This window comes from Pseudophryne corroboree, chromosome 6, assembly GCF_028390025.1.
Source record: "Pseudophryne corroboree isolate aPseCor3 chromosome 6, aPseCor3.hap2, whole genome shotgun sequence".
Taxonomy (NCBI): Eukaryota; Metazoa; Chordata; class Amphibia; order Anura; family Myobatrachidae; genus Pseudophryne; species Pseudophryne corroboree.
Window position 1 is genome coordinate 37,640,178 of NC_086449.1, and position 144,179 is coordinate 37,784,356.

At 47.2% G+C, this 144,179-nt stretch overlaps 1 protein-coding gene and 2 pseudogenes across 1 annotated transcript; all 3 read right to left on the reverse strand.

Annotated features, from left to right (window-relative positions):
* Positions 1-11,396: 11,396 nt before the first annotated feature.
* LOC134937027 (5S ribosomal RNA) lies at positions 11,397-11,514 on the reverse strand (annotated as a pseudogene).
* Positions 11,515-11,664: 150 nt separating this feature from the next.
* On the reverse strand, positions 11,665-11,782 carry LOC134937012 (5S ribosomal RNA; annotated as a pseudogene).
* A 14,270-nt stretch (positions 11,783-26,052) lies between these two features.
* Positions 26,053-97,144, reverse strand: KCNAB3 (potassium voltage-gated channel subfamily A regulatory beta subunit 3). The gene is made up of 14 exons (XM_063930862.1): positions 96,125-97,144; positions 62,073-62,116; positions 60,865-60,902; positions 60,647-60,726; positions 58,963-59,007; positions 58,787-58,831; positions 56,442-56,485; positions 53,449-53,535; positions 46,182-46,267; positions 38,817-38,937; positions 38,613-38,707; positions 35,602-35,722; positions 35,425-35,513; positions 26,053-30,139 (listed from the first exon to the last, which is right to left on the reverse strand). The coding sequence occupies exons 1-14, from the start codon at positions 96,343-96,345 to the stop codon at positions 30,050-30,052; spliced, it is 1,206 nt and encodes a 401-aa protein (XP_063786932.1). The 5' UTR covers positions 96,346-97,144; the 3' UTR covers positions 26,053-30,049.
* Positions 97,145-144,179: the final 47,035 nt, after the last annotated feature.

Below are 144,179 nucleotides of genomic sequence, written 5' to 3' on the forward strand. Positions count from 1 at the left end.
AGCGGCCGGGATGTCTCACCACTTACTACACACTAATGATCAGGGGATAGAGCAGGAGACTGGTGTGTGTCCTGTACAGGTCTCTCCTGCACTGTGTCAGTATACAGGACACGTCACACAGCAGCCGGGATCACACACCACTTACTACACACTAATGCTCAGGGGATAGAGCAGGAGACTGGTGTGTGTGCTGTACAGGTCTCCTGCACTGTGTCAGTAGCCAGGACAGGTCACACAGCAGCCAGGATGTCACACCACTTACTACACACTAATGATCAGGGGTTAGAGCAGGAGACTGGTGTGTGTCCTGTACAGGTGTCTCCTGCACTGTGTCAGTAGCCAGGACAGGTCACACAGCAGCCGGGATCACACACCACTTACTACACACTAATGCTCAGGGGATAGAGCAGGAGACTGGTGTGTGTCCTGTACAGGTCTCTCCTGCACTGTGTCAGTATACAGGACACGTCACACAGCAGCCGGTATGTCACACCACTTACTACACACTAATGATCAGGGGTTAGAGCAGGAGACTGGTGTGTGTCCTGTACAGGTCTCTCCTGCACTGTGTCAGTAGCCAGGACAGGTCACACAGCAGCCGGGATCACACACCACTTACTACACACTAATGCTCCGGGGATAGAGCAGGAGACTGGTGTGTGTCCTGTACAGGTCTCTCCTGCACTGTGTCAGTAGCCAGGACAGGTCACACAGCAGCCGGGATCACACACCACTTACTACACACTAATGCTCAGGGGTTAGAGCAGGAGACTTGTGTGTGTCCTGTACAGGTCTCTCCTGCACTGTGTCAGTAGCCAGGACAGGTCACACAGCAGCCGGGATGTCACACCACTTACTACACACTAATGCTCAGGGGATAGAGCAGGAGACTGGTGTGTGTCCTGTACAGGTCTCTCCTGCACTGTGTCAGTAGCCAGGACAGGTCACACAGCAGCCGGGATCACACACCACTTACTACACACTAATGCTCAGGGGATAGAGCAGGAGACTGGTGTGTGTCCTGTACAGGTGTCTCCTGCACTGTGTCAGTAGCTAGGACAGGTCACACAGCAGCCGGGATGACACACCACTTACTACACACTAATGATCAGGGGATAGAGCAGGAGACTGGTGTGTGTCCTGTACAGGTCTCTCCTGCACTGTGTCAGTAGCCAGGACAGGTCACACAGCAGCCGGGATGTCACACCACTTACTAAACACTAATGCTCAGGGGTTAGAGCAGGAGACTGGTGTGTGTCCTGTACAGGTCTCTCCTGCACTGTGTCAGTAGCCAGGACAGGTCACACAGCAGCCGGGATGTCACACACCACTTACTACACACTAATGCTCAGGGGTTAGAGCAGGAGACTGGTGTGTGTCCTGTACAGGTCTCTCCTGCACTGTGTCAGTAACCAGGACACGTCACACAGCAGCCGGGATATCACACCACTTACTACACACTAATGCTCAGGGGATAGAGCAGGAGACTGGTGTGTGTCCTGTACAGGTGTCTCCTGCACTGTGTCAGTAGCCAGGACACATCACACAGCAGCCGGGATCACACACCACTTACTACACACTAATGCTCAGGGGATAGAGCAGGAGACTGGTGTGTGTCCTGTACAGGTGTCTCCTGCACTGTGTCAGTAGCCAGGACACATCACACAGCAGCCGGGATGTCACACCACTTACTACACACTAATGCTCAGGGGTTAGAGCAGGAGACTGGTGTGTGTCCTGCACAGGTCACCTGCACTGTGTCAGTAGCCAGGACCAGGGCCGGCAACAGAAATTTGGGGGCCCGGTACATGTATTTCTTTGCCCCCCCCCCCCCCCCCCCAATTCCTCTCAACACACACACACACACACATATATATATATACACAGTATATGCATACACAGACACACACATATATATATATATATATATATATACTGTGTATATATATATATACACACACACAAACAGTGGGGGTGCCAGGACCCAGGAGGAACTTACCACAGTCAGGGGACAGCGATGGGGCTGCGGGTGGCGCCGCTGCAGTGAAGGTGTCCCCGACGGGAGGTGATCTTCCTGGGCTCAGGACGCTCTGCTTCTCAGCCAGGGGACTGAGGTGGGGCTGTGGGTGATGCTGCTGCTGTGAAGATGCACCCGGTGGGAGGTGATCTTCCTAGGCAGAGGGGGGGGGTATCGATGGTGTGCACTGTTGTTTTTTTCTTTCCTAATTGGTGGGCGGGCGGAGCGGCCAATGAATATAGAGTATTTACAGGCACTCCAGCACCCGTGATTTGTTCTCCTCTGCCTCGGGGCCCCTCTGAACCATGGGGCCCGGTATAGCTGTCCCCTTTGACCCCCCCTGTCGCCGGGCCTGGCCAGGACACATCACACAGCAGCCGGGATATCACACCACTTACTACACACTAATGCTCAGGGGTTAGAGCAGGAGACTGGTGTGTGTCCTGTACAGGTCTCTCCTGCACTGTGTCAGTAGCCAGGACAGGTCACACAGCAGCCAGGATGTCACACCACTTACTACACACTAATGCTCAGGGGATAGAGCAGGAGACTGGTGTGTGTCCTGTACAGGTCTCTCCTGCACTGTGTCAGTAGCCAGGACAGGTCACACAGCAGCCGGGATCACACACCACTTACTACACACTAATGCTCAGGGGTTAGAGCAGGAGACTGGTGTGTGTCCTGTACAGGTCTCCTGCACTGTGTCAGTAGCCAGGACACATCACACAGCAGCCGGGATATCACACCACTTACTACACACTAATGATCAGAGGTTAGAGCAGGAGACTGGTGTGTGTCCTGTACAGGTCTCTCCTGCACTGTGTCAGTATACAGGACAGGACACACAGCAGCCGGGATGTCACACCACTTACTACACACTAATGCTCAGGGGAAAGAGCAGGAGACTGGTGTGTGTCCTGTACAGGTCTCTCCTGCACTGTGTCAGTAGCCAGGACACAACACACAGCAGCCGGGATCACACACCTGTTGCCTTATAGGTAATTGTCTGCACTTAGTCTAATATTAGGGCAATAGATGTTGTCTGAATCAAAATATAATTCATTATAAATAGGCGATGTTACCATAGTGGACAGTATAGAGGATATATATAGTAAGGAATAGATATGAAATAAGTTTGAATGTATGAGGTAATGTTTAGCTGATTTAAGAAATTAGGTTTGTGTATGTGTTTATATAGATATACTGTATATTTGTGTTTTACAGCAAGATGGTAAAAAATAGTGTAGGGAACAGGTTTATTCTGCTCTAGTCATAAATAAGGCCAGAGAGGTTACAGTAAGATCAAGAGTCATTGTAGAGAAAAGGTATTAGGCCATAAATGATAATAGGTATGTGACAGAGCTCTGTTGGTCATTGGAATTCACAGGTGTGCTTACAGTAGATCAGAATCTACTGGTTTGTCTATTGTCCAGTGAAGGTTAAAAGCTAGGGAGTATAAATTAACTACTATGAAAAGAGATCACATCCATTGATAAAACATTGTGTAACCGACCCCAGGAAAACTTGTCAATACAACAGAACTTTGGATGAAAAGACATTCCAGATTTTACAATACTATACTTGCTTAAGGCAGTGTGGACACCACACTTTTATGACACCATGCCTCCGTGAACAGGACACGACAGCCCAGTTCAATGTTTGTTTTATTACACCTTGGAATCTGACAAACCTATAATTACCTATTCCATTGGAAACTATGAGAATATGATAGTTTGAATTGGTAAAATATGAGATAAAAGGACCAGACTTGTAGTTAGGAGTTAGAAGGAAGAGGGAGAGGGAGAAGAAGAAGGAGAAGGAAGGAAGTCAGTCAGGAGGAGAAGTCATGGAGAACATGCAGAAGGAATGATTCTTGGGATGGCAATCTTTAACTTGCAAGTATACATTTTATGTTAGCAATTGAAACTGTTTGTGAAACTTATGTCATGTTGTTTTATGTTATGTAACGAAGGAAGCATATATAATTATAATTAGTATATATATCACTACTGTGTATATCTTATTCTGTACGATTTGATCTGCCTGTAAATAAAGAATCATATAAAAAGAGCGGTAATATTCAAGCTTGAACTCTCTTTAAGGAATCTTAACTTAATAACTTCATAAGTCATATGTATAAGGACTGCATATATGTATCAGCCAATTAGTTTGTAAGCCTGACATAATATATTTGCAGATATATATGATAAATGCATATTAATTGAAATATATCCATATATTAAATACCATATATGATATATTAAATATTAATATTCATAAATATGATTCCATAAATCAATATTGGCGACCACGAATTGGACTTGTTATTACTGAATCTGATTATCTGATTTATAATATTTATGAGGAGTAGCAAATGCTATAAGCTGGCTACCAAATCTGCAGAATCACGGTGGGGATGTATCTATGAAAATTTATTACCATTGTGTAATGTCAATTTTGTATTCTGTATAACCTAGGATAAATGTGTTAGTGCAATATACGTTATTTTAACTAACATAATATCTATTAGGAAGCAGCACCAAAGGCTATAAGCCTGCTGGCAAAATACAAGATCACAGTGGAATAGGTTACAAATGAGAATAAAGAATTTAAAGGCCTAGAATAGAAAATGTGCACAGTGGAAAAGAGTATTTCCAAATAAATGTATAAATGTACCAGGTATTAGAGTTTAACCTTAAGACACCGGTCAATCTTAAGGAGAGGATACCTTCAGTACTAAAAACAAAGAATATATAAATTTAGCATTGAAATGTTAAAAATGCAAAAGTTTTCTGTAGCATTTAGAAAAATGCGCAGAACTGCGGCTCTAGAAGCCAAACAGAAATGTAAAGAAGAATCAGGTTCACGTCTTCGTAAGGCGTGCCTGACCATTAATGCAAAAATGCATTCGTTATTTAAGTCCCTTCATGGTCGCCAATATTGATTTATGGAATCATATTTATGAATATTAATATTTAATATATCATATATGGTATTTAATATATGGATATATTTCAATTAATATGCATTTATCATATATATCTGCAAATATATTATGTCAGGCTTACAAACTAATTGGCTGATACATATATGCAGTCCTTATACATATGACTTATGAAGTTATTAAGTTAAGATTCCTTAAAGAGAGTTCAAGCTTGAATATTACCGCTCTTTTTATATGATTCTTTATTTACAGGCAGATCAAATCGTACAGAATAAGATATACACAGTAGTGATATATATACTAATTATAATTATATATGCTTCCTTCGTTACATAACATAAAACAACATGACATAAGTTTCACAAACAGTTTCAATTGCTAACATAAAATGTATACTTGCAAGTTAAAGATTGCCATCCCAAGAATCATTCCTTCTGCATGTTCTCCATGACTTCTCCTCCTGACTGACTTCCTTCCTTCTCCTTCTTCTTCTCCCTCTCCCTCTTCCTTCTAACTCCTAACTACAAGTCTGGTCCTTTTATCTCATATTTTACCAATTCAAACTATCATATTCTCATAGTTTCCAATGGAATAGGTAATTATAGGTTTGTCAGATTCCAAGGTGTAATAAAACAAACATTGAACTGGGCTGTCGTGTCCTGTTCACGGAGGCATGGTGTCATAAAAGTGTGGTGTCCACACTGCCTTAAGCAAGTATAGTATTGTAAAATCTGGAATGTCTTTTCATCCAAAGTTCTGTTGTATTGACAAGTTTTCCTGGGGTCGGTTACACAATGTTTTATCAATGGATGTGATCTCTTTTCATAGTAGTTAATTTATACTCCCTAGCTTTTAACCTTCACTGGACAATAGACAAACCAGTAGATTCTGATCTACTGTAAGCACACCTGTGAATTCCAATGACCAACAGAGCTCTGTCACATACCTATTATCATTTATGGCCTAATACCTTTTCTCTACAATGACTCTTGATCTTACTGTAACCTCTCTGGCCTTATTTATGACTAGAGCAGAATAAACCTGTTCCCTACACTATTTTTTACCATCTTGCTGTAAAACACAAATATACAGTATATCTATATAAACACATACACAAACCTAATTTCTTAAATCAGCTAAACATTACCTCATACATTCAAACTTATTTCATATCTATTCCTTACTATATATATCCTCTATACTGTCCACTATGGTAACATCGCCTATTTATAATGAATTATATTTTGATTCAGACAACATCTATTGCCCTAATATTAGACTAAGTGCAGACAATTACCTATAAGGCAACAGTTTTTCAGAAGCTCCAAGATTCTTCCAAACTAAGGAGCCACACCAAGCAGCAAACGCTATGGTTAAAGACAGTCTGGGACCAGGCTGCATCACAAGGGAGTATGGTCACAAGTGAATACGGTAGTATCATTCCTTTACTTGTTAGATCCAATGAAGCCATTGTTTGCTTTGATGTTCAAACAGCCACAGTTTCCAAATTAAACCTGCATCATATCTGCAGCGACAATTGTGCTGTCATTGACACACAATGTGACAGGAAAGATTGGCACAGGCCAGAAACAATTGTTTGTTTGTTATTCAATCGTTAAAAGACACATTTGTAAATTCTGTACCTGATAACATGCAGCAGATAGGACAGAATGCATAGCAAGCTATGTTAAATCACTGTATAAATATCTGTGATAGTCATTGTATGTATTTTTGTTTGATTCATAGTAATCCTGGCAACCTGTATACAGAATGGTGCAAGACTCCAAAAAGACTCCAATTTACAAGGGAAAAGGTCTTCATTAACCCTTTCATCGCTGCTATCCAGCAAAATCTACATAGCATCCCTAAAGACTGATATATGGACAAATCCTCAAGGAGTTTTCTAGTTTCACAAGAAAGGGGAATGTTTTCATTAACCTTTTCATCACAAGTAATCATTACTTGTCTTTCAAACTACATGTACACTCCCAAAACAGTGTACAGCACATCTCATCACTGTGATTATACAGAACTGTCTCATCCCTTCATATACCTTAATCACATATATGTAAACATTTGTCTGATATATATATATATATATTATGTAATTGTATTATATACCTTGTAAATATTTTATGTTTTTTTAATATTACACAGTAGATACTACCTATGCTTCCTTCGTAAAAGCTTCAAAAGTAATTAAATATCTAATACAGGATGGTATACCGCGTTATAACAAATTGGGCCGAGATTATTAAGTGGGATGAATAATTCTCTTAATAAAGACTGTCACAAGTCTAAGATAATTATTTGTAGCATAACAGGGTCACTGTATATGCACATGGCTGCATATAAAATAATATTGGATGGAATTAGATATATTTAAAGCCATTCCTAAATGATATTTAATATCTGTTTGAAGCAAAATTATATTCATTTATTGTATTGATAGGATGTTACTATATACACATCAAAAGCATTTTAAATAATTATTAGTCAAAATATAGGTAGGATAGAAAACGCCTTTATATGGGTTAAACTGGTATAAGTTTATGTAAGATTGAGATGTATAAATAGGTACAAGGTAGAATAAGGAGATTTAAGACTGCATGGTAATTTATTCAGTGAGGAAATACAGAACAGAGTAGGTGTACTACTCACAGCCATTTGTGGTACTATTGCCCGAAGACAATTAAGACCTACTATTAACAAGCAAGGAAAGAAAGAAAGAAAGAAAAAAAAAAAAAAAGACTGTTTCATATATGCCTGTTCTATTCAAAATCACAACCTGTTTGTGCAAAAGCAATATGGACACTGGTCACAACTGCGGCATTGGATAAACGCAAAGGAAACAGAACTGCTAAAGACTGTATAAAGACTATTACTATTACTGAGGGTCGTCACAAGTACTGAATGTTCAAGACACAGCACTCGACGTACACAGCCCTCTGCCTCAAACAGCGAAATGGCAAGCAAAGGAGCAGCTGCTACGAAGAATTCTACTTCTAGTAATGGTGCAAATGTTGCAAACGCAAGGCCATAATGCAAACGCAAGGCATCTCCAATTGCAAGCAAACCACGCAGATGACAGTCTTATCCCAGTAAAATTGCTACATACAAGAACAGCAAAAATGTCCAAACGTACTGATCCAGATACAGAAAAAAGGTCTACAATTGGGCTATGGTATTCCAAATGTCTGTAGAAATTAGTTTTCCTCATGAATACTGAATAAAAACCTCAGTTTTGTCTGCTTTAGTTAAAAGTAGAATAAGGTTAGGTAAGCTAAGAATTTTTAGAGATTTTTAAAATCATAATGGTTATTATTATTACACTTATGGTATATATTATGGTTACAACGAAAGTTATGTTTGAAGGAATATTTTGAAATGTATTTGGAAGCAATTACGCTAGTTTAATGTGTGGCCAATCAAAAGAATTTCTCATGGCCACAAGGGGGCGACTGTTGCCTTATAGGTAATTGTCTGCACTTAGTCTAATATTAGGGCAATAGATGTTGTCTGAATCAAAATATAATTCATTATAAATAGGCGATGTTACCATAGTGGACAGTATAGAGGATATATATAGTAAGGAATAGATATGAAATAAGTTTGAATGTATGAGGTAATGTTTAGCTGATTTAAGAAATTAGGTTTGTGTATGTGTTTATATAGATATACTGTATATTTGTGTTTTACAGCAAGATGGTAAAAAATAGTGTAGGGAACAGGTTTATTCTGCTCTAGTCATAAATAAGGCCAGAGAGGTTACAGTAAGATCAAGAGTCATTGTAGAGAAAAGGTATTAGGCCATAAATGATAATAGGTATGTGACAGAGCTCTGTTGGTCATTGGAATTCACAGGTGTGCTTACAGTAGATCAGAATCTACTGGTTTGTCTATTGTCCAGTGAAGGTTAAAAGCTAGGGAGTATAAATTAACTACTATGAAAAGAGATCACATCCATTGATAAAACATTGTGTAACCGACCCCAGGAAAACTTGTCAATACAACAGAACTTTGGATGAAAAGACATTCCAGATTTTACAATACTATACTTGCTTAAGGCAGTGTGGACACCACACTTTTATGACACCATGCCTCCGTGAACAGGACACGACAGCCCAGTTCAATGTTTGTTTTATTACACCTTGGAATCTGACAAACCTATAATTACCTATTCCATTGGAAACTATGAGAATATGATAGTTTGAATTGGTAAAATATGAGATAAAAGGACCAGACTTGTAGTTAGGAGTTAGAAGGAAGAGGGAGAGGGAGAAGAAGAAGGAGAAGGAAGGAAGTCAGTCAGGAGGAGAAGTCATGGAGAACATGCAGAAGGAATGATTCTTGGGATGGCAATCTTTAACTTGCAAGTATACATTTTATGTTAGCAATTGAAACTGTTTGTGAAACTTATGTCATGTTGTTTTATGTTATGTAACGAAGGAAGCATATATAATTATAATTAGTATATATATCACTACTGTGTATATCTTATTCTGTACGATTTGATCTGCCTGTAAATAAAGAATCATATAAAAAGAGCGGTAATATTCAAGCTTGAACTCTCTTTAAGGAATCTTAACTTAATAACTTCATAAGTCATATGTATAAGGACTGCATATATGTATCAGCCAATTAGTTTGTAAGCCTGACATAATATATTTGCAGATATATATGATAAATGCATATTAATTGAAATATATCCATATATTAAATACCATATATGATATATTAAATATTAATATTCATAAATATGATTCCATAAATCAATACACCACTTACTACACACTAATGATCAGGGGTTAGAGCAGGAGACTGGTGTGTTTCCTGTACAGGTGTCTCCTGCACTGTGTCAGTAGCCAGGACAGGTCACACAGCAGCCGGGATCACACACCACTTACTACACACTAATGCTCAGGGGAAAGAGCAGGAGACTGGTGTGTGTCCTGTACAGGTCTCTCCTGCACTGTGTCAGTAGCCAGGACACAACACACAGCAGCCGGGATCACACACCACTTACTACACACTAATGATCAGGGGTTAGAGCAGGAGACTGGTGTGTGTCCTGTACAGGTCTCTCCTGCACTGTGTCAGTAGCCAGGACAGGTCACACAGTAGCCAGGATGTCACACCACTTACTACACACTAATGATCAGGGGATAGAGCAGGAGACTGGTGTGTGTCCTGTACAGGTGTCTCCTGCACTGTGTCAGTAGCCAGGACAGGTCACACAGCAGCCGGGATGTCACACCACTTACTACACACTAATGCTCAGGGGATGGAGCAGGAGACTGGTGTGTGTCCTGTACAGGTCTCTCCTGCACTGTGTCAGTAGCCAGGACAGGTCACACAGTAGCCAGGATGTCACACCACTTACTACACACTAATGATCAGGGGATAGAGCAGGAGACTGGTGTGTGTCCTTTACAGGTCTCTCCTGCACTGTGTCAGTAGCCAGGACAGGTCACACAGCAGCCGGGATCACACACCACTTACTACACACTAATGATCAGGGGATAGAGCAGGAGACTGGTGTGTGTCCTGTACAGGTCTCTCCTGCACTGTGTCAGTAGCCAGGACAGGTCACACAGTAGCCAGGATGTCACACCACTTACTACACACTAATGATCAGGGGATAGAGCAGGAGACTGGTGTGTGTCCTTTACAGGTCTCTCCTGCACTGTGTCAGTAGCCAGGACACATCACACAGCAGCCGGGATGTCACACCACTTACTACAAACTAATGATCAGGGGATAGAGCAGGAGACTGGTGTGTGTCCTTTACAGGTCTCTCCTGCACTGTGTCAGTAGCCAGGACAGGTCACACAGCAGCCGGGTTGTCACACCACTTACTACACACTAATGCTCAGGGGATAGAGCAGGAGACTGGTGTGTGCTGTACAGGTCTCTCCTGCACTGTGTCAGTAGCCAGGACACATCACACAGCAGCCGAGATCACACACCACTTACTACACACTAATGCTCAGGGGATAGAGCAGGAGACTGGTGTGTGTCCTGTACAGGTGTCTCCTGCACTGTTAAAAAGGAGAGAAAAGACAAAAAACCCTTGTTTGGGAGCACTCATTTGTAATAATTGGTATAATGTGAAGTAGAATATGTAATGAAATTACATAAAACTTAACCTTTAATTGTTTCTTAAATAAAAAGAAATAAATTAAATAATTTTGAGACTCGTGTCTAATATTTGGAGTTGCGAACTTGTTTAACCTTTTCAGCAAATGAGGTACAAGTTAATAAAGGAAGGTGAAAATATCAGAAAGAATGTGTTTAATGGATACCATAAAGCTCTGATGAAATAAGGGTATCCAGAAAAGTCACTGTACATGCCTTGGAATAAAGGTTTCAATGGAGGCGTGATGTGGTAGCAAGGTTGAGTTGGCAAAAATAATCTTTTGAGAAGGAGAAAGGGGCCCACTGCACCTGGTATTCTCAGGAGGTTTCCCTTCCTGATACTGACCAGGCCATACCTACTTAGCTTCCGAGATCGGACAAGATCGGGCGCATTCAGGGTAGTATGGCCGTGGGCCTGTTGTTTGAAGTGTAGAAAAAGAGATAAGAGGGGAAAACCACTCCTATTGTCTGTACTGTACATAAATCAAAACCATGAATGGTCCGGGAGGGTTTTTCCAGAAACAGGAATATGGAAAGCGTTGGAAAAGATTTTTTCCTTTAAAAGGGCCCACTGCACCAGGTATTCTCAGGAGGTTCTCCTTCCTAGTACTGACCAGGCCATGCCTGCTTAGCTTCCGAGATTTGACAGGATCGGGCGTATTCAGGGTAGTATGGCCGTGGGCCAGTGTAGAGGAAGTATGAGTGACATAAGAGAGTACACTGTTTTCTGTACTTAACACTCAACCAAGGCCGTAGATGGTCTTAAAATGGTATTTCCAGACAAGGGTGTGTCAGGATGATTCTGAGTGTCTAGGATTTATTATGACATTAGATGGATTTGATAAAGGTGTAGTGTGGTGGGTGAAGTTTTTGCAGATAGTGAGCTCTCATGAAAAATGCTAGAAGATGATATGTACTGTGTATGTGTGTATCTTAAATCTTAATTTAAGAGAAAGTAATAAATGAAAATCAAAGCTCAGAAAAAGGCTCATAGATGGTTCAATGATAATAAACAATATACTTGCTGGCCCCCTGAAGGGAAACCAGATGAGTAATCATATGCTGGCAAAGAGCTCAAGGCTGGCTCATGGATAATATATAAAGCCTTATAATGAGAGTGAAATTAATCAATACCAACTATTGAAGAACAAAGTTTGGAACTAATTAAAGGATGGTTAAATGATAATTAACACTATAATGGTTGGTCCCCTGAAGGGAAACCAGATGAGTAATCATATGCTGGTAAGGAGCTCAAGGCTGGCTCACAAATAGTACAATTAACCTTATAGTAGGAGTGAGAATGATAAATACCAAATACCAAATACTCAATAATTAATGCCAATAAATAGAAAATGCTACCATAAATACACTTATATGTCAAAAATCAAGGTAGAATACCTAGATCTAGTAAATAAACCTTAAAGGCATAGGCGGGTGTTAGGACAATATTGTACAGGTTTTTTTCTGCAAGTATGGTGTAATTACTGCAGATAGAACACAGTTCTAAAATAGAGGAGGGTGTAGTGGTACACAGAGGTCTAATATCTGTTACCACTGCCACTGGGTATGCGGTCAATACTTTACACAATTGGTAATGAATATAAACACAGATTAAACCCTGGTGGTCTAATGAAAATTACCACAGTAATGATATCAATTACAGCAATAGACGGGTATATGATCGGGTATATAATCGGTGTTTAGGCAGGGGATTAATTCCCATAGTGCCCTATTGGTTGCCGCTGCACACTTGAAACCCTGGTGGTCTAGTGTTAGTTACCACAGCCGCAAGGTAGGCAGCGAACGTTGTCCAAATCTCCTCGGTTCAAAGTCCCGCTACAGTGATGAGCGCGGTCGCCCGCTTCCGGACAGGGGGCGTGGCCGCGATGACGTCACTATGGACGTACTCCTCGATGTACGTTTCACCTGATTAGGCTTGGTCACGAGAGCCTCTCTCTACTGCTCTCCTGTGGCCAGTACTTAAGTGCTGAAATGACCAATGAATTTGTCACTTGGATTTGACAGACTGGTGGTTGAGCCTATCAGATCTCCGGTAAAATGACCAATGGAATCCATATTGGGAAAAGGGAAACGGGGAGGGAAAGCAGGGAAGGATGGAAAGGAAATGGAATGGAGAAATGTGAAGGTGATGATTGGAAATGTGGATGAAAATAAGAGGAAAGTAATAGAAAAATAAATAAATGAATGGATAATGGGAATGAAGGAAAGAAAATAATAATAATGATGAGAAAATGAAAATGAAAATGAATAAGATGAAAAAATAAATAAATGAAAATAAAATTAAATTAAAAATAAAAATAAATAAAAATAAATAAAAATAAATATAAAAATAAAAATAAATAAAAAAATAAATAAAAATAAAAATAAATCAAATAAAAATAAATATAAAAATAAAAATGAAAATAAATATAAATAAAAATAAAAAATAAAAATAAATATAATTGTAAATAATAATAATAATAATAATAAAAAGAATAATAATAATGAAAATAAAAATAAAAAATGAAAATAAATATAAAATAATAATAAAATAAATATAAACTAAATGAATGATAAAGATAATGAATAAAAGTGAATATGATGATGAAATATATTGGTGAAATATAAAATGAATGATAATGAATAAGTGTGAATGAAGAGAGAGAAGGGGGATAAGTGAAGGTGTGCAACGATGAAATATGGAAGAGGATGGGACTGTTAGTAAATGAATGGTAAAAAGGGGGAAAAGGTTATAGTTTGGGTGTGAGGATTATAGTACGGAAAAAGGGGGGTGACATATGGGAGGAGTGAAGGATGGAAAGATTGATACTATGAATATGGGTGTGTGGATGGGAGAGTGAGTGAGTATTGTATTTGAGTGTTGTGTGAAAAGAGGTATTGTGTGTGAAGGGGAAGTGTATGCAATGATGTGGTAAGATAGAAAGGAATCTAGAGAAGCATGGAAGAAATTTGGCAGGTGAAGGGAGAGGGTGGGGTTACGGGCTGAGGGGAAAGTGAAAAAGAGGGAATGAGCAAGAATTGATGAACAGAGTATGAATGCATTAAATGTAGTGAATGACTGTGATGAAAGGAAGGGTGGGAGGGTTTGGTGAGAAAAAGAAGGAAAAGAGAAAGGGGAAGAACGGGAGTGGATTGTTGGTTTAGAATGTGATGGAGAGTTATGGAAAGGAAGAGGGGGGAGAAAAAGGAAGGAAAGAAAACAGGAGAAGGGGAAGAAGAAGAGGGGAGGGGGAAAGAAAAGGAAAAGGAGAAGAAGGAGAAAATAGAAGAAGGTGAGGATAGAGAAAAAGAGGGGGAGGGGGTTTGGGTTGGGGTGGGGGTATGGAGAAGGAAAAGGAAAGAAGGGGGGGGAATAGGGGATGAACTGGAATGATAGGGCAGGAAAGGAGCGGGATGGGTGGATATTGGAATTATGTGGGTAGAAAAATGCTGTAATTGATGTATTCATTTAAGCCTTTGGGCATTAGAGTGTCCAGCTTGAAGATCCATTCGGATTCCTTTTTCTGGAGTGCCATGCTGTAATCTCCTCCTCTCAATCCCATTTTTACATGTTCCAGACCTGAGAAATCTAGATCTTCTGTTCGACTGTCATGAAAGCGTAGAAAATGTCTGGCGACTGTGGTGAGCTTCTTGAATTGGGCTAAGTCTGATTTGGCATTCCTCACCGTGCTGATATGTTCAAGTGCCCTGACTTTAAACATATGAGATGTTATGCCCACGTACCTTAAATTACAGGTACATGAGATGCAATAGATCACATTCTCTGTCCTACAGTTGAAGAAATCTTGCACTGTGATCTGCTGATTGAATCTGTCAGTAATTGATGTAAGGTTAGTAACGTGTGGGCACAATTTGCATTTACCGCAAGGATAGCTACCTTTGAGAGGTCTTGGCTTTGAGGGCTGTGAAAAGTAACTTCTTACCAGTTTATCTTTTAAGTTTGGTGCCCTCCTCCAGCTCATGTTGATATTCTGGCCAATATGGTCCGAGATGTCCTCGTCCATTATCAGGATGTGCCAATGGGTTTGCAGGATTTTTCTGGCATCTTTCCAATTCTTACAGAAGTCACCGATGAAGCGTAGGGTGTTTTTAATCTTCCTTAATTTTTGTAGTAGGGAAGACCAAGGAATCTCGTTCTACTTTCTGCACTTCAGATTTGGCTCTCTTGATAAGTCTATTACTATATCCTCGCTCTTTCAATCTTGCAGCCAAATCAATACTTTTAGTTTGAAAGGTGGAATCTTCAGTGCAATTCCTTTTTAGCCTAAGGAATTCTCCCTTAGGAATGTTTTTAATGGTTGATGGAAAATGGCTGCTAGTTGAATTAAGTAAGCTGTTAGTTGAAGTCTCTTTCCTGAAGATTTCAGTGGCTATTGTGTTGGTCTCATCTCGATATATCCTGAGATCAAGGAATGGAATGGAAGATTTGCTGCTGATGTATGTGAATTTCATATTGATCTGATTGGTATTGAGAGACAGGATATATTGGTCCAATTTGCACATGACGCCCCCATAGCGGTGCCCCCACATATGCAAACCTCTTTTTAGGCTGGTGGGAACGGGAAATGGTATTTAATGATGATCAAGAGGAATACACCAACCACATTCTGATTTGGATACGTTACATCGATGACATTTTTATGATCTGGGATGGTACCCAAGACAAATTGGACCAATATATCCTGTCCTCAACTACCAGTCTGTCAAATCTAAGTGACAAATTCATTGGTCATTTCAGCACTTAAGTACTGGCCACAGGAGAGCAGTAGAGAGAGGCTCTCGTGACCAAGCCTAATCAGGTGAAACGTACGTCAAGGAGAACGTCCATAGTGACGTTATCGCGGCCACGCCCCCTGTCCGGAAGCGGGCGGCCGCGCTCATCACTGTAGCGGAACTTTAAACCGAGGAGATTTGGACAAATTCGCCGCCTACCTTGCGGCTGTGGTAACTAACACTAGACCACCAGGGTTTCAAGTGTGCAGCGGCAACCAATAGGGCACTATGGGAATTAATCCCCTGCCTAAACACCGATTATATACCCGATCATATACCCGTCTATTGCTGTAATTGATATCATTACTGTGGTAATTTTCATTAGACCACCAGGGTTTAATCTGTGTTTATATTCATTACCAATTGTGTAAAGTATTGACCGCATACCCAGTGGCAGTGGTAACAGATATTAGACCTCTGTGTACCACTACACCCTCCTCTGTTTTAGAACTGTGTTCTATCTGCAGTAATTACACCATACTTGCAGAAAAAAACCTGTACAATATTGTCCTAACACCCGCCTATGCCTTTAAGGTTTATTTACTAGATCTAGGTATTCTACCTTGATTTTTGACATATAAGTGTATTTATGGTAGCATTTTCTATTTATTGGCATTAATTATTGTGTATTTGGTATTTGGTATTTATCATTCTCACTCCTACTATAAGGTTAATTGTACTATTTGTGAGCCAGCCTTGAGCTCCTTACCAGCATATGATTACTCATCTGGTTTCCCTTCAGGGGACCAACCATTATAGTGTTAATTATCATTTAACCATCCTTTAATTAGTTCCAAACTTTGTTCTTCAATAGTTGGTATTGATTAATTTCACTCTCCTGCACTGTGTCAGTAGCCAGGACAGGTCACACAGCAGCCGGGATGTCACACCACTTACTACACACTAATGCTCAGGGGTTAGAGCAGGAGACTGGTGTGTGTCCTGTACAGGTGTCTCCTGCACTGCGTCAGTAGCCAGGACACGTCACACAGCAGCCGGGATATCACACCACTTACTACACACTAATGCTCAGGGGTTAGAGCAGGAGACTGGTGTGTGCTGTACAGGTGTCTCCTGCACTGTGTCAGTATCCAGGACAGGTCACACAGCGTCTGGGATGTCACACCACTTACTACACACTATTGCTCAGGGGATAGAGCAGGAGACTGGTGTGTGTCCTGTACAGGTGTCTCCTGCACTGTGTCAGTAGCCAGGACACATCACACAGCAGCCGGGATGTCACACCACTTACTACACACTAATGCTCAGGGGTTAGAGCAGGAGACTGGTGTGTGTCCTGTACAGGTGTCTCCTGCACTGTGTCAGTAGCCAGGACACATCACACAGCAGCCGGGATATCACACCACTTACTACACACTAATGCTCAGGGGTTAGAGCAGGATACTGGTGTGTGTCCTGTACAGGTGTCTCCTGCACTGCGTCAGTAGCCAGGACAGGTCACACAGCAGCCGGGATGTCACACCCCTTACTACACACTAATGCTCAGGGGTTAGAGCAGGAGACTGGTGTGTGTCCTGTACAGGTCTCTCCTGCACTGTGTCAGTAGCCAGGACAGGTCACACAGCAGCCGGGATATCACACCACTTACTACACACTAATGCTCAGGGGTTAGAGCAGGAGACTGGTGTGTGTGCTGTACAGGTCTCCTGCACTGTGTCAGTAACCAGGACAGGTCACACAGCAGCCGGGATATCACACCACTTACTACACACTAATGCTCAGGGGATAGAGCAGGAGACTGGTGTGTGTCCTGTACAGGTGTCTCCTGCACTGTGTCAGTATACAGGACACGTCACACAGCAGCCGGGATCACACACCACTTACTACACACTAATGCTCAGGGGTTAGAGCAGGAGACTGGTGTGTGTCCTGTACAGGTCTCTCCTGCACTATGTCAGTAGCCAGGACAGGTCACACAGCAGCCAGGATGTCACACCACTTACTACACACTAATGCTCAGGGGTTAGAGCAGGAGACTGGTGTGTGTCCTGTACAGGTCTCTCCTGCACTGTGTCAGTAGCCAGGACAGGTCACACAGCAGCCGGGATGTCACACCACTTACTACACACTAATGCTCAGGGGTTAGAGCAGGATGTCACGAACCGGTCTCTCACCTTTGCGGGTTCTGGGGTTCATCCGTTGCCAGTGCGGTTGCTCGCGGTGCTGTGCGCCCGTGTGGGGACACGGCGTGATCAATGGCACAGGTAATGCAGAGTCTGGGAACTGTGAGTGCGGGGACCAAATGGCCTAAGGCACTGCGGTGTGTCTGCTGTATAGGAGGTGGCCATGTTGGAGACCAAATAGCTAATACAGAGCACTTGTGAAAACACCTGTGGGCAGGTGTAAACCAATCCCGTGCTTGTGCTGCCTTTAAGTAGGCTGGGATTATGTTACTCTGGGCCAGTGCTTTGTTGTATCAAAGCTGTGCTCTAGCTCTGAGCTCTCTCCGTGCATTCCTGTGTGATTCCCGTGGTCCAGATATCGCCTCCGTTCCCAGAGGTCCGTCTGCAGCCTTCACTGCTGAAAGATCCACCGGCTCTCCGCTGTGCTGTCAGTTAATTGCACTCCTATTGGAAATAGTTGGATTCCCAGTGTCCTGCATGAGGTTACCTTGTCAGTCTGCCTATCATTCAAAGTCTGGAGGATTCCGTTTCTCTCAGCTGTTCGTTTGTTCAACTCTGCATTTAACCCATTCATCACCTTGTCTTCTACTACAGTTTCACAGTGATCTCCGGAACCCGCAAGTAACCCAATTCAGTACTTTTATTTGCTATGTTGTCATTACAAGGATAATTCATCACAGTCTCTCAGTTAACTCTCAAAACTCCATTGCCAATTCTTACAGTTAATTCTCCATGTCTGCATTAACCAGTTAAACACAATCTGCAGTTCAGCATCAAAGCTTGTTTATATTTGCTATGTTGTCATAACAAGGATAATTCATCACAGTCTCTCAGTTAACTCTCAAAACTCCATTGCCAATTCTTACAGTTAATTCTCCATGTCTGCATTAACCAGTTAAAGACAATCTGCAGTTCAGCATCAAAGCTTAACAAGGATAATTCTTCACAGTCTCTCAGTTAACTCTCAAAACTCCATTGCAAATCCTTACAGTTATCTCTTCATGTCTGCATTATCCAGTTAATCACATTCTGCAGTTCAGCATCAAAGCTTGTTTATATTTGGACAATCCAACATTTATTCATCAGCTTGTTTTGCATATGTTTCCATGAACATTTCTTTTATTTATTTTTGAGTTTTCTCTTGCATATTATTCCTGCAATACTTCAGTATAATATGATGATTAACAACTTGTCAGTTAACCCTTTACTGAATTGTTATTTTGAATAAATATATGAATCGGAACTTTCTTCGTCCTCCCTGCTTTCTTCATAGCCCAGCACCTACACCTGTGGTTGGTTCCGGGTTAACGGATTCACAAAAACACCCGGACCTGACAGTAAGCACTGGCCACATGGATCCGTCAAGTGACCAATTCGCAGGAGGCGGTGCTACGTCAGATATCCTTTCCCGTCTGGAAAACCAGGAGTCTATACAGACACAAATAGTGCAGTTTATGCAAACTATGGCAGACCGTTTAGAGACTCTCCATACGGCTATTAAAACGTCCCAAGTCCAGATTCCAACCCCGGATGTCCCAGTTACCACTCCAGCTTCTCCTGTGACGCTGCCTACGTCCCGCTTGCAGTTACCCTCTCCGAGTAAGTTTGACGGAACTCCAAAACTTTGCAGAGGATTCCTGAATCAATGCGAGATCCAGTTTGAACTGATGTCTGCCAGTTTCCCATCAGCTCGTTCTAAGGTTGCATATATTATTGCCCTCCTCTCCGGTCAGGCTCTGGAGTGGGCATCACCATTATGGGAGAGAGGTGATCCTATCCTCTCTAATTACAAAGAGTTCGTATCTTCCTTCCGGAGAATCTTTGACGAACCAGGCAGGACCACCTCAGCATCCTTGGAGATTCTCCGTCTACGTCAAGGTTTACGTCCTGTCAGTCAATATATTATTCAGTTTCGCACGTTGTCTTCAGAGTTAAACTGGAATGAGGAGGCCCTGATCGCCGCGTTTTGGAATGGACTTTCAGAAAGAATCAAGGATGATTTAACTATCCGGGATGTGCCAATTAAACTGGATGAATTGATTTCTCTCTGTAACAAACTTGACCTACGCTACAGGGAGCGATGTTTAGAGAAATCCAGGGCAGAGCGATCCAGTCCACGTGATCATCCTAGACCTCGACAAGATTCTTCATCACAGTCTCTAGTAATGACTGAAGAACCTATGCAGATTGGGCGCTCTCGCCTCACAGAGGAGGAACGACTTCGTCGTCGACAGGGTAACCTCTGCATGTACTGTGGGTCCTCCGAACATTTAGTTAAATTCTGCAAACTCCGACCGGGAAACTCTCGCCTCCTAGCTTATTCAAGAGAGGTTAAGCTAGGAGTTACTTTAGAATCACGTTCTGGGAAAGAGCCGACCTTGTCTATTCAATTAGAAGTTCCAAGTTCTACAGTGAAAGTTTCAGCTCTCCTAGATTCCGGGGCAGCCGAGAACTTCATCTCCTCAGCCTTTGTCATACGGTCTAAAGTTCAAACCATGCCTCTGGAAGCAGCAGTTGCCGTTACAGCAGTGGATGGAAGTTGAATTCCAGATGGTATAATTACTCATCGAACCGTATGTCTCAAGATGAAAGTTGGTGAGCTCCATTCCGAATACCTCTCCTTCTACGTGATTCCCAAAGCCTCTCAAGATGTGATACTTGGTTTACCTTGGCTGCAGAAACATAATCCTCAACTTAATTGGCAAACCATGGAAGTCCTTTCATGGGGTAAATCTTGTACCAAGGACTGTGTAGCTACAATTGTACCTCTTCGGTCAATTAGCCTTTCCGATCTACCTCCGGTGTATCAATCCCTTGCGGATGTTTCCAGTAAGCAAGCAGCAGACTCTCTACCTCCTCATCGTGAATGGGACTGCCCAGTCGTCCTGGTTCCGGGCAAGACCCCTCCTAGGGGACAAATTCATCCGCTATCCATCCCAGAGACGCGAGCTTTCCGGGATTGGTCCACTCCTACAACTCTCAAGGGGATTCAGCGATTTCTTGGCTTTGCTAATTTCTATAGGAGATTCATTAAGAATTATTCTACGTTAGCTGCTCCTATCACAGCCCTAACTCGCAAGGGAGCAAATCCTACGAACTGGTCTTCTGAAGCAATCAAAGCCTTCTCTGATTTAAAGCAAGCCTTTGTGTCAGCCCCCATTCTTCGACAGCCTGATTTGAATCGTCCCTTTCTACTAGAGGTGCATGCATCTACAGAAGCAGTAGGAGCTGTGTTGTCACAAGTCTTTGAAGATAAAAAGGTCCATCCCTGCGGATATTTCTCCCGTAAGTTCCTCCCGGCAGAACGTAATTATGCAATCGGTGAGCAAGAGTTACTTGCCATCAAGTTGGCATTTGAGGAGTGGAGATACCTTCTAGAAGGAGCTCAACATCGCATTACAGTTTATACTGATCATAAGAATCTTCTGTATCTGCAGTCAGCTCAGTGTTTGAATCCACGACAAGCTCGATGGGCGCTTTTCTTCTCACGATTTGATTTCAAACTCACCTATCGTCCAGGGTCTCAGAACAAAAAGGCAGATGCCCTTTCCCGGTCCTTTGCTTCTTCTGAATTAAATGATGCTACCACGAATCAAGCCATTGTGAATCCTACGTCCTTTTTAATGACTCGAACCTCTCCAGTTCCTCCACCTGGCAAGACCTTTGTCGCCACAAGTCTCCGAAAACGGCTGCTTACCTGGGCTCACTCCTCTTCCTTCATGGGTCATCCTGGGGTTCTAAAGACTCTCAAATTTATTCAACAGTCTTATTGGTGGCCACGTCTCAAAGCCGATGTCCAAGAGTTTATAGCAGCATGTCCTAAATGTGCCCAACATAAGAGTCCAAGAAGTTCTCCACCAGGGTTTCATCCATTGCCAGCCCTAGAGGTTCCAGCAGCAGATCAAGAGCTTCAACGTCTATCTAGCATCTGAAGTTGTGTACGTAAGTCCTTGGTCAAAACTTTCGCTCGTTATAAATCTTTTGTAGATAGAAAACGTAAAACTGTACCGAATTACAAAGTGGGAGACCAAGTTTGGATTTCTACGCGCAATCTCAAGTTCAAAGTTCCTTCTAAGAAATTTGCTCCCAAGTTCATTGGTCCATTTCCCATTGTAAAGGTACTCAACCCTGTGTCATACAAAGTCAAGTTGCCACCGTCTTTGAGAATTCCTAACGCCTTTCATACATCTTTACTGAAGCCTTTGATTCTCAATAAGTTCCGTACTACCCAGTCCAAATCTCCTAAAGTTCACTCTTTGCAGAATGAGGAATTTGAAGTTAAAGAGATTGTGGACTTACGTTTCCGATATGGACGTTTACAGTTTCTGGTCGACTGGAAGGGTTACGGTCCGGAGGAGAGATCCTGGGTTTTCTCTGAAGATGTTCAAGCTCCAAGTCTGGTACAGAAATACTTCTCCAAAAATCCTGACAAGGTTCAAAGGTGTTCGGAGACCACCCGTAGAAGAGGGGGTACTGTCACGAACCGGTCTCTCACCTTTGCGGGTTCTGGGGTTCATCCGTTGCCAGTGCGGTTGCTCGCGGTGCTGTGCGCCCGTGTGGGGACACGGCGTGATCAATGGCACAGGTAATGCAGAGTCTGGGAACTGTGAGTGCGGGGACCAAATGGCCTAAGGCACTGCGGTGTGTCTGCTGTATAGGAGGTGGCCATGTTGGAGACCAAATAGCTAATACAGAGCACTTGTGAAAACACCTGTGGGCAGGTGTAAGCCAATCCCGTGCTTGTGCTGCCTTTAAGTAGGCTGGGATTATGTTACTCTGGGCCAGTGCTTTGTTGTATCAAAGCTGTGCTCTAGCTCTGAGCTCTCTCCGTGCATTCCTGTGTGATTCCCGTGGTCCAGATATCGCCTCCGTTCCCAGAGGTCCGTCTGCAGCCTTCACTGCTGAAAGATCCACCGGCTCTCCGCTGTGCTGTCAGTTAATTGCACTCCTATTGGAAATAGTTGGATTCCCAGTGTCCTGCATGAGGTTACCTTGTCAGTCTGCCTATCATTCAAAGTCTGGAGGATTCCGTTTCTCTCAGCTGTTCGTTTGTTCAACTCTGCATTTAACCCATTCATCACCTTGTCTTCTACTACAGTTTCACAGTGATCTCCGGAACCCGCAAGTAACCCAATTCAGTACTTTTATTTGCTATGTTGTCATTACAAGGATAATTCATCACAGTCTCTCAGTTAACTCTCAAAACTCCATTGCCAATTCTTACAGTTAATTCTCCATGTCTGCATTAACCAGTTAAACACAATCTGCAGTTCAGCATCAAAGCTTGTTTATATTTGCTATGTTGTCATAACAAGGATAATTCATCACAGTCTCTCAGTTAACTCTCAAAACTCCATTGCCAATTCTTACAGTTAATTCTCCATGTCTGCATTAACCAGTTAAAGACAATCTGCAGTTCAGCATCAAAGCTTAACAAGGATAATTCTTCACAGTCTCTCAGTTAACTCTCAAAACTCCATTGCAAATCCTTACAGTTATCTCTTCATGTCTGCATTATCCAGTTAATCACATTCTGCAGTTCAGCATCAAAGCTTGTTTATATTTGGACAATCCAACATTTATTCATCAGCTTGTTTTGCATATGTTTCCATGAACATTTCTTTTATTTATTTTTGAGTTTTCTCTTGCATATTATTCCTGCAATACTTCAGTATAATATGATGATTAACAACTTGTCAGTTAACCCTTTACTGAATTGTTATTTTGAATAAATATATGAATCGGAACTTTCTTCGTCCTCCCTGCTTTCTTCATAGCCCAGCACCTACACCTGTGGTTGGTTCCGGGTTAACGGATTCACAAAAACACCCGGACCTGACACAGGAGACTGGTGTGTGTCCTGTACAGGTCTCTCCTGCACTGTGTCAGTAGCCAGGACAGGTCACACAGCAGCCGGGTTCTCACACCACTTACTATACACACTAATGCTCAGGGGATAGAGCAGGAGACTGGTGTGTGTCCTGTACAGGTCTCTCCTGCACTGTGTCAGTAGCCAGGACAGGTCACACAGCAGCCGGGATCACACACCACTTACTATACACACTAATGCTCAGGGGATAGAGCAGGAGACTGGTGTGTGTCCTGTACAGGTGTCTCCTGCACTGTGTCAGTATCCAGGACAGGTCACACAGCAGCCGGGATGTCACACCACTTACTACACACTAATGCTCAGGGGTTAGAGCAGGAGACTGGTGTGTGTCCTGTACAGGTGTCTCCTGCACTGTGTCAGTAGCCAGGACAGGTCACACAGCAGCCGGGATCACACACCACTTACTATACACACTAATGCTCAGGGGATAGAGCAGGAGACTGGTGTGTGTCCTGTACAGGTGTCTCCTGCACTGTGTCAGTATCCAGGACAGGTCACACAGCAGCCGGGATGTCACACCACTTACTACACACTAATGCTCAGGGGATAGAGCAGGAGACTGGTGTGTGTCCTGTACAGGTGTCTCCTGCACTGTGTCAGTAGCCAGGACAGGTCACACAGCAGCCGGGATGTCACACCACTTACTACACACTAATGATCAGGGGATAGAGCAGGAGACTGGTGTGTGTCCTGTACAGGTCTCTCCTGCACTGTGTCAGTAGCCAGGACACGTCACACAGCAGCCGGGATATCACACACCACTTACTACACACTAATGCTCAGGGGATAGAGCAGTAGACTGGTGTGTGTCCTGTACAGGTGTCTCCTGCACTGTGTCAGTAGCCAGGACATGTCACACAGCTGCCGGGATGTCACACACCACTTACTACACACTAATGCTCAGGGGTTAGAGCAGGAGACTGGTGTGTGTCCTGTACAGGTCTCTCCTGCACTGTGTCAGTAGCCAGGACAGGTCACACAGCAGCCGGGATGTCACACACCACTTACTACACACTAATGCTCAGGGGTTAGAGCAGGAGACTGGTGTGTGTGCTGTACAGGTGTCTCCTGCACTGTGTCAGTAGCCAGGACAGGTCACACAGCAGCCGGGATGTCACACACCACTTACTACACACTAATGCTCAGGGGTTAGAGCAGGAGACTGGTGTGTGTCCTGTACAGGTCTCTCCTGCACTGTGTCAGTAGCCAGGACAGGTCACACAGCAGCCGGGATATCACACCACTTACTACACACTAATGCTCAGGGGATAGAGCAGGAGACTGGTGTGTGTCCTGTACAGGTCTCTCCTGCACTGTGTCAGTAGCCAGGACAGGTCACACAGCAGCCGGGATGTCACACCACTTACTACACACTAATGCTCAGGGGTTAGAGCAGGAGACTGGTGTGTGTCCTGTACAGGTCTCTCCTGCACTGTGTCAGTAGCCAGGACAGGTCACACAGCAGCCGGGATATCACACCACTTACTACACACTAATGCTCAGCGGATAGAGCAGGAGACTGGTGTGTGTCCTGTACAGGTCTCTCCTGCACTGTGTCAGTAGCCAGGACAGGTCACACAGCAGCCGGGATGTCACACCACTTACTACACACTAATGCTCAGGGGTTAGAGCAGGAGACTGGTGTGTGTCCTGTACAGGTCTCTCCTGCACTGTGTCAGTAGCCAGGACACATCACACAGCAGCCGGGATATCACACCACTTTCTACACACTAATGATCAGGGGATAGAGCAGGAGACTGGTGTGTGTCCTGTACAGGTCTCTCCTGCACTGTGTCAGTAGCCAGGACACATCACACAGCAGCCGGGATATCACACCACTTACTACACACTAATGATCAGGGGTTAGAGCAGGAGACTGGTGTGTGTCCTGTACAGGTCTCTCCTGCGCTGTGTCAGTAGCCAGGACAGGTCACACAGCAGCCGGGATCACACACCACTTACTACACACTAATGCTCAGGGGTTAGAGCAGGAGACTGGTGTGTGTCATGTACAGATCTCTCCTGCACTGTGTCAGTAGCCAGGACAGGTCACACAGTGGCCGGGATCACACACCTGCGGGTAAACCAGACGGGTTAGTGCAGAAAATGAAACACATACTCGGAGCATTGTAACATTTCTCTTTAATCAGAATTCTCCGTTTATTTATTGTATTATAAGCACGCTTCAGCAATGGAGTTTCTGGCTTCCTATTACACGATGTTGTACATTCTGGCTGATGAAGTTGCTCATTACTCTGCGTTAGTCGGACTAGTCCAAATTTTTTATTGCTTCATGCGGCAGGTCCACATACAAACGCCTAGCAGTGCACTTAATAGCCCATTAAATCATAGAGTTTGCCGGCTGCAATTAGATAACTCTACGCCATAAGACTTTGCATAGGGATGAATTCGGAATAAAATGAGAGTACAATTCCTTCCTGTTTTTTTAATCTGTTTAAAGGACAATTCTGACTTCTGTGCAAGTTGTGATCCCTGATATAATTGGGCTTCTAAATAAAGCAGCTCTTAATGCGCAGAGCAGCTACATAATACTATGCGAATAGGTAGAGCCTAATTCCCTGCTGTCAGTTCTGTATATTAGGTCTCACTTTGTGGCCACAAGATTTCCCCCCTGACTCAGTGATAGACGTTTTCAACAGCACTTAACACAAAGTAGGATTTTCTTTAACCACATGTTCTAAAAACAACCCTGGTCTATTCATTGGCTTGTATTTGCTGCCATCTTGTGCTTAAAGTAGTGTATTACATCTCTGGTTTTACATTTAAATTTGCCTATGTAATAAGTGGTGTCAAGGTGTAAATTCAATACTATCCCTGACTTCTAAGTGGTACAAAGACACAATAATCGTATAAGGTTGCATTCTTTAACCTGTGAGATCACTAATATAAATTGGGGTAAGCATATTTTCGTCAACCCCTAAAAGCCCTATAATATCACCTGAATATATAAAGATATTATGGAGAGAGAGAGAGCAAATGGGGGAGGATGGGTGGGAGCTAATGTAGAGTTAGACGCAATTAAGCTCTAAAATCCGCAGCCAGGTTACACTTATATCATGCTATAAGCCTTTTTGATTGGCCGGGAAAAATGCACTAAGACCCCAGGGCACCAGGTGGCAGCTCGGCTTTAAAGTGCCACCGACACTACAAAATTTCTAGAAAGACAATACAAGATTTACATCCTTTTTTTATTCTATCGCTTTCCTTTATACTACCTTTACCTGCCACATGCTGGTGGCTGTAGTATGACGACGCGTGCCAGTCTAATTCAGCATGTGGACTTTGCGTTAGGTGAAGAAAAGGTGATTATAAAAGCATCCTTGTTGCATTTAGGATCTGAAAACGCTAAACACCAGCCGGCAGAAGGGCCACATAATTTTATGCCAGACGGCAGAAGGGTAGATGTTAATATATACCAGCCGGCAGAAGGGCCACGTGATTTTATACCAGCTGGTAGAAGGGCACATGGTTTTACACCAGCCCGTAGAAGATCTATGTGATTTTATACCAGCCAGTAGAAGGGCACATGGTTATTCACCAGCCGGCAGAAGGGCCACATGCTTATACATCAGCGGGTAGAATATTATACACCACCCAGTAGAGTGTTCATATAATTATTTCCAGACCATTGGGCCATTTTATAGAGCCCAAGAAGCATAGCCATACAATTATATATCAGCCCCCTAGAGTGCCCATATGATATACAGCACCAACGGCAGTTATACGAATATATACTAGTCCACTATAGTGGTCATGCGTTATATATGACCCCATTAAAGTGCCAATACAATATACATATCACTATATTTTTGTCCCTCCTGGTAGGCCTCCTCATACGACCACCAGCTCGGTCATTGTGAGGAGCTACAGAGTCTTGTCTTCGCATTAATAAAGCAGACGTGGATTTGGTTCAGCATTAATAAAGAATTAAGATGAAACATTAAAACCTAACCACGCCTGGCCGGAACTCCATGCCAAAGCCAGTATCCCGTACAGCCCTACTGCGTTCAGATTGGCGCAGGTAACCCAATGTATGTACAACTTACAAGATCCATACCTAAGCGACTTGGAATAAAGGCAGCCTCTCTCCTTTCCAGAGGCCACAAATGTAGCAATGGGGACCTGAGATGCAGGGGTGTGAGGGGACGTACACCACAGAGGGGCAATCTGTCTGAAGAGACGGGCAATTCCACTAGACCTGTGAGCGGGGCAGTAGGACCTGCCCATTTGACCACCACAGTTATTAAGACAATTCCATTTTTGAGGTTTTAAGCTTTATGTGGAGTGACAGGTTACATCAATGACCTGTCACTGGGCCGGATTGATTGACGGGCGCTATGGCGATGTTTTCGCAATTGAGCAATTATCAGGGAATTGGGCATGCATATGCTGCGCACCTCAAATGCGCCAAAGTCCAAAAGCGAAGCCGCTCGCAAGGCTTACCGTTACAGAGTCATTTACAGTCAGGCACCGTTTGTGAGTGTTTACGGGGTAGTGGTGGCATAAACGCAAGTGTGTTGCAGCCATTTTCAGGGGGGTGTCGCTAGCTGCATCTGCAAACCCCGTACAGCATGGCTCCGGCGTTTCAGTGCATTGACTTACTGAAGCTGCTGTAACTTTGCGATGGCTCCGCGGGGGATCTTTGTACCCTGGGTTATTTGCATCATTTCGCACATCTTCAGCATGCACAGCTGCAATCGCCATAGTGTCCGTCAATGCAGCAACCCCACTGTCTCCTGAGAACATGCCAGAAGACGACTTTTTGGTGTAGGAGTTAGTAGAATGGATTATTCAAAATACCCTGCAGGACTATGCGTCTCATCACTTCAGTTCAGTATACACCGTTTCATTAGCGAGGGGCTGAGGCGTCGTATCGCGGGGAGTTGTCCTTTGACCTCCCAATAAGGTTCCTGCACTCTCAAGCAGATCATTTTGCTACAGCCAGCGAGCACGTGGTTGGCTGACAGGCATTGCAGGCTAATCCCTATGGTGACGGCGCTGCATTGGTGAACATGCATTTTAGCGCTGATGAGATCCACGTTGAGTGGTGTTTCCTTTTTTCCTAGCCATGAAGGGGAACTACATGTTCAACTAATGATATGTAATACCCACAGGAGCTAGGGTATAAATGCGCGATATCAGTATTGGCAGACAGTGTGACAAGACTGAGGCTTTTGCTACTTCTACATATAACGCCACACAGAGAGGCGCAATGAGTCTGCCCTGCCTCTAGAGGGAGACAGTAAGAGACAAATGGGAGCTGAGTCCGCCCCCATTAGGTAAGACAGGTGGGGGCTATCAGTCTGACGATCCCCCTATAGGACAACCACAGACAGAAGAGAGCTATGAGTGTGCCCCTTCCCATGTAGCGTGAGACAGACAGAAAAGAGCTATGAGTGTGCCCCTTGCCATATAGGGTGACACAGACAGAAAATATCTATGAGTGTGCCCTCCACCTATCGGGTGAGACAGACAGAAGTGAGCCACGGGTTTGTCCCTCCCCCTATAGGGTGAGACAGACAGAAGAGAGCTATGAGTGTTCCGCTCTCCTTATAGGGTGATACAGACAGAAGATAGCTATGTGTCCTCCCCCTATAGGGTGATACTGAGCTACAGTATTAGCCTGATCTCATCCCCTACAGTAGACAAAGTTTGAACTGAACTATAAGTCTGTCCCTCCCCCTATAGGGTGACATTTAGAAGGGAGCTTTGTTTCATATGGTACCAGAATGGAGGTTCGAGTCTGTCCCCCCTCCTTGGCAATGGCACAGAGACTCAGATAATGGGAGCCCCAGATGTGTATGGCTCCTACTTATTGTCATTTCCAAGTCTGTGACCTCTTTCCACTGCGATAATTAAGTCTTTAAATCCTGCCCCTCCCTTTGCAGGGTGACATGAAAGTAATGCATGTATTGACCCCATAGTACTAAGCAGGCAACGGATTTTCCTCCCCTTATTGCTGGGTAAATGTTCTCCTCCCCGCTCTCTCAGCACTGCCAGAGTGGGGGTGGACCATGCACCAGGCGAGCATAATTTCACATGTCCCTCGTCCCCAGGCGTAAAGGACACGTAAAGGTTCCGGAATGCCCAGCGGAGGCTCCTCATGCACGGGAATCCTTCTTTATGTTGGGTTTATTGCCGAGAATCTGGTCAATCTCGCCTATTATCTGAGGAGTCATATGGGCCAGGACCTGGAAGATGAGAAATAACATGGATTAGAGTTTTGATTTGATAGCAGAAGCCAACTCAATCACGATAGTCATGTATAAATTAACCCTGCCTGTTGCCAAGATCAACTGAAACACTATCATCCAAGTTCCGCACATCCGACAACATAAAATCCGTGTTTGCAAAGAAAGGTTTACTGTAAGAGTGAAAAATAAAGATGGATTTGAGCTCATTCCTGTTTCCTAGGTCCATCAGAAGTACACACAATGAATTTAGGTAATGCCAATCACCCTGACATAACTAACCAGTGTCATCTCTTGGTTCTGTTCAAAAGAAAGTCTACACCTATCACAGACTTGGGGGTATATTTACAAAGATTCGTGTTTTTGCCGTTTTTAAGGGTGTTTGATTTCAAACGGTATCGGGTGCATTTTACTGCAACTTTTTTAATCCTGATACGGTCATTCACTAAGCTGCCGGCTTTTCCAAAATCGTATTTTCCGATGTCGATGTGATTCGTAATGTCAGGCAGTGTTTTACGGGAGTGATGAGTAAAACACTGCCTGACAAAACACAAGGAATCCCGGCCGGATCTGTGAGATCCGTGCAGGGCTTCATTGTGTACCTTAAAAAGGTGTTTTAATTGTTTTTAAATGTGAAAAAAATTGCGTGGGTTCCCCCCTCCTAAGTACAACCAGCCTCGGGCTCTTTGAGCCGGTCCTGGTTGAAAAAATATGGGGGGAAAATGACAGGGGTTCCCCCATATTTGATCAACCAGCACCAGGCTCTGCACCTGGTCCTGGTGCCAAAAATACGGGGGACAAAAAGCGTGGGGGTCCCCCGTATTTTTGGAACCAGCACCGGGCTCCACTAGTCAGAGAGATAATGCCACAGCCGGGGGACACTTTTATTGTGGTCCTGGCGGCCCTGGCATTACATCCCCAATTAGTCACCCCTGGCCGGGGTACCCTGGAGGAGTGGGAACCCCTTAAATCAAGGGGTCCCCCCCTCCAGCCACCCAAGGGCCAGGGGTGAAGCCTGAGGCTGTCCCCCCCATCCAAGGGGGGCTGATAGCCAAGTGTCAAAAAATCAGAATATTGTTTTTTGTAGCAGTACTACAAGTCCCAGCAAGCCGCCACGCAAGCTGGTACTTGGAGAACCACAAGTACCAGCATGCAGTGGAAAACCGGGCCCGCTGGTACCTGTAGTACTACTACTAAAAGAATACCCAACAAAAAACAGGACACACACCGTTGACCGAAAGTAACCTCACCGCTGACTGCAAAGTTCCCACCATTGGATACAATGGAGCGCATAGGCGCAACATTGTATCTCTGCCGTGTGCAGCCTCACTGACACTACAGGAGCGCACAGCCAATCAGGAGAGTGCCACGACGTGGCGCTCCCTGATTGGCTGAAGGGACCCTCTTTGACAGGAGTCAGGGGGGGTCCTGGCAGACGGGGAAAGGGGTCCCATGTGTAAACATGGGTCCCCTTTCAGTGCGTGGTAGGGTTTCCGGTTTGTTTTTTTGCCAAGTACGTGGATTATACAAAGAACAGAAGATACACTGGATTATGTGAGTATAATTTTTTTCACAGGTACCCCGAGGATTCTACATGGAGAAGAGGACCGAGCCTCATGTGAACATAGGTAAGTATGTATGTATGGAGGTGTGCATGTATGTAATAAACTTTTACTGTCACGGGGTGTGTGTCCTGTTTTTTGTTGGGTATTTTTTAAGTAGTAGTACTACAGGTACCAGCGGGCCCGGTTTTCCACCGCATGCTGGTACTTGTGGTTCTCCAAGTACCAGCTTGCAGGGGAGGCTTGCTGGGACTTGTAGTACTGCTACTAAAAACAATATTCTGATTTTTTTACACTTGGCTATCAGCCCCCCATCCGCCGCCCGGGATCCGGTCTGAAGATCGACAGTATCTAGGTCGACAATGTTTAGGTTGACCACTGTAGGTCGACAGTCACTAGGTCGACATGGATGGAAGGTCGACAGGGTTTCTAGGTCGACATGTGCTAGGTCGACAGGTCTAAAGGTTGACATGAGTTTTTCACATTTTTTTTTCTTTTTTTGAATTTTTTCATACTTAACGATCCACGTGGACTACGATTGGAACGGTAATCTGTGCCGAGCGTAGCGGTAGCGGAGCGAAGGCACCATGCCCGAAGCATGGTGAGCGAAGCGAGCCATGCGAGGGGACGCGGTGCACTAATTTGGGATCACGGTCACTCTACGAAGAAAACGACACAAAAAAAAAAAATCCTCATGTCGACCTTTAGACCTGTCAACCTAGCACATGTTGACCTAGAAACCCTGTCTACCTTCCATCCATGTCGACCTAGTGACTGTCGACCTACAGTGGTCGACCTAAACATTGTCGACCTAGATACTGTCGATTTGATGAACCACCCCCCCCCGCCGCCCTTGGATGGGGGGGGGGGGACAGCCTCGGGCTTCACCCCTGGCCCTTGGGTGGCCCTTGGGAGGGGGGGGGACCCCTTGATTTAAGGGGTTCCCACTCCTCCAGGGTACCCCGGCCAGGGGTGACTAGTTGGGGATGTAATGCTAGGGCCGCCAGGACCACAATAAGTGTCCCCCGGCTCTGGCATTATGTACCTGGCTAGTGGAGCCCGGTGCTGGTTCAAAAAAATACGGGGGACCCTTACGCTTTTTGCCCCCCGTATTTTGGCACCAGGACCAGGCGCAGAGCCCGGTGCTGGTTGATCAAATATGGGGGAACCCCTGTCATTTTTTTCCCCCATATTTTTTCAACCAGGACCGGCTCAAAGAGCCCGAGGCTGGTTATGCTTAGGAGGGAGGACCCCACGCAAAATTTTTACCCAGTTTTTACAGTAAACAGACCCTTTCCCATAGATAACCATGCACAGATCTTACTGATCCGTGCATGGTTATCCAAACTCGACTGGAAAAAGCAGGTCTATTTTTTTGCTGATTTTTTTAACGATTCGCAAAAAAATACACCCGCACTTGAGCACTCAGAGACTAACACCCAAATACGAATGAATAGTGAATACTGCCGAGATTTGTGCTTAGTGAATTCCCGTGTTGGGACTTAGAAAAAAAAACACAAATCGGACAAACTCGGATTTTTAGTAAATATTGGCCTTGGTGTTTCAAAATGTTCTACTGAAACATTCCCACTGAAAACCATAGTCATGGGCTTCTTTATCTCATTAAAGAGAGAGGAATTATATATTGTGGACATTTTCATAGATCTTTTCCTCATCATTGATGTCAGCACGTTCTATGAAAGAGCTCAAAAATAATTGTCTTCATGATTACTCCTTGTTGTACTCTACAACTGAAAACTGCCCCTCTCAAGGTTTGTAGACCTAAGAAGTTATTAGGTGCTGAATGAAGACCATGAGATGAGCAGGAATAGCTGTACTGTTGTGGGGCCTCCTCTTTCTGCACAAGAAGTTGACATGGATTTGGTATATTGATTCTTTCATTTCTTTGGAACCAGCACCTCGGATGAAAGGTAGGCTTGTGGTATGATCCAACAAGCAGTGGTGTCTTTGGCCACAAACAAAGATTCAGCCAATCTCTGTGATAGGAAGATGCCCCCGGTAAAGATTGGTCTTTAGAACATTTGTCCTACAAGATCAGGTCTGTAGCTCAATTATACCTGTTGCTATTGCGAATTAGGACATTTGTTGTCTCTCTTTTGCCTCTCTATGGACCAAATGAATTGATATGGAATGCAGATGTGCTCCCCAACCTCTATAGCTTGTGTCTGTGGTAAGGATCACCTGTTCAGGAGGAACCAGTCATCTTCTTTTCTCAAGGTTATTTGTTCAGTACTCAAAGTACACAGTTCTGGAAAACAACCCCTGTTGTCCAATGATGTTTGTTGTTTGTCCCAAGAGTTCAGAAGAAAAAGCTTGGGAGCCAAAGGGAGTGCATAGGGTTTCCACCTCATCCCTTTAATTCTGGACACATATTACCACAGGTTCTGTGGCTGATTAAAACTAGGTGCAGAAATATGTGTCCAGAATTAAAGGGAGGAGGTGGTAACCCTAGGAGTGCAGCATCAGCTGGTTGTACGACAGAGGAGACCGGACAGGGAGCCAAGATGGCTGTTCGGTCCCAATTTTGTTAGCAACATTGCGAGGGCCTGGGTCTGAATCAGACGCAAAGTGACTGTTATTGCGTGCTAGATTCCTTACAGCTAATGTGAGAAACCATGCGTCTTCAAGTGGGATGCTGCGCTGCTCACTGATTTGACGCCAACCACCGCAACCATCATTATTAGTAACGGCACTTGTACCAGCCACATGCCAGCCGCAAAAGATCTGTCAGAAACAGCCTTCCCTTTTCTCTATGCACAACTGAGAATCACACAGAGCTTTAGCTACACAACCAAGGGCCTAATTCAGACCTGATCGTTCCTCTGCGAATTTGCAGAAGTTTGCGATCGGATAGTCGCCACCCAGAGAGAATAACCGCCTCGTGCAAGTCTGTGTACGCCGTGTGAAAAGCTTTGCCAACGCCGGTCAGCTGCAAATCCGTTTGCAACTCACTCACCATCTAGTGTTTTGTCTGTGCAGTCTGTGCGTAGCCCAGGGCTTACTCCTACAGTGTGATGAGAAACAGGCTGATCGGGGCCGGAGCGGACGTCACACACCCGCCCTGAAAAGTCTTGAGAACGCCTGCGTTTTTCCTGACACCTCCTGAAAAGTTACCAAACGTCCACTTCCTGTCAATCAACCTGTGTACGCCTAGCGATCAAAGAAGATGCTGATTTCTTTCACAGTTTGGCCTCATGCGTGCGCATTACGATACGAACGCATGCGCAGTCGATCAATAATTGTCCGCCTTGCAAATTCGCACATCAGCGTTCAGGTCTAAATTAGGCCCCAAGTTTTCAGCAAATTTCAGGCAACGATCCATCCGACTCAGAACACAATGTAAACTTGTTTCTGCTCATGCACTAAAGACGCTAGCTGTGGCCCTGAAATAACCGACACGGCCAGAGGAAGTAACTGATGCAATCTAATCCCCCCCAAGCAGTGTCGGCAGCAGAGATCGTCTCTTCACGCCAGCAGAAATGACAATATAACAGGCGTAGGAAACTAGGACAGAGACAACGCAAAAGGTGTGGTTTGCTGCTGTGGACAATTAGGAAAAAATCCATTTTAACTGATCCATTCAACAAATATTCTACCAAAGAGCTTTCGGAAAGAAACCATATTTACAAGTACTTTTATTAAATAGGCTTTGGGGTTTTATGTACTCGCTCAAACAGAGAAGACCCATCAAGTCCATCTCACCTGGATAGACCCCAAGTTCTCAAGAAGCTGCTCGCAGTTGGAGACGCCCAGAAGCACGGAGCTCACGCCCTCGCTGCGCAGACACCATGCTGGAAAAGAGGAAGAAAAGGTTTCTCATAAATTAGCAGAAGTATATTAGAGGAGGGACGGAGCGACTGTGGAAACGTCGTCCTTTACCAATAGCCAGCTGTGTGACGGTGCAGTTGAGGCGGTCGGCGATGGGGTGCAGGTCCTTCACCTTGGAGTGCTGCTTTCTCCCCTCGTCACTTGCAGCTTTTTCTTTCAGCCAGTGGTATCCCTAGACACGAGACCATGACACGTTACACGTCATTTACTGCCATCACGCTGGGTGTATGTTCTTAGCATGGGAAGCGGTTAAAATACCGTCAGCCGGGATCCCGGCGATCACAATACCGATGCCAGAATCCCGATGAACGGTGAAATGCCGACGCTGGAATACCGGCGACACAGGCTACTCTCCCTCTGTGGGTGTCCATCTTCGTATGACTGGTAAATGAGTTTTCATGGAGTTAAGGCATTGTCCGCGTGACAGGTAGATGATAAATAAGAGAGTTGAGTGGTTATTGGCTGACTGCGCTAGGGTTCCTCCAGGAGCTGATTATCAAAGGATCTGCGACCGCCTCTGTGTATTTATACGCTGTTGCTTGGGGCTGTGAAGCCGGCGGTGGGCATCTCAACAGAGAACCAGGTCAACAGGACTACACCTATGAATGCAGTAGCGTACATCTCTGACTGGGCAGTGACTGGGAGGTGGCTTTGCAGACGCACAAAAACAGCCCGGCCTGATTCATATTTGTAAGTAAAGCAAAAAAAGCAAGCAACTAGGGAAAACTATGCTGCACTGCAGGTGGGGCAGATGTAACATGTGCAGAGTGAGTTAGATTTGGGTGGGGTATGTTCAAAGGGACATCTAAATTGCAGTGTAAAAATAAAACATTTGTGGGCTACATGCAAAAGCAGCCAGTATTTACCCGGCACAGAAACTATATAACCCACCCAAATCTAACTCTCTCTGCATGTGTTACATCTGCCCCACCTGCAGTGCAGCACGGTTTTGCCCAGTTGCTTGCTTTTTTGCTTTACTTACAAACATGAATCAGGTCCTTAGATGCTTAATTGCTCACATTGAAGGCCATTCCCAGACAGAGAACCTGCAGGTTCCGGTGTGTGACCGATGGTTGCGTGCCATTTATGATTTTACCATCTGAAGACGCTGGACGTGGGCGTCTCAGTCCTGGCACAGTCAGACGCACGGCTGGACACCAGGGGAAGGGATGACACTAGTATCAGCATAAAGGCACAGCCAAGCCTTAGGCAATAGACTCTTATGAGGCCGGTGGTGTTGGTGTGTGTATTGTAGGGTCCTATTGGTGGTAGCTCTGTAGACCCCATGATATCCTGGAGGCTTACATCCACTAACTTTATAAATCCTCATTATCTAAATTATGACTTCCCAGCAGGTGCACAGGTGTATTCATTACTCACTGACACATTTCCCAGGTCCACATCAGGTGCACAGGTGTACTCATTACTCACTGACACGTCTCCCCAGCAGGTGTACTCATTACTCACTGACACGTCTCCCGGGTCCCCAGCAGGTGTACTCATTACTCACTTACACGTCTCCCGGGTCCCCAGCAGGTGTACTCATTACTCACTGACACGTCTCCCGGGTCCCCAGCAGGTGTACTCATTACTCACTGACACATCTCCAGGTCCCCAGCAGGTGTACTCATTACTCACTGACACATCTCCAGGTCCCCAGCAGGTGTACTCATTACTCACTGACACATCTCCAGGTCCCCAGCAGGTGTACTCATTACTCACTGACACATCTCCAGGTCCCCAGCAGGTGTACTCATTACTCACTGACACATCTCCAGGTCCCCAGCAGGTGCACAAGTGCACTCATTACTCACTGACACATCTCCCAGGTCACCCAGCAGGTGCACATGTGTACTCATTACTCACTGCATACCTCCCAACATGACCCTCTCCAGGAGGGACACAATGCTCTGCTTCTGCACTTTTCTCTTAATGTATGATTGCCATCACCTGTTTTGAAAAGGTTAATGGATAAGAAAGGTGTTTCAGCACAAGTGATGGCAATCATACAGTAAGAGGGAAGTCCAGAAGCAGAGCATTCTGTCCCACCTGGAGAAGGTCATGTTGGGAGGTATGTCACTGACACATCTCCCAGGTTCCCAGCAGGTGCACAGGTGTACTCATTACTCACTGACACATTTCCTGTTCCTCAGCAGGTGCACAGGTGCACTCATTACTCACTGACACACTTCCCAGGTACCCAGCAGGTGCACAGGTGTACTCATTACTCACTGACACATTTCCTGTTCCTCAGCAGGTGCACAGGTGCACTCATTACTCACTGACACACTTCCCAGGTACCCAGCAGGTGCACAGGTGTACTCATTACTCACTGACACATTTCCTGGTCCTCAGCAGGTGCACAGGTGCACTCATTACTCACTGACACATCTCCAGGTCCCCAGCAGGTGCACAGGTGTCCTCATTACTCACTGACACATCTCTAGATCCCCAGCAGGTGCACAGGTGTATGCATTACTCACTGACACATCTCCAGGTCCCCAGCAGGTGCACAGGTGTACTCATTACTCACTGACACATCTCCAGGTCCCCAGCAGGTGCATGGGTGTATGCATTACTCATTGACACATCTCCAGGTCCCCAGCAGGTGCACGGGTGTACGCATTACTCACTGACACATCTCCAGGTCCCCAGCAGGTGCACAGGTGTATGCATTACTCACTGACACATCTCCAGGTCCCCAGCAGGTGCACGGGTGTATGCATTACTCACTGACACATCTCCAGGTCCCCAGCAGGTGCACAGGTGTATTTATTACTCACTGACACATTTTAATAGATCCACAGGTGTTTCTAATTATTTCACATGTGATCCTTTGAGGAGACCTGGTAAATGTGAACCGTCTGGGGTCCTAAGGACCGAGTTTGGGAGCCTATGCTCCTAATAATGCAAATCACGTCACCCTCGCATTCAATTAGAGACTGCATTAGGTATTGCTGATCATCAGATTCCCCTGCGTATAGACACTCTATAAACATATGAATGTTGCCCCCCCCCCCCCCCCCCTCCTCTACCGTGACTCACCAGTTATCCAGCATTACCTTAAATGATGCTCTAGATTTTTCAGGAATACTCTCAGCATATTTTCCCGTGATTAGACCACATGCTAGAGGAGACCAGGTCATGGACCCCACACCTGGCAGAAAGAGAAGTAAGGTGAGGTAAATGGAACGTGAAGTCATGTAGGAGCGTTACGTAACGGAGGTCACCTATGTCATGTTCTATGTCTGCGGCCAGTGACTCACCGATCTTGTGGTACAGCTCCGGCAGTTGCGTCTCCACCTTCTCTCGCTGAAAGAGGTGGTACTCTGCTTGCTCGCACACCGGAGGGATGAGGTTGAACTGGCGAGCCACAGAATAGGCTTCCTGGCAAGATAAGAGAAGAACCTCAGCATGTGTAAGGATCTATGCTTTGTATGCACCCTGCATGTAGTAACTAGGAGGATGTCCTCTGCGGCAGACCGCGCTACAGGTTATACCGCGGAACGATCCAATCTCTCCAGTGATACTCAATAGAACTCTAGGTCTAGAAGGACTATTACAACCCAATACAATCTGCAAGAGTGGTCCATATATCACTTTACAGACATTGGACCGTATTCATCAAGCCTTGGAGAGTGATAAATTACATGGTGATAAAGTACCAACCAATCAGCTCCTAGCTGCCGTGCGACAGGCTGTGTTTGAAAAATTACAGCTAGGAGCCGATTTGTTGGTACTTATCACCGTGCAATTTATCACTCTCCAAGGCATGATAAATCTGGGCCATAGTTTTGATAAATGCATATTTTAGTTATCCTCACTGATTGGAGCAGCCATTTTGGATTTGCTATGTACTATATCAGTCATATATCTGACAGTTTCCAGATTCCATAGTTCCCACTCATATAGTTTGGACCAGGTGACCGTAAGGCACATGCATGGTCATCCGGCTACTCATGCGTCAGGATGAGCCAATGGGGACGCACCTGAAGGATCCCTCTATGAAAACAACGGCGGTAATTCCAAGTTGACCGCAGCAGGATTTTTGTTGGCAGTTGGGCAAAACCATGTGCACTGCAGGGGGGGGGGGGCAGATATAACATGTGCAGAGAGAGTTAGATTTGGGTGTGGTGTGTTCAGTCTGCAATTTAATTTGCAGTGTAAAATTAAAGCAGCCAGTATTTACCCTGCACAGAAACAAAATAACCCACCCAAATCTAACTCTCTCTGCACATGTTATATCTGCCCCACCTGCAGTGCACATGGTTTTGCCCAACTGCTAACAAAAATCCTGCTGCGATCAACTTGGAATTAGAAATGGAGGGACTGTAGCAGACATCAGAGATATTATCAGAGATAATCTGTTATCCTAACAAATCCTGTGCCAACAGGGTCAAGACCTGTACCTGGTTTGCCAATTCCATAAAGGCTTGTACCAGCTTCATGATAAATATATGAAACTGTGTCCACTCTACAACTGCAGCAGCCCCTATATTCCAAAGTGGGCTATGTGTTGACAGGTACTACGTATGCCAACTACAGATTGGGGCATATAAAAAAATATGTTACAGTGTAAAGAGAAAATACAATGAGTCATAGAAATCCAAAAATCTGGGCAGGCGGCTAACAGAATCATCATATGCATAAACAGAGGTCAGGGCAGGCAGCAGACAAGTATAAACGATAACAGGCATAGATCACTACAGGTGGCAGGCAATGATTTTTGGAGCCAGTAGAGCTGAGCCCTGGGTCAAAACTAACAGGGTCAGTTACAAGCAGACTTCAGCCAGATTGGCTCAAGAAAGCTTGAAGCTTCCTCCAAACAGTTCTCAGCAGTTAGGGGAGATGACCCAGCTCTGGAACATCTATACTAGTGAGAATGAATAAGTATTTGGGTAAAAGTCATACAGGCAGAAATATAGGGAGACACTGTAAGATGAGTGAGCCACATGGTATATCGGCTGGAAGAGTCTACTGCCAGTCTACCAGGCCCCATGGTCTTCTTCTGAAACTGCTGTAAAGTGGTAAGGCCTTTGTTGCCAGGAACCCTCCTAACTGCCCACTTTACACGACTATCTGTTAGGATAGGTGGAAGTGTAGTGTGGTACAGAACCACTGGTACAGAATGGTCAGAAGTAGCAATGATCAGGGTCACTGGCTTCAATCCTTAAATCGGTAATTCTGGCAGTGGTCAGGAGCACATTAAAAAAAAGATAAAGTTCAGGAGCATGCATGGTCTGGTGCACAATAGTCAAACACAAATATTAGGACGTTGGGTGAGAAATAATACTCTGGCACCTAATGGGGCTATATGTAGACAGGTTGTTCGAATTTGGCACCACCATGACTGACTGCCTCTTTAACGTCCCCAGAGTGCTGCTTGCCTGGCCCAAGGAAAACGTTGCAGCAATAGTGAGAGTCCTAGCTCAGAAGAAGGAGGAAGGAGGAAGCAGAGGCTGGAAAACTCCACCACCGGACTTGGTAAGTTGGTGCAGAGACCCATACTCAGCCTATTGCAAAAACTCAAACCAATTGCCTTGTAAATCAGGAGAGTAACACCTGAGGTATTCTTCAAGGGTCCGGTTAGTTTGTTCCATCTTTCCCTTGGTTGGGGGGTGATAAGCAGATGAGAACAACAGATCATTGTTGAGAACATCATGAAAACATCAGATCATTGATGAGAAAAGATCAACAAAACACTCTCCAAACTTTTGGAGACACTCCGAGAGCCCTATAAAGCTACTGTATATCTACGGAATACCACGGAATCTAACCATGTTGTGGCTGAATACAGAGCCGGCCCTAACCAGTATGATGCCCTAGGCAAGATTTTGGCTGGTGCCCCCTAGCACCCCCTCTAGTTCCGCCTCTGACCCTGCACCTCTTTCCCAGCACCATCACCCCTCACCCATAACAGTCCTTATTTTGGTGTTTGTACCCCCTGTATTTTAAATAGGAACAGTTCGCTTATTTGGCGCACAGCCCAAAAAGGGGTGTGTTTTTGCTGGCAAGGGGCATGGCCACACAATGGTAACCCCAATTCAAATTACGCCACACAGTACTGCAACTTTATTCACATTTGATCATGTGATAATGTCCATAATTCACATTACATCCCGCAGTAGTATTAACATTATTAATGCCCTTATACACATAATGACACACATAGTGCCCCTTACACATATGTTGCATATTATTAAATAATTTTTACATGACACACATAATGCTTCTTACACATATTCCGAACACTACTGCACAACCAACCCACTCACATGCACACAGCAATCACACTGCCACTAACACTGTGACCTCTGCCTCTGCTTGGATACAGATGTGTCATCATAAATCTTGCCTCAATGCTAACATCAGGCACCTTTTTTTATGAAAATGCATCTTATTTGCATCTCTATGTGGCTAGGATGCACAAGCAGCTCCTGCTGATTAAAATGATATGCAGCATGCCTATATACTGTGTGAGACTGTGGCTGTCTCTGCATGTGAAATGCTACACAGGGAATATAGGCATGCCGCATATCATTTTAATCAGCAGAAGCTGCTGATGCCCCTAGGCATATCAAATGCCCTAGGCAATTGCCTAGTTTGCCTATGCCTATGGCCGGCTCTGGCTGAATATATAGATGCTAATGCTTTTGATGATGGCAAACCCCTCAGAGATACAGTACATCGTGACTCATTTTCCAGAATCGGTTCCCGATGACACAGATGGTATTATACCCATTAAAGGATGGTCGGTCTACTATGAAATCCATGGACAGATGCGTCCAAGATTTATTTGGCACGGGCAATGGCATTAACTGTCCTGAGGGCAAAATCTATGAAAGTTGTTTCTGGCACAAATATCACATGAAGTTACATATTCCTTTGTGTCTTCCCTAAATACATGACCACTGATAGAAAAAGTTAATATTAGGGTCGTCTAAAATCATACTATTAGGAACCTGAGCCAAGGCAACCTGTTTAAGTTTTCAGGTACAAAAAAATGGTATCAAGGGTCTCAGCCGGAACTTGCTCCTTGGTGGCCAGTGGATGACCATGGAATGATATGGTACCAGGATGTTGCTGGATGGGTGTTGAGGTAAAAGGACCATTAACACTTTAAAAACTGCCAATGCCTGATGGCTCAGCTACTATTGTAGTCATGGCAGTGATGGACACACTTTTACACACCTTGGCCCAGTTGTTTCCCGGTTTTTACAGTAGACATGCGTGTAGTGCCTCTTTTTTTCACATTCAAGGCAGAGGCCCAGGGATCTGGGGCTATGTATCTTCTCAGCTGACTACCACAAAGCCCCGGTCTACAAGGGTTCCACTGGAGGGGAATTGAATGATGAGGTGGTGGAATAGGGATAATGTTCGATTGTCTTATCCTAAATGAGATGCACAATGTCTACAGTTATGATGTTCTCATTGTTGCAGACATGTTCAACGTGTCAACACCTGAAAGGTTGACATTCTGCAGAATACCAGAGGGTTATAGTTAGACTACGGGAAGGGAGGGTTAGGCTGGGGTGGTTAAGGGTTAGAATTTATAGTAAGAATGTGGAATAATACCAGGGGGGATTCAATTATATTAGGTTCTCTTTAAGAAGTTACAGCGCCATGCCTGTAGTCGCAGCATAATAAAAAAACACTGTTTAAAAAAACAAAAAACATTTTTGTTTAAAGCAGTCAACCCTGCTCTCAACACATAGCTGCTGCTTCTTACTAATGTAACACCCTTAACACTTTAATTTCTATCTCTCACTAGTTTGATGCCTTGGGGCGGTTGGCCAGTGCTGGCTTGGGGTGTCTCATGCTCTGCACTTGAATCTTAAGAATGTAGGGACCCCCAGATGAAGTTGCTTGGTCGCTGTTGGTGGGCCATATCTTTGGCCAAAATTATGCTAAGCACCTCATATTTTTTTCTCTATGTTAGATTTCAGAGTTCCGTATAATTATTCTGATTAGCAGTGTGTAGTATATAGAGTGTGCAATGGCACTTTCTCTTTTTTCTGTGGGGAGTTACAAGTCTCAGCGTGGTAGCACCTCTCTAAGTTTAGAATTAGCGTGTGTAGTGCAGTCCAGCCTTCCCCCCACTTATAGACTAATAAATCTAACTTATTCCTATCCCTGCAGAGGTTCAGTCCAGCCACCACAGTATGAAACAGACAATATTTATGTTCCATAAACCATTTGTGGTTTCACTGTACCGCCCGTGAATACTTACATGTACGTGGCTTAATCTGTGAGACAAGCATGTGCTACTGGCAGTATCAACCAGGAAGTTCTGGAGGCTACGATAATCCTATCAGCTGTAAATGCCCAAGATCACTGTTACATGGCGGCAGGGACTGAAGCCCAGCTGCCCTCCATTGTATATATAGAGGTATGTAGGAACGGGTATGGGACTCAGGGTCGACAGTGTCTAGGTCGACACCCATTATGTCAACACCTACTGGTCGACAGTGGCTAGGTCGACACTAGAAATAGGTCGACGCGGCCATTAGGTCGACATGGACAAGGTCAATATTTAAAAAAAAAAAAAGGTCTACATGAGTTTTTTTTGGTGTCGTTTTCTTCGTAAAGTGACCGGGAACGGCGGGAACCCCAATTATTGTACTGTGTCCCCTTGCATGTCTCTCTTCGCTCACCATGCTTCGGGCAAGGTACCTCGCTCTGCTACTGTGGTGCTCCTCACAGGTTACCGTTCCCAATCGTAGTCCACGTGGATCGTAAAGTATTAAAAAAGTTTTAAAAAAAGGAAAAAAATTGAAAAACTTATGTCGACCTTTTTGCACGTCGGCTTAATGGCCATGTTGACCTATTTCTGGTGTCGACCAAGCCACTGTCAAGCAATGGGTGTCGACCTCATGGGTGTCCACCCAGAGTCCGGATACCGTAGGAACTACCCATCTTATTTAAGGATGTAAACAGTAAAAAACATATATGTTCTTGTTCAATGTAGTTCTTAGATATATTTTACACAGGTGAAACTCAGAAAATTAGAATATCGTGCAAAAGTTCATTTATTTCAGTAATTCAACTTAAAAAGTGAAACTAATATATTATTTCAGTAATTCAACTTAAAAAGTGAAACTAATATATTATATAGACTCATTACATGCAAAGTGAGATATTTCAAGTCTTTATTTGTTATCATTTTGATGATTGTGGCTTACAGCTTAAGATAACCCCAAATCCAAATTCTTTTTCATCCACTAGGGGTCACTGGAGTACTCTTAGGGATACGCACGGTGCATTAGCAGGGAAGGCACATTTAAATATTTAAATGTGTAACCTCCTCTTCCCTCCTCCATATTCCCAAGTATCTCAGTGTTTTTTATGTGCCTCACGGGAAGCACATACTGGACTCAGCTTCCAGATATATTTTTATTTTTATTTTTTCATTTTTTTAACCACAGCCCTTTCCAGCTTACAAAAGAAGCTTGGGGCCGGGTCTGTGTGTACTGCTGTGGCAGAACAGGCTTGTCGGCACTCAGGCAGAGGAGTCCCGCCATAGACCTAAATCAGCTTCGGCTGATTCAGCCTCAGGCTGCAAAAGAGCTGGACGACACTTGGATGTAGAAGCCCCATCAGAACCATCATATTGATGATTGTGGCTTACAGCTTAAGATAACCCCAAATCCAAAATCTCAAAAAATTAGAATATTACATAAAATCAATAAAAAAAAGGATTATAAATACAGAAATGTCGGCCCTCTGAAAAGTATAATCATGCATATGTTCTCAGTACTTGGTTTGGGCTCCTTTTGCATGAATTACTGCCTCAATGCGGTGTGCACTGGCGTATCTATAATGAGTGCAGTGTGTGCAGTGCACACGGGCCTCTGGGTCCAGAGGGGGCCCCCACCGCACACACAGCACCCATTTCTTCTATACTTACCTTTCCGGCGTCCATCGGCGACTGTGTGTGGCCCCCTCCTCTCCCGTAGCCGTTACCGCCACTGCTAGCGCTCTCAGCCCTGAGACTCTAGCACAGTGCCAGAGTCTACAGCGCATGCGCAGGACTTCAGAAAAATGGTGTGGCGGAAAAATTTTTGCCCGCCACAGCGGCGGTGACGGCTACAGGAGATGAGGGAGCCCACACACGGAGTCTACACATGGGTCCCCTCCTCTTTAGAAACAACGCTGGCGGCATGGCATGGATTCTATCAGCATGTGGCACTGCTGAGGTGGTATGGAAGACCCGGATGCTTCAATAGCGGCCTTCAGCTCTTCTGCATTGTTCTGTCTCACGTCTCTCATCTTTCTCTTGGCAATGCCCCATAGATTTCATCTAATTTTCTGAGATTTTGGATTTGGGGTTATGTTAAGCTGTAAGCCACAATCATCAAATTGATAACAAATAAAGGCTTGTAATATCTCACTTTGCATGTAATGAGTCTATATAATATATTAGTGTCACCTTTTAACTTGAATTACTGAAATAAATGAACTTTTGCACGATATTCTAATTTTCTGAGTTTCACCCGTGTATATTCTAGCTAGCCATGTAATATATATACTGATGACAATGAACTTTTAGGCTTTCCAAGCTGCAGACGGACACTGAGCTCTCAGAGAATGTTACTATAGTATGTGATACCTCTCTAATCTGTGCCGCTTACCATGATTTCCATTGCGCTCCAGCGGGAAGTGCCCCAATACATTGCCATACCCTGGTTAATCACAAACGTCATGGCCCTCACAATTTCTGGGGAGGGGAGACAAAAGAATATAATGATTTCATGTACAGAAGTGACACAATTCTATGTAGCACACAAGTAGAAATCAGGCAGACCGCTCTATGATCATCCTGTGTATACAGAGAGAACTATTACCTTATCATACATCCAACCTCTGGAGAGTGTAGATTGGGAGCTTAGCACACCTCCCAATATTGGGGGTCATTCCGACCTGATCGCACGCTAGGATTTTTAGCTGCACTGCGAGCAGGCCACAACTGTGTATGTGTATCGTTGCTGGGTGATGCATTTAATGAAGAATCCATTCACACAGCCGATCCCAAGGAGATTGACAGGAAGAGGGCGTTCGTGGGTGTCAACTGACCGTTTTCTGGAAGTGGTTGGAAAAACGCAGGCGTGTCTAAGCGTTTGCAGGACGGGTGTCTGACGTCAATTCCGGGACCAAAAAGACTGAAGTGATCGCAGCGGCTGAGTAAGTTCTGGGCAACTCAGAAACTGCACAAAGTTTTTTTGTACCACTCGGCTGCACATGCGATCGCACACTTGCAAAGCGAAAATACACTCCCCTATAGGCGGTGACTATCTGTTTGGAGCACTGCAAAAAAAATAGCTAACGAGCGATCAACTCGGAATGACCCCCATTCTCAGGAGGCAAAGAGGGACATTCTGAGTAGAGCAGCGAGTGTAGGAGCCTACCAACTGATGACACCCCCTCCCACACACACACCACCACCACTGCGGGACACTGCGGCCCGCGGGAGGGACAGCGGGACAGACCCCAAAAAACGGGACTGTCCTGCAAAAATCGGGACCATGAACTTAGGCCCTAATTCAGACCTGATCGTTGGTGTGCATTTTCGCACAGCAGCTGATCAGGTCTGAACTGCGCATGCACCGGTGCCGCAGTGCGGGGGTGATGGGGGCGTGGTGGCTGACATCACACGCAGCCGCTGTGACCTGGACAGCGACGGGTAGCTCCCTGCCAGGAGTTGCACAGGTAGGGAGCTACTCCTCAGGTACAAAAGCATCGCCGGTGTGGGATGCTTTTGTACTTGTGTGGGTGGGGGGGGGGGGGGCCTGACATGCGGGACAGACTAGCCTGTGCGGGGGGTTGTCCCCCGACATATCTGAGCAGGGACGGATCTAGACTTTTCTTTAGGGGGGGACGATTTCCTGTTTAATCTTGACTCCTCCCTCTACAAGTTCCAACTCCTCCCATCTGCAATCCTAACTCCTCCTCCTCTCAATTCTGACTGAACTTTTTGAGTGAGACTGAGATGGAGCTTTATGATTGTTCTATGTACATGTGACTGTGCTATGGGGTAATTGTATTTATTAGCCCTAGTACCCACACACCAGCAAGTGAGGGGCAAATGCTCTGTAACCCTTGCTTTCCTGGCTCCTCTATGCTGCTGTGGTATAAGCTGCAGCACATCGTTCTGCCTCAGGCTCTCCCCGGAGAGCTCTCTTCTGCTCAAAAGTGGGCGTGGCTATGACTGTGTTAGGGGGGGGGGGGGGCGGTCGCCCCCTTCGCCCCCCCCCTCTAGATCCGGCCCTGTATCTGAGTAACTGATTGCAGCTGTGCAAAATTTTGCAGGGCTACGATCAGGTCTGAATTAGGCCCTTAGTGCGTGCTACAAGGTAAGCGGTGCCTTATAACAGGGGGTGTGGCCTCATGCTGTTCCCGCAAGCCGCGCTCCATAATACTGTTCCTGCAAGCCACGCCCCATATTTTTGTGCCCTCAGTTCCTCTATCCTGTGAATAGATGCTGCACACGTGCACATCATCTATTCGCTGCTTGCTCTGCTAAACGTGGTAGGTGTGTAACAAGGAGATACGAGTGATATTTCCATAATTAACTGGTCTGACGCTAGAAAATGAGAAAAAGGCAGGAATTATTTTTTTTAAATGTCAGAGTAAGTGATGATGAAGACGGCCCATAGTCCTGTAATTTCTCCAACACTTCATCTTTGTTCCACATTAGATAAGTCTGTTACATCTTGAATAGTCACCTGAGAACCAAGCGTTTGTTGCCCCCTGGCATGGGTACTTTCAGAGTAGATAAACCCATCGGCCAGTCTCTTTTGGCCAGGTGCAGAGCTGAACGTGGATCTTGCAAGTTTTTGCATATACTCTGTAGCCGGGTGCACACATCTAGGGGCAATTCAGAAACCTACGATACTCAGCCGCATCCCCACATGTGGTTGAATGTAGATTATAAAATGGAGTGCCTTGGAGGCTCTGATCTGCTGACACTTTATTTATTCACTACAATAGTAAATTGCTCAAATCAATGTATTAGTCCATTGCAAGGGAGGGGCTAATCTAGACAAGAAAACAAGACAGGGATCTGAGCTCCCTAAGAGGTATCCTTAATTACCTTAGTTCCTGTAAACCTCTGCTCTTTTGCTACCCAGTCCGGATTACATTTGCGTTACCAGTTATATCCGGTACCCAGCCTGGTTCTCGGTCTCGCCGGTAGTCCGGTTCAATGTCTTCAGATCTCCTCCCAGATCTGCGTAACTCCCTATTTCATAGTACCTTTGAGCACACAAACACTCCTGTGACAGTATATCCAGTTCGTTCTCACCAATACATTCACCATCCTGCTATCAACCCCAAGTATCTGGTGATCCAGTGGTCAGGGTACGGCTCCCTCTGCCGAGGCGCGGGTTCGACTCCCGGTCAGGGATTGTTCCTTACTACTTCATCTCACTGATTCCCACAGACCAGCCAAATATACACACAGTCCTCCAGTTACCCACATGGACTTCACATATATGCCGGGTTCACAGAACTACAGTCATGACACAACCATCCTGAGGGATCCAATCGGATCCCCCCCTCCCCCCCTGTGTACCTCTAGGAGGAGTCCTATGTCTGTACCTCCGTCCACACAGGGAGATGTCCAGCTCCGGGCACTGCTGGTGGAGCCAGCCCTCATGCACATCTGGGCAAGATCCCAAACTCCTACTCCCATAGCAACACAGCCAGAGGTCCTCCCAGGTGCAGGGAGGAGGATTCCAGGACTGGCTGCAGGTTTCACCTCCCGGGGGCTGGGAGGTGACGGAGACCACCGGAGATCCCCGCACACCAGACCACCAACAACGCGGGGGGCCTCTGCCTTTGCATTGCGATACTAATCGCATATGTTAGTACATATGAGATTAGCATCGCTGCGATGACCGAAGATTGGCCGAGATGTATATTACATCCCACCCTGTATATAAACTAGTATAGAGAGGACAGGCTGACGTATCACACTCTTATACAGAGAGAGGACAGGCTTATCCATTGTATTATATGCAGAGCGGACACTGGACCTCATTCAGGTTGGATTGCAAGTGGCGATTAAACCGGAACAATTACAATGATCATGCGGGCACATGCGCAGTAAATGCGAACGCCTCTGCCTGTCAATCAGGCAGAGGCGTTCGCGGAGCGGGAGGGGGGCAGCAGTGCTCCGTTTCCAAGGTGGAGATGGAGCGTTGCAGGGGGCGGCACCAGTCAAACAGGGGGCATGGCGTGGTCATGATTGGGGCGGCTGTGTGACGTCACACCCAGCCGCTCTGATCAAAAAGATGGCAGCGGCACTCCTGCTGTCGCAGCTAAGCTGCGTCCGGCAGGGTGCTCCCCTACTTTCTGTGACCGCGCACTAAGTGCAGCGCAATCGCAATTACTGTGTGGTTGCAGTGGGGGGGGAGGCGGCAGTTAGAATGCTGGGAGGCCTTATCCTGCTATGGGTAAGGCCGCCCAGCATGCGAGGCAAAGGATTGTAAATTCTGCTAAAAATCAGAATTCCCTTACTGTACACTGGCCCTTATTCCGAGTTGATCGCTCGCTAGCTACTTTTAGCAGCTGTGCAACGCATAGTCGCCGCCCACAGGGGAGTGTATTTTCGCTTTGCAGGAGTGCGAACGCCTGTGCAGCAGAGCGGCTGCAAACACGTTTTGTGCAGAACAAGACCAGCCCTGTAGTTACTTATCCTGTGCGATGATTGCTGCGACGAGTGACATAGTAATGACATCAGATACCCGGCTAGCAAACGCCCGGCCACGCCTGCGTTTTTCCAAACACTCCCAGAAAACGGTCAGTTGACATCCAGAAACTCCCACTTCCTGTCAATCTCCCTGCGACCGCCAGTGCGACTGAAAGTGTCGATAGAACCTGTGCAAAACCACGATGCTCATTGTACCCGTACGACGCACATGCGCATTGCGGTGCATACACATGCGCAGATTAGCCCCGTTCTGCCATAATCGCTGCGCTGCGAAAATCCGTAATGAGCGATCAACTCGGAATGAGGGCCATGGTCCGCAGACTGACCAATTTCCTGTTTATACAAAAGATTACTAGAATTTTGTCTAAATAGAAGGACAAATATAAATATATGTAGCTAAACCTTCTATAGAAATAAACTTCAAAATTGTTCACAATATTTTAGTGTCATTCTGTGACAAATCCCTTCCTTCCGCCTTCCCGAAACAAATCTTTGGAATTCTTGCAGAATTATTCAGATAAATATAGAATTGTCTATTTTTAGGCAGCCGTTCCTTTGTCCATCTGTAGAGGGACCAACACATTCAGTGCGAGATGCAGGCTGCATGCTTACTGCTGAGGTCATCACAAATCATTGGGGGGGGGATGGGGAGGAAGGAAAAGTAATGCAGATAAGGACGGGAGGGGGGGGGTACATGAGGTTCTGTAGGTGATCATCAATGTATAGATTGTAGAAGGGGGGAGGGGGCAGGAATATCTATTAGCAAAGATGGGTAGGGTGTATACAAATACAGAGATAGATAGATAGATAGATAGATAGATAGATAGATAGATAGATAGATAGATAGATAGATAGATAGATAGAGGTAGTTAATACATGATAATAGAGAAAGCTCTTGATAAAGGGATGTTTTTTGCAATAGATGTTCACCTAAGAGGTTTTAAATCATAGAAACATAGGGGTTAATTCAGACCTGGTCGCTGTGCTGCAAATTACACTGCCCTGCAATCAGATAGTGGCCACCCAGGGGGAGTCCCGTGCAAGTGTGCGAATGCATGCGTACGCCGTGCAAAAACTTTGCCAGGCAGCGGACATCTGCAAATCTGCATACGCTGTGCAAAATGTTTTGCAAACGCCGGTCAGCAGCAAATCCGTTCGCAATTCACTCACCATCAAATGATTTTTCCAGTCTGTGCAGTGTGCGCGTAGCCCGGGACTTACTCCTACAGTGCGATCACATCAGGCTGATCGGTGTCGGAGCTGACGTCACACACCCTCCCTGAAACCGCTTGGGAACGCCTGCGTTTTTCCTGACACTCCCAGAAAACGGCCAGTTACCACCCCCAAATGTCCTCCTCCTGTCAGTCACCGTGCAAACACCCGTCTGACCTAAATCTTCGCACCATCCCATCGCCGCTGTCTGTCGCGCCTGCGCCTCTGATAATTGTCTGCTGTGCAAAAATGCACAGCAGGGCCCATAGAAACATCGGCAAAGGATAGTATTGCCTCCAGATATCATAATGTAATATAAGATGGCGGCTGAGTGGTGACGTTTCATTCCAGCCACCACCGTCTCATGAACATTTATTAAGCTTGCAGAATGTCAGCCTCCCCTAGATGACAAGTAGTCATTAAAAGAAGTTCAGCACCATGGACAGCGACTGTGCAACAGGAGAGGGGAGGTCATTCCGACCTAATCGCTCGCTAGCGTTTTTTTGCAGCGCCGCGATCAGGTCACAACTGCGCATTACCGCAATGTGCAGGTGCGTCGCACGGGTACAAAGCAGATCGTTGCTGAGCGATGGATTTAACAAAGAATCCATTCGCACAGCCGATCGCAAGGAGATTGACAGGAAGAGGGCGTTTGTGGGTGGCAAGTGACCATTTTCTGGGAGTGGTTGGAAAAACGCAGGCGTGTCCAGGCGTTTGCAGGGTGGGTGTCTGACGTCAGTTCCAGGCCCGGACAGGCTGAAGTGATCACAGCGGCTGAGTAAGTCCTGGGCAACTCAGAAACTGCACAAGGTTTTTTTGTACCGCTCGGCTGCACATGCGATCGCACACTTGCACAGCCAGTGTGCGGCAACTATGTGAATGCTGGACTGCAAAAAAAAGCTAGCGAGCGATCAGGTCTGAATGACCCCCCTTGTGAGCTTGGTTTTGTGCCTATATGTACCGCAATGTCCGGCAGTGGGAGGCCCCTGCTCACCCGCTACTCTACTTAGTAGAGCAAGCGATGAACAGATGCCGTTCACAGCCACGCAGCGTCTATTCATAGGAGAGAGGGATTGGGGACATGTCCAGCAGTTCCTGGAGAACCGGGCAACCACCGCACCGTAACAAAATTGTGGCCATGCCTCACGGGCACAGCACTTCCAGTGAGGCCGCACCCCCTAGCCACGAGGCCACGCCCTCATTTTGGGCATGCGCTGTGCTCAGAACATAAGTTGGGAGGTAAGCATTAGCAGGACAGCTGCTCTTTGAATTGGGAGGCATTTGACAGAGAGAGATCCAGTTATAGGTAACTCCAGCCGGGGGCTTTCATTGACAAAGCCTAATCATTGGTGATAATGGGTGCATCACGCTCTGTCTCCAAAAATATGAATATGCCTCTTATAAAGGATGCAAATGTGACATCACTTGTCCTAACTAGAGTCTCTGACAACCAAAACAGAATCTGATGACAAAAGAGTGGAGAATTCACATTTAAAGAACACCACCATGGACCACCAGATGGTGTAATGGTTAGCATTACTGCCTCACAGCAAAGAGGTTAATTCCCACCATGGAGTTTGTTTGTTCTCCCCGTGCTTGCGTGGGTTTCCTCCCACACTCCAAAAATATACCGGTAGGTTAATTGGCTCCTGACTTCTCACCTAAATTCATGATACGACAATATCCTCACTCTAGGGCGTATTTATTAAGCCTCGGAGAGAGATAAAGTGAAGATACATAAAGGACCAGCCAATCAGATCCTAATTGCTATGTTACAGGCTGTGTTTGAAAAATGACAGAAGCTGATTGGCTGGTACTCTCTCTCTCTCTACTTTAGCTCTCTTCAAGGCTTAGTACATCTGCCCCTATGTCTGATAAGTGTACACTCGTCACGCGTTTCGCCAAATCATAGTCACAAAGAGATGAACAGGGTGAATGTGAAGAGATGGCAGTGACAGGATAAATATTACGAGTACCTTCCATCGGGCTGTTGGCATCCATGCGATTTGCAAATACAATATCGACGTATTCTAGCTGCAGCCGTTCCAGAGACCCCCGGAGACCTGGCGGGCAGTGAAGACCAATTAAAGGTTATTTTTGCAAGCAATGGAAAAGATTAAGATTATAGTAGGAGGGGAAAAAAATACAATTATGGTAGAACCTTTATTTTTAAATATAAGTTTTACAATTAACTTGACTTATGGGGTTACTTTTTACTATTCTTATCTGTCGCCTCGCTCCTGCGATACGTAACTTCTGTCGAAGTCAAAAATATATCATACACACCACATACAAACTCCAAACAGATGGGTCTCGGTTTGTGCGTTTTGCGCATATACGGTAGCATACACATTCGCACAGAGAAGCCACAAAGACATATACAACATATTCATACAACACATAGACAAAACATGTTTAGCATAATTTTGTATTAAATTATATAATAGAGTGTAACATCATATATATATGTATTATTGGAATGGAACAGGTTAAACATATCATGCTTAGTGTCAAAATGATCAGGAGAATGTGTGTGTTAATTTGATAGCTATGGGTAGATTGTAGGAAATTGCAACGTTTAGTTATGATTAAATGTATGAATATGAAGCCACATTCTAAAGTGAACAAAGGATTTCCTGAAAGACAGCATGTGTGCAGAAAGAAACCAGTGGCTAACCCCTATAATTGCATCATCAAACTAGACGTTGCTTGCATATGAACTGACCAATAACACATCATGAATGAGAGACCTCCCTCCCCTGGACCAATAATAGAAGACTCAGCAACAGACACGTACCTCCCCCAATACACAGTATATAGGTATTTCCCCTCACCCAGGAAGCTCTGTTAGTTGCTGTTGGTGCAGATTCAAAGATGGAGAGGACTGTGCATTGAGGGACAGGGTGAAGTATACTGGCTGTAACTGATCCTTATGTAACTATCTGCTTCTTGCGTAATTGTAACTATATATATATATATATATATATATATATATGTTATAACTGAATGATATACTGTACATATGTTACATTGTATGCATACCCTTTTAATATCAAATATATATACATCTCTGAGCGTTGGACCTCAGCCTACAATGTGTGCGACTGCTTGCTTTTTCTTAAGGGATGTAGTGTTTGCGACGTACAGTGCACTTTTATCATATATGGTAATAAGATGTGCCTTGCGTCCGTAGCATATATTAACGCTGGCATTTTAAATATTTATTAGAGAAATAATTAGAACTTTACACTCCTTGCAGAATATAGCAACCCAGCTGAATAAGTAGACCCTTTCATCACCAATTCTAGCATCATAGGAAGTTACATATGAAAATGTCTATGACGAGAGCTTTCTAGCGGCCAGATGTGAGAGAGGAGGTCAAGATGAGACTCCAAGAGGAACCTTCCAGCCAGTCCTGACCGTCTTTCCCATGTACCACGTAATCTATGGACCTGATAAAGTTTTCATTAGATTTTAAGATGCACGTTAGCAGTTATCTGCCCAACAAAACAGATACCATTGATCTATCACTTGAATGTATGCCACCCACATCGTACATGGAGAAACACAAAAGCTAGCACTATTATCCCCAAATTAAACCAAATAAACCCAATGTACTAAGGGGTATAGCAAAGGATTTCAATGCTGGATTTCCTCAGTCTGAAGGCAATAGTCACCAATCCTCCATGTCTATGTTACATCCCCAAGTATCGCACACATCACCTTCAGATGCGCCCTCATTCACCCGTACTTTGCACAACATATGGTGCAAGACACATGGAGTGACTTAGACAATCCACCACAGGGATCGGTTTCCGGGCAATCATGCGTATTTCTTAATGTAGCACCTGTGTTGCATTGTAGCTGCATCCAAAGTGGCTTGTAGCGCACTGGACACTTGGGATTGGTATAAAGTCGCACGTTAAGCACAGTGCTGCGCGGTGGGATGCATGGTGCGTCTTACTCATATCGGCTCATATTTTCAGGATTAGGTCAGTGTTCAGGTCGCACGCCGCCACTGTAAGCAATGCCGGCGGAAGTATCCTAGGGTATACAGTATGTACATTTTAGTTTTGTCGCATTAAAAAGATGCACAAAACTGTGTAGCAGGACACGCGGTGCGGCTTGGTTGCATCATCCGTCGCATGATTTGAGGACGGGTTTACGTGGACACATCAGGTACTGTCCCCTTCACATCTGACAGGAACAAAACTATAGGATAACCAATATGGAAAGCGTGCTGCCAATAGATGGAGGCACTACTGGGTTCCAGACAGGGCCGGATCCAGGGGGGGGCGAACGGGGCGAACGTCTCCCTAACAGTCATAGCCACGCCCACTTACATGAGGTGGGGGCTGCTGCCAGGTTATGGTGTGTGGCTGCACTGACATCCCTCCCCACCCTCTGTGTCCCTGGGGCCCCTAACCCCATCTGCCATCATCACATGCCATCACCCCCACCTTGGGCAGTGTGTGCCGCCCATCGGTGTGTTAGTAGTTACATGTGCCCGGTTGTGTGTGCTACATAAGAAGCACATGCGCAGCCTGGCAATGCTTTATATGTTCTTTAGAGCATTAATGGACAGTTGGGATGGGAAGTGGGAGGAGTAATGAGTGTAGGGGAGGAGTCAGGAAAAAATAAACCACCACCCCTAAAAGAAAAGTCTAGATCCGTCCCTGGTTCCAGATACTGTTCCTGCACATGTTCTACAGGAATGATGTGTAGCAACTACTGTGCAGTGTATGTCCCACCGCGGGGGCACTAACCGGGAGAAATGGGACAGAAGCTGAAAAGAAGTCTCAATCGTCATCTCCACACAGCATACAGACAAAAACTGAGACGCATCATGCAAACCACTCTTGCTAGTTATTTTAGTAAATGTTGCAGGATGGCGCACACAAACGAATGCATAAAAGTTATCTGAAGGTGGAAAACTCTTGCAAAAGCCCCTGTTCTCCGGGGTACTCACCCTCAATAATGTGCTTCCGAGACAGACCCCTCTCAGTCTCTGCCCTGGGGAGACGGTGATGAGAACCGTGGAAAGAAATAGAGAATTGTGTTACCGCTGTAAAGGACACTCTGCCCTGTCATGTGGCTGCGAGGCCGCTAATTAACATCTGTGCTTTGTGACCAACTAAAACACATACATGAGAGTGCACCAACACTGAGGAGAATATTAGTCCCCGCTCCCTAGTTATGTGACACGAAATGATCAATTACGGTCACTGAGTTGAAATGGCGGCAGAGAGTCTTTGTGGGCCGGAGGACCAATCACAAAGCTGCACACAGAACCTTCCGGTTTTTGGCTGGGCGGTGAGGAGATGTTTTCCTAAGTGATATGAGTACTCTGTGAAAGCCAGGCCCTTACTATCTGCTCCATCCAGCTATTAATATTAACTGTAATGTATTTCCATTATGCACGACAGGATTACAAAAAGGGCATATGGGGTGGTCATCCAGAATGCCCCACACACAGCTCCGTCACCGGTGGGGGGAAATGTGCGATAATGTGAACTGGGGGAACTACAGTGTGTTTAACACATTTGTGGTGCTGGGAGTATTTACACATTATGGGGGTTATTCAGGCTTGTTAGAAAACCAAAAAAGCACACTACTGGGCAAAACCACGCTGCACTGCAGGTGGGGCAGATGTAACAGGTGCAGAGAGAGTAAGATTTGGGTGGGTTATATTGTTTCTGTGCAGGGTAAATACTGGCTGCTTTATTTTTACACTGCAATTTAGATTTCAGTGTGAACGCACTCCACCCAAATCTAACTCTCTCTGCACATGTTACATCTGCCTCACCTGCAGTGCACATGGTTTTGTCCATTACTGTATTTTTGGGGGTTTGCTAACAAACCTGAATACTTTTTAATCACATCAGTATATTTTATTGATCATTTTATTATTAGAGGCGCCTATAAACCTTAATCCGGCCGCGCCATTGTACACTGTGATTTTTGTGCAGTATAACCACGCCCCCTGTCGGACCACGGCCGCATCAGACTCAGGTGTGACAAGGGGCAGGAGCTGCAGCCAAGGGCAGGAGGTCACAGCTCCAGACTGGCATGTGAGACTGAGATTTCATTCTGATGCATGTTGTGATTCCTCAGTGTGCTTTGTGCACCATTCCATATGCAGTGTGCCATCAATAAACACATACTTCTGTGAATTAGAATCAATGCAGTCCTCTCTATTAGGATTAGACCAGTGGTCAGTGAACAGGGGTAAATTACCCCAAATGGGGTAAAAATCAAATTCCAGGGGGTAATGGACGGTTGCGCTGCTGAGAGAATGGCCAGCTCGCGATGTGACGTGATGATGTCACACCGCGCTTCCTCCTGCCCGCTCTACGCTGACCACCCTGTGCTGTGTTCCTGGCCACGGCGTGATGTGCTGACGTCACACCGTGCTCCCTCATGTCCGCCCGTCCTGCGCTGTCCTGTGCTTCCGCCCGCGGCCCGCCAACCCACACACAGAACTTGAAGTGTTCTGTGGCTGACCGCTGGCTGAGTTCTGCAGGATCAGACAGTGGCTCACATAACAGTGGGAAATTCCCACTGACGTTAATGTGGTGAGAATGTTACCATCCTAAAAAGTCTCCTAAAAGTCATGTGTAGTCGTCCCCCCCCCCCCCCCTTTCCCCCCTCATCCATCTTTCTTACATTAATTCTGGTGTTTTGGGGAGACAGTGCTAATTAACTCATTCATTGCCGAAAAAATAATTGGGGGAAAAAAACACCTATATACATATATACACAGTATCTCAGAAATGCCATATAAACAGTGATAACCAGTATATATGCACAATAATATATGATCTCCTTCCTTTCAAATAAAGGGGGTAACGTTGGCGTATCTAAATATATTTTGGGGTAAAAGGTAAAAAAGTTCCCTGACCCCTGGATTAGACAGTCAGTGCTCACTACCATACGTGGGTAAGTCAGGACATAGGTCAGTGTTATCTCTGTGTATTCCATTAACATTTTAAGGGGGAAATTCAAATGTTTGAAAAGTCAGTTGGGAGTCTGTTTTTTCCTATCTAACAGACAGGAAAAAACAGACGCCCGACCGACTTTTCAAACATTTGAATTCCCCCCTAAGAGTTAACGCTCATTTGTAGCTGTGGATTAGAGGGGAATTTAGAGAGTCAACGTAATGTCAGTCACATGCATTAAGGGAGCCAATGAGCAATCACAACATAATCTACAGTAGGTCTACAGCAGCACCACAGGGTCTGACGTCTGCTATAGGCTACGCAGAGGGGGTCACACTTCTCTGTACGAGCCGGAGAGGTCACTTCTGACACTTACTGTCCTCCCCAGTAGATTTTAGTTGTCACCACATAACTGGAACGTCTTCAGGAAGATAAGAGAACAGAGAGGTTAGAACAGAGTTAGAATCTAATATTGTTAGTTTGTCGGATGAGGCTGGTAGATGTATATTCCTGTTGTATAACATGACTCGATGATATAGACAGACAACTCACCTCCATTCTTTCTTCTTCAGGATATTTCCCAGAGTCTTTTCTGCCCTGTTGGAAAAGTATACAGAGTCAGAGGCTTAGGTGTAGCTATGGGGCCCAGAGTCTTAGGGGACCTGGTTCACTTGCACCCAGGTCAAAAATCTGCCTACCAAGTTGTCTGCCTATACAAACTGGGTCACTACAGTGTGGCATAATGTGAAATGGGGCACTACAGTGTGGCATAATGTGAAATGGGGCACTACAGTGTGGCATATTGTGAACTGGGGAACTACAGTGTGGCATATTGTGAAATGGGGCACTACAGTGTGGCATAATGTGAAATGGCGCACTACAGTGTGACATAGTGTGAACTGGGGAACTACAGTGTGGCATAATGTGAAATGGGGCACTACAGTGTGGCATAGTGTGAACTGGGGCACTACAGTGTGGCATAGTGTGAACTGGGGCACTACAGTGTGGCATTATGTGAAATGGGGCACTACAGTGTGGCATAATGTGAAATGGGGCACTACAGTGTGGCATAATGTGAAATGGGGCACTACAGTGTGGCATAGTGTGAACTGGGGCACTACAGTGTGACATAATGTGAACTGGGGCACTACAGTGTGGCACAGTATGAACTTGGGGCACTGTGTGCCATAAGATGAACAACAGCTGTAGAGAGAGGTTTCTCTCTAAAAGAGTTGAGGCTTTGGGTCCTTCAAAGTTCTAGCTACGCCCCTACCTATCAGAGAGGTTATTACCAGAGATATCCAATTACACAGGGAGCTTCACACTGTTCATAGCCAATGGCCATCAGTGGAAGCACTGTGCTATATACCCCAGCAGATCCTGTTTTCCTCATCTGATTGTCACGGCTCACACCGTAATCGTGTCCTTGCTACTTAACCTTCTTACCAAAGTGCCAAGCTGTCCTGTCCTTAAGTGATTCTTTGCTTGATTAGCTGCGTCTCTACATTGGTTTGTTTCCCTGAACTCCACGTCCGCATACACAGACCATGGCTTGTTCCCTTACAGTTAAGTCTGTGTCCATCATTAAGGGTGAGCTGTCTAAACTAGAGATGTGTGGTTCAGTTCACCAGAAATCTGAATCCACCCGCATTTTGTGGATCCGAACCAGACTAAAACCCTACCCAGATCTCCACAGGAGATCAGATCCAAGCCGATTCCCAAAAACCAAATTCGAACCAAAACACTTGAGGGTGGTTTTGCCAAAAACCAAAACACAATGATGAATTAGAACCAAGACCTAAACTAAATATGCTGTAAAATCTTAGAAAAATGTTGTTTCCAGAGGTTTTCCAACATCATCTTAGGTTCTCCAAAATGTATGAGATCAAGGTCTGCAGCAGATATCTTCCATATCTTCTGAGGAAGAGTAGTCCCTACAGATTCCTATGGGGCTGCATCTGGATGAATCCACCAAGCTTGGCCCTAATACTGCATCGGTTGGCTACAGTAATGGCAAAGTGGGCCGGAGAGGGATCTGTACTATCCCTCTCCAGTAGTGACGCAGAAACCAGCTTGCCCATAGACAGGAACAGATGCAGGGCTCTTCTCGCTACAGTAGATGACCCTAGGACTGTGTATTTCTCATTCTAGCAGAAGATTATCCCCTAACCTTCTGGTTATTTCTCCATCACACTTCCCCTACAGATATATGTTGGCTCCAGGGCTCGAGTCTTACCTGCCCGCCGCATACACCTCCGCAGTGTCAAAAAGGTTGACCCCGTGTTGATAGGCCATAGTCATGAGATTCTCTGCCACCTGGAGGAGGATAAACAGGCCATGTTAGAGACCTCAGGTGCCTTCACCGTACTGCATTGACTCCATATACATCTTGCACTGCAATGTGAACGGCATCCTCTTCCTTCCACCGACCTCCTCCCCAGCCGTTCTCCTTACCTCATCTGTGATCTGAGATCCAAACGTCACCCAGGTGCCTGCAGAAGGAGGGGAAGGAAGAGCGGTAAACAGTGAGGGCATTATGGGGTGAGAGATTGCACTCTGGGATAGATCAGATGGGAGGCAGGAGACAGTGGTTATCCAATAACATTAATATATACTGTATACAAAAGCATAGCTGGAGGGAGGATGAGGAGCACATTTAGAGGTGAGCTGTTATACAGTATTTACAAAGATTTTCTATCGCCGGAGTTAATATCTCAGGAGAACAGCAGAAATAATACATAGACACTAACTGTGCCTGATTCAACATGGCCGCCAGTTCCAGTGCAACTGAGTTAAAAGTTGCAGTACCCCCCTGATACCACCCAGGAACGCCCACCGAAATTGCCTCTCTCTGTGTCCGAATTCTTTGTGCGACTCCCAGCGGTACCCACCCCAACACTTGCTCTGCCTGAATCACAGGTGCACGTGGTGCTGACACCGCACGCAAGTGGGCGATATTTTTAGTCTGCACATGAGTCCGAGTTGCACTGCTCATACATCCCAATGGTTAGCGCCCAAAGACACACAAAAACATTCACAAGGTTAATTGCCGCTCCAGACCAATTGAATTAGCGGGGATTACCCTCGCTGCTTTAGGAGCTGTGAGGTAAATTCCGCATGAAAACGGCACAATCAAGGTTTTCGTGTGCGGGGAAAACCAATTGATTCCACAGTGTAGGCGGAATCAGTGGGTTTACGCGGAATTAATGGAGTGATTGCCGGCTGCAAATAGTCACAGCCCAGGTGAGTAACCGGGAGTGACACACAAAACTGTCAGTCTATACCCTCCAGGTACGTTCAGGTGATCCCCCGGGATTATTTGTGGGGTTACCATCTGTAGTGGAGGTTCAACGGTTCTCTGCCATCAATGACAGAGAATAGGACAATGTCTTTGTTCTTCTGGGGCACCGGCAGGGCCCTGCTCCCCCCCCCCCCCCCCCCCCCCCGATGTGGCCCTTAACCAACACCCCCCTTTCCCTAACTGGCCCTACACCCACTGTGTCCCACAAGCGACGATGATCGCCATCAATAGGGTTGAGTTTCGGGAGGAGAACTATTTCTTGCTCAGTTCTGATTGGCTTATAAAAATTATGTATATTAAAACACAAAAACGACACTTGTCACAATAGAATACATGTAAATTACACACACAATACACTCACCCAGTCCAAGGCAGGAAACACGTAATCCTGACTTTCCCAGGTTCCTAGGGATGAAATAAAGGACTTTAACGCGCTGTCAGTCTCCAGATACTTAAACGTCTGCTGGTGGGCCAAATAAAAATGTCACTATCTCTGGAAATATGAATGTCGCGGTTAAAAATTGCACATATAACCTGGAACACATTATAATGGCTCCTGGGTGGAACAGATGCTGAGGGCCAGCCAATGGGGCAGCCTCAGAGAGGTAAAGTGGAGAGAGATTAAGTACCAGCCAATCAGCTCATAACTGTCATTTTTCAAACACAGCTTGTGAAATGACAGAAGCTGATTGGCTGGTATTTTACCTCTCTCCACTTTATCTCAGATCCTGACAGAGCAGATAAAATCCAAACTATAAAAAAAAAAAACAATATACTCACGGATAAGCTCACTGCTAAAATACCAAACTGATTGACTACATAAAAACAATACAATCGGATTTATACGGTCAATCATAAATATGGGGTGGAGGTCAGTAGCTGTATATAAATATCATATACGTGCATGTGATATTAGAAATTGAATATAAAGTCCCAACTTTTGTAAAGTCTCAGTCACTGGCAGAGGGTGGCACGGGCCCTTCACCTCTGGGCCCCTTAGCGGCTGCCCCTTCTGCACCCATTCAGTTCCCATCACAGGCTACCTACCAATGTCAGTCACATATATAATAAGAATTTACTTAACGATAATTCTATTTCTCGTAGTCCGTAGTGGATGCTGGGAACTCCGTAAGGACCATGGGGAATAGCGGCTCCGCAGGAGACTGGGCACATCTAAAGAAAGCTTTAGGACTATCTGGTGTGCACTGGCTCCTCCCCCTATGACCCTCCTCCAAGCCTCAGTTAGGATACTGTGCCCGGACGAGCGTACACAATAAGGAAGGATTTTGAATCCCGGGTAAGACTCATACCAGCCACACCAATCACACCGTACAACTTGTGATATGAAACCCAGTTAACAGCATGATAACAGAGGAGCCTCTGAATAGATGGTTCACAACAAGAACCCGATTAGTTAACAATAACTATGTACAAGTATTGCAGACAATCCGCACTTGGGATGGGCGCCCAGCATCCACTACGGACTACGAGAAATAGAATTATCGGTAAGTAAATTCTTATTTTCTCTGACGTCCTAGTGGATGCTGGGAACTCCGTAAGGACCATGGGGATTATACCAAAGCTCCCAAACGGGCGGGAGAGTGCGGATGACTCTGCAGCACCGAATGAGAGAACTCCAGGTCCTCCTCAGCCAGGGTATCAATTCGTAGAATTTTGCAAACGTGTTTGCCCCTGACCAAGTAGCTGCTCGGCAAAGTTGTAAAGCCGAGACCCCTCGGGCAGCCGCCCAAGATGAGCCCACCGTCCTTGTGGAATGGGCTTTTATTGATTTAGGCTGCGGTAATCCTACCGCAGAATGCGCCAGCTGAATAGTGCTACAAAACCAGCGCGCAATAGACTGCCTAGAAGCAGGAGCACCCAGCTTGTTGGGTGCCATCAGGATAAACAGCGAGTCAGTTTTCCTGACTCCAGCCGTCCTGGAAAAATAAAATTTACAGGGCTCTGACTACGTCCAGCAACTTGGAATCCTCCAAGTCCCCAGTAGCCGCAGGCACCACAATAGGTTGGTTCAAGTGAAAACCTGAGACCACCTTCGGGAGAAACTGAGGACGAGTCCTCAACTCTGCCCTATCCATACAGAAAATCAGATAAGGCCTTTTACATGACAAAGCCGCCAATTCTGACACACGCCTGGCCAAGGCCAAGGCCAACAGCATGACCACTTTCCACGCGAGATACTTTAGCTCCATGGTTTTAAGTGGCTCAACCAATGCGACATTAGGAAATCCAACACCACGTTGAGATCCAAAAAGTGCCACAGGAGGCACAAAAGGAGGCTGAATATGTAGTACTCCTTTAACCAAAGTCTGAACTTCAGGCAGTGAAGCCAGTTTTTTCTGGAAGAAAATCGACAGAGCCGAAATCTGGACCTTGATGGACCCCAATTTGAGGCCCAAACGTCACCCCTGCTTGCAGGAAGTGCAGGAATCGACATAGTTGAAATTCCTCCGTCGGGGCCTTCATGGCCTCCCACCAAGCAACAAATTTTCGCCAAACGCGGCGATAATGTCTTGCGGTGACATCCTTCCTGGCTATGATCAGGGTAGGGATGACTTCCTTCGGAATACCCTTTTCTTTTAGGATCCGGTGTTCTACCGCCATGCCGTCAAACGCAGCCGCGGTAAGTCTTGGAACAGACAGTGTCCCTGCTGCAGCAGGTCTTGTCTGAGCGGCAGAGGCCAAGGGTCCTCTGCCAGCATCTCTTGAAGTTCCGGGTACCAAGCTCTTCATGGCAAATCCGGAACCCCGAGCATGGTTTTCACTCCTCGCCTTCTTATTATTCTCAGTACCTTGGGTATGAGAGGTAGAGGAGGAGACACATAAACCGACTGGTACACCCACGGTGTCACTAGAGCGTCCCCAGTGATCGCCTGAGGGTCCCTTGACCTGGCGCAATATCTTTTCAACTTCTTGTTGAGGCGGGACGCCATCATGTCCACCCGTGGTCATTCCCAACGGTTTACCCGCATTTGGAAAACTTCTGGATGAAGTCCCCATTCTCCTGGGTGTAGGTCGCCCATCGGAGAATCCTTGTGGCTTCTGCCATCGCCATCCTGCTTCTTGTGCCGCCCTGTCTGTGTACCTGGGCGACCGCCGTGATGTCGTCTGATTGGATCAGTACCGGCTGGTTCTGAAGCAGGGGCCTTGCTTGTCTTAGGGCATTGTAAATGGCCCTTAGCTGCAGAATATTTATGTGAAGCGAAATTCTCCTTGGAAATTTCTTCCCTGTGTGACTGCACCCCAGCCCCGAAGGCTGGCATCCGTGGTCACCAGGACCCAGTCCTGTATTCCGAATCTGCGGCCCACTAGTAGATGAGCCCTCTGCAGCCACCACAGCAGCGACACCCTGTTTCTTGCTGACAGGGTTATCCGCTGTTGTATCTGTACATGGGACCCGGACCATTAGTCCCACAGGTCCCACTGGAACGTCCTTGCGTGGAGTCTTCCGAATGGAATTATGCTTCGTACGAAGCTACCATTTTTCCCAGGACTCGTGTGCATTGATGTACCGACACCTGTCCTGGTTTTAGGATGTCTCTGACTAGAGATGACAACTCCTCGGCTTTTTCCACTGGAAGAAACACTCTTTTCTGGTCTGCGTTCAGAAACATTCCCAGGAACAGAAGACGTGTCGTCGGGACCAGCTGTGACTTTGGAATATTGAGAATCCAGTCGTGCTGTTGTAGCACTTCCCGAGAGAGTGCTACCCCCACTACCAACTGTTCTTTGGACCTTGCCTTTATCAGGAGATCGTCCAAGCACGGGATAATAAAAACTTCCTTCTTGTGAAGGAGTATCATCACTTCGGCCATTACCTAGGTAAAGACCTTCGGTGCCGTGGACAACTCCAACGGCCGCGTCTGGAACTGATAGTGACAGTCCTGTACCACATATCTGAGGTACTCCTGGTGAGGGGGGGGGGGAATGGGGACATGCAGGTACGCATCCTTGATGTCCAGGGAGACCCTGTAATCCCCCTCGTCCAGGCTCGTAATAAGCGCCCTGAGCGATTCCATCTTGAACTTGAATCTTCTGATATAAAAGTTCAAGTATTTTAATTTCAAGATGGGTCTCACCGAACCGTTGTGGTACCACAACCACTGTGGAATAGTAACCCCTTCCTTGCTGAAGGAGGGGCACCTTGACAATCACTTGTTGTGATTATAGTGTTGAATATCCACCAACACCGTCTCCCTGGCAGAGGGAGGTGCCGGTAAGGCAGATTTTAGGAAACGGCGGGGGGAAGAACGTCTCGAACTCCAGCCTGTACCCCTGAGATACTACTTGAAGGACCCAGGGATCTATGTGAGAGAGCCCACTGTCCGCTGAAATATCTGAGACGGGCCCCCACCGTACCCGGGTCCGCCTGAGCAGCCCCAGCACCATGCTGTGGACCTACCGGACGCAGGGAGGACTTCTGCTCTTGGGAACTAGCTGTGTGTTGCAGCTTTTTTCCTCTACCTTTGCCTCTCGGCAGAAAGGATGAGCCTCTAGCCCACTTGTTTTTCTGGGGCCGAAAGGACTGTACTTGATGATACGGTGCTTTCTTTTGTTGTGGGGTAGCCAGTGGCAAAAAAATTAATTTCCCAGCAGTAGCTGTGGAAACGAGGTCTGAAAAACTATCCCCAAACAGTTTTACCCCCTTATAGGGCAACTTCCATGTGCCGATTCGAGTCGGCATCGCCTGACCATTGCCAAGTCCATAACCCCCGTCTGGCGGCAATGGACCTAGCGCTTATTTTTGATGCCAGCCAGCAAATATCCCTCTGTGCATCACGCATGTATAAGACCACGTCTTTTATATGCTCTATTTTCAGCAAAATATTGTCCCTATCCATAGTTATTTTCCGACAGGGAATCTGACCACGCAGCGGGAGCACTGGCCATCCATGCCGAAGCAACGGCTGGTCGCAATATAATGCCCTAGTGTATGACCATATCTTATAGGGTAACCTCCTGCTTTCTATCAGCAGGTTCCTTCAGGGCGGCCGTACCCGAAGTGGCGGGAAAGGGTACGCTGCCAATAACCGTTGTAGAAATTATCAATTTCTTACCGGGGGAAGACCACTCTTCCTCACACACCTCATTTAATTTCTCAGATGCAGGAAAAACTACTAATAGTTTTCTCTCACCAAACACAATACCCTTTTATGTGGTACCTGGGGTATAATCATAAATGTGTAATACATTTTTAATTGACTCAATCCTGTAACGGGTGGACCTATTTGGAGGGTACACCAGTCTCATCGATGTCGACACTGGAGTCAGTATCCGTGTCGACATCTGTGTCTGTTATCTGAGGTAGCGGGCGATTTTAGAGCCCCCCCATGACATTTGAGACGCTGGAACAGGCACAAGCTGAGTAGCCGGCTGTTCCGTGTCGTCGGCCTTTTATGTAAGGAGTTGACACTTTCACGTAATCCTTCCATAAGTTCAACCACACCGGTGTCGACCCCGCAGGGGGTGACAACATATTTACAGGCATTCGCTCCGCCTCCACCTCATTATCCTCCACATACCTGTCGACACAGCCGTACCGACACACAGCACACACACAGGGAATGCTCTGATAGAGGACAGGACCCCACAAAGCCCTTTGGGGAGACAGAGGGAGAGTATGCCAGCACACCCCAGGGCGCTATATATCACAGGGATAGCACCTATAAAAAAGTGTTTTCCCCTTATAGCTGCATATATGTTGTATACTGCGCCTAAATTGTGCCCCCCCCCTCTCTTTTTAACCCTTTCTGTAGTGTATTAACTGCAGGGGAGAGCCAGGGAGCTTCCCTCCAACGGAGCTGTGAGGGAAAAATGGCGCCAGTGTGCTGAGGAGATAGGCTCCGCCCTTTTTCGCGGACTTTTCTCCCGCATTTTTATGGAATCTGGCAGGGGTTAATATACATCCATATAGCCCTGGGGGTTATATGTGATGTATTTTTGCCAGCCAAGGTGTTTATATTGCTGCTCAGGGCGCCCCCCCCCCAGCGCCCTGCACCCATCAGTGACCGGAGTGTGTGGTGTGCATGAGGAGCAATGGCGCACAGCTGCAGTGCTGTGCGCTACCTTGGTGAAGACTGATGTCTTCTGCCGCCGATTTTCCGGACCTCTTCTTGCTTCTGGCTCTGTAAGGGGGACGGCGGCGCGGCTCCGGGACCGAACACCAAGGCCAGTTCCATGCGGTCGATCCCTCTGGAGCTAATGGTGTCCAGTAGCCTAAGAAGCCCAAGCTAGCTGCAAGCAGGTAGGTTCGCTTCTTCTCCCCTTAGTCCCTCGATGCAGTGAGCCTGTTGCCAGCAGGTCTCACTGAAAATAAAAAACCTAAAAGTAACTTTTTCTAAGAAGCTCAGGAGAGCTCCTAGATTGCACCCTGCTCGGTCGGGCACAAAAATCTAACTGAGGCTTGGAGGAGGGTCATAGGGGAGGAGTCAGTGCACACCAGATAGTCCTAAAGCTTTCTTTAGATGTGCCCAGTCTCCTGCGGAGCCGCTATTCCCCATGGTCCTTACGGAGTTCCCAGCATCCACTAGGACGTCAGAGAAATTAAGTTGTACTTATGGGATAAAATGACTAATCCAGACCTGATCGCAAAACCTATCTCTTATGGGCAACACCATGTGCACTACAGGTGGGGGCAGATGTAACATGTGCACTTTGTGTTCAGATACAGAGACCCAGTCGCATACAGATATACACGTGTCGCATCAAATTAATCAGCACAGTTACCGGCATTACAACTAAGACGCATTTTCAGCAATGATAAAAACGCAAAAAAGAAGCCCGACACAGGAATCTCACAGGACCCGGCGCGTTGAGAGGTGCTATATGTCGCAACTGAATCCATAGGGCTTAATTCAAGGTTGATTGCAAAATAAAATTTTCCTCTAATGGGCAAAACCATGTGCAGTGAGGGGGGAGGGGCAGATGTAACACGTGCAGAGAGAGTTAGATTTGGGTGGGTTATTTTGTTTCTGTGCAGGGTAAATACTGGCTGCTTTATTGTTACACTGCAATTTAGATTTCAGTTTGAACACCCCCCACTCAAATCTAACTCTCTCTGCACATGTTACATCTGCCCCCTCCCCCTGCACTGCACAAGGTGGGTCATTTCGAGTTGATTGCTAGCTACCGTTGTTCGCAGCGCAGCGATCAGGCAAAAAAATCGGCATTTCTGCGCATGCGTATACACCGCAATACACACGCGCGACGTACGGGTACAAAGACCATTGTGGTTTTGCGCAGGTTCTAGCGAAGCTTTAAGTCGCACGGCACAACGCAAGAAGATTGACAGGAAGGGGGCGTTTCTGGGTGTCAACTGACCGTTTTCAGGGAGTGTTTGGAAAAACGCAGGCGCGCCGGGGAAAACGCAGGCATGGCTGGGCGAACGCTGGGCGGGTGTGTGACGTCAAAAGCCAACCCTCCAAAGTTAGAATCAACGCACTCGAAGAGTAAGGTCAGGGCTGGTCTTGTTTTGCACAAAATGTGTTTGCAGGCGCTCTGCTGCACAGGCGTTCGCACTTCTGCAAAGCAAAAATACACTCCCCAGTGGGCGGCGACAATGCGTTTGCACGGCTGCTAAAAACTGCTAGCGAGCGATCAACTCGGAATGACCCCCATGGTTTTGCTCATTAGAGAAAAAGTGTGCTGCTGCGGTCAGGTCTGAATTAGGCCCAATATTTCATTCTCTGCACACCCGACTCCCTGTCTGACTTTACTGACAGACACATAGTAATACAGAACAATGCCACACACCCACCTGGACGGTGTGCAGACTAGGGGGGTATTCAATTAGGGCCGTTTTTTTACCCTATTCAATAACAGGGCCATTTTGTCGCCTAGGCAAAAAATTCAGCAGGAGCGAAAAACATGTGGATCAGCAAATCCACATGCTTTCGCACCTGCGCCGGCGAAAATTTGGGCCGTTTTTGCGGCGTTTTTCACCAGTGCCTTTTCACTAAACAAAAAGAAGTGAAAAGGCATTGGTGAAAATGCCTTAAAAACGGGCAAAAACGTCCCGCAATTGAATACGCAGGGGGGTGAATTTAATAGCTTCGAAATTGTCAGAGCTAATTGAATACCCCACTAAGGAGCACATTTATTAAAAAATGTGTTAAACCCCCTGCAAATCACATTTCGCCATTGACATCTCTATAATGTGTGCGGTTCACACGGGCCCCTGGGTTCAGAAGGGGCCCACACCGCACACATATTTTAATACTCACCTCTCCGGAATGCAGCATCAGGCACTGCAGCCGCAGCGAAAAATCTCCTCCAAAATGGCTGCCGTGCATGCGCAGTAGTGAATTTGGTCTCCGGAACATGGTGGGCACCATGTTTCTGGAGACCTGCCCATGCACAATAGACTGCGGCAAAATGCCGGAGACTACTGCGCCGTGCAGAAGAGGGGGCCCACCCTGGAGTCTGCAAAGGGCCCCCCTACTCTGTTAAAGCGCCCCTGCCTTTGCACGATCATCGTACTCTATGGTTTGGACCTTGCTGCGCGGTACTACTTTGTTACATAGCCCCGAAGTCAAAAAGCAAGTAAAGTCAGATTATAAAGACAGATTAACCCTTGATTATCTCCTTTTTATTCGTATTACTGTTTACTGCCATCCAATACAGGCAGGCAGTGAAACCAGCCAGCACACTAATATAGACAGAGGCCCAGCTAGTGCACTCAGGGCTCATGTGCCATAAACAGATGATTTATGACAGGACGCACTAAATAAATAAGTCACTTCAATGTAGTTAATGAATATTTAATAGGATAAAATCCATTCAGTCAAACTAATAACCATTTATAAAATTTTAAACAGAACCAGTCACCATAAATGCGTATTACCTGATTCTATAGAGGTAATCATTTCTCAGGACGTTCACGTCCCCTATCCCTTATCTGCTCCCTATAATATCTGTAATACGTGATGCAAGACTTGTGAGGGGTTCATGTAAGCGTGAGAACAAAGATGGCCGCTGCCACCAAAGTTGGCGGGAGGAGAATGAACGGGTAGTTGTAACAGCTGATTTTAGAGTGTGGGCAGCCATTTTGTGAGGTGATATTAAGTGGAGGGGACGTGGGGCATTGTCCCTGATTTCCATTAGCAAATAATAGCCATTTGGAAAATATACAAAGGATGTTTAGGGGCCATCTATGTGCAAAGTGTGTCATTCGTTCAATGTCCACAGTTTCTAAGGGGTGTATTTACTGAAGTGTGGGTTTTTAGAAGTGGAGAGGTTGCCCTTAGCAACCTAGGCGTTTCACTTTTACAATATAATCTATTGTACTTGTAGCGCAGGACAGCAAACGAGAAATAGGTTCTGTCATGTTCTCCCATTTCAATTCAGCATAAATGTTATAGCACACTGGTGAGCCCGCAGGGAGGGAGCGGGGGGGAGATTATATTACTGGGGGAAAATCACACAACTCTTTATTAAAAAAATACTTCAGTATGGTGAACTGAACTGGGATCAGAGCAGCCGCTGAATTCATTCTCCAACGGTGGCAGAACCTGTTACCAATCACACGTTTTATTGTTCACAACAGCACAGATTATTTCAGAGTTTGCTGATCTTATGATAGTGACCTGCAGGCTGAATACTCGGGCTGCACATGACAGGAGCAGTGACATGATGTGAGGAGGGGAATGGGGGCAGCAGGAAGCCACAGACTGAGAGTTATATAGTGGGAGGAACAGGGTCCCCCAGCAGCACAGAGTATATCAGGAGATGAGTAATGTGGCAATGAGGACAGAGCTGCATGTGACAGGGGCAGTGACATGATGTGAGGAGGGGAATGGAGGCAGCAGGAAGCCACAGGCTGAGAGTTATATAGTGGGAGGAGCAGGGTCCCCAGCAGCACAGAGTGTATCAGAAGATGAGTGATATATCAGTGAGGACAGGGCTGCATGTGACAGGGGCAGTGACATGATGTGAGGAGGGGAATGGAAGCAGCAGGATCCCCAGCAGCACAGAGTATATCAAGAAATTAGTGATATATTAGTTAGGACAGGGCTGCATGTGACAGGAGCAGTGACATGATGTGAGGAGGGGAATGGGGGCAGCAGGGTCCCCAGCAGCACAGAGTATATCAGGAGATGAGTGATATATTAGTGAGGACAGGGCTGCGTGTGACAGGAGCAGTGACATGATGTGAGGAGGGGAATGGAGGCAGCAGGGTTCCCAGCAGCACAGAGTACATCAGCAGATGAGGGATGTGTCAGTGAGGACAGGGCTGCATGTGATAGGGGCAGTGACATGATGCGTTGAGGGGAATGGAGGCAGCAGGGTCCCCAGCAGCACAGAGTATATCAGGAGATGAGTGATATATTAGTGAGGACAGGGCTGCGTGTGACAGGAGCAGTGACATGATGTGAGGAGGGGAATGGAGGCAGCAGGGTCCCCAGCAGCACAGAGTATATCAGGAGATGAGTGAGGTGTCAGTGAGGACAGGGCTGCATGTGACAGGGGCAGTGACATGATGTGAGGAGGGGAATGGAGGCAGCAGGAAGCCACAGACTGAGAGTTATATCGTGGGAGGAGCAGGGTCCCTCCAGCAGCACAGAGTATATCAGGAGATGCGTGATGTGTCAGTGAGGACAGGGCTGCATGTGACAGGAGCAGTGACATGATGTGAGGAGGGGAATGGAGGCAGCAGGGTCACCAGCAGCACAGAGTATATCAGGAGATGAGGGATATGTCAGTGAGGACAGGGCTGCATGTGACAGGAGCAGTGACATGATGTGAGGAGGGGAATGGAGGCAGCAGGGTCACCAGCAGCACAGAGTATATCAGGAGATGAGTGATGTGTCAGTGAGGACAGGGCTGCGTGTGACAGGAGCAGTGACATGATGTGAGGAAGTGAATGGGAGCAGTAGAAAGCCTTGGAATATTTATCACAATCTGAATCTTTAATGTGAATGTGATATTTTTTGTGTAAATTCACAACGTCAAAATATATACGTTATGGTAAGAACTTACCGTTGATAACGTGATTTCTCTTATGTCCACAGGTATCCACAGGTAACATTGGGATATTGTCGAGCGACAGCGAAAATGGCACCAACACGGTCACGAGCTTTCTGGCCTCCCAGGATGCATTGGGGCCTCCACTATATAGTCCCGCCCACTGACTCAGTCAGATCAGTTCTTTCCACAGCGATTATAGGCAGGAACATTAGGTAGAGACCTGTACAGGCGATAAGAACACACATGCACACCCTTCCATACAAGAAGGAAGAGGTTTTAGTGATTGTCTAGATCCTCAAATCAGATGCGTCAGGGTGGGATCCCTGTGGATACCTGTGGACATAAGAGAAATCACATTATCAACGGTAAGTTCTTACCATAACGTATATTTCTCTGGCTGGGTCCACAGGATTATCCACAGGATAACATTGGGATTCCCAAAGCCATTTTAGTGGTGGGGACGCTCCTGATTGCACAGGAGGACCTTTCGCCCGAAGTCTGCGTCATGAGAGGCAAAAGTATCCAAGGCATAATGTCTAATGAATGTGTTTATGGAAGACCATGTGGCTGCCCTACATATCTGTTCTGCTGAAGCACCCTGTTGTGCTGCCCAAGAAGGACCTACTTTACGTGTAGAGGGTACAGAGACATTAGCCGGAATAGGGAGATCTGCATGAGAATAAGCTTCTGATATTACCATTCGGAGCCATCTCGCCAGCGTCTGTTTACTAGCAGGCCAACCTCTCCTATGGAATCCGTAGAGGATGAAGAGAGAATCTGTTTTCCTGATGGCACTAGTACGATCTATGTAGATTCTTAAAGCTCGGACTACATCCAGCGACGCTTCTCCCGCAGATAGTCCCGATACCTGAAAAGCTGGGACTACAATCTCTTCATTCAGGTGAAACTTTGATACCACCTTTGGAAGATAACTAGATCTCGTTCTGAGAACTGCTCTGTCTGGAAAAAAACTTAGGAAAGGAGACTTACATGATAATGCTCCTAAATCTGACACTCTTCTGGCTGACGCCATTGCCAGTAAAAAAAGAACTTTAACCGTTATCCACTTAAGATCTGCTCTCTCAAGTGGTTCAAACAAAGGACCCTGGAGAAATTTAAGAACTAAATTTAAATCCCAGGGAGCTGCAGGAGGAACAAATGGAGGTTGAATATGTGTTACTCCTTGAAAAAACGTACGTACATCCTGTAAATCAGCAATCTTCTGCTGAAACCATACAGTTAACGCTGAGACTTGAACCCTCAAGGAAGCAACTTTCAACCCTTTATCCAATCCTGCCTGAAGGAAATCCAAAATCCTAGCTACTTTAAAAGATCTCGGATTTAAATTTTTTCCAGTACACCAATGAATATAGGCTTGCCATATTCTATGATACACACGGGCCGAAGAAGGCTTTCTTGCTCTAAGCATAGTTTGGATTACTTGTTTCGAAAATCCTTTAGCCTCTAGAATAGAGGTTTCAACAGACACGCCGTCAAAGACAGGCGATCCAGATGACTGTGACAACAAGGACCCTGCATCTGGACGTTGAGGGAGCAGTATCGGTGCTTCCACGGACATTCTCAACAGATCTGTGTACCAATGCCTTCTTGGCCAAGCTGGAGCTATTAGAATGATTGCTCCTTTTGCCTGTTTTATCTTTCTCACTACTCTGGGTAACAGAGATATTGGAGAGGACAGATATGCCAGCTGAAACCTCCATTCTACTGACAGTGCGTCTACCAGGACCGCTCCTGGGTCCCTCGTTCTTGATCCGTACCTCGGAACTTTGTTGTTTAGACGAGACGCCATAAGGTCTATCTCTGGTAGACCCCATCTGTTTACCAGTGCCTGAAACACTTCTGGGTGTAGTGCCCATTCGGTTTCCTGAATGGTGTGCCGACTGAGAAAATCCGCTTCCCAATTTAGTACACCCGGGACAAATACTGCTGACAATGCCGGGAGATGGAGTTCTGCCCATCTTAGAATGGGAGTTATTTCCTCCATCAGACTCTTGCTGTGAGTTCCTCCTTGATGATTGAGGTATGCTACTGCCGTCGCATTGTCTGAGCGGATCTGGACTGGTCTTCCTTGTAGATTGTTCTTTGCCTGAACTAGAGCCAAGTAAACGGCCCTTATCTCCAACAGATTTATCGGCAGGCGACTTTCCCTTGCGGTCCATTTTCCCTGGAACCATAGGCTTCCGAGTACCGCCCCCCAGCCTTGCAGGCTGGCATCTGTTGTCAGGACTTGCCACTCTTTTATCCAAAAGGGTCTCCCCTTGTTTAAATGGTCTGTCTGTAGCCACCACGCTAGAGACCTTTTTACATTTACTGGAATCTTTATCATCTGCTTCTTTATTGTCTGATGATTTCCGTTCCATTTGGTCAGAATAAGGTGCTGCAACGGTCTGGAGTGGAATTGCGCATATTCCACCATGTCGTAGGTTGATACCATCAGACCCAACAGTCGCATTGCTGCATGGACTGACATTGTCTGGGCTTGCAACGCTTCCTGAGCCATGGCCTGCACCTTGACTATCTTTTTCCCTGGTAAGAGAACCTTCTGTAGGTTTGAATCCAATATGGCTCCCAAATGAACCATCCGCTGTGACGGATTCAGGGACGACTTTTCCCAATTTATGAGCCCCCCGTGTCTCTGTAAACAAACTATCGTCTGTTGGAGATGGCTCAACAGTAAATCTTGCGACTGTGCTAAGATTAACAGGTCGTCTAGGTATGGGAATATTCTTATCCCCTGTTTGCGCAGACAAGCTGCCATAACCACCATGATCTTGGTAAACACCCTGGGTGCTGTAGCTAGCCCGAAAGGCAGAGCTTGGAACTGGAAATGTTCCTGGAGGATGGCAAACCTGAGGTAACACTGATGTGATAGTGCTATAGGCACATGTAGGTACGCATCCCGTACATCCAGAGATACCATGTAATCTCCCGGTTCCATAGCCAACATTATGGAGCGTAACGTCTCCATGTGGAAATTCGGGATCCATATGTATCTGTTCAGCATTTTCAGATTTAGAATTGGTCGATATGACCCGTTTGGCTTCTGGATTAGAAATAGATTGGAGTAAAACCCCTGTCCCCTTTGTGATGGAGGTACTGGGACAATCACACCTGACTGCAGTAATTTCTGAACTGCTTCTTGCAGGGCATTGGCCTTCGACTCTATACGAGACAGGCTGGTGCAAAAAAATCTTTGAGGAGGCTGCCTCCTGAATGGGAACCCATACCCCTGAGATACTACCTTCTGCACCAAAACATCTGTTGTTGACTGTTGCCATATGTGTGCAAAAAGAAGGAGTCGGCCCCCAACCCTGGAATCCTCCAGGCGGAGGCCCGTCTCTTCAGGCTGATGGTTTCTGTTCAGGTTTGGAAGCTGGCTTTTTGCTAGCCCACTGCTTCCTACCCCTGGATTTAAACTGGGGTTGCTTAGGCTCCTCTCTAGCTTTCGCTTTGCTTTCCCAACGAAAAGAGCAAAATTTTAAACCCTTGGACTTAGAGTTATAGGTAGCCGGAAATCTGACCTTTTTCGATTCAGCCTCTGATTCTAGCATATCCGATAAGGGTTTTCCAAATAATATATTACCGACAAAAGGCAATGCTTCCAATTCTTTCTTGGATTCCGCATCTGCCTTCCAAGTACGTAGCCAAACTGCTCTGCGAGCGACTACTGTCAAGGCTGAAGCTTTAGAAGCAACTGTACCTACATCAATTGCTGCTTCTTCCAAATACTGGGCAGATTGTCTTAAATGGCAAAAACGATCCTCTTGCTCCCTAGTAGGAGAAGGGATGTCATTCTCTAGTTCCTCTATCCATTCGCCCATTGCCTTTGCTACCCAGGCCGAAGCCATAGCAGGTCTTACCACTGCTCCTACAAGAGAAAAAATATTTTTCAACAGGCTCTCTACCCTTCTGTCTGTGACATCATTCAATGAGATAGATGACAGTGGTAAAGAAGATTTATGCACTAGTCGCAGAACATGTGCATCTACTTTTGGAGGAACTTCTCTCTTCGAACAATCCACAGCAGGAAATGGATAATAAGAATCCCATCTCTTAGGAATCTTATACTTTTTACTGGGCGCTGCCCAAGACTCATCCATCATTTCCGTCAGCTCATCTAACGCTTGGAATTCAGCTTTCACTGATTTTGTTCGTTTAAATACAGGTGCTTTAGCTTTTAACACTGTCTTGGCTGGCTCTTCCAAAGAGAGAACAGCCTTCACAGCATTAATAAGTTCAGCTACATCCTCTGAACTAAAGCTCTGCGACTGATCATCAAACGGAGTTGAATCTATTGTATCATCATCATCCGATGTATCATCTTGTGTAGTCTGCCACACAGACGTATCTGTCTTAGTCTTACCTGTCCCTTGGTTTCTTGTAGAGGCTACTGGAACCAACCCATAGGAAGGGAGCTGCATGTATGGGTTCATAGTGTAACCTAACCCTTGAGGTGGTGCTACCGGAGCTAACCTGTCCGCTATTGAAGACAGAGTCTTTGCGAACATATTCCATGGTGGCTCTGTTGGTGGTTGAACCAACTCCTGTTTCTTACTTCGCTGAAAAGCGAAACAGTTTGCACACAACCCCTCATAAGTGACCAATTGATTCATATCAATTACCCCTGACTTACAAGATAAGCATGTTAGGGCTGTAGGAGTGCTTGATAAATTCTCCTCATCACTTTTGCCGCTCACAGACATGGTATTAACCTGTTATTGACTACACAATTTCTGACTGAAAATCACCCTATATGTCAGTATATAGAGGTAAGATCAATCTGACCACAGTGCACCTGATTTGAGGGTCAGAACAGGACTGACATTACACAGAAAAGTCAGCACACATACTAGCAGTCAGTCACATGTTAAAGCATTAGACATTGCCATATGAGAATACAACCTCCATAATAACTTATACATAAGTAGGAAAACTGTACTTCTGTTTTAAACTGGTTCTTTTTTCAACATAGCATGCAGAAAACACAGTAATATACAGGTCTCATATGCAATAGGTACTAAAAATTAACAGTGCACACTAAGAAGTAGAAGGAATTTTTAGTACTGTATACCCTGACTCCGTAGAGCGGGATACAGGGAGACTCACCACACTTCCATATCCAAGCAAATACGCTCGTAAGACGCTGAGTGGATTCAGACGCTACTGGTGTACAGTGCCGCTCTTGATAACTGATAACAGACACGGACGCTCACCAACGGACACGGACGCTGAGCGACTTCCACGTGTATGCAGACGCTAAAGGCCTGCGACTCGGTCTGGCGGGTTTATATCCAGTGTACACAACCGCAGCGTCTAAGCTGCGACCGAGTACCCTCGTGGTAGCGTCTGAGCCGGAAGTGAGGTCATTTAGTTCATGAAACGAGAGACACGCGGGAACTTGCCATGAACTCGGAGGAGGGGCGGCCAGGAGAGCGTCTGAATCCCCCTGTTGATTTAAACTCCCAGGATCGCGGCCTCTACCTAGTCCTGGCGCCTATGATCCCCGGAGCGTAGCGCTGTCACACTCGAGATGTTCGGCGCATCAACACACTGTTTGTAGTCTCCACCAAATCAGTGTAGCTGTGTCCTGACCTCTCTAGTAAGAGGAAGTCCATAGACTCACCGTCTCCCCATGCTCCGGCCACTGCCTGGTAACGTCTGCTGGACCTGCTAGAACATCCGACACAGACGCCCGTCGAGACAGCACTGATACCCGAAGGTAAGCGTTGTTGCGACCCGGTGGGGAGTTGTTGGAGCGACTCTTTCTAATATGCGTTTAAGACGCTGTTAAGAGAAGTCGCTCAAAAAATAATATAGTAAGTCTATAAAAATAAAATAATAAAAGCTTAAGGCTGCTCTCACAGCAGCCCTGTGACCATGCGGCTTCCTGCCGCACCAAGCAAAAAACTGATCTGACTGAGTCAGTGGGCGGGACTATATAGTGGAGGCCCCAATGCATCCTGGGAGGCCAGAAAGCTCGTGACCGTGTTGGTGCCATTTTCGCTGTCGCTCGACAATATCCCAATGTTATCCTGTGGATAATCCTGTGGACCCAGCCAGAGAAAAATATTTGAATGCATATATTTCTCTTGCCAGGAGGCGGGCTACAATAAGATCCAGTCCCGGCAAAGGAGCGATCCCTCTGCCGCCTTCCTACTGCGAGACCTGTGGCCATGTCTCATTTGCGCAGTCAGCCAGCACCACTATGTAAAGGACCACTGCACCTCCACAGCAATGTTACTGATCACGGGAGAGCTCTTTCTCTGAGTCACCGTCCCCGCTACGGTGCAATATTGAATTGCTCCGGTACCTAAGTATCCACCGAAGTAACTTGCGGCAGGTTGGATACATAATAATCAGGGGCCACACGGTCCCCGAGGATGAACAGGCCCCATAAAGTGGATGGAACAGGGTCCCAACAGCAAAGTAATGATACATGAAGATTGTGGTGCCAAACACACCTCTGTATAAACTGAAGTTCATTCATTCAATTTCATTGCTGACAAGTGTACTGTCATACCCTCTGTCAGGCCTATATAAACATTTACTGTACATGTATGTAACTTTCCAGTACTCCTTCTGCACTTTACGTCGCCGACTCTCGGCTCCCGGTGTAGACGTTGGGTAACGATCCTATATCATGGCAGCGTCTATGGGACTGCAGGGACAGAACCTCGCTGCATCTCTCTCCGTCACCCGCTGGGAGCTAATCACACTTTATGTCAAGCAACAGGGATGCTGTAATTGGGATAAAACCCAGCCCGGTGAGAGGTCATCTCTCAGGGATGATGTTTTATAAGTGATGCTATCAGAACGGACCGGTCATTGGCTGCTCTGCATATGAGCGTACAGTGCGTACAGGTGTGCTCTCCCGATCGTATGAGCAGGCCTGACATTGCCCCTCCCTAAAGGCAGAGCCGGCCTTAGGCATAGGCAAACTAGGCAAATGCCTAGGGCATTTGGTGTGCTTAGGGGCACCAGCAGCTTCTGCTGATTAAAATGATATGCAGCATGCTTATATTCTGTGTGTGACTGCGGCTGTATCTGCATACGAAATGCTACGTTGCAGTGTATTCCTGGAAATCACTGTAATGTAGCATTTCATATGCAGATACAACCACAGTCGCACATAGAATATAGGCATGCTGCATATAATTTTATTCAACAGAAGCTGCTTGTGCATCCTAGCCAATAATATGATGCATTTTTATAAACAAAAGGCACCCGACGTTAGCAGAGCTGACAGCTGACTCATGCCAGGCATCTCCTGCAGAACTAGCGGCGGTGCTAGGGGGCACCAGCCAAAATCTTGCCTAGGGCATCATATTGGTTAGGGCCGGCTCTGCCTACAGGTGCAATATTTGGTGTAAGGTATATGTGGTAAGATACATGATATGAAATGGTTGGAAGGTCCCACCACTTCCTTACATTCACACCAACGTTCTCTCCCTTTAGGAGGGCAGAGTTCCTGGAGACCAGGCACGGCAGGGACAGCGTCCGGGCTGCCCTGTGGTAGCAGACTTGTGACCTGCAGCAAAGTCTGGATGAGAAGTTTGCGCTGTGATAGACTGGAGGTGAACATCATGATGCATGCTGCAAGTACCGATGTGGAACCCACTGTCCAGGATCTCCGTTGGAAGACAGAGATTTCCTGTTTCCTGGCCTATTTGTTAGATCTGCAGCGGCCGGTTTGCACCTGGTTTGCACGTTCCTATCCCTACAACTTTACTTTTTACAGGACTATGAGCACCATTGGGACCTAGTACTATTTAAAAAATAATATTATCAGGGAAATAGCTGTAAATACAGTTGCCCCATATCCGGGAGGCTCTCCCATGTGACCTGTGCAGTGTATATACTGCCGGTGTGCTCTCCCCTAAATCTCAGCTGAGGCAGAGGCTGCATTGTGCTACTGACCTCACCACGCACCCCTCCCCCTATCCCTGCATTGTATTATAAATACTGGAGAGCACGTCTTCTATATCTCACCGCCACAACTTCGTTGATAATAGCTGGAACATTTTCCTGCATTTTCTGAGCCTTTCTCGCTGTCATTATTGCAATGTACAGAGGTGTCACACAAAAGAAGGATCAGCGTCCTGACAGCGCTATTAATAACCGCGCAGGTCCCATTTCACATATAAAATGTAGGAAACCGCTGGCTCTCCATATCCGCTGTTACCGCTTTAAAGCGGAGACGGAAGTATTGTTCTCCTGCAGTGGTCCAAGTGGAAATGTCACTTCTGTGACGCGACTTCCATTAATACACAAACAACGCTAATAAATTAGTGCGACGGTATCAGCTGGTCGGGCCAGTATGCAGACAGCCAATCAGAAGTGACTGCAATCATCAGGAGCCCGTACAACAGGCCTGCATAAATATACCAAGAATGCACCCAGGTGACTAAGGGGCCTGCATAAAGACTTATGTGACTAAGGGGTCCGTTTATCATTGAATATTTGCAGCGTAATCCCCCAAAACACAGATTTTCAGGGGTTAAACGCAAATATTTAGCATCCGCTAAATGTATGACAGAGGGACTGCAGCAGATATCTCCAATACCCTGCTGCGATCCGTCTATCCCCGCCGGCAGCCGCAACCCCCATAGGTTTTCTGACAGATTTAACAACTGCCAGATTGGCCCCCGCAGCTACTGCCATATGTAGATGGCAGAAGCGCACTGTAGCCTGTGGGGCACATCACAGATTCAGCCGGCAGAGGTTCTGAGCATATTCGGAGCCCCTGTCGCTGCAGGTGCCGCGTTATACATTTACCCGATATAATCGTACATTACCGTGTGATTCTGGGTACTAATATTACATCAGCAGCGGAACAGGGACACACCTCAGCAGCAGCGGCACAGGGACACACCTCAGCAGCAGCACAGGGATACACCTCAGCAGCAGCGGCACAGGGACACACCTCAGCAGCAGCACAGGGATACACCTCAGCAGCAGCGGCACAGGGACACACCTCAGCAGCAGCGGCACAGGGACACACCTGAACAGCGGCACAGGGACACACCTCAGCAGCGGCGGCACAGGGACACACCTGAACAGCGGCACAGGGACACACCTCAGCAGCGGCGGCACAGGGCCACACCTGAACAGCGGCACAGGGACACACCTCAGCAGCGGCGGCACAGGGCCACACCTGAACAGCGGCACAGGGACACACCTCAGCAGCGGCGGCACAGGGACACACCTCAGCAGCAGCGGCACAGGGACACACCTCAGCAGCAGCACAGGGACACACCTCAGCAGCAGCACAGGGATACACCTCAGCAGCGGCACAGGGACACACCTCAGCAGCAGCACAGGGATACACCTCAGCAGCAGCGGCACAGGGACACACCTCAGCAGCAGCGGCACAGGGACACACCTGAACAGCGGCACAGGGACACACCTCAGCAGCGGCGGCACAGGGACACACCTCAGCAGCAGCACAGGATACACCTCAGCAGCGGCGGCACAGGGACACACCTCAGCAGCAGCACAGGATACACCTCAGCAGCTGCAGCACAGGGACACACCTCAGCAGCAGAAGCACAGGGACACACCTCGGCAGCGGCACAGGATACACCTCAGCAGCAGCAGCAGCACAGGGACACACCTCAGTAGCAGCAGCACAGGGGCACACCTCAGCAGCAGCAGCACAGGGGCACACCTCAGCAGCAGCACAGGATACACCTCAGCAGCAGCGGCACAGGGACACACCTCAGCAGCAGCACAGGGACACACCTCAGCAGCAGCACAGGGACACACCTCAGCAGCAGCACAGGATACACCTCAGCAGCAGCACAGGGATACACCTCAGCAGCAGCGGCACAGGGACACACCTGAACAGCGGCACAGGGACACACCTCAGCAGCGGCGGCACAGGGACACACCTGAACAGCGGCACAGGGACACACCTCAGCAGCGGCGGCACAGGGCCACACCTGAACAGCGGCACAGGGACACACCTCAGCAGCGGCGGCACAGGGACACACCTCAGCAGCAGCACAGGATACACCTCAGCAGCAGCGGCACAGGGACACACCTCAGCAGCAGCACAGGATACACCTCAGCAGCTGCAGCACAGGGACACACCTCAGCAGCAGAAGCACAGGGACACACCTCGGCAGCGGCACAGGATACACCTCAGCAGCAGCAGCAGCACAGGGACACACCTCAGTAGCAGCAGCACAGGGGCACACCTCAGCAGCAGCAGCACAGGGGCACACCTCAGCAGCAGCACAGGATACACCTCAGCAGCAGCGGCACAGGGACACACCTCAGCAGCAGCACAGGGACACACCTCAGCAGCAGCACAGGGACACACCTCAGCAGCAGCACAGGGACACACCTCAGCAGCAGCAGCAGCACAGGGACACACCTCAGCAGCAGCAGCACAGGGACACACCTCAGCAGCAGCAGCACAGGGACACACCTCAGCAGCACAGGGACACACCTCAGCACTCACAGCATCAGGTATGTCTCACAGCAGTAACACAACTATGTCTCATAGCAGCAACACAGCTATGTTTCACAGAAGCAACACAGCTATTTCTCACAGCAGCAACACAGCTATGTCTCACAGCAGCAACACAGCTATGTCTCACAGCAGCAACACAGCTATGTCTCACAGCAGTAACACAACTATGTCTCATAGCAGCAACACAACTATGTCTCACAGCAGCAACATAGGTATGTCTCACAGAAGCAACACAGCTATGTCTCACAGCAGCAACAAAGCTATGTCTCACAGCAACAACACAGCTATGTCTCACAGCAACAACACAGCTATGTCTCACAGCAACAACACAGCTATGTCTCACAGCAGCAACACAGCTATGTCTCAGCAGCAACATAGCTATGTCTCACAGCAGCAACACAGGTATGTCTCACAGCAGCAACACAGGTATGTCTCACAGCAGCAACACAGCTATGTCTCACAGCAGCAACACAGGTATGTCTCACAGCAGCAACACAGCTATGTCTCACAGCAGCAACACAGGTATGTATCACAGCAGCAACACATCTATGTCTCACAGCAGCATCACAGCTATGCCTCACAGCAGCAACACAGGTATGTCTCACAGCAGCAACACAGGTATGTCTCACAGCAGCAACACAGCTATGTCTCACAGCAGCAACACAGCTATGTCTCACAGCAGCAACACAGCTATGTCTCACAGCAGCAACACAGGTATGTCTCACAGCAGCAACACAGGTATGTCTCACAGCAGCAACACAGCTATGTCTCACAGCAGCAACACAGCTATGTCTCACAGCAACAACACAGCTATGTCTCACAGCAGCAACACAGCTATGTCTCAGCAGCAACACAGCTATGTCTCACAGCAGCAACACAGGTATGTCTCACAGCAGCAACACAGGTATGTCTCACAGCAGCAACACAGCTATGTCTCACAGCAGCAACACAGCTATGTCTCACAGCAGCAACACAGCTATGTCTCACAGCAGCAACATAGGTATGTATCACAGCAGCAACACATCTATGTCTCACAGCAGCATCACAGCTATGCCTCACAGCAGCAACACAGGTATGTCTCACAGCAGCAACACAGGTATGTCTCACAGCAGCAACACAGCTTTGCCTCACGGCAGCAACACAGGTGTGTCTCACAGCAGCAACACAGGTATGTCTCACAGCAGCAACACAGCTTTGCCTCACAGCAGCAACACAGCTTTGCCTCACAGCAGCAACACAACTGTCTCACAGCAGCAACACAACTATGTCTCACAGCAGCAACACAACTATGTCTCACAGCAGCAATATAGGTATGTCTCACAGCATCAACAAAGGTATGTCTCACAGCAGCAACACAGGTATGTCTCACAGCAGCAACACAGGTATGTCTCACAGCAGCAACACAGCTATGTCTCAGCAGCAACACAGCTATGTCTCACAGCAGCAACACAGGTATGTCTCACAGCAGCAACACAGCTATGTCTCACAGCAGCAACACAGCTATGTCTCACAGCAACAACACAGCTATGTCTCACAGCAACAACACAGCTATGTCTCACAGCAGCAACACAGCTATGTCTCAGCAGCAACACAGCTATGTCTCACAGCAGCAACACAGGTATGTCTCACAGCAGCAACACAGGTATGTCTCACAGCAGCAACACAGCTATGTCTCACAGCAGCAACACAGGTATGTCTCACAGCAGCAACACAGCTATGTCTCACAGCAGCAACACAGGTATGTATCACAGCAGCAACACATCTATGTCTCACAGCAGCATCACAGCTATGCCTCACAGCAACACAGGTATGTCTCACAGCAGCAACACAACTATGTCTCACAGCAGCAACACAACTATGTCTCACAGCAGCAACACAACTATGTCTCACAGCAGCAACACAACTATGTCTCACAGCAGCAACACAACTATGTCTCACAGCAGTAACACAACTATGTCTCACAGCAGCAACACAGGTATGTCTCACAGCAGCAACACGGGTATGTCTCACAGCATCAACACAGGTATGTCTCACGACATCAACAAAGGTATGTCTCACAGCAGCAACACAGGTATGTGTCACAGCAGCAACACAGGTATGTGTCACAGCAGCAACACAGGTATGTCTCACAGCAGCAACACAGCTATGTCTCACAGCAGCAACACAGGTATGTCTCACAGCAGCAACACAGGTATGTCTCACAGCAGCAACACAGCTATGTCTCACAGCAGCAACACACCTATGTCTCACAGCAGCAACACAGCTATGTCTCACAGCAGCAACACAACTATGCCTTACAGCAGCAACACAACTATGTCTCACAGCAGCAACACAACTATGTCTCACAGCAGCAACACAACTATGTCTCACAGCAGCAAAACATCTATGTCTCACAGCAGCATCACAGCTATGCCTCACAGCAGCAACACAGGTATGTCTCACAGCAGCAACACAGCTTTGCCTCACAGCAGCAACACAGCTTTGCCTCACAGCAGCAACACAACTGTCTCACAGCAGCAACACAACTATGTCTCACAGCAGCAACACAACTATGTCTCACAGCAGCAATATAGGTATGTCTCACAGCATCAACAAAGGTATGTCTCACAGCAGCAACACAGGTATGTCTCACAGCAGCAACACAGGTATGTCTCACAGCAGCAACACAGCTATGTCTCAGCAGCAACACAGCTATGTCTCACAGCAGCAACACAGGTATGTCTCACAGCAGCAACACAGCTATGTCTCACAGCAGCAACACAGCTATGTCTCACAGCAACAACACAGCTATGTCTCACAGCAACAACACAGCTATGTCTCACAGCAGCAACACAGCTATGTCTCAGCAGCAACACAGCTATGTCTCACAGCAGCAACACAGGTATGTCTCACAGCAGCAACACAGGTATGTCTCACAGCAGCAACACAGCTATGTCTCACAGCAGCAACACAGGTATGTCTCACAGCAGCAACACAGCTATGTCTCACAGCAGCAACACAGGTATGTATCACAGCAGCAACACATCTATGTCTCACAGCAGCATCACAGCTATGCCTCACAGCAACACAGGTATGTCTCACAGCAGCAACACAGCTTTGCCTCACTGCAGCAACACAGCTTTGCCTCAAAGCAGCAACACAGGTATGTCTCACAGCAGCAACACAGGTATGTCTCACAGCAGCAACACAGGTATGTCTCACAGCAGCAACACAGGTATGTCTCACAGCAGCAACACAACTATGTCTCACAGCAGCAACACAACTATGTCTCACAGCAGCAACACAACTATGTCTCACAGCAGCAACATAGGTATGTCTCACAGCAGCAACACAGGTATGTCTTACAGCAGCAACACAGCTATGTCTCACAGCAGCAACACAACTATGCCTCACAGCAGCAACACAACTATGCCTCACAGCAGCAACACAACTATGCCTCACAGCAGCAACACAACTATGCCTCACAGCAGCAACACAACTATGCCTCACAGCAGCAACACAACTATGTCTCACAGCAGCAACACAGCTATGTCTCACAGCAGCAACACAGGTATGTTTCACAGCAGCAACACAGCTATGCCTCACAGCAGCAACTCAGGTATGTCTCACAGCAGCAACACAGCTATGTCTTACAGCAGCAACACAGCTATGTCTCACAGCAGCAACACAGCTATGTCTCACAGCAGCAACACAACTATGCCTTACAGCAGCAACACAACTATGTCTCACAGCAGCAACACAACTATGTCTCACAGCAGCAACACAACTATGTCTCACAGCAGCAACACAACTATGTCTCACAGCAGCAACACAGCTATGTCTCACAGCAGTAACACAACTATGTCTCACAGCAGCAACACAGCTATGTCTCACAGCATCAACACAGGTATGTCTCACAGCATCAACACAGGTATGTCTCACATCAACAACACAGCTTTGTCTCACAGCAACAACACAGCTATGTCTCAGCAGCAACACAGCTATGTCTCACAGCAGCAACACAGGTATGTCTCACAGCAGCAACACAGGTATGTCTCACAGCAGCAACACAGGTATGTCTCACAGCAACAACACAGCTATGTCTCACAGCAGCAACACAGCTATGTCTCAGCCGCAACACAGCTATGTCTCACAGCAGCAACACAGCTATGTCTCAGCAGCAACACAGCTATGTCTCACAGCAGCAACACAGGTATGTCTCACAGCAGCAACACAGGTATGTCTCACATTAGCAACACAGCTGTCTCACAGCAACAACACAGCTATGTCTCACAGCAACAACACAGCTATGTCTCACAGCAGCAACACAGCTATGTCTCAGCAGCAACACAGCTATGTCTCACAGCAGCAACACAGGTATGTCTCACAGCAGCAACAAAGGTATGTCTCACAGCAGCAACACAGCTATGTCTCACAGCAGCAACACAGGTATGTCTCACAGCAGCAACACAGCTATGTCTCACAGCAGCAACACAGGTATGTATCACAGCAGCAACACATCTATGTCTCACAGCAGCATCACAGCTATGCCTCACAGCAACACAGGTATGTCTCACAGTAACACAGCTTTGCCTCACGGCAGCAACACAGCTTTGCCTCACAGCAGCAACACAGGTATGTCTCACAGCAGCAACACAGGTATGTCTCACAGCAGCAACACAGGTATGTCTCACAGCAGCAACACAACTATGTCTCACAGCAGCAACACAACTATGTCTCACAGCAGCAACACAACTATGTCTCACAGCAGCAACACAACTATGTCTCACAGCAGCAACACAACTATGTCTCACAGCAGCAACACAACTATGTCTCACAGCAGCAACACAACTATGTCTCACAGCAGCAACACAGGTATGTCTCACAGCAGCAACACAGGTATGTCTCACAGCAGCAACATAGGTATGTCTCACAGCAGCAACACAGCTATGTCTCACAGCATCAACACAGGTATATCTCACAGCATCAACAAAGGTATGTCTCACAGCAGCAACACAGGTATGTCTCACAGCAGCAACACAGGTATGTCTCACAGCAGCAACACAGCTATGTCTCACAGCAGCAACTCAGGTATGTCTCACAGCAGCAACACAGCTATGTCTTACAGCAGCAACACAGCTATGTCTCACAGCAGCAACACAGCTATGTCTCACAGCAGCAACACAGCTATGTCTCACAGCATCAACACAGCTATGTCTCACAGCATCAACACAGGTATGTCTCACAGCATCAACACAGGTATGTCTCACAGCATCAACACAGGTATGTCTCACAGCAGCAACACAGCTATGTCTCACAGCAGCAACACAACTATGCCTCACAGCAGCAACACAGCTATGCCTCACAGCAGCAACACAGGTATGTCTCACAGCAGCAACACAACTATGTCTCACAGCAGCAACACAGCTATGTCTCACAGCAGCAACACAGGTATGTCTCACAGCAGCAACACAGCCATGTCTCACAGCAGCAACACAGCCATGTCTCACAGCAGCAACACAGCTATGTCTCACAGCAGCAACACAGGTATGTCTCACAGCAGCAACACAGCTATGTCTCACAGCAGCAACACAGGTATGTCTCACAGCAGCAACACAGGTATGTCTCACAGCAGCAACACAGGTATGTCTCACAGCAGCAACACAGGTATGTCTCACAGCAGCAACACAGGTATGTCTCACACCAGCAGCACAGGTATGTCTCACATCAGTATAATATTATCTACACTTTAATTCAGGTATCTCTTAGTAGCATATTAAAATATATCTCAGCAACACAAGTACAGCTAGCAGATGCACAGGTATTTATCCACAGGGGGCCTGATTCTGATTCAGTAATAAAGTAAGAAAGAGCCGGTAACTGAGCACCTGGGTAACACCTTTCTGTACTGCAGGTGGGGCAGATGTAACACGTGCAGAGAGAGTTAGATGATTGGGGAGCGTGTACAAACTGTTATCTAAACTGCACTGTAAGAATAAAGTGCCCAGCATGTGTGGGCTACATGCAAAAACAGCTAGTATTTACCGTGCATATAAACATGATGGTCATTAGTCAGATGTAGACTTAGGGTCCGATTTAGCATGGAATGCTGCTGCGGCAGCGTTCGCATGCTGGGGCCTTTTGAAGTGTGTGCACGCGGCATCTCACATCTGTGAATGCCTCTGCCTGATTGACATTTGTGGGGCGGGAGCGGGAGTTGCGGCGGCGTTTAGGGGGCATTAACTCAGCGTTGGGGGGCGTGGTCCGCGCAGGGTGGGCCGCGGCGGCTGCTGCGTGATGTCACACGCAGCCACTGCGATCTGAAACATGGTGGGTAGCCCCCTGCCTTAGCAGCTAGGCTGCAGACAGAGGCATTCTTATGAGACGCTTCATACTTTCAAGACGCTGCATGGAACTTTGGTGGGGCGGGGCAGGTTGGTGACATAATCAAGCCCCACCCCACCTAGGGAAAATGCTGCAACTCCTGGTAGGGGGGCAGGGCTAAAATTACGTGATTCATATCATTTTAGCCCCTACCCCACCCCACGGAGATTATCTCTCTGTATTGCCCGATTCACTAAGGTGCGGGCAGGATGCGGGGGATGTGCCTGCTATTTGAGGGTGCGCGGGGATACCACAAAAATCGTGAGCCTCCCTCAACTTCCGGGAGAGTAGGCAAGTATGGACAGGGGGCTACCCTAACCATGAGAAAGTATCGCTGCTGTGCTATGCTTTTGCATGTTTGCGGGGGGCCTGATCCAGCGTGCAGGGCAGACTTGCCCTAAACTGTACGTCCCCCCACATGTCAGAGTATTGGATCGTAGATGTGCGACACCATCAGCCGGCTGCATGACCCATGGGGCCAGCCGTCACAGCTACTACCGAGAGCACCATGGTTGTCATTGTGCACAGTTACTTGCTCTTCAGGCCCTTCTGTGCAGGATGGCAGGGATATCTCCCCAGCAACTCAGGTATAGTGCCGCAGCAACTCAGGTATAGTGCCGCAGCAGCTCAGGTATAGTGCCGCAGCAGCTCAGGTATAGTGCCGCAGCAGATCAGTTATAGTGCCGCAGCAGCTCAGGGATAGCTCCGCAGCAGCTCAGGTATAGAGCCGCAGCAGCTCAGGGATAGCGCCGCAGCAGCTAAGGGATAGCTCTGCAGCAGCTCAGGAATAGCTACGCAGCAACTCAGTGATGGCTCCTCAGCAGATCAGAGATAGCTCCGCAGTAGCTCAGGGATTGCTACGCAGCAGCTCAGGAATAGCTCCGCAGCAGCTCAGGGATAGCACCACAGCAGTTAAGGGATAACGCCACAGCAGCTCAGGGATAGCTCCGAAGCAGCTCAGGAATAGCTCTGTAGCAGGTCAGTGATAGCTCTGCAGCAGCTCATGGATCGCTCCTTAGTAGCTCAGGGATAGCTCCGCAGCAGCTAAGGGATAGCTCTGCAGCAGTTCAGAGATAGCTCTGCAGCAACTCAGGGGTAGCTCTGCAGCAACTCAGAGGTATATCTGCAGCAGCTCAGGTATAGCGCCTCAGCAGCTCAGGGACAGCACAGCAGCAGCTCAGGGATAGCTCCGCAGCAGCTCAGAGATATCTCTGCAGCAGCTCAGGTATAGCGCTGCAGCAGCTCAGAGATATCTCCTCAGCCGCTCAGAGATAGCTCCGCAGCAGCTCAGAGAGATTTCTGCAGCAGCTCAGGTATAGCGCTGCAGCAGCTCAGAGATAGCTCCGCAGCAGCTCAGAGATAGCTCCGCAGCAGCTCAGAGAGATTTCTGCAGCAGCTCAGGTATAGCGCTGCAGCAGCTCAGAGATAGCTCCGCAGCAGCTCAGAGATAGCTCCGCAGCAGCTCAGGGACAGCTCAACAAGAACAGTATTTCTTAACAGCAAAGAAGTATATCCACAGCAGCTCGCGTATAGCTTAGCGTTAACTGTATTATATTCACTACCAGCAGCACAGGTACAGTATATATCAGCAGTAGATGAAGTTCATCTCAACAACATCTCAAGTACTGTAGCTCTATACAGCTCAGGAAATTATCAGGTGTATTAGAGCAGCACAGTCTGTTTATCTCGTGAGCAGCTCAGCATATCTTAACAGGAGTTGTTATATTTCAGTCGCAGCACAAGGATATCTCAGCATCAGCACAGGAATATTACAGGAGGAACCGTTCAGGTATAACGCAGCAGCAGCTTAGGTGTATTACAGCTGCTCCTCTATTGTATCACAGCAGAGGTATACCTCAGCCAGAGCTCAAGTGTATCAAATCAACAGGAGCACAGGTGTGTCACACCAGCAGCAGAGGTATACCCCAGCAGGAGCACAGGTGTGTCACACCAGCAGCAGAGGTATACCCCAGCAGGAGCACAGGTGTGTCACACCAGCAGCAGAGGTATACCCCAGCAGGAGCACAGGTGTGTCACACCAGCAGCAGAGGTATACCCCAGCAGGAGCACAGGTGTGTCACACCAGCAGCAGAGGTATACCCCAGCAGGAGCACAGGTGTGTCACACCAGCAGTAGATGTATACCCCAGCAGGAGCTCAGGTGTGTCACACCAGCAGTAGAGATATACCCCAGCAGGAGCACAGGTGTGTCACACCGGCAGTAGAGGTATATCTCAGCAGGAGCACAGGTGTGTCACACCAGCAGCAGAGGTATACCCCAGCAGGAGCACAGGTGTGTCACACCAGCAGCAGAGGTATATCTCAGCAGGAGCACAGGTGTGTCACACCAGCAGTAGATGTATACTTCAGCAGGAGCTCAGGTGTGTCACACCAGCAGTAGAGGTATACCTCAGCAGGAGCACAGGTGTGTCACACCGGCAGTAGAGGTATACTTCAGCAGGAGCACAGGTGTGTCACACCAGCAGCAGAGGTATACCCCAGCAGGAGCACAGGTGTGTCACACCAGCAGCAGAGGTATATCTCAGCAGGAGCACAGGTGTGTCACACCAGCAGTAGATGTATACCTCAGCAGGAGCTCAGGTGTGTCACACCAGCAGTAGAGGTATATCTCAGCAGGAGCACAGGTGTGTCACACCAGCAGCAGAGGTATATCTCAGCAGGAGCACAGGTGTGTCACACCAGCAGTAGATGTATACCTCAGCAGGAGCTCAGGTGTGTCACACCAGCAGTAGAGGTATACCTCAGCAGGAGCACAGGTGTGTCACACCGGCAGTAGAGGTATACTTCAGCAGGAGCTCAGGTGTGTCACACCAGCAGTAGAGGTATACCTCAGCAGGAGCACAGGTGTGTCACACCAGCAGTAGAGGTATACCTCAGCAGGAGCTCAGGTGTGTCACACCAGCAGTAGAGGTATACCTCAGCAGGAGCTCAGGTGTGTCACACTAGCAGTAGAGGTATACCTCAGCAGGAGCACAGGTGTGTCACACCAGCAGTAGAGGTATACCTCAGCAGGAGCACAGGTGTGTCACACCGGCAGTAGAGGTATACTTCAGCAGGAGCTCAGGTGTGTCACACCAGCAGTAGAGGTATACCTCAGCAGGAGCACAGGTGTGTCACACCAGCAGTAGAGGTATACCTCAGCAGGAGCTCAGGTGTGTCACACCAGCAGTAGAGGTATACCTCAGCAGGAGCTCAGGTGTGTCACACCAGCAGTAGAGGTATACCTCAGCAGGAGCACAGGTGTGTCACACCAGCAGTAGAGGTATACCTCAGCAGGAGCTCAGGTGTGTCACACCAGCAGTAGAGATATACCCCAGCAGGAGCACAGGTGTGTCACACCGGCAGTAGAGGTATATCTCAGCAGGAGCTCAGGTGTGTCACACCAGCAGTAGAGGTATACCTCAGCAGGAGCACAGGTGTGTCACACCGGCAGTAGAGGTATACTTCAGCAGGAGCACAGGTGTGTCACACCAGCAGCAGAGGTATACCCCAGCAGGAGCACAGGTGTGTCACACCAGCAGCAGAGGTATATCTCAGCAGGAGCACAGGTGTGTCACACCAGCAGTAGATGTATACCTCAGCAGGAGCTCAGGTGTGTCACACCAGCAGTAGAGGTATACTTCAGCAGGAGCTCAGGTGTGTCACACCAGCAGTAGAGGTATACCTCAGCAGGAGCACAGGTGTGTCACACCGGCAGTAGAGGTATACTTCAGCAGGAGCTCAGGTGTGTCACACCAGCAGTAGAGGTATACCTCAGCAGGAGCACAGGTGTGTCACACCAGCAGTAGAGGTATACCTCAGCAGGAGCACAGGTGTGTCACACCAGCAGTAGAGGTATACCTCAGCAGGAGCACAGGTGTGTCACACCAGCAGCAGAGGTATACCCCAGCAGGAGCACAGGTGTGTCACACCAGCAGCAGAGGTATATCTCAGCAGGAGCACAGGTGTGTCACACCAGCAGTAGATGTATACTTCAGCAGGAGCACAGGTGTGTCACACCGGCAGTAGAGGTATACTTCAGCAGGAGCTCAGGTGTGTCACACCAGCAGTAGAGGTATACCTCAGCAGGAGCACAGGTGTGTCACACCAGCAGTAGAGGTATACCTCAGCAGGAGCACAGGTGTGTCACACCGGCAGTAGAGGTATACCTCAGCAGGAGCACAGGTGTGTCACACCAGCAGCAGAGGTATACCCCAGCAGGAGCACAGGTGTGTCACACCAGCAGCAGAGGTATATCTCAGCAGGAGCACAGGTGTGTCACACCAGCAGTAGATGTATACCTCAGCAGGAGCTCAGGTGTGTCACACCAGCAGTAGATGTATACCTCAGCAGGAGCTCAGGTGTGTCACACCAGCAGTAGATGTATACCTCAGCAGGAGCACAGGTGTGTCACACCAGCAGTAGAGGTATACTTCAGCAGGAGCTCAGGTGTGTCACACCAGCAGTAGAGGTATACCTCAGCAGGAGCACAGGTGTGTCACACCGGCAGTAGAGGTATACTTCAGCAGGAGCTCAGGTGTGTCACACCAGCAGTAGAGGTATACCTCAGCAGGAGCACAGGTGTGTCACACCAGCAGTAGAGGTATACCTCAGCAGGAGCACAGGTGTGTCACACCGGCAGTAGAGGTATACCTCAGCAGGAGCACAGGTGTGTCACACCAGCAGTAGAGGTATACCTCAGCAGGAGCTCAGGTGTGTCACACCAGCAGTAGAGGTATACCTCAGCAGGAGCACAGGTGTGTCACACCGGCAGTAGAGGTATACTTCAGCAGGAGCTCAGGTGTGTCACACCAGCAGTAGAGGTATACCTCAGCAGGAGCACAGGTGTGTCACACCAGCAGTAGATGTATACCTCAGCAGGAGCTCAGGTGTGTCACACCAGCAGTAGAGGTATACCTCAGCAGGAGCACAGGTGTGTCACACCGGCAGTAGAGGTATACCTCAGCAGGAGCACAGGTGTGTCACACCAGCAGTAGAGGTATACCTCAGCAGGAGCTCAGGTGTGTCACACCAGCAGTAGAGGTATACCTCAGCAGGTGCTCAGGTGTGTCACACCAGCAGTAGATGTATACCTCAGCAGGAGCACAGGTGTGTCACACCAGCAGTAGAGGTATACCTCAGCAGGAGCTCAGGTGTGTCACACCAGCAGTAGAGATATACCCCAGCAGGAGCACAGGTGTGTCACACCAGCAGCAGAGGTATACCCCAGCAGCAGATCAGGTGTGTCACACCAGCAGTAGAGGTATACCTCAGCAGGAGCTCAGGTGTGTCACACCAGCAGTAGATGTATACCTCAGCAGGAGCTCAGGTGTGTCACACCAGCAGTAGATGTATACCTCAGCAGGAGCTCAGGTGTGTCACACCAGCAGTAGAGGTATACCTCAGCAGGAGCACAGGTGTGTCACACCGGCAGTAGAGGTATACTTCAGCAGGAGCTCAGGTGTGTCACACCAGCAGTAGAGGTATACCTCAGCAGGTGCTCAGGTGTGTCACACCAGCAGTAGATGTATACCTCAGCAGGAGCACAGGTGTGTCACACCAGCAGTAGAGGTATACCTCAGCAGGAGCTCAGGTGTGTCACACCAGCAGTAGAGATATACCCCAGCAGGAGCACAGGTGTGTCACACCAGCAGCAGAGGTATACCCCAGCAGCAGATCAGGTGTGTCACACCAGCAGTAGAGGTATACCTCAGCAGGAGCTCAGGTGTGTCACACCAGCAGTAGATGTATACCTCAGCAGGAGCTCAGGTGTGTCACACCAGCAGTAGAGGTATACCTCGGCAGGAGCTCAGGTGTGTCACACCAGCAGTAGATGTATACCTCAGCAGGAGCTCAGGTGTGTCACACCAGCAGCAGAGGTATACACCAGCCGGAGCACAAGTGTGTCACACCGGCAGTAGATGTATACCTCAGCAGGAGCACAGGTGTGTCACACCAGCAGTAGATGTATACCTCAGCAGGAGCACAGGTGTGTCACACCAGCAGCAGAGGTATACCCCAGCCGGAGCACAGGTGTGTCACACAAGCAGCAGAGGTATACCCCAGCCGGAGCACAAGTGTGTCACACCGGCAGTAGATGTATACCTCAGCAGGAGCACAGGTGTGTCACACCAGCAGTAGATGTATACCTCAGCAGGAGCACAGGTGTTTCACACCAGCAGTAGATGTATACCCCAGCCGGAGCACAAGTGTGTCACACCAGCAGTAGATGTATACCCCAGCCGGAGCACAAGTGTGTCACACCGGCAGTAGAGGTTAAAGTTGGAAATAACTTCTTTCAGATAAATTGTGGAATTTCCCCCTTTTAGATGAACGTGTCAGCTTGCAGCAGTCTTAGAGAAAATGTGATACACATCAGACCTCTACGCTTACAACCTGCAGCTCACAGCACAGATATATGGAGACGTCAGAACATGGCACACGTCAATCTCTGCAGCATGCGATCAATGTACATGCATGGAGATGTGTCCTAGTTATCATGCAGTATACACATGTCACTATAACAAGAGGTGAGGGCGGCACCTGCTATAGTCCCATTTATGTCCTTACCTGTATTTCATGCCCGTGGCTTTGCCCGTGGACTCACGCAAGATGTGCGAGAGATGTGGGAGCACCTGGTTAGGGTTTTTAGCCCCCAAGGGGGGTGTACGCTGTTTGATCTGCCCCCCACTCCCTCCATTTTGCCCACCAGAAGAGCGATTGGGGCAAAGGCGGTCCTCGCTGGTCCTACTTCTTAACGTCTGCTCCGTGCAAGCAAAAGAAACTTGCATATTGAGGTTAGATGCAATAGGGGGAAGTGGGAAATTAAATGGAGAAGAGGAAGAGGGCCTGATGGTTCCAATGGGTTCTGAGAGGGGGTCTGGGGCAGAAAAGAGAGCGAAAGAGTTTAAAGAAGCAGAGGAGAAGGAGGGCAGAAGGGAGAGTACAGGAGAAAAGTGATTGGAGAGGGTGATTTGGAAGAAGGACCACAGTGGAGATGATGAAGAGAAGGGTGAGCGCGGAGCTGAGAGGTAAGGAGAGAGTGAGACAGAGGGGGATGGAGAGAGACAGTGGAGGAGATGTGAGGGGGATGGGACGAAGGAGAGACAAAAAAGTGTGCCGTCCTGAAGGATATGTGGAGTGCCAGGATGGTGCGTGGGTTAGGGAGAGCGGAGAGGTGTTTAGCTACAGGGGAAGGATGACAGGGATGAGGCCACCCCTGGAGAGATGCCTTCATGGGACCTGGAAGATGAATGAAAGAGAAAGATAATGGTCTGTAATATGCTGTGGTGGGACAGCTCTGCAGTTATCAAGGGTAACACTCCACTCATCCCTCTCCCTCCCCTCTCCTGCTTCTCCCTCATCCCTCTCTCTCTCTCTGCACCGATGCAGCTAATCAGAGCTCCTCCTCCTGCCTCTACTCTCAGCACTGGATGCATATAGAGTTTATGTACACAATTCCTGCTTGTGGCAAGGAGAGACACTCTGCCCTGGCTGGAGATGGGCTGGCGGGGCGATGCTCTGCAGGCTGCGCACGTAGTCCGATGCAGGGGCTAATTCTCTGCAGGGCTATGACAGAAGGAATTAGGCAGAGAAGGTGCAGAGCAGGTGTCTGCCGGGATCATCGTCACGGGCGCTGCACAAATGTAGTGGCTAGGATGATGCTCTGCAGGTCTGCGGCGTAAAAGTATTTGTTGGAGCAATGGTCTGCAGGGGCCAGACGTTAACGTTCTGCAGGTCACACGTGGGGGGGGGATTAAGATAATGATGCTCTGCAGGTCCCAGGAAAGGAATATGTTACAGTACAGATTCTCTGCAGGACACAATAGGGGAAGATGTCAAGATATTGATATTCTGTATGGGGTTCGGTCAGCATACCGATGGCGGGATCCCAGCGGCGGAATGCTGGGGGTAAGGAGGGGCGAGCACGACTAAGCCCCTTGCAGGCTCGGTGGCGGGCTGCGCTCACCACAGGTTCTATTCCCACTCTATTCTATGTAGAGGGGGCCGGTATGTAGCCCTCAGGGCCTAATCCAGATGTGGTTGGAGCTGCGCCCTGCTCCGCGAAGTACCGATGTTCAGTACATTGCGCAGGAACCATACTGCGCATGAGCGAACGAGTCCTGCGACACAAGATGCAGGGATGGCATCGGCCTGTCAGTGCTGATGCCATTTTGGAAAGGGGGTTGGGCGGCGCCGGGCTTCATTTGTGAAAACGGAGGCCTGTCGCCGCTGTTTAGGGGGAGGGAAGAGGCCAGAAATCTCCGTCATTGCATGGCGATTTCCCGGCCTCTGCAATGGCAGCCTTCCACATCTCCATCGGTACTGCAAGCCACTCGATGGTGTCGCAGATGATCCATAACTGCATCCCGTGATGCAGCAGGAGATGTGACGCCCCCTGCTGCATTATCATATCAGTGCTATCGCACCAGCGAAACCAACGCCAACCATATCTGAATCAGGCCCAGCGATACTCTGTGGGTAGCGGGTACAGATACGACTGATTCATGTTTACAAGCACAGCAAAAATACACACCACTGGGCAAAACCATGCTGCACTGCAGGTGGGGCGGATGTAACATGTGCAGAGACAGCTAGATTTAGGTGGGGTGTGTTCAAAGAGAAATCTAAATGGCAGTGTAAAAATAACGCCGGCTAACATTTGTGGGCTACATGCAAAAGCAGCCAGTATTTACCCCACACAGAAACAATATACAGTAACCCACCCAAATCTAACTCTCTCTGCACATGTTACATCTGCCCCCACCTGCAGTGCAGCATGGTTTTGCCCAGTTGTTTGCAAACATGAATCAGGCCTGGTGTGTGTGACTGAGTCCGTATACGGAGCAGATCAGAACCTTTATTGGAGTAGCTGTGGCTGCTACATTGTAGCACTTTGTGTTCAGATACAGATACCCGGTCGCATACAGATATACACGTGTCGCATCAAATTAATCAGCACAGTTACCGGCATTACAACTAAGACGCATTTTCAGAAACGATAAAAACGCAAAAAAGAAGCCCGACACAGGAATCTCACAGGACCCGGCGCGTTGAGAGGTGCTATATGTCGCAACTGAATCCATAGGGCTTAATTCAAGGTTGATTGCAAAATAACATTTTCCTCTAATGGGCAAAACCATGGGGGTGATTCCGAGTTGTTCGCTCGCTAGCTGCTTTTAGCAGCATTGCACACGCTAAGCCGCCGCCCTCTGGGAGTGTATCTTCGCTTAGCAGAATTGCGAACGAAAGATTAGCAGAATTGTGAATAGAAATTTCTTAGCAGTTTCTGAGTAGCTCGAGACTTACTCCTACATTGCGATCAGCTCAGGCCGTTTCTTTCCTGGTTTGACGTCACAAACACGCCCAGCGTTCGGACAGCCACTCCCCCGTTTCTCAAGACACTCCCGCGTTTTATCCTGGCACACCTGCGTTTTTCCGCACACTCCCTGAAAACGGTCAGTTTCCTCCCAGAAACACCCACTTCCTGTCAATCACACTCCGATCACTTCAACGATGAAAATTCTTCGTTCTGCCGTGAGTAAATCTACTAAGTTTTGAGTTAAAATACTTAGTGCATGCGCACTGCGTACCATGCGCATGCGCATTTTCGCAGTAATCGCTCCGTTGCGAAAATCGGCAACGAGCGAACAACTCGGAATGGCCCCCCATGTGCAGTGCAGGGGGGGGGGGGGGGGGGGGCAGATGTAACACGTGCAGAGAGAGTTAGATTTGGGTGGGTTATATTGTTTCTGTGCAGGGAAAATGCTTTATTTTCACATTACAATTTAGATTTCAGATTGAACACACCCCACCCATATCTAACTCTCTTTGCACATGTTACATCTGCCCCACCTACACTGCACATGGTTTTGCCCATTAGAGTAAATTTTTATTTTGCAATCAGCATTGAATTAGGCCCCATAGTGTATAATGACACAATTGATATTATGTATGTAACAGGTATATGCAATAATGAGATGCTGATATATTGATACTCTATAGCAGTGATGCTAACCTTGACACTCCAGCTGTTGTTGAACTACACATCCCAGCATGCCCTGCTACAGTTTTGCTATTTGGCCTTGCTAAAACTGATGCAGGGCATGCTGGGATGTGTAGTTCAACAACAGCTGGAGTGTCAAGGTTAGCTATCACTGCTCTATAGGTACCAGGTAGGGGAGTTATTAAATTACTGATACTATGTAGGTACCAGGCAGGGAAGATATTAATGTACTAACACTAGGCGAGATAGATGCGACTTGCTCTGCAGGCTGATGCTCTGCAGCCTCTCAGTGGGGTGATGTTATAACTCTTCATACAGTCTGTGGGATTTATGTGGTGTGGAGTGCAGGCGGCAAACACGTGTCGGCAGTCCTCTGGAGGAAATCCATTAAGCTGTAAGTGCACCTCTCTGGCTAGAGAGGAATTTACTACTTGGCCCACAGAATCATGACTGCACGCCAAGTGTGATCGTCGCGCGTTAGCACCTGCAAAGTCGGCACAATTTTTCGGAGCCCGGAATTAACTCCAGGTCTGTGGTTTAAGTAGAGAAATCCAGACTCCCATATATTTCATAGTTAAGTGATGATGCTGTATGTTCAGGAGGGTAAGGAGAATCATTAATTACCAGCAGAAGACAGATTTGGTGGCTAATTGTTTCTTTTAGAGAAATCTGGTATATTTCCGAAAGGTCCCTGATAAGTGAAGGGTTAAACTTAAAACGAGATGGGCCGATAATTCAAGAGGGAAACTTTGTATTGGGAGAGATACGAGGGGGAGGGGGCGCAATGCAGCGAGATGGATGTGTGAAGAGATTTAATGCAGCACAGAGCAGGAGATGCAGAGACCGGCACTGCTACACTGAGAATAATCTGACTCAGCACATAGTGACGCAGGCAAGAGACAGAGAGAGACACAGAGAGACAGCTGCAGGGACCGGCACTGCTACTCTAAGAATAATCTGACTCAGCACATAGTGACGCAGGCGAGAGACAGTGAGAGAGAGACACAGAGAGACAGCTGCAGGGACCGGCACTGCTACACTGAGAATAATCTGACTCAGCACATAGTGACGCAGGCGAGAGACAGAGAGAGACACAGAGAGACACAGAGAGACAGCTGCAGGGACCGGCACTGCTACACAGAGAATAATCTGACTCAGCACCAAGTGACGCAGGCAAGAGACAGTGAGAGAGAGAGACAGAGAGACAGCTGCAGGGACCGGCACTGCTACACTGAGAATAATCTGACTCAGCACATAGTGACGCAGGCGAGAGACAGAGAGATAGAGAGACAGCTGCAGAGACCGGCACTGCTACACTGACAATAATCTGACTCAGCACATAGTGACGCAGGCGAGAGACAGAGAGACAGCTGCAGAGACCAGCACTGCTACACTGACAATAATCTGACTCAGCACATAGTGATGCAGGCGAGAGACAGAGAGAGAGAGACACACACAGAGAGACAGCTGCAGGGACCAGCACTGCTACACTGAGAATAATCTGACTCAGCACATAGTGACTCAGGCGAGAGACAGAGAGAGAGAGACAGCTGCAGAGACCGGCACTGCTACATTGAGAATAATCTGACTCAGCACATAGTGACGCAGGCGAGAGACAGAGAGAGACACAGAGAGACAGCTGCAGAGACTGGCACTGCTACACTGAGAATAATCTGACTCAGCACATAGTGACGCAGGCGAGAGACAGAGAGAGACACAGAGAGACAGCTGCAGGTACCGGCACTGGTACACTGAGAGTAATCTGACTCAGCACATAGTGACGCAGGCGAGAGACAGAGAGAGACAGCTGCAGGGACCGGCACTGCTACACTGAGAATAACCTGACTCAGCACATAGTGACGCAGGCGAGAGACAGAGAGACAGGTGCAGGGACCGGCACTGCTACACTGAGAATAATCTGACTCAGCACATAGTGACGCAGGCGAGAGACAGAGAGAGAGAGACAGAGAGACAAAGGGAGAGCTACAGAGACGGGCACTGCTACACTGAGAATAATCTGACTCAGCACATAGTGACGCAGGCAAGAGACAGTGAGAGAGAGAGACAGAGAGACAGCTGCAGTGACCGGCACTGCTACACTGAGAATAATCTGACTCAGCACATAGTGACGCAGGCGAGAGACAGAGAGAGAGAGATACAGAGAGACACAGAGAGACAGCTGCAGAGACCGGCACTGCTACACTGAGAATAATCTGACTCAGCACATAGTGACGCAGGCGAGAGACAGAGAGAGACACAGAGAGACAGCTGCAGAGACCGGCACTGCTACACTGAGAATAATCTGACTCAGCACATAGTGACGCAGGCGAGAGACAGAGAGATAGAGAGACAGCTGCAGAGACCGGCACTGCTACACTGAGAATAATCTGACTCAGCACATAGTGACGCAGGCGAGAGACAGAGAGAGAGAGACACACACATACAGAGAGACAGCTGCAGGGACCAGCACTGCTACACTGAGAATAATCTGACTCAGCACATAGTGACGCAGGCGAGAGACAGAGAGAGAGAGACACAGAGAGACACAGAGAGACAGCTGCAGAGACCGGCACTGCTACACTGAGAATAATCTGACTCAGCACATAGTGACGCAGGCGAGAGACAGAGAGAGACACAGAGAGACAGCTGCAGAGACCGGCACTGCTATACTGAGAATAATCTGACTCAGCACATAGTGATGCAGGCGAGAGACAGAGAGAGAGAGATACAGAGAGACAGCTGCAGAGACCGGCACTGCTACACTGAGAATAATCTGACTCAGCACATAGTGACGCAGGCGAGAGACAGAGAAAGACACAGAGAGACAGAAAGACTGCTGCAGGGACCGGCACTGCTACACTGAGAGTATTCTGACTCAGCACATAGTGACGCAGGCGAGAGACAGAGAGAGAGAGACACAGAGAGACAGCTGCAGAGACCGGCACTGCTACACTGAGAATAATCTGACTCAGCACATAGTGACGCAGGCGAGAGACAGAGAGAGACAGCTGCAGAGACCGGCACTGCTATACTGAGAATAATCTGACTCAGCACATAGTGACGCAGGCGAGAGACAGAGAGAGAGAGATACAGAGAGACAGCTGCAGAGACCGGCACTGCTACACTGAGAATAATCTGACTCAGCACATAGTGACGCAGGCGAGAGACAGAGAGAGACACAGAGAGACGGCTGCAGAGACCGGCACTGCTACACTGAGAATAATCTGACTCAGCACATAGTGACTCAGGCGAGAGACAGTGAGAGAGAGACACAGAGAGACAGCTGCAGGGACCGGCACTGCTACACTGAGAATAATCTGACTCAGCACATAGTGACGCAGGCGAGAGACAGAGAGAGACACAGAGAGACAGCTGCAGGGACCGGCACTGCTACACAGAGAATAATCTGACTCAGCACCAAGTGACGCAGGCAAGAGACAGTGAGAGAGAGACAGAGAGACAAAGGGAGAGCTACAGAGACGGGCACTGCTACACTGAGAATAATCTGACTCAGCACATAGTGACGCAGGCAAGAGACAGTGAGAGAGAGAGACAGAGAGACAGCTGCAGGGACCGGCACTGCTACACTGAGAATAATCTGACTCAGCACATAGTGACGCAGGCGAGAGACAGAGAGATAGAGAGACAGCTGCAGAGACCGGCACTGCTACACTGACAATAATCTGACTCAGCACATAGTGACGCAGGCGAGAGACAGAGAGAGAGAGATACAGAGAGACAGCTGCAGAGACCGGCACTGCTACACTGAGAATAATCTGACTCAGCACATAGTGACGCAGGCGAGAGACAGAGAGAGACACAGAGAGACCGGCACTGCTACACTGAGAATAATCTGACTCAGCACATAGTGACGCAGGCGAGAGACAGTGAGAGAGAGACACAGAGAGACAGCTGCAGGGACCGGCACTGCTACACTGAGAATAATCTGACTCAGCACATAGTGACGCAGGCGAGAGACAGAGAGAGACACAGAGAGACAGCTGCAGGGACCGGCACTGCTACACTGACAATAATCTGACTCAGCACATAGTGACGCAGGCGAGAGACAGTGAGAGAGAGACACAGAGAGACAGCTGCAGGGACCGGCACTGCTACACTGAGAATAATCTGACTCAGCACATAGTGACGCAGGCGAGAGACAGAGAGAGACACAGAGAGACAGCTGCAGAGACCGGCAGTGCTACACTGACAATAATCTGACTCAGCACATAGTGACGCAGGCGAGAGACAGAGAGAGAGAGACACACACAGAGAGACAGCTGCAGAGACCAGCACTGCTACACTGAGAATAATCTGACTCAGCACATAGTGACGCAGGCGAGAGACAGAGAGAGACACAGAAAGACAGCTGCAGGTACCGGCACTGGTACACTGAGAGTAATCTGACTCAGCACATAGTGACGCAGGCGAGAGACAGAGAGAGACAGCTGCAGGGACCGGCACTGCTACACTGAGAATAACCTGACTCAGCACATAGTGACGCAGGCGAGAGACAGAGAGACAGGTGCAGGGACCGGCACTGCTACACTGAGAATAATCTGACTCAGCACATAGTGACGCAGGCGAGAGACAGAGAGAGAGAGACAGAGAGACAAAGGGAGAGCTACAGAGACGGGCACTGCTACACTGAGAATAATCTGACTCAGCACATAGTGACGCAGGCAAGAGACAGTGAGAGAGAGAGACAGAGAGACAGCTGCAGTGACCGGCACTGCTACACTGAGAATAATCTGACTCAGCACATAGTGACGCAGGCGAGAGACAGAGAGAGAGAGATACAGAGAGACACAGAGAGACAGCTGCAGAGACCGGCACTGCTACACTGAGAATAATCTGACTCAGCACATAGTGACGCAGGCGAGAGACAGAGAGATAGAGAGACAGCTGCAGAGACCGGCACTGCTACACTGAGAATAATCTGACTCAGCACATAGTGACGCAGGCGAGAGACAGAGAGAGAGAGACACACACATACAGAGAGACAGCTGCAGGGACCAGCACTGCTACACTGAGAATAATCTGACTCAGCACATAGTGACGCAGGCGAGAGACAGAGAGAGAGAGACACAGAGAGACACAGAGAGACAGCTGCAGAGACCGGCACTGCTACACTGAGAATAATCTGACTCAGCACATAGTGACGCAGGCGAGAGACAGAGAGAGACACAGAGAGACAGCTGCAGAGACCGGCACTGCTATACTGAGAATAATCTGACTCAGCACATAGTGATGCAGGCGAGAGACAGAGAGAGAGAGATACAGAGAGACAGCTGCAGAGACCGGCACTGCTACACTGAGAATAATCTGACTCAGCACATAGTGACGCAGGCGAGAGACAGAGAAAGACACAGAGAGTCAGAAAGAGAGCTGCAGAGACCGACACTGCTACACTGAGAATAATCTGACTCAGCACATAGTGACGCAGGCGAGAGACAGAGAAAGACACAGAGAGACAGAAAGACTGCTGCAGGGACCGGCACTGCTACACTGAGAGTATTCTGACTCAGCACATAGTGACGCAGGCGAGAGACAGAGAGAGAGACACAGAGAGACACAGAGAGACAGCTGCAGAGACCGGCACTGCTACACTGAGAATAATCTGACTCAGCACATAGTGACGCAGGCGAGAGACAGAGAGAGACAGCTGCAGAGATCGGCACTGCTATACTGAGAATAATCTGACTCCGCACATAGTGACGCAGGCGAGAGACAGAGAGAGAGAGATACAGAGAGACAGCTGCAGAGACCGGCACTGCTACACTGAGAATAATCTGACTCAGCACATAGTGACGCAGGCGAGAGACAGAGAGAGACACAGAGAGACGGCTGCAGAGACCGGCACTGCTACACTGAGAATAATCTGACTCAGCACATAGTGACGCAGGCGAGAGACAGAGAGAGACAGCTGCAGAGACCGGCACTGCTATACTGAGAATAATCTGACTCCGCACATAGTGACGCAGGCGAGAGACAGAGAGAGAGAGATACAGAGAGACAGCTGCAGAGACCGGCACTGCTACACTGAGAATAATCTGACTCAGCACATAGTGACGCAGGCGAGAGACAGAGAGAGACACAGAGAGACGGCTGCAGAGACCGGCACTGCTACACTGAGAATAATCTGACTCAGCACATAGTGATGCAGGCGAGAGACAGAGAGAGACACAGAGAGACAGCTGCAGGTACCGGTACTGCTACACTGAGAGTAATCTGACTCAGCAAATAGTGACACAGGCGAGAGACAGAGAGAGACAGCTGCAGGGACCGGCACTGCTACACTGAGAATAACCTGACTCAGCACATAGTGACGCAGGCGAGAGACAGAGAGACAGGTGCAGGGACCGGCACTGCTACACTGAGAATAATCTGACTCAGCACATAGTGACGCAAGCGAGAGACAGAGAGAGAGAGACAGAGAGACAAAGGGAGAGCTACAGAGACGGGCACTGCTACACTGAGAATAATCTGACTCAGCACATAGTGACGCAGGCAAGAGACAGTGAGAGAGAGAGACAGAGAGACAGCTGCAGGGACCGGCACTGCTACACTGAGAATAATCTGACTCAGCACATAGTGACGCAGGCGAGAGACAGAGAGAGAGAGATACAGAGAGACAGCTGCAGAGACCGGCACTGCTACACTGAGAATAATCTGACTCAGCACATAGTGACGCAGGCGAGAGACAGAGAAAGACACAGAGAGTCAGAAAGAGAGCTGCAGAGACTGACACTGCTACATTGAGAATAATCTGACTCAGCACATAGTGACGCAGGCGAGAGACAGAGAAAGACACAGAGAGACAGAAAGACTGCTGCAGGGACCGGCACTGCTACACTGAGAGTATTCTGACTCAGCACATAGTGACGCAGGCGAGAGACAGAGAGAGACAGAGAGAGAGCTGCAGAGACCAGCACTGCTACACTGAGAATAATCTGACTCAGCACATAGTGACGCAGGTGAAAGACAGAGAGAGACACAGAGAGAGAGCTGCAGAGACCGGCACTGCTACACTGAGAGTAATCTGACTCAGCACATAGTGACGCAGGTGAGAGTCAGAGAGAGACACAGAGAGACAGCTGCAGAGACTGGCACTGCTACACTGAGAATAATCTGACTCAGCACATAGTGAAGCAGGCAAGAGACAGAGAGAGAGCTGCAGAGACCGGCACTGCTACACTGAGAATAATCTGACTCAGCACATAGTGACGCAGGTGAAAGACAGAGAGAGACACAGAGAGAGAGCTGCAGAGACCGGCACTGCTACACTGACAATAATCTGACTCAGCACATAGTTACGCAGGCTAGAGACAGAGAGAGACTCAGAGAGACAGCTGCAGAGACCGGCACTGCTACACTGAGAATAATCTGACTCAGCACATAGTGACGCAGGTGAAAGACAGAGAGAGACACAGAGAGAGAGCTGCAGAGACCGGCACTGCTACACTGAGAGTAATCTGACTCAGCACATAGTGACGCAGGTGAGAGAGAGAGAGACACAGAGAGACAGCTGCAGAGACTGGCACTGCTACACTGAGAATAATCTGACTCAGCACATAGTGACCCAGGCGTGAGACAGAGAGAGAGACAGAGAGACAGCTGCAGAGACCGGCACTGCTACACTGACAATAATCTGACTCAGCACATAGTGACCCAGGCGTGAGACAGAGAGACAGCTGCAGAGACCGGCACTGCTACACTGACAGTAATCTGACTCAGCACATAGTGACGCAGGCTAGAGACAGAGAGACAGCTGCAGAGACCGACACTGCTACACTGACAATAATCTGACTCAGCACATAGTTACGCAGGCTAGAGACAGAGAGAGACTCAGAGAGACAGAGAGACAGCTGCAGAGACCGGCACTGCTACACTGACAATAATCTGACTCAGCACATAGTGACCCAGGCGTGAGACAGAGAGAGAGACAGAGAGACAGCTGCAGAGACCGGCACTGCTACACTGACAATAATCTGACTCAGCACATAGTGACGCAGGCGAGAGACAGAGAGAGACAGCTGCAGAGACCGGCACTGCTACACTGACAATAATCTGACTCAGCACATAGTGACGCAGGCGAGAGACAGAGAGAGACAGAGAGACAGCTGCAGAGACCGGCACTGCTACACTGACAATAATCTGACTCAGCACATAGTGACGCAGGCTAGAGGCAGAGAGAGACTCGGAGAGACAGAGAGACAGCTGCAGAGACCGGCACTGCTACACTGAGAATAATCTGACTCAGCACGCTGTGCAAACACATAGTCGCCGCCCACTGGGGAGTGTATATTTACTGTGCAAGGGTGCGATCGCTTTTGCAGCCGAGAGATGCAAACACAATTTGTGCAGTTTCTGAGTAGGTCTGGACTTACTCAGCCGCTGCGATCACATAAGCCTGTCCGGTCCCAGAATTGACGTCAGACACCCGCCCTGCAAACGCTTGGACACGCCTGCGTTTTTCCAGCCACTCCCAGAAAATGGTCAGTTGACACCCAGAAACGCCTTCTTCCTGTCAATCTCCTTACTTTCTGCTGTGCGAATGGATTAGTCGTAGAATCCATCGCTGTGCAACTACCTGCTTTGCACTCATACGACGTGCCTGCGCATTGCGGTGCATACGCATGTGCAGTTCTGTCCTGATCGCTGCGCTGCGAAAAACGGCAGCGTGCGATCAGGTCGGAATAACCCCCATAGTGACGAAGGCGAGAGACAGAGAGAGAGAGCTGCAGAGACCAGCACTGCTACAGTGAGAATAATCTGACTCAGCACATAGTGACGCAGGTGAGAGACAGAGAGAGAGAGAGACAGCTGCAGGGACCGGCACTGCTACACTGACAATAATCTGACTCAGCACATAGTGACGCAGAAGAGAAACAGTGGGCCTCATTCACAACAATGGAATTCGCAACCATCGAACACACACCAGACGAACATCGACCTTCTGTAGGGAATATAGATTCTAAGCTCCACTGGGGCAGGGACTGATGTGAATGACCGAATATTCTCTGTAAAAGCGCTGCGGAATTTGTGTGCGCTATATAAATAACTGGTAATAATAATATAGTAATAATAATAACTCTGAGTTCGTGCAGCATGGCTGCTGGAAGTAAGACACAGGAGCCATTTTCTCTGTGTACAGGATGGCAGGCAGACAGGATCACACAGCTGACAGATTTACCAAGCCGCATTCTCGAGCTAGGCCCTGGCAGCTAACGCCATCTTTAGATGGCATTATCCCTTTTGTAGCCTATGGGCTACACTCCGCAGACTGCTGCTGCCCGCTCAGGGCATGAGCAGATGGGCAAAATAGAAGTAAAGCAACTGCGGTTGCGATCACTTTACTTGTACTGATCGCAGGGACGGGGTCCCGGCAACTCATTAATAACACATTAAGGGGGCCAACTCAATCTGGGCGCGATGTTAGCAAGTTCTCATTGCAGGATGCGCACACATCAGCTATGAAGCCGAAATGGCAGGAAGAAGGACTCCAGACATTATCCCATCCCTTCAGTGCCGGCGCAAGCATGGTCCCACTGGCCACTGCCAGGGAGGGTTCTGGAGGAACCCTCCCCTGGTGATTCTTGCGAAGTGTAACGGCAGTAAATCTGCCATCGCATCCCCCATAGAAAGCTATGGGGGTTGCGGCTGCAATCAGGAATGGAGATATCTGCTGTGGCCCCTCAGTCATACATTTAGGTAATGCTAAATATTTCCAGTTACCCAATACCCCCACCCCCCACCCCGCACACGCACACATGGGGTATTAAGCTGCAAATATGTTTGGATAAATGGGCCTTAAGCGGATAAGGAATCCTTGCTGGCTATTTTTTTTTTTTTTTTTAATAACTAAGGGGGACATTTACTAAGCAGTGATAAGAGCGGAGAAGTGAGCCAGTGAAGAAGTTGCCCCATCAACCAATCAGCAGCTCTGTATCATTTTATAGTATGCAAATTATAGGTGTTACTTCAGTGCTGATTGGTTGCCATGGGCAACTTCTCCACTGGCTCACTTCTCCGCTCTTATCACTGCTTAGTAAATGTGCCCCTAAGCCCCATACATTGGTTTTGCAGGAAGTAAATCTAGGGGGACTGCTGCGTCACACACATTTTATGGGCTTCAGTGATGGTGGAAAAGAAGATGAAAATAAAAGTTTTGTTTTTTTCCTCTGTCCGAGACCAAAATCTTTGAAGGAAAAAAAAATAAAAAATCAGTCAGCGCTGCAGCATTTCACATGGGCCGTTAGTGAAAGATGTTGCAGCCATTAATGGCCGCCTGAGAATATACGTGTACAGTAAGTGAAGGCCAGTATTGTGACCACCTCATTGTTATAACCCTTCATTTCAACAGTGCGAAGTAGCGGTACATAACTATCCCCGACCCGTTGGTGTTCGATAATGTCTGTGTACACGTACATCGTATATTGGCCGCCTTTGATGTCGGCGCATGGTTTAGAAATCTTAGTTTTAGGTTGTAAACTCAGTATCCATGTCAGCTTAGAACCGGTGTGGATTTGATACAACAGCTTACTGTCGCATGTTACAACGCGTGTAAACGGATCGTACGTTAGTCTTAATCCAATGTCCAGTTTCAGTTGTACAATTTCAGCGTTGATTACGTTCAGTAGCGCCTCAATTGTTTCATAAAAACCCGGTGTAATGCACAGACTTGCGACTCTCGCCACCGGCTGATTCGCCGTTCCATCCCATGATAATTGCAGTCTAAAATCTTGTAAATCCAATGTATTCCACGTGTGCGGATATTGTATCTCAGTAAGTGCTACTGCCCATTCGCCATTTAAGTCTATCGGTTTAGCCAATTTTGTCGTATAGTTAGAAATCTTATTTTGCGGGAAAGTAAACGCCGAGGCGTTGCTGGGTAAGGTTATGTAGAACGACTTGTCATCCATCGCTTGTCTTGTTTAGATAGTGATGAGCTTTATATGTCTTTTATCACCGATGCCGCGACCCAACTGTTAAATTTTGCGGGGTACCCGCGCCACTCGACTAACGCGTATTTTCGGCCTCTGACCGTCTTATTTTTTAAAATCTTTTCCACTTTGTAAACCCTGTTATAGTTTTTTGGTATGCTTTGAAACTCTTCGGGGTAAAAACTACCTGTTATAACTTCACTGTACAGATCTGTCAACTTATAAAGAGGCTTAAGCCCATTAGTGTTCACACTATGTACAATAAATATCTCCTCAGAAAAACTCTGTTCGTACCTTTCTGAAATATGCCCTTATATTTAGAAATACGGACGTGGTCACCGATTCCTAAACAAACGGGGCTTTCTTACTTCTAAAGTAATCACTGTAGGTCGTTTTGAAGACACTCAATGCATTAGAGTCATTCACATCGTTTGGAGCGCACTTAATCGTTCTATGGTATGTGTTATTATAGCTGCGTATAAAGTCTTGTAAAACGTCTATATATCTGTAGGTATTCTTTGCCGTGAAATAGCGCCACATTCGTGTTTTTAAAGTCCCATTGAAGCGCTCTATAACAGCCGCTCTCACATCGTTATTGGTCGTGAAATGATTTATAATGTATTTTTCTAACACCTTTTTTAGGTTTCTGTTTATAAACTCTTTACCGTTATTGGTTTGTAGCTTCATCGGCACAGTACCCCGCTGGAATATTTTTTCAAAAGCATTAGCGACTGTTACGGCGTTCTTAGCGGTCAGACTTTCAGCCCAGGCCCTCTTACTGAATATATTGATGACTGTTAATATGTATGTAATACCATCGTTGTATTTTGACAGATCTATCAGCGAAACCAAATCGCATTGCCACTGTTGATTTACACCCGATACACAAATCATGTTCCTTTTATAGTTTTTTCTTGCTGGTTTGTGCAACGTGTATGCGTCTTGTTCTTGTAACCACTTTCTTACGTCGGATCTTTTAAATTTATTTTTAACCGACCCATAATATTTATCAATGCCGCAAAAACTACCTGGTTTTAACACTGTGTAATATGCATCTCTCATCCGCTTGTTTTGACGCGCTGAGTTGCGTGACAGTCTGCAAATGGTGTTACGTGACACTCTTTTCAAAGCCATTATCTTTTAATACAGTTTAATATTGAACTCTATAAATTTTATATTAAATTTTATATAAAAGCGATATCAAACACTATAATTTAATATTAAAGGGGGCGTGCCCCAGGAGAAAGGGGGCGTGGTACCTGTCACTTTGACAGAAAGGTGGTCTTTCTCTACTCTGGTGCAATAACCTCCTGCAGCACAGGTACTGTACATTATAAGACTGATCCTATTGACCTGGTGCAATATCCTCCTGCAGCACAGGTACTGTACATTATAAGACTGATCCTATTGACCTGGTGCAATATCCTCCTGCAGCACAGGTACTATACATTATAACACTGATCCTATAGACCTGGTGCAATATCCTCCTGCAGCACAGGTACTGTACATTATAACACTGATCCTATAGACCTGGTGCAATATCCTCCTGCAGCACAGGTACTATACATTATAACACTGATCCTATAGACCTGGTATGATATCCTCTTGCATCACAGGTACTATACATTATAACACTGATCCTATAGACCTGGTGCAATATCCTCCTGCATCACAGGTACTATACATTATAAGACTGATCCTATAGACCTGGTGCAATATCCTCCTGCAGCACAGGTACTATACATTATAACACTGATCCTATAGACCTGGTGCAATATCCTCCTGCAGCACAGGTACTATACATTATAAGACTGATCCTATAGACCTGGTGCAATATCCTCCTGCAGCACAGGTACTATACATTATAACACTGATCCTATAGACCTGGGGTAATATCCTCCTGCAGCACAGGTACTATACATTATAAGACTGATCCTATAGATCTGGTGCAATATCCTCCTGCAGCACAGGTACTATACATTATAACACTGATCCTATAGACCTGGTGCAATATCCTCCTGCAGCACAGGTACTATACATTATAACACTGATCCTATAGACCTGGTGCAATATCCTCCTGCAGCACAGGTACTATACATTATAACACTGATCCTATAGACCTGGTGCAATATCCTCCTGCAGCACAGGTACTATACATTATAACACTGATTCTATAGACCTGGTGCAATATCCTCCTACAGCACAGGTACTGTACATTATAAGACTGATCCTATAGACCTGGTGCAATATCCTCCTGCAGCACAGGTACTGTACATTATAAGACTGATCCTATAGACCTGGTGCAATATCCTCCTGCAGCACAGGTACTATACATTATAACACTGATCCTATAGACCTGGTGCAATATCCTCCTGCAGCACAGGTACTATACATTATAACACTGATCCTATAGACCTGGTGCGATATCCTCTTGCATCACAGGTACTATACATTATAAGACTGATCCTATAGACCTGGTGCAATATCCTCCTGCAGCACAGGTACTATACATTATAACACTGATCCTATAGACCTGGTGCAATAGCTTCCTGCAGCACAGGTACTATACATTATAACACTGATCCTATAGACCTGGTGCGATATCCTCTTGCATCACAGGTACTATACATTATAAGACTGATCCTATAGACCTGGTGCAATATCCTCCTGCAGCACAGGTACTATACATTATAAGACTGATTCTATAGACCTGGTGCAATATCCTCCTGCAGCACAGGTACTATACATTATAACACTGATCCTATAGACCTGATGCAATATCCTCCTGCAGCACAGGTACTATACATTATAACACTGATTCTATAGACCTGGTGCAATATCCTCCTGCAGCACAGGTACTATACATTATAACACTGATCCTATAGACCTGGTGCAATATCCTCCTGCATCACAGGTACTATACATTATAAGACTGATCCTATAGACCTGGTGCAATATCCTCCTGCAGCACAGGTACTATACATTATAACACTGATCCTATAGACCTGGTGCAATATCCTCCTGCAGCACAGGTACTATACATTATAACACTGATCCTATAGACCTGGTGCAATATCCTCCTGCATCACAGGTACTATACATTATAAGACTGATCCTATAGACCTGGTGCAATAACCTCCTGCAGCACAGGTACTGTACATTATAACACTGATCCTATAGACCTGGTGCAATATCCTCCTGCAGCACAGGTACTGTACATTATAAGACTGATCCTATAGACCTGGTGCAATATCCTCCTGCAGCACAGGTACTCTACATTATAACACTGATCCTATAGACCTGGTGCAATATCCTCCTGCAGCACAGGTACTGTACATTATAACACTGATCCTATAGACCTGGTGCAATATCCTCCTGCAGCACAGGTACTATACATTATAACACTGATTCTATAGACCTGGTGCAATATCCTCCTGCATCACAGGTACTGTACATTATAAGACTGATCCTATAGACCTGGTGCAATATCCTCCTGCAGCACAGGTACTATACATTATAAGACTGATCCTATAGACCTGGTGCAATATCCTCCTGCAGCACAGGTACTATACATTATAACACTGATCCTATAGACCTGGTGCAATATCCTCCTGCAGCACAGGTACTATACATTATAACACTGATCCTATAGACCTGGTGCAATAGCCTTTTATCTCACCATGCTGATGAATCAGTCTGTGCATTTGGAAACCCCCCTTTTTTAACATCGTTTGCCCCTGATCCTCATTTTGTGAGGTTGCTTCTGTTAAAGTCTCAGAGCAAGATAACGCGGAGAGAGATAAAGTACCAGCCAACCAGCTTCTGTCATTTTTCAAACACAGCCTGTAACACGGCAGGTAGGAGCTGATTGGCTGGTACTTTATCTCTCTCCACTTTATCTTTCTCCAAAGTTTAGTGCATAGGCCCTTATGTGTTTTAATTACGCTTCTTTCTATATAATCTCTAAACTATAAAAGGTTTTAAATGCAGCTTTTCCTCATGAAAGAAATCAACAGAGACTCCGAACCTAAGGACTAAAGTATAATGTGACCATTCAATGGATGCACACAAGGGAAGAGCTAATAGTTACCACTGCGTAAAATCCATATGACTGCAGTAATACTTAGAATATCATGTATTAGTACTCGGATGGTTTACGTGATTGTACTGTATGATGCTATGCACCCAATGAGCAGCACTGCCCCCTGCTGGGGGAACCATGAAATAAGAGTCTGTGACAAGATTCCTAATGTATTATCAAACCATATCTATGATCTGACTAGTGACCCTTTAAAAGAAGCGTATATGTCCTGGAGGCATTTTTGGAGCAATTCTGCTGTACTACAGTAGAGGGAGCCCCTTTATGCTGGTCCCTGGCCCAAGTATTATTATTATTATTATGATCATCTTTCATTTATATAATGCTATAAGGCATGAGTCTTCAACCTGCGGCCCTCCAGCTGCTGTAGAACTACACATTCCAGCATGCCCTGCCTCAGTTTTAGCATACTTTAATAGCGGAACTGTGGCAGGGCATGCTGGGATGTGTAGTTTCACAGCCGCTGGAGGGCCGCAGGTTGAAGGGGGTCATTCCGAGTTGATCGCTCGCTGCCGATATTTGCAGCGCAGCGATCAGGTGAAAAAACTGCATTCTGCGCATGCGTATGCCCCGCAATGCGCACGCGCGACGTACGGGTACAAAGCCCTTTGTGGTTGTGCTCAGGTTCTAGCGAAGTTTTTCTTCACACCTTGCGGTCGCTAGAAGATTGACAGGAAGGGGGCGTTTCTGGGTGTCAACTGACCATTTTCAGGGAGTGTTTGCAAAAACGCAGACGTGCCCGAAAAAACGCAGGTGTGGCTGGGCGTTCGCTGGGCGGGTGTATGACGACAATTCCGGACAGGAACAGGCTGAAGTGATCGCAAGTGCTGAGTAGGTTCAGAGCTACTCAGAAACTGCACAAACTGTTTTTGCAGGGCTCGGCGGAACATGCGTTCGCACTTCTGCTAAGCTAAAATACACTCCCAGTGGGCGGCGTCATAGCGTTTGCACGGCTGCTAAAAACTGAGTGTCCCGGTTTAAGGGGATAGTATAGTAAGCCTACGTCGAGATCACATAGGGGGTATCCAGTTTTTAAGTCTAACTTAGGTCAACGGTCATTAGGTCATCCACCATTGGTCGACAAGCATTAGGTCGACCTGGTTTTTAGGTCGACCTGGGAACGGTCGACACATGAAAAGCTCAACATGATTCTTTTGAAAAAAATTAATTTTTTTAACTTTTTCTTAACTTTACCATCCACGCGGACTACGATTGGGAATAGCAACCTGTGCCGAGTGCAGCGGTAGCGGGGCGAGACACCTTGCACGATGAAGGGGACACGGTGCACCAATTGGGGTTCCCGGTCACTTTCCGGAAAAAAAGACACCAAAAAAAAACTAAAGTCAACCTTTTCCGTGTCGACCTATTTCAGGTGTCGACCTAGTCACTGTCGACCAATAGCGGTCGACCTAATGACTGTCGACCTAGTGAGGGTCGACCCAATGAACCACACCCCACAGGGGGATAGCTGACCATGCTATGGGTGGGTCATACAGGGGGAGGGGGAAGCGGAGTTGGGTAATGAAGGCTTAGGAGGAGGCGCGGCAGGTTTGGGAGAGGAGATATATTTTGAGGGATGTTTGGGAGGGCGAGTGTCTGGCAGACCACAGGATTATAGGAGTACCATGGGAGAAATCCTGGACCCGGGCGTGGGAGGAGGTGATCGAGGGGCAGAGTTAGCCGCAGACATTGGCAGTGCAGTGTGGGAGGGAGTGGGAATGAGTGGAGATATGGGGGATGATTGCAAAATCCTCAGGATTAATCCCAAATCCCGTATTCCTCCCACCCACAACAGCAGCACGTTTCCATTATCTGTGGAAGCGGGCAGCAACCTGCAAAACGCGTTCTAGCCATGGAACACCCCTCCCTCCCTTTTCTATTATCTGCGGAAAAATGTACTATCAATAGAACATGAATTGTTTGGAAATCAGTCCTTGGCAGGGAGCTGACGCTCACTCACTATGGTCCAACCAGCCAAGGGCCCCTCACATCCTTATCCTTTGGGACGAATGTTTGAGCGCTGCTAGTGAACCTGCAACCAAAGACATAGGGGTAGGGTTGCATGCCCTAAGGCAGGGTTTCCCAAACGCAGTCCGCAAGGCACCCGGACAGTCCAGGTTTTATGGATATCCCTGCTTGTGCACCGATGGTATAATCAAATTAACTGCGGTACTAATTTAGTCACCTGTGCTTAAGCCTGGATAGCCTTAAAATGTGCGTGTGTGGTTTTGTTCTCTTTGGTTTATGATCTCTGTAGTTGCAAATTGATTTGACTTTAAATAAAGACTGCATTACATAGTCAGCGATATTCCCAGCCTCGTTAGTTTATGAGACGAGTAATATAAATGGAAGAAAAAAAAACCCATCTGGCATCACACAGATTCATTTAGAGGTAATGGCGATGTGGCGCATTGTGTAATGGGAATGTAACACTTGATATAAGAGGAATCTGTGCAGTTAGTGCCGTTTTAATTATTGGGATGAATTAATGTAATTAAGTTGGAAATTATGCAGCAGAACAGCACTGGCGTGTTATAGCCGCAGTACTTCAAAATAACCACTAGATGGCACAGTCCTACTTTATATATACAGGACATTTACTGATCAACTTAACTTGCAAACTGCATGGACTCCACCATTAACAGAAATAAGGCCTGGGAAGGTGGCGGGGGTCCTACAAGGTGAATACGGGGTCACACAACGGACGGCCCTGAAGCCAAGCCTAGAATCAATCTCCACATATTTATATGTACAGTATACGGACTCACAGACGAATAAGTGTTCCTCATCTACACCTAACATTTATTAGATCTGTGTAATTTGGTAAATTAATTGTCCAGCGCAGTTTTGCGTTGATGGCGATGGTGCAAATATCTCTGTCCTGATAGGGCGATGGCGCCACCAGTTCTTAATGTAACGTATGCAGCACTTAATGCACAAAGACATAGGGGGTCATTCCGAGTTGTTCGCTCGTTATTTTTTTGTCGCAACAGAGCGATTAGTCGCTAATGCGCATGCGCAATGTCCGCAGTGCGACTGCGCCAAGTAAATTTCCTATGCAGTTAGGTTTTTTACTCACGGCATTACGAGGTTTTTTCTTCGTTCTGGTGATCGTAATGTGATTGACAGGAAGTGGGTGTTTCTGGGCGGAAACTGGCCGTTTTATGGGAGTGTGAAAAAACGCTACCGTTTCTGGGAAAAACGCGGGAGTGGCTGGAGAAACGGAGGAGTGTCTGGGCGAACGCTGGGTGTGTTTGTGATGTCAAACCAGGAACGACAAGCACTGAACTGATCGCACTGGCAGAGTAAGTCTCGAGCTACTCAGACACTGCACAGAGAAGTTTTTTCGCAATATTGCGAATCTTTCGTTCGCAATTTTGATAAGCTAAGATTCACTCCCAGTAGGCGGCGGCTTAGCGTGTGCAAAGCTGCTAAAAGCAGCTTGCGAGCGAACAACTCGGAATGACCCCCATAGAACGCAACCTCCTGTCCCGTCTGTTCCTCTTCAGGTCCAAATCATAATGTCCCTCTTTCTATTAAAATTATCCTTTGGTTGTCATGAATGGATCTAGCAGTAAAACCCCCAGCATGCACCTCTAAAAAATCAGGATCACCCATATCCTAAATATACCATTGTTAATGTGTGTCAGATCAGCACAATTTCTTGTTTGTTAATTAAGGGCTGTCGACAGCGGATTTTCCTGATGCATCTTTGCACACAGCTAGTATAATTGGGGGAGAATACCCAATATAAGTAACTTCTCCTGTTCACAGAGGTACCCTAATAATAACCCACCCATGATCCATCCAAACCAGGAATCACATCCTTAGTCACACATATCGCGACTGTCAGCAAACCGCGCATGTGTCACAGCTGACATACTGCCAATTCTGAAAAGCATGCATCTCATTGCTTTTCAGATGGCTGAAGGACGCTGGATAGCAACAGGGCCATTCCTAAGGTGCACTAGACTCCCCACCCCTGCACATATGGCCCCTCCCACCCTGCATATATGGCCAGTCCCACCCATGCACATATGGCAAGTCCCACCCCTACACATATGGCCTCTCACATCCCTGCACATATGACCAGTCCTATCCCAGCACATATGACCACGCCCACCCCTATACATATGACCACTCTCACCACTACACATATGACCACTCCCACCCCTGCGCATATGACCACTCCCACCCTTACGCATATGACCACTCCCACCCCTACACATATGGCCACTCCCACCCCTGCATATATGACCACTCCAACCCCTGAACATATGCCTGTGATGTTAGTGTATTAGAATGCTTAATATTTGTAGACACTCCCTTACTAATCTGTGTAAGCCTGAATCTTCAGTGATGGTCCCTGGGACCAGGGGGATGCTGGGAAGTGGGTGGTCCAGTGTGCAGTGTGCCTGGAGTTGGTGATGGAATAAACAGCACAGCAGTGAACTCACATGTCTCTGTGTCCTGATGACTGGATTTACAAACATATGAACAAAACATGGGGTCAGAAGAAGTTTAACTTGGACTGCTAGTGCTCTCAGAGTGTGAAAGAATCCTGCAGAAGTCTGTAAGGCTGTGATAGTGTCTGCAAAGCCTGCTGTGTGCTCCTCTCTTCAAACAGTGAGTAACCATGGATAAACTAGCTCCTCCAACCGGCATGCTGATGTCTGGTAACTTGTCTGAAAACTGGAAAAGATTTAAGCAAAGGTTTAATATATATCTTGCTGCATGTGGAGCTGATTCAGAGGCTGACAAAACAAAGGCATCCATTTTCCTTCATGTGATAGGAGAGGATGTGCTGGACATTTATAATAGTTTTCAGTTTGCTGAGGAGCAGAATATGATGCTATCTTCTATAATGCAAAAGTTTGAAGATTACTTTGTGCCAAGGAAAAATGTGACATATGAAAGATATAAGTTTTTCACATGTGATCAGAAGTCTGTAGATGGATTTGATCAGTATGTTACAGAGATGCAATCGCTCAGTAAAACTAGTTATGTGCACCGGAAATTTTTCGGGTTTTGGTTTTGGATTCGGACGCGTTTTGGCAAAACCTCCCAGAATTTTTTTTGTCGGATTCGGGTGTGTTTTGGATTCGGGTGGTTTTTTTTACAAAAAACCCTCAAAAACAGCTTAAATCATAGAATTTGGGGGTCATTTTGATCCCATAGTATTATTAACCTCAATAACCATAATTTCCACTCATTTCCAGTCTATTCTAAACACCTCACAATATTATTTTTAGTCCTAAAATTTGCACCGAGGTCGCTGGATGGCTAAGCTAAGCGACCCAAGTGGCCGACACAAATGCCTGGCCCATCTAGGAGTGGCACTGCAGTGTCAGGCAGGATGGCAGATTTAAAAAATAGTCCCCAAACAGCACATGATGCAAAGAAAAAAAGAGGTGCAATGAGGTAGCTGTGTGACTAAGCTAAGCGACCCAAGTGGCCGACACAAACCCCTGGCCCATCTAGGAGTGGCACTGCAGTGTCTGACAGGATGGTAGATTTAAAAAAATAGTCCCCAAACAGCACATGATGCAAAGAAAAAAAAGAGGTGCACCAAGGTCGCTGGATGGCTAAGCTAAGCGACCCAAGTGGCTGACATAAACACCTGGCCCATCTAGGAGTGGCACTGCAGTGTCAGACAGGATGGCAGATTTAAAAAATAGTCCCCAAACAGCACATGATACAAAGAAAAAAAGAGGCGCAATGAGGTAGCTGTGTGACTAATCTAAGCGACCCAAGTGGCCGACACAAACACCTGGCCCATCTAGGAGTGGCACTGCAGTGTCTGACAGGATGGCAGATTTAAAAAAATAGTCCCCAAACAGCATATGATGCAAAGAAAAAAGGAGGTGCACCAAGGTCGCTGGATGGCTAAGCTAAGCGACCCAAGTGGCCGACACAAACACCTGGCCCATCTAGGAGTGGGACTGCAGTTTTCTAGCGAGAGGATGAGTGCTTCCATCCTAATGTGAATCTGAATGACTAGCCATGAACATAGGCCAGGGCCTTAGCCGTTCCTTGCCACTCCGTGTCGTAAATGGCATATTGGCAAGTTTACGCTTCTCATCAGACGCTTTTAATTTTGATTTTTGGGTCATTTTACTGAACTTTTGCAGTATACTTGACGACACAGAGGTAGAGCAGTGGCCTACTGTACCGTACTGCTATATATTATATACTGGTGGTCAGCAAAATTCTGCACTGTCCTCCTACTATATATACTGCGCACAACTAAAATGCACCACAGGTATGGATGGATAGTATACTTGACGACACAGAGGTAGGTAGAGCAGTGGCCTACTGTACCGTACTGCTATATATTATATACTGGTGGTCAGCAAAATTCTGCACTGTCCTCCTACTATATATACTGCGCACAACTAAAATGCACCACAGGTATGGATGGATAGTATACTTGACGACACAGAGGTAGGTAGAGCAGTGGACTACTGTACCGTACTGCTATATAATACTGGTGGTCACTGGTCAGCAAAATTCTGCACTGTCCTCCTACTATATACTACAATGCAGCACAGATATGGAGTGTTTTTCAGGCAGAGAACATAGATATTTTCAGCACACTGAGCACAGATATTTGCAAGCACACTGAGCACAGATATTTGCAGCACACTGAGCACAGATATTTGCAGCACACTGAGCACAGATATTTGCAGCACACTGAACACAACTGAGAGAACGCTGTACGTCCTCTCCCTACCATCTCCAATGCACGAGTGAAAATGGCAGCGACGCGCGGCTCCTTATATAGAATACGAATCTCGCGAGAATCCGACAGCGGGATGATGACGTTCGGGCACGCTCGGGTTAACCGAGCAAGGCTGGAGGATCCGAGGCTGCCTCGGAACCATGTAAAATTGGTGAAGTTCGGGGGGGGGGTTTCGGATTCCGAGGAACCGAACCCGCTCATCACTAAGTAAAACCTGTGAGTTTAGTGATTTAAAGGATTCACTGAGTAGAGATCGTATTGTCTGTGGAATACCTGATAATGAACTCTGAGAGAGACTGCTGAGAGAGCAAGACCTAACACTAGAAAAGGCAGTGACTATGTGTAGATCTGCAGAAATAACTAGATTTCAAACCAAAAAGGAAGTTGATGCTGCTGTCCATGTAGTGCAGAACACAGAGCCAAGCAAACCTCCATGCTCAACAATGAAGCAGTCTAAGCCACAGTCTAATAAGGAAATGTGTAGTAGATGTGGTAATGCTCACAATCCTAAAATGTGCCCTGCTTATGGTAAAACCTGCATGAAATGTGGTAGACTTAATCACTTTGCCAAATGCTGTAAAATGAAAAGAAAAACAACCAATGTGCATGCTGTTAAACAAACAGAGGAATTCTTTGTGGATTGCATTGAACTTTGCAGTGCAGATAGAAAGAATGGATTGTCCATTTAACTGTGAATGAGATTGTCATTCCCGTGAAGCTTGATACTGGCGCGCAGGTGAATTTAATATAATTTCAAGACTATAAGACTTTTAGAGTAAAACCTAAAATTCATCCAGCCAAAGTGAAAGTTACAGGGTACACTGGGGAGGAAATTCCTGTAAAAGGTACATGCTTAGTGACACTGAAATATAAGGGACAACAGTTTAAAACATCTCTACTGATTGTGGATAAAAATGTGCAACTAATTCTAGGATTAAGTTCCTGTGAGAAACTAAGCTTGCTAAAGAAAGATTTTATGGTGACATCACAAGTAGAAGATGACTGCAAATTGATGTTTACAGAATACAGAGACTTGTTTGAAGGTCTAGGTTGTTTGCCTGGAGAGCACAAAATAAATATAGACACGCAAGTTTCTTCAGTGATACACCCCTGTAGAAAAGTGCTGTTTGCGCTGAGAGAAAAACTGAAACAAGAGTTAAATCACATGGAAGCCTTGGGGGTGATACAGAAAGTTGATGAGCCTACTGAATGGGTAAGCTCCTTAGTAATTGTTGAAAAGAAAAATGGACAACTCAGAATATGTCTAGACCCCAGAGATTTAAACAAAGTAATTAAATGAGAACATTTCAAACTACCAACCAGAGATGAAATCATGTCGCAATTTGCGGGAGCAAAATGGTTCAGTAAATTGGACGCATCTTCAGGATTCTGGCAAATGAAGCTAGATGAGGCCAGCTCAAAGCTTTGTACATTTAATACCAGAAGGTCGATACAGATTTCTTAGACTACCATATGGAATTTTTTCTGCTCCAGAAGTATATCACAAAAAGATACACATGATTTTTGAACATATTCCAGGTGTTGAAACAATGATGGATGACATTATTGTCTGGGGATCTACAAAGGAAGAACATGATTCTAGATTGAGACAAGTAATGGAACTTGTTAAGAAAGTGAATCTAAAGCTAAACAAGGACAAATGTGAATTTGGCGTGAATACACTTACCTTTATGGGCGACGTGGTCTCGGATCAAGGTGTAAAACCAGACCCAAGGAAAATATCAGCCATAGTGAACATGGAACGTCCTAACAACAAAGTCGACGTCAGAAAATTCCTAGGAATGATTACTTACTTAGGAAAGTTTATTTCTCAACCCTCTGAACGAACAGCCTCTCTTAGATGGTTGTTGGACAAAGATAACGAGTGGATGTGGTCACATGAACAAGAAGAAAGTTGGCAAAACTTGAAACAGATCATTACAGAGCAACCAGTGCTAAAATTCTTTGATCCTGCGAAAAGAATAAGAATTTCAGCAGATGCTTCGCAATTTGGCCTAGGCTCAGTGCTGTTACAAGAACATGAGGATACATGGCAACCAGTAATCTATGCATCAAGAGCACTGACAAGTGCTGAAACAAGGTATGCTCAGATAGAAAAAGAACTTCTAGCGATCACATATGCATGTGAGCAATTTCATCAGTTTGTGTATGGTCAAACATTTACAGTGGAAACTGACCACAAGCCATTGGTAGCTATCATGACTAAATCATTGCATGACTGTCCCATGAAAATTCAACGGATGCTTATCAGACTACAGAGATAGGATGTACATTTGCTGTACTGTCCCGGCAAATACATGTACATTGCTGATACACTTTCTCGTGCTGTGGACAAAAGTGAAGGTTCCAAAAGTCTGCTGGATGAAGAGATAGAAGCCTATGTTAATTTGATCGTAGCTTCTCTACCAGTGTCTCTGCAATACAAGAACAGATTAGGAAAGAAACTGAGACAGATGACACAATGAAAGTGTTGAAAGATATCATTCTGAAAGGTTGGCCAGCAGAAAAACATGCGTGCCCGCTGTCTATCCATGATTATTGGATGTACTGCAGTGACCTTACAGTTGTCGATGGTATTATTTACAAAGGCAATAGGTTTATCATACCTGCACGACTAAGAAAAACTATGCTGTGCAAGATACATGAAGGCCACTTAAGAGAAGCAAAATGTAAGCGGAGAGCGCGTGAAGTTATGTATTGGCCAAGAACGAACCAAGACATAGCACAGACTACAGCTACATGTGAATCATGTCTTACGTATAGACCGAAACAACAAGTTGAGCCATTGAATCCTCACGCAGTGCCAGAGAGACCAGAAAGTTGGCGCAGATTTGTTTGATTGTAATGGGAAAACTTACATTGTCGTGACTGATTATTACTCTAACTACCCTTAGGTGAAGACACTACATACAACTACTAGAAAAGCTGTAATCAATTGCATGAAGTCAATCTTTGCAAGGCATGGTGTTCCTATGGAAGTGTTCACTGACAATGGTCCTCAGTTTTCCAGTGCTGAATTTAGACAATTTGCTGATGAGTGGGAATTTGTCAAGTCCCCACTATCCACGCTCAAATGGGTTGGTGGAAAGTGCAGTAAAAACTGTAAAGAGTCTCAAGAAGGTAAAAGAAGTTATTTATATAGCGCACACATATTCCGCAGCGCTTTTACAGAGAATATTTGGCCATTCACATCAGTCCCTGCTCCAATGGAGCTTACAATCTACCGTATATTCCCTACCACATGTACACACAGATACATTCACGTTAGGGTTAATTTTTGTTGAAATTCAATTAGCCTACCAGTATATTTTTGGATTGTGGGAGGAAACCGGAGTCCCCGGAGGAAACCCACGCAAGTACGGGGAGAATATACAAACTCCACACAGTTAGGGCCATGGTGGGAATAGAACCCATGACCTCAGTGCGGTGAGGATTAGAGCAAATCTCCCGATACATGATGAACTACTTAATACACATAACTTAGCGTTGGCCAGACTGAGTAAGGAACGTCAACAGGCGAAACAGAAACTGTTCCATGACAGGCGAGCAAAAAGCTTATCTGATCTAAAATTGGGTGACCAAGTCCGTCTCAGAGATCATGAGAAAGGTATTTGGGTGCAGAAAGGTATTGTGCCAGCACAAGTAGCACCAAGATCTTATACTATACGTACAGTGCGTGGAACGGAAGTAAGAAGAAATCGGGTGGATTTAAGATCTCAACCTAACCATAATGAAGACAACATGACTGAAGGATACCTTTCATCTGACATGTATGATGATCCTGATAATGAACAAACCACGATTCTAGAAAGGTCCAACATGGTCGATGAAACACAGACTGTGTATGAAAGACCCAAAAGGGAAATACGCAGACCTGAGAGACTCATTGAAACGTGTTAGATGATGTTCTTAATATGACATTGTTAATTGTTGCATTGAAGCGTACAGGGCTTATCTTTAAAGAAAAGAGGATGTGATGTTAGTGTATTAGAATGCTTAATATTTGTAGACACTCCCTTACTAATCTGTGTAAGCCTGAATCTTCAGTGATGGTCCCTGGGACCAGGGGGATGCTGGGAAGTGGGTGGTCCAGTGTGCAGTGTGCCTGGAGTTGGTGATGGAATAAACAGCACAGCAGTGAACTCACATGTCTCTGTGTCCTGATGACTGGATTTACAAACGTATGAACAAAACAATGCCCACTCCCACCCCTGCACATATGACACTCCCACCCCTATACATGACCACTCCCACCCCTGCACATATGACCACTCCCACCCCTACACATGTGACCACTCCCACCCCTGCACATATGGCCAGTACCACTCCTGCACATATGACCCTTCCCACCCTGCACATTTGATCCCTCCCACCCCTGCACAAATGACCAGTCCCACCCCTGCACATATGACCCCTCCCACCCCTGCACAAATGACCAGTCCCACCCCTGCACATATGGCCACTCCCACCCCAGCACATATGACCAATCCCACCCCTGCACATATGACCCATTCAGCATCACACATATCCATTCACACACCTGCCCTTATAACCCCTTCTGCATATTGGGGCAATTATTCTGACATTGCTCTCTGCAAACTGACGACTCTATAGATAAAATCCACCTCACCGCCACGTCACTGACTTGAATCAATAAACAAAAGAATGTGCTACAGGAAATAATAATTTGTATATCATTGTAATTGTTTACACTCCCTTTCTTGTCAGGTACACAGGCTCTAACTGTGATACACCCGAAATGTGCTGATAATATGGCTGTGTATGGTGCCCCCTCACAGCCTGCTAGATGTCGCAGTAGTAGTGTGAAGGACTATGGGGATCTATTTACTAAGCCTTGAATGGAGGTAAAGTAGATGGAGATAAAGTACCAGCCAATCAGCTCCTGTCATTTTTCAACCACAGCCTGTGACATGGCAGTTAGGAGCTGATTGGCCGGTACTTTATCTCCATCCAAGGCTTAGTAAGTAGATCCCCTATCCCTCAGGGTGTCCCAGGGGGTGACACTTGGACAGAGAGGAGGGGTGGAGCCAATTACCACAACATTATGGGGGTACCACGTTATGATACTGGCTATTAGGGGGTCTTTCAAGATATCAACCGGTTAAAGTAGGAGAACAATGGTTTCGATTTGGGGCTACATATCTAGAGGTGCAATAACCTTGTAAGAGTAAATGCCCGTTTCATCAGGATGGGGTGATATCTCCACTTATTGCAGCATGGAAAATCCAGTTTCATCCTGTCACCAGGGCGGCGCTCTCCAGCGATACTGGCAGGCGGAGTGCCCTCTGTACATGTCTGTCCTGACCCAGCAGGTTATACATGCACAGTGCAAATGGAGTCCAGACATTCTTTGCCACTTTTGCAAGAAAAAAACAAACCCCCACCCCAAGAAAAATAATTAAAAATTGTCATTTTAATTTTGCCCCCAGCAATGGCTACCGTCGGCCATTCTAGGTGGCGTGTTTATTTACTACTGGCTCTATATGAGCATTGCCACATATCCTGCGTTTTAGTTCTACAAGTGTTGGCATACCCAGGTATTTAATGTCCAGGAAACGCTGGGTCTTGTAGTTGCAGATAGTTAACTAATAATAGGGGTAATTCAGACCTGATCGTAGCTGCAAATTTGTTAGCAGTTGGGCAAAACCATGGCCCTCATTCCGAGTTGTTCGCTCGCTAGCTGCTTTTAGCAGCATTGCACACGCTAAGCCGCTGCCCTCTGGGAGTGAATCTTAGCTTTGCAGAATTGCGAACGAAATATGAGCAGAATTGCGAATAGAAATTTCTTAGCAGTTTCTGAGTAGCTCAAGACTAACTCCTACACTGCGATCAGTTCAGTCCTTTTCGTTCCTGGTTTGACGTCACAAACACACCCAGCGTTCGGCCAGCCACTCCCCCATTTCTCCAGACACTCCCGCGTTTTTCCGCACACTCCCAGAAAATGGTCAGTTTCCGCCCAGAAACCCCCACTTCCTGTCAATCACACTCCGATCAGCAGAACGATGAAAAAACCTTGTTAGGCCGTGAGTAAAATACCAAACTTTTGTGCAAATTTACTTGGCGCAGGCGCACTGCGAACATTGCGCATGCGCAGTTTGCGACTAATCGCTCCGTAGCAAAAAAAATAACGAGCGAACAACTCGGAATGAGGGCCCATCTGCAGTGCAGGTGAGGCAGATGTAACATGTGCAGAGAGAGTTAGATTTGGGTGGGTTCTTTTGTTTCTGTGCAGGGTAAATACTGGCTGCTTTATTTTTACACTGCAATTTAGATTTCAGTTTGAACACAATGAAACCAAATCTAACTCTCTCTGCACATGTTACATCTGCCCCCCCTGCAGTGCACATGGTTTTGCCAAACTGCTAACAAATTGCTGCTACGATCAGATCTGAATTACCCCCGATATTCTGACTTTTACACTCTGGACCAGGGTTTCTCAAATTCCGCCATTACAGTTCAGGTTTTAAGGATATCCATCCTTGAGTCTAGACGATTAAATCAAATTAACTGAGGTACTAATTAAGTCACCTGTGCTCAAGCGTGGATAGCCTCAAAACCTGGACTGTCATGGCGGAGTTTGTTAGAGAAGTAATTACCGGCCCTTGCGGTCAGCTGCTCTGACAGACGTTTGATACGCTCCCTGACAGGTGAAAGCCACACTGACGAGTGCAGGCCCTTACTATGAATAGGTTGCACTTGTTAACGCCCCCTATCCATCTCTCCAAACTCCACTTGGAATATGTGTCCGCCAGAGTTGGATCTCTATCTACCACAAGCAACGGAGGCCCAGAGAGGCTCCGGGGACACAGCAGAGCAATGGGAACACAATAACATCAGGTAGCAAGCAACCAGGCTTAATACATCTGCCCCAGTGTTTGAAAAATGGTGGGAGCTGATTGGCTGATACTTTATCTCTCTCCAGTCTATCACTCTCTAAGCTTTGATAAATAACCCCGTAGAGATCAGGGCTGTTACCTGTATTTCATGCTCCTCCCTGTCACCGAAACTCCATGTGTGCGCAGGAAGCTCTCTATCCCGCGGTCTACCTGACGGAGAGTGGCCCAGCGGTGGGGCGGCGAGGTGGGCTCCCCCAGTCCAGGCCCCAAAACTCTCCGCTTCCATCCTCCTCCCTTCTGATGGGGGCTCCCAAAGATGTCATTGTAGTTAGATTTACAGGTGTACATGGGAGACAGAGGATGCGGTGGGGGGCTGAGTGGAGTTGGTAAGAGGTAGGGGGGGCTTTACTGGGTTTGCTATTGGGACACCACAGACAGAGCAGGAAGGGTAGGGTGGGAATGAGTTGGGATAGAGTGACGAGGCATTTCAACTTAAGACACGGAGGAGAGTAATGAAAGACGGTATTACAGAGGGGGGGGGGGGAGAAGAAGAGAAGGTAAGAATAAAGGAGGGGGAGGCTCACTAAAGTGGCAATGAGTTCTAGAGGAAGCCACCACTCGAGTATTGTATAGAGAAGTGAGGGGGCAATCAATGAAAGGCTACTACAGAAAGTGAGGACGGAGATAGAAGAGACAATTGAATGAGAGAGAGAAAGAGGAAGAAAGAGAGAGACAGTGAGAGATCACTATGAGCCAGCTCTGTGCGAATAGAACGCCGGAGAGAGATGGCGCATTACTCTCGCATGAGATGTCTCATAAGCGCATGGAGTATGACATCCGTGCCCCTTCTGTGTCTGGAAGCCTGAGGGGGCACAGATGAGGTGCGGCACTGAGCCAGGCAGATAGAGAGGGTGAGAAAAGGAGGAGGCAGAGCGACACAGGCAGTGAGGGGATGAAAGTGAAGGAGAGTGGTTGGTGGAAGGGAAGTTAGGGGTACGAGGGGAAAGCGGGGGCAGATAGATTGGGATATAGGAGAGTTTATAGCTACGCTGATAGACGAGAGGACATGGTGTAGATTGGGAGGGGGACGCAGCAGAGATCTGTGATGGAAACCCCGCAATGTTTGAGCACTCTGAGGGATAAGTGAGGGTGAAGGTGTAAGATAACCAAGAGAGGAAGCCTAGGGAATGAGATAGGACACACAGCAGTGTATACAGCAGGAGGGGACTCAGGGGTGAGGGGCGATGGAAGCACATGGTCCAGACAGGAGGAGATGGACCAGGTGGGGTGTGGGCACAAGGTACTGTAGATTAGAGGAGATGGGATAAGTGACATTGGAAGCACTGGTAGGATGGGAGGGGATAGACTGCCGGATAAGTGACAAGGGGGGAGATGCATCGAACCTCTGAGATAAAGTACCAAGCAATCAGCTGCTAGCTGTCACTTTACATGCTGTGCTTGAAAAACGACTCAGTGCGGCGACTGCAATCCCGTAAGCAGCAAACACGGCGCCCGGCGTCTTACTTCCGACAGCCATGCCGTGTGACCTTGATTATCGTCCGATGTGCGTCCGATGGTTGCGTCATCATACACAAGCTGCGGATCTGAGACGCCTCCAGTGGGCGACTTAATACAAATTCTAGCGGCAGGGACATTTACTTATTTTGGCCCAGCCACTGCGTACGGGACCACAGCTGTGACGCCATGTGCGCACATCCCTGAGCGGGGACGTGGTAAGAGGTGGATCCGGATTACAGGAGTTTGGTGTCGAAAAGGGAGTCAGGGCGATGCCTTGGGGAAGGGGGGGGGGGGGACAAGGTCGAAAGTGCAAGGGAGACACCTGGGGGGCAGCAGAGGGAGATTACATTAATTAGTTAATGGGACGCTAATTGGCATTAAAAGAAGATAATGAGGTAGAAGAGGAGATATAAAAGCATAAAATAAAAAAATAAATGTTTCATAAATTCGTGGCCAGAATGTGAGACCCTGGTAAGGAAATGAGGGGCACAGGCCGGGGAGAAGAGTTAAGGGCATACGGAGAATGAAGCGTTAACGACACAGGGGTCACTCAGAATGCGGCATGTCTGCACTGCGCATGCGTATCAAATGCTCCATTCAAGCCCATGCGGGAAGAGGGCAGAGGCAGGTGTGGGAAGGGGCGGGTAGCCATGCACAAATCACAGCACTGTGGCGTTCACGTGAAATGAGTCCAGGGACGGATCTAGACTTTTCTTTAGGGGGAGCGATTTACTGTTTAATCTTGACTCCTCCCTCTACAGTCCCAACTCCTCCCATCTGCAATCCTAACTCCTCCTCCTCTCAATTCTGACTAAACTTTTTGAGTGAGACTGAGATAGAGCTTTGTGATTGTTCTATGTACATGTGACTGTGCTATGAGGTAATTGTATTTATTAGCCCTAGTACCCACACACCAGCAAGTGAGGGGCAAATGCTCTGTAACCCTTGCTCTCCTGGCTCCTCTGTGCTGCTGTGGTATAAGTTGCAGCACATCGTTCTGCCTCAGGCTCTCCCAGGAGAGCTCTCTTCTGTTCAAAAGTGGGCGTGGCTATGACTGTTAGGGGGGGCGGTCGCCCCCTTCGTCCCCCCCCTAGATCCGGCCCTGAATGAGTCCCACACTGAGTGGGCTGCGTCACATCTGCGGGCGCTCTCTCTGGCGCAAGTTGGGCAGAGATGACTGCCAGCGCCACATCTGATTGGCTGAACGTTAATGTGAATATTCTCCTAATAACACTGCTGCAGTCTATTCGCAGGATTACAGTGAAATTAGCAATCTTGTTTGATTACATTTTTACATTGTGTGCTAATTTATGAGCATTTATCAGTGTTCCTATGATGAGACTGTCGTATTCCGAGAGCATCTGCTCCCGTCGTCTGCCGGAGTACGATGGAACGTTCTGCCCGGTGTACTGGGTTGGTTGCGTCTCCTTTGCAGGCGACTGTGCACGGGTAGCAAAAATGTAATTATATTTTTTTCCGACCGCATTTTAGATTAGTGATAATGCACAACTTTCGTCTGCAGGAGCTCAATGGCGGACTACGCATATAGGGGATGGATCTGTGGCCTTACATCTGCCTGCGTTCTGTCTGTTTCCCCACCTCAGTCCATGCACGCGTTGTTTTCGCTCCTACTACATGCAGAGAATGGTGAGAGGATGACAAAGACACTGGGGGCAACTACTGTCCTGACGCTAACTCCCCCTGACATCTTTGGGAGAGCACGTGCTCCACTCCTCCTCCGTCTCGTGTGGACGTACATAGCAACCCACAGCATGTTTACAGTCTGTGCCCTCCCCTCACTCAGTAGGAAGCTTCTGTCAGTGTGCACCAGGGAAGCTGGCACTGCCCGCTGTCTTAATATGTACACTGGGGGATCCTGTGATGGAAAATTACTAGAAATAATGGCTTTATGGTATTATTTCACCCCCCCCCCCCCCCCTCACCTTCTGCTCTTCCTGCAGCTCCCGCAACTTACCGTTCTGGGTGCCAGTTCAGAGTCCAGAGCAGGCAGCTGCAGACGGACAGCGTTTAAATTTTGAGCAGGCCACCAACCAGAGTCAGAGTTCACAGACCGGCAGCCAATCAGAAGAACTCGAAACACCACCGAGGCTGCCCCTCTGTGGCAGACTGCAGTACACTCACATACACTCTGCTGCCATGCAAGCCCCTTCGTGGTCAAGGCCCGGGACTGGAATTCTGACAGTCCCCCCCTGATGACAGCCCTGATGTCTGTACCTGTATATACAGTCTATACGGGTTCGGTTCGGGAGACCGGCAACTGTGATCCTAGCGGTGAGCATACCGACATCGGAAACCCGGCCACCAGAATGCCGGCAGGGGGGCAAGCACAACGAAGGTTCTATTCTTACTCTATGGGTGTTGTGGACACCCACCAGTGGGAATAGTCCAGGGCCCCCTGGCGTCAGTGTGCTGACCGCCGGAATGGTAACCGCATCCCGTCTATGCAGTATATACAGGAAAAACTCAGTGCTGACACTGTGAAGGAACTATACGGAGTATGGTTCATGTACCAGTAAGGGGGAAGATGTACTAAGCAGTGATTAAAGTAGAGAAGTGAGCCAGTGGAGAAGTTGCCCATGGCAACCAATCAGCATTGACGTAACATTTATAATTTGCATACTATAAAAGCATACAGAGCAACTGATTGGTTGCCATGGGCAACTTCTCCACTGGCTCTCTTCTCCACTTTTATCACTGCTTAGTACATGTCCCCCTATGTCTGTAGTGGGTGAGCTGTCACAGGAGGGGTACACGCAAACATAGGTAGGTAAACTCAGATGACTTAACTCCTCGGTAGCCAGTTAGCTTTGTTTTTATCGACTGCAAGCTGTTGCTATGATTACTCTGCATTTGCAGAGATGTTAGTAAATGACCTCCTGCAGCATTAACGATTTTGCGTCTTTAAATTTAAAGCAATCGTAGAACACGTCCCCAAATATTACCCTGGTATAGATGTAAATACGTACGTAGATTTATGTATGCGCGGTTCAATGTGCGCAGCTCCTCTCAGCATGTATAACAGCCAGAGTGGGTCTAGAGGCAGACTCAGAGAGCTTGCAGTCTACGGCAGTGATTCTCAACCCTCAAGTTTTTCCTAACAGGTCCATGTTTTCAGGATTTCCATCTGTGGAAGCAGGCGGGATAATTACTGACCCGGCAGAATAGAGTAACTCACCTGTGTGTGATTAAAGAATCCAGAAAACATGGCCCGCTAGTGACACTTGAGTACTGGAGTTGAGAGCCCCTTGGAACAAATGATACAGCGCATAACTAAATGCATATATTCGCCATTGCGCAGACCTGTGCGCAACTATGCGCCCGGACCGTCCCAATCCGTACATAAGGGGGTATATTTATTAAGCTGCGGGGTATTTAGACGTGGAGATGTTGCCCAAAGCAACCAATCACGCCCTATCTCTGAACCTTCCCTATTGGCGAACGCCCCATATTACCACCCAGTTATGGCCTCCTTCAGCCGCAAGTGGAGAAATGACAGAATCGGACAAGACTCCGCATCTTCCGCACTTGTGTACACTCTGCATCTGAACATGCTCAGAGCGAAATCACCAGATGCATCCGCAAAACCAACTTGCATTCAACTTTGCCCAAGTGGTGGTCAGTGGCACTCACCTGTACCTCATGCCGCTGGGTATCCCACGGGTCTGGTACTCCTCCATTTGGTTATTACGGGCACTGTGCGGGAGATGACTCCCGGCAGCGCCATTCTCTGCTCTTCTCTTCAGCTCCACCCGGGGCTTCAACTTCTTGGAGACATTAAAGCCGTAGATTTCGTCCACACTGAACCTTCCTGTGCGTGCCATGCTGCCCCGGGAAGCGTTAGAGAACATGGTGGAAATGGGGGGGTGGGTGGTAGAAATAGTGGGAAAAACGGATATAATATGTAGAAAGTGGTGGAACCAGTAAATAATCACATCTAGGAGGGATTGCAAAAGAAAAAGTTAAGGGAGTATAAGTAAGCGATAAATGGGGGAGGGGGGGGGGGTAGCTAGTGACAGATAGAGAATGAGAGGGTGCAGGTAAGTAGTGACAGAGAGAGAATGAGGGAGTAGGTAGTGACAGAGAGAGAATGAGGGGGAGCAGATAGGTAGTGACAGAGAGAGAAGGAGACGGTGCAGGTAGGTAGTGACAGAGAGAGGAATGGGTTCAGGTAGGTAGTGACAGAGAGAGAAGAAGAGGGTTCAGGTAAGTAGTGACTGAAGAGAAGAAGAGGGTTCAGGTAGGCAGTGACAGAGAAAGGAGAGGGTTCTGCTAGGTAGTGACAGAGAAGAAGAGGGTTCAGGTAGGTAGTGACAGAGAGAGAAGGAAGGGGTTCAGGTAGGTGGTGACAGAGAGAATGAGGGAAAGCAGGTAGGTAGTGATAGAGAGAGAATTAGGGGGAGCAGGTAGGTAGTGACAGAGAGAGAAGGAGAGGGAGCAGGTAGGTAGTGACAGAGAGAGACAGAGGGGGTTCAGGTAGGTAGTGACAAAGAGAGACCAAGGGGTTGCAGATAGGTAGTGATAGAAAGAACAAGGAGATGCAGGTAGGTAGTGACAGAGAGAATGAGGGGATACAGGTAGGTAGTGACAGAGAGACACAGAAGGGGTTGCATATAGGTAGTGACAGAAAGAACAAGGGGATGCAGGTAGGTAGTGATAGAGACACAGAGGGGGTTCAGGTAGGTAGTGACAGAGAGAGACCAAGGGGTTGCAGGTAGGTAGTGACAGAGAGAATAAGGAGATGAAGGTAGGTACTGACAGAGAGAATGAGGGGATGTAGGTAGGTAGTGACAGAGGGGATGCAGATAGGTTGTGACAGAGAGAATGAGGAGATGCAGGTAGGTAGTGACAAAGGAGATGCTGGTAGGTAGTGACAGAGAGAATGAGGGGATGTAGGTAGGTAGTGACAGAGAGAATGAGGGGATGTAGGTAGGTAGTGACAGAGGGGATGCAGATAGGTTGTGACAGAGAGAATGAGGGAATGATGGTAGGTAGTGACAGAGGAGATGCAGGTAGGTAGTGACAAAGGAGATGCTGATAGGTAGTGACAGAGAGAATGAGGGGATGTAGGTAAGTAGTGACAGAGAGAATGAGGGGATGCAGGTAGGTAGTGACAGAGAGAATGAGGGGATGTAGGTAGGTAGTGACAGAGGGGATGCAGGTAGGTAGTGAAAGAGGGGATGCAGGTAGGTAGTGATGTAGAGAATGAGGGGATGCAGGTAGGTAGTGATGTAGAGAATGAGGGGATGCAGGTAGGTAGTGATGTAGAGAATGAGGGGATGCAGGTAGGTAGTAATGTAGAGAATGAGGGGATGCAGGTAGGTAGTGATGTAGAGAATGAGGGGATGCAGGTAGGTAGTGATGTAGAGAATGAGGGGATGCAGGTAGGTAGTGACAGAGAGAATGAGGGGATGTAGGTAGGTAGTGACAGAGGGGATGATGGTAGGTAGTGACAGAGGAGATGCAGGTAGGTAGTGATGTAGAGAATGAGGGGATGCAGGTAGGTAGTGATGTAGAGAATGAGGGGATGCAGGTAGGTAGTGATGTAGAGAATGAGGGGATTCAGGTAGGTAGTGACAGAGAGAATGAGGGGATGTAGGTAGGTAGTGATGTAGAGAATGAGGGGTTGCAGGTAGGTAAAGAATAAATTAGGTTGTAAATAAAATCTGAGAAAAGGTTGAGAAATGGCGGGGATATAGGTAGATGAGGGAGGATAGAGAAAAAGTGAGGATACAGGTAAATTGGGAAGGTTAGAGAAAAGGTGGATATACAGGTAGGTGGGGTGGTTATAGTGGAAAGGGCAGGTAGATGGGGAAAAGCACAATATTTGGTGGGGAGTGCAGGTAGATGATGGTAAATAGAGGAAACGTGGAGATTCAGACACGAATTATAGGTTACAGCAAAGGGTGGAGAATACGGGTAGGTGGTGGAGGATAGAGAAAATGTTAAGAATACAGGTAGGTGTAGAATGCAGGTAGGTGGTGGATAAGAGGGGAATAAGGTGGGGGTACAAGCAGGTGGTGAGGAATGCAGGTAGGTGGTGGATAAGAGGGGAATAAGGTGGGGATACAAGCAGGTGGTGAGGAATGCAGGTAGGTGGTGAAGAATGCAGGTAGGTGGCAGATAAAGAAAAGTGGATAATGCAGGTAGGTGGTGGTGAATACAGGTAGGTGGTGAAGGATAGGGGAAAGGTGGATAATGCAGGTAGGTGGAGAATGCAGGTAGGTGGTGGACAATGCAGGTAAGTGGTGAATGCAGGTAGGTGGTGGAGAATACAGGTAGGTGGTGGAGAACACAGGTAACTGGTGGAGGATAGAGGAAAGGTGGAGAATATAGGCAGGTAGGTGGTGGAGAATGCAGGTAGGGGGTGGAGAACACAGGTAGGTGGAGAATGCAGGTAGGTATTAGAGAACGCAGGTAGGTGGAGACTGAAGGTGGAGGATACAGGTAGGTGGTGGAAGATAGAGGAAAGGTGGAGAATACAGGCAGGTAGGTGGAGAATGCAATTAGGTGGAGAACACAGGTAGGTGGAGAATACAGGTAGGTGGAGAACACAGGTAGGTGGAGAACACAGGTAGGTGGAGGTGAACACAGGTAGGTGGAGGAGAACACAGGTAGGTGGAGGAGAACACAGGTAGGTGGAGGAGAACACAGGTAGGTGGAGAACACAGGTAGGTGGAGGAGAACACAGGTAGGTGGAGGAGAACACAGGTAGGTGGAGAATGCAGGTAGGTGGTGGAAGATAGAGGAAAGGTGGAGAATACAGGCAGGTAGGTGGAGAATGCAGGTAGGTGGAGGAGAACACAGGTAGGTGGAGAATACAGGTAGGTGGAGGAGAATGCAGGTAGGTTGAGGAGAACACAGGTAGGTGGAGAACACAGGTAGGTGATGGAGGATAGAGGCAGAAGGTGGGATTCCTCCTAATGAAGGTTAGAGAACAGGCTATGCGTGTGAGCGGTGGTGAGTAGAGTAAAATATAAACACTGAATTATCAGTACATAGGGGTGAAGGGAAAGTGACATGTAAGAAGAGGACGTGTGAGATTTGGGGACAATGACGTCAGCCTGGGATCCTCTCTCCTCCTCTCCCCATGTCTGATCTCCCTCGTGGGTCTTGTTGCTCTTTTCTCCTTTGATTCCTTCCTGTCCCTCTCACATGGAATAGTGGCTGCCTATGTTCCCTGATGCTCTGCGCCTCTCCTTTATACATCCCCCCATCACCTATGTGTCCCAGAGATAAATCCTGCCCCTGGGTCACACCTGTAGAGCTCCACATTTCCTTACTCTCCTGTCCATCTGAGTCACTGTCACTGCTCACCCCCCCTATCCCCCCCACCACCACCACTGGCTCCCAGATTAGCAGAGAGATTAGCAGCTCACATCCAGCCAGACAGATGGTACGCAGAGCATCTCCTCTGCAGTTTCCTGCCAGAGGCCTGCAGAGCATTCCTCATCCTCTGCCAGAGACATATAGAGCATCGTGTCCTTCTGTCCTAGCCCCTGGCATAACTTCTCGAGTTTCCCTCCCTGGCACAACCTGGCACGATTTCCCTGTAATAAAGCAACAGGGCATCCTGCGTCTCTCTCCCCGTCTACCTGACAGGCTCTGTCCCTCTACATAGCAGAACATTGTAAGGTTCACTCGTGAAAACGGGGGGAACCGGACGTATCTACACCATCACCTCACAGTCTCTCAGCTCCATGGACCTAATCATTCTGCAAAAAGACACAGGTCCTTTTCCACAGAGGGGGGGTAAAACCCCTTAGGGCAGGGAATTTAGACTGTAAGCTCCTCTGAGGCAGAAAGTGTTGTCACTGATTGCATATTACAGCACTGTGGGGGTCATTCCGACCTGTTCGCACGCTGCCGTTTTTTGCAGCGCAGCGATCAGGTCAGAACTGCGCATGCGTATGCACTGCAATGCGTCGTGCGGGTACAAAGCGGATCGGAGGCCTATATGTTGTCAGTGTCATGGTTGATTTTTGCAACTTTTTTACATGATTGAAAAATGGGTTCAGAGCATAGGGGCCCCTAGGTTAGCGTAACTAGACTGCTACAGAACATCAGTCAACTTGTTCTGAATATTAAAGTGAACTAAATTAATACTTAAACTGCTATTATTTACTAATGTAATGCTTTAGTATATTGTTACAATTTTCAGTGTCCTCAGCTGGCAAAGTGTATGTCCGGTAATAAAGTGTCTGGTGTTATGTTATACAAACAAGTGTTTCCCATAAATACATACATGTCAAACTCATCACTGCACCCATCTACCATCAATACATCACCCAACATACATGTCCCACATCACTACACCCATCTACCATCAATACAACACCCAACATACATGTCCCACATCACTACACCCATCTACCATCAATACAACACCCAACATACATGTCCCACATCACTACACCCATCTACCATCAATACAACACCCAACATACATGTCCCACATCACTACACCCATCTACCATCAATACAACACCCAACATACATGTCCCACATCACTACACCCATCTACCATCAATACAACACCCAACATACATGTCCCACATCGATACACACATCTACCATCAATACAACACCCAACATACATGTCGCACATCACTACACCCATCTACCATCAAAACAACACCCAACATACATGTCCCACATCACTACACCCATCTACCATCAATACATCACCCAACATACATGTCCCACATCAATGCACCCATCTATTATCAATACAACACCCAACATACATGTCCCACATCACTACACCCATCTACCATCAATACAACACCCAACATACATGTCCCACATCAATGCACCCATCTATCATCAATACAACACCCAACATACATGTCCCATATCACTGCACCCATCTACCATCAATACAACACCCAACATACATGTCCCACATCACTACACCCATCTACCATCAATACAACACCCAACATACATGTCCCACATCACTGCACCCATCTACTATTAATACAATACCCAATATACATGTCCCACATCAATGCACCCATCTATCATCAATACAACACTCAACATACATGTCCCATATCACTGCACCCATCTACCATCAATACAACACCCAACATACATGTCCCACATCACTACACCCATCTACCATCAATACAACACCCAACATACATGTCCCACATCACTGCACCCATCTACTATTAATACAATACCCAACATACATGTCCCACATCACTACACCCATCTACCATCAATATAATACCCAACATACATGTCCAACATCACTACACCCATCTACCATCAATACAATACCCAACATACATGTCCCACATCAATGCACCCATCTATCATCAATACAACACCCAACATACATGTCCCACATCACTGCACCCATCTACCATCAATACAACACCCAACATACATGTCCCACATCACTGCACCCATCTACTATTAATACAATACCCAACATACATGTCCCACATCACTGCACCCATCTACCATCAATACATCACCCAACATACATGTCCCACATCACTACACCCATCTACCATCAATACAACACCCAACATACATGTCCCACATCACTACACCCATCTACCATCAATACAATACCCAACATACATGTCCAACATCACTACACCCATCTACCATCAATACAATACCCAACATACATGTCCCACATCACTACACCCATCTACCATCAATACAATACCCAATATACATGTCCCACATCACTACACCCATCTACCATCAATACAATACCCAACATACATGTCCCACATCACTACATCCATCTACCATCAATACAATACCCAACATACATGTCCCACATCACTACACCCATCTACCATCAATACAATACCCAACATACATGTCCCACATCACTACACCCATCTACCATCAATACAATACCCAACATACATGTCCCACATCACTACACCCATCTACCATCAATACAATACCCAACATACATGTCCCACATCACTACACCCATCTACCATCAATACAATACCCAACATACATGTCCCACATCACTACACCCATCTACCATCAATACAATACCCAACATACATGTCCCATATCACTGCACCCATCTACCATCAATACAACACCCAACATACATGTCCCACATCACTACACCCATCTACCATCAAGACAACACCCAACATACATGTCCCACATCACTACACCCATCTACCATCAATACATCACCCAACATACATGTCCCACCTCACTACACCCATCTGCCATCAATACAACACCCAACATACATGTCCCACATCACTACACCCATCTACCATCAAGACAACACCCAACATACATGTCCCACATCACTACACCCATCTACCATCAATACAACACCCAACATACATGTCCCACATCACTACACCCATCTACCATCAAGACAACACCCAACATACATGTCCCACATCACTACACCCATCTACCATCAATACAACACCCAACATACATGTCCCACATCACTACACCCATCTACCATCAAGACAACACCCAACATACATGTCCCACATCACTACACCCATCTACCATCAATACAACACCCAACATACATGTCCCACATCACTACACCCATCTACCATCAATACAACACCCAACATACATGTCCCACATCACTACACCCATCTACCATCAATACAACACCCAACATACATGTCCCACATCACTACACCCATCTACCATCAATACAACACCCAACATACATGTCCCACATCACTACACCCATCTACCATCAATACATCACCCAACATACATGTCCCACCTCACTACACCCATCTGCCATCAATACATCACCCAACATACATGTCCCACCTCACTACACCCATCTACCATCAATACATCACCCAACATACATGTCCCACCTCACTACACCCATCTACCATCAATACAACACCCAACATACATGTCCCACATCACTACACCCATCTACCATCAATACATCACCCAACATACATGTCCCACCTCACTACACCCATCTACCATCAATACATCACCCAACATACATGTCCCACATCACTACACCCATCTACCATCAATACAACACCCAACATACATGTCCCACCTCACTACACCCATCTACCATCAATACAACACCCAACATACATGTCCCACCTCACTGCACCCATCTACTATTAATACAATACCCAACATACATGTCCCACATCACTGCACCCATCTACCATCAATACAACACCCAACATACATGTCCCACATCACTGCACCCATCTACCATCAATACATCACCCAACATACATGTCCCACCTCACTACACCCATCTACCATCAATACAACACCCAACATACATGTCCCACATCACTACACCCATCTACCATCAAGACATCACCCAACATACATGTCCCACATCACTACACCCATCTGCCATCAATACAACACCCAACATACATGTCCCACATCACTACACCCATCTACCATCAATACAACACCCAACATACATGTCGCACATCACTACACCCATCTACCATCAAAACAACACCCAACATACATGTCCCACCTCACTGCACCCATCTACTATTAATACAATACCCAACATACATGTCCCACATCACTGCACCCATCTACCATCAATACAACACCCAACATACATGTCCCACCTCACTACACCCATCTACCATCAATACAACAGCGATGCTTTTATACTTCAGGAGTAGCTACCTACCCTGCGCTGCTCCTGCGCGCTGGCCGGGAGCTACTTGTCGCTGCTCGGGTCGCAGCGGCTGCGTGTGACGTCACGCAGCCGCCGCGGACCGCCTCCCCAACGGTCCGGGCACACCTACGTTTCCCGGACCGCGCCCCCTAAATGCCGCAGCACCGCCCTCAGCGACCACCTCTGCCTGTCAATCAGGCAGAGGCGATCGCAGGGCTAAGACAGCCGTCCGCTGTCTGCCAAGCGCCGGCGCACTGCGGGAGGTCTGAATTAGCCCCATGGGCAGCACCAGAGGTATACCGTGTAACCATGGCGGCAACACCCTTTACATGTCAACAAACAAAAACAGGACCCGCACGCACATCGGCCCACGGGGATCTCCCCACGGGTGGACTCGCCCATTTACCATCAACACAACACCCAACATACATGTCCCACATTATTACACCCATGTTTCTACATAACCTGCCTATATTACCATTGCAAAAACCCCTAAATACATTACTATTATTCGCTGTGGGGGTTCCACAGGGCTACTGCATTGGCTCCCAACATTTTGACATCAAAATAAGTATTTCTCTTATGTCCTAGAGGATGCTGGGGACTCCGTAAGGACCATGGGGATAGACGGGCTCCGCAGGAGACATGGGCACTTTAAGAAAGACTTTAGATCTGGGTGTGCACTGGCTCCTCCCTCTATGCCCCTCCTCCAGACCTCAGTTTACTACTGTGCCCAGAGGAGACTGGGTGCTTTTCAGGGAGCTCTCCTGAGCTTCCTGAAAGAAAGTATATTTGTTAGGTTTTTTATTTTCAGAGAGCCTGCTGGCAACAGACTCCCTGCATCGAGGGACTGAGGGGAGAGAAGCAGACCTACTTCTGTGAGTTGAAAGGCTCTGCTTCTTAGGCTACTGGACACCATTAGCTCCAGAGGGATTGGTACGCAGGATCTCACCCTCGCCGTCTGTCCCAGAGCCGCGCCGCCGTCCCCCTCGCAGAGCCGGAAGATAGAAGCCGGGTGAGTATGAGAAGAAAAGAAGACTTCAGAGGCGGCAGAAGACTTCATGATCTTCACTGAGGTAACGCACAGCACTGCAGCTGTGCGCCATTGCTCCCATACACCTCACATACGGCAGTCACTGTAAGGGTGCAGGGCGCAGGGGGGGGCGCCCTGGGCAGCATGTAAACCTCTTATTTGGCAAAAAAGGACATATATACAGCTGGACACTGTATATATGTAAGAGCCCCCACCAATTGTACACTTTTGAGCGGGACAGAAGCCCGCCGCCGAGGGGGCGGTGCTTCTCCCTCAGCACTCACCAGCGCCATTTTTTCTCCACAGCACCGCTGAGAGGAAGCTCCCCGGACTCTCCCCTGCTTATACCACGGTAGACAAGAGGGTTTGAAAAGATAGGGGGGGCACATAATTCGGCGCAGATAAATACAACAGCGCTACTGGGTAAACATTAAATTACTGTGTTTCTTCCTGGGTCATATAGCGCTGGGGTGTGTGCTGGCATACTCTCTCTCTGTCTCTCCAAAGGGCCTTGTGGGGGAACTGTTAGAAAGAGCATTCCCCGAGTGTGTGGTGTGTCGGTACGCGTGTGTCGACATGTCTGAGGGTGAAGGCTATATTAGAGAGGAGCGGGAGCAAATGAATGTGGTGTCTCCGTCGACAGCGCCGACACCTGACTGGATGGATATGTGGAATGTTTTAAATGCTAGTGTAAACTCATTGCACAACAGAGATTATGGCAATAAAAGATGTTTTGCACATCACAGAGGAACCCCCTGTCCCTGACAAGAGGGTGCATATGTATAAGGGAAAGAAACCTGAGGTAACCTTTCCCCCCTCACACGAACTGAACGAGTTATGTGAAAAAGCTTGGGAATCTCCAGACAAAAAACTGCAGATTTCCAAAAGGATTCTTATGGCGTATCCCTTCCCGCCAACGGACAGGTTACGATGGGAATCCTCACCTAGGGTGGACAAAGCATTAACACGCTTATCCAAGAGGGTAGCGCTGCCATCCCAAGATACGGCTACCCTCAAAGATTCAGCTGACCGCAAACACACATTCAGGTACCTTACTCAGACCGGCAATTGCGTCGGCCTGGGTCTGTAGTGCTGTAGCGGCATGGACGGATACCTTATCAGAGGAGATTGATACCCTAGATAAGGATACTATTTTATTGACCCTGGGGCATATAAAAGAAGCTGTCCTATATATGAGAGATGCTCAAAGAGACATTAGTCTACTGGGTTCAAGAATAAACGCTATGTCGATTTCTGCCAGAAGAATCCTATGGACCCGGCAATGGACAGGTGATGCCGACTCAAAAAGGCATATGGAGGTTTTACCTTACAGGGGTGAGGAATTGTTTGGGGAAGGTCTCTCGGACTTAGTCTCCACAGCTACAACTGGAAAATCAAATTTTTAGCCTTATATTCCCTCACAGCCTAAGAAAGCACCGCATTATCAAATGCAGTCCTTTCGATCACAAAGAAACAAGAAAGTGCGAGGTGCGTCCTTTCTTGCCAGAGGTAGGGGCAGAGGAAAAAAGCTGCACAACACAGCTAGTTCCCAGGAACAGAAGTCCTCCCCGGCCTCTACAAAATCCACCGTATGACGCTGGGGCTCCACTGAAGTAGTCCGCCCCAGTGGGGGCACGTCTTCGGGGTTTCAGCCACATCTGGGTTCACTCCCAGGTGGATCCCTGGGCAATAGAAATTGTTTCCCAGGGCTACAAGCTGGAATTCG

Excerpts from the sequence above, each read along its gene's own strand:
- KCNAB3 (XM_063930862.1), bottom strand. The coding sequence starts at position 96,345 with ATGCAAGTTTCTTTTGCTTGCACGGAGCAGACGTTAAGAAGTAGGACC. Across the intron at positions 62,117-96,124 it reads GCCACGGGCATGAAATACAG|GAACCTGGGAAAGTCAGGAT; the intron begins GTAAGGACATAA and ends TTTCATCCCTAG. Across the intron at positions 56,486-58,786 it reads AAAATCTACTGGGGAGGACA|GGCAGAGACTGAGAGGGGTC; the intron begins GTAAGTGTCAGA and ends CCGTCTCCCCAG.